The 144179-nt window shown below is 42.4% G+C and overlaps 2 protein-coding genes across 2 annotated transcripts; one reads left to right on the forward strand and one right to left on the reverse strand.

Moving 5' to 3' along the window:
• Window positions 1-5754: 5754 nt before the first annotated feature.
• tyw1 (tRNA-yW synthesizing protein 1 homolog) lies at window positions 5755-90994 on the reverse strand. The gene is made up of 16 exons (XM_080506995.1): window positions 90869-90994; window positions 90499-90626; window positions 90217-90348; window positions 89463-89564; window positions 87443-87637; window positions 87042-87335; window positions 83656-83775; window positions 71744-71867; window positions 64326-64378; window positions 64120-64238; window positions 59592-59701; window positions 52010-52187; window positions 45392-45527; window positions 37475-37585; window positions 15814-15981; window positions 5755-7063 (listed from the first exon to the last, which is right to left on the reverse strand). The coding sequence occupies exons 1-16, from the start codon at window positions 90927-90929 to the stop codon at window positions 6842-6844; spliced, it is 2253 nt and encodes a 750-aa protein (XP_080363121.1). The 5' UTR covers window positions 90930-90994; the 3' UTR covers window positions 5755-6841.
• A 1233-nt stretch (window positions 90995-92227) lies between these two features.
• On the forward strand, window positions 92228-95304 carry sbds (SBDS ribosome maturation factor). The gene is made up of 5 exons (XM_080503851.1): window positions 92228-92454; window positions 92556-92685; window positions 93199-93399; window positions 94065-94229; window positions 94354-95304. Exons 1-5 carry the CDS (start codon window positions 92327-92329, stop codon window positions 94477-94479), a joined length of 750 nt encoding a protein of 249 aa, XP_080359977.1. The 5' UTR covers window positions 92228-92326; the 3' UTR covers window positions 94480-95304.
• Window positions 95305-144179: the final 48875 nt, after the last annotated feature.

Raw genomic sequence — 144179 nt, forward strand, 5'->3', positions numbered from 1 at the left:
TCTGAACCTACAGGATCTGACATGGACACAGACGGATGCACACTGGGTTACAGGTCATCGTTTCAGACTACAAATAGACTGTGGAGCTGACATCTGAACTCTACATCCCACAGGAACACAGTGAACCAGCGACAAGCGCAGAGATACGCACTAATGCAAACTTATGTTGAATGTCACGGCGGAAACACGTTGTGGTACCTGATTTATGTTAATGAAGAAGGGAAGTGGCGTTATTCAATACTGTTGTGGAGTTGTTGGTCACCTGGAAGAAAAGTTGTATATTGTAGGGTGGAGTTGTTTTTAGGATAGCAGCTCTTTACATTTTCCCTCGATTGATTATGAACTGATCATGAACTGATCATGAAATGAGCAGATTATTAACAATTTTCTAAACGTAAGCCGTTAGAAGGCCGTAGAGCTGCCGTCACCTCTTCGCAGTGGTATTAGCATTACATGAAGCTTTTTTAGTCTCCGGTGAAATGAAGTTCTCCTACTTTTTAGTTTTGCTCATTCATTGTAAAAAAAAAAAAAACTATAACAAGAAACCAAACAAAATCAAATTCTATATAATCCAATACAGAACAAATGTTTTCAATTTCCTGGATGAAAGAGAAGAAAAACTTAAACTTTTATACTCTTTTATCTCAAATAATAATTTTTCTTGAAAATCAAACAGAAAGACCAAGTAAAAAACTAATTAATATTAGTGTTTGTGTGTGACAGTTACACACCTTGTATCAATTAATCCTATACTAAACATTTATACTGTGATATTTGGATAATTGTTTAATGTAACAGTCAGTCAAAGGTTATTTAGGGTGACGACGGGTCATATGAGAGAAATATTCAGCTCACATTTTCTGGACGTCTGGCCAAGAAAAGACACACTCAGATGCACATGAATGCACAGTAATAATTAGCTCATGCACACGATCACACACAAAGGTGGTGGTGGTGGTGGTGGTGGGGCTTCCAGTAATGGTTTGGTGCAGAACAGTCTGTGATCCTTCACCACATTTCTTCTTCTTCTTCTTCTCTCGCTATCTGACAAACATGAAATCACACAGATAACATCCTGCAACAGATTCACCAGCCATCTGCAGGAGCCATTATCGCCTTCACACACTCCAGTTTCTGTCACAGTACCATTAGAAATGGATGTCGACACACACGAGAAGACCCCGCCTTCATAAATATACAGATTATACCCCCAGTCAGGGGGCTGCAGGGGCGCCGAGGGCCTGAACGACTCCGACACAAACTGCAGTCACAGGCTGCCTCTCTGTGCTGGTGCGACGCTGCAAAACAACATCAACAACAACAAACTAAAGAAAAGCCTCCCGAGTCCATCACATTTTATTGTTAGAAGCCAAAAGAAATTGTCAATATTGTCAACAAATATTGCTTTCATAATAAATCAAGCCTCCATCTAAATGTGATATAGAAAAAACAGGCTACAAGACAATATAAGGCCGATTCCACAAAAATTGCACCATTGTTTAACCCTTTATGGATGTCATTAGTTTTATTTTATTTCTTGTTTCTTTATTACTAACCTAGATACGTTAATGACAAATACAAAACACATTACTTTTATGAAAATAATAAGCTGAGAAGTGAATTTAACTTCATTGAATCTGTTAGTTAAGTTAAAAATTCAAGTTCATATATTTACAAACATATTGAAGTCAAGAATATGATGTGATTAATACGTAATTTGAGCCAATTGTTTTGAATCCACCCACACAACAACAAAACAACAACAATATTTTCTGTGTTTTATTTGATATTTCAAAATTCAAAATACTAAAATACCCATGAGACATCAGCATGGGGAGGGGGATATTTCTGTATTAGAGGAAGATAATCCATTAAACATACATTCCAGTTTATAAAGTCGATCTCAGGATCCTGAAACAAGAAAAACACAAAGTTCACTTTACTTGGATTTTATTTTTTATGTTAAAAAAGTAGATAGTTTAAAAAAAAGAACAATCTTGCTTGATCAATATGGAGTTCTAATTTAGTAGTTTATTAGTAGTTTACCAGTTTATCCTTGTCTTATTTATTGTTTTGTTTTTACATTATTTTTATTACTTTATTACTATCTTGCTTTGTGCATATCTTATCTGGTTTTATTGATTTCTTCTGTTTTGACAATTCCCTGTGTCACATGCTAATTCCTGACAGATTGATTGATGACTGACTGATGACTGAATGCATGCATGTATGTAAATGTACAAACTGGGAAACTGCAAATGAATTGCCCCTTGTGGGACACATAAAGGTGTCTGAATCTGACTCTGAATAAATAAATTATGCAAAAAAATTTGCATTAAAAAAAAAAAAAAGTCGATCCTGCAGAATATTTCTATGGGTGTGGGACTCAAACATCCTGTAGTGTTTATGATGAGAACAACTGAATTACACATTTTATTTGTTTCCGTCACAGATTGTGAAATACACTGACAGTCAACGAAAACGTCCAAGTGACATTAATCAAAATGATCGAATTCAGAAGGTATGAAATGATGCAGATTTTGTCCAGACTGACGCTGGAAGGTTTCAGCCTCAGTACAACACAAGCCGTGACTTGCATATCAAACATATGAATCCTGTCTTGTGAAAGAGCCTGCCACTCCTCTGGAAGTGATGCTCTCCCATGCTTTGGCCTCCGTTCCAGGGAAGAACAACACCAGCTTGACCCGACAGGGGTTCTCATCTGTGGGATTAAGATCCACAGCAGGGTTTCAATGTTCCGACCCCTGAGGAACTCTCGTGGATGTGGACGAGCATAATCACGTTGGGAGGCGTCCACACCCTGATGCCACTGGGGGAAGGGCACAAGCCAAAGTCAAACACATCAAAACAGAGGGACTCTATTTTAATGCCAAAAAATAATGTCGTTTGGAGCCTTTGGGGAATCTGGGCACTTTGCATCTGCACTAAAGTCCAAGAAGAAGCAGGTGTAAAAAGCTTTTTGGAAGAACTAAAGCCATTTAAACCTCCATCTGTCATTGTTGTGTGTTTATCATCTTGTAATCCACGCATACGTTTTAGCTGAATTCTGGTTAAATAGTCAGTTCTTTTATATTCGGATAACATTTGTCTTTAAAGACTTTAAAGTTGACAAATTCTATAAAAAACACATTGATTTAATAATGATCATTGCTTACATTCATGTAATAAAGCATGACTCCTACATTTTGTCTTTGCCTTGTGTATTTTGAAGATACATACAGAGTACTATATTGTATTTAACATTGGAGACATTGTCCTCAGCAAGGGGTGTGTGTGCGTGTGTGTGTGTGTGTGTGTGTGTGTGTGTTAGACATATAGATTATAGAGCATATTCCTCCCACTAACTGATGTCATTTAGATGAACTCAAAAGTTACTTGCATAGGCTTTATTACATTAAAAGTGAAAAACAGAATGAAAAAAAAAATGGATATATTGAAAATAACTCCTCAGTCTTATTATCCTTCTAACTGTCAACATGTATATTGTTATTCTCAAAGAAGCTGTAGAAAATCCTCCATGTTTTCCAGAACTTGTCAAGTTTGTTGTTTGTTGTGTAGTTTATCTTATTCAAAAGCTGAGTAAAAGGCTGTTCCTCTCAACCATTGTGATGTGGCGCAGGGTGCAGTTGATTTCCATGAGACAGCGATACATATTTTAGTTACTCAGAAGCAAACACTCAGTAGAGATGTAGCTGTTTTAGAGGCAGGGAAGGTGTAACTGGATAACAACTCAGCAGTCGCCATCCAGGATTTCTTTGCCAGTGACTTGACGAGCAAGGTCTGAAATAAGGTACCGTTTTGGTTTTTGTATTTAAAGCATTGGTATACTAGAATTAAAGTGGGGACATCTCAGTTCTACAGTTAAATACACGCTGCTGCAGGGGTGACACTTCAATTAAGACTTGAATATCTGCATACGTGACGCAGAACCTGTTCATGGTGATACCATTTTTAAAAAATTTCATTCAAAAGCAATAATTAAAAAGGACAACAAAAAAACTCCCTGTCCCAAATTTCCAACACGACAGTCTGAATGAAAAGGAGCAAAAGAGAAGATCAGTCTTATATCTGCCCCTTTGTTACTTTACTATCACTTTTCATCAGTCTGTTATTTTGTTAATGTCCAACTTTCTAAATCTTTACACTTTTACAGATGTTGGTGCATTTCATGTCGTTTTAACAAAATACAAATCCAAAACCATCGTTTTCATGTTTGTTCAAATGAAATATCTGACATGATTTATGTCCAAATCTAATTTTTGTACTTTAATATTGTGGCTTTGATGCATTTCTTGAATGCCAGGAGAGTTCCTTCCTGACTCTCCTACTTCTTTCTGAAATGCGTTCCATAAACTATTTCCTGCCAATGTGGCACTTCATTCCATTGCTTTTTTTTTTAAAGATGTCCGTTCCAAATGATTACAGCAAATCTCATCCTTGCACTTCCTGCTTACCACTGTCCCACCTCATGCTCCCCGAGGCCCTCCGGTCATTACACGTCAGAACTCTGGGCTTTCCTACAAGAGGAAGAGCAGGTTTTCCCTCCAGAGACGAGTCACCTGCTCGCCATTATTCATCACACATGCTGGGTTGTGTGCAGTGAACCAAACGAAGCCACGGAAACCTCAGAGGAAACTCGCCAGGTCAACTCAATGTCACCCTTTTCAACCTATTTTCTATTTACAGGGGGGGGGATTGCACATTTGTTTCTGGAGCAACATTTTCCAGCTGAGAGGTTTTCTCTTTAGGCATTAAAAAAAATCAAAGCCCCATGTTGCTTCTTATTTATAGCTACACGGCTTCATAGCAGGAAATGTCAACCATCCACCGTTCACTCACCGAGGAGAGCATTCCCTCTCTTACTTTGCATATTCTCACACAACTCTAAACCGCACAACTTGGCTAATTGAAGAAAACTCAGAAAAGGACAAACTAGATGGGAGCTATCATCTTAATCACGAGTTTCCAGTGCTTCTTTTATTTGTTTAGCATCTTTAATTAGTCTTTTGAGAACAGAAAGAATGAAGAATAATTTAAAGAAAATTGCCACCGAGATAATTCATTCTTTATGAATTTGAGGTGAAATAATAATAAAGGTATACACCCTTGAATGGTGCTTTCCACTTTGTTTGGGGAGGTGTGCATGATTGCACTAGTGCAGGTTCCCCAATTCCAGGCCTGGAGGGCCGGCGTCCTTCACGTTTCAGCTCCCTCCCAGCTTCAGCACACCTCTGATGATGATGTCAAAGTCAAGCTTGTAAAGAAGCCAAGTAACAAGGCACTAATTGCATTCAGAAACCTAAAACATGCAGGACACCGGCCCTCCAGGCCTGGAATTGGGGAACCTGCTCAAGTGGAACGTTTATTCTGGCGTCAGCCAGCGCTGCCTCATCCGATTCCAGCTGTGTTGAAATGCTGCTCATGATCGATAGAAACCGCTGGTCAGAGCTTTACAATCCTGAAACTTCTGATTGAGCTCAGTTTTATCAGATGTTTGGTATCCTATGAATCACATATTTTCAGACTGTTTCAGATGTCTAACATCCAATGTTTTACTTCGAGTAACTGGCGACAATGGATTTGGACATTTTCATGGTCTCTATTTAAATAGATCTGCAGTTAGAAACACTAATATGTACTGTACTTAGAAATTCAGGGACGCATGAAGTAGCGTTTCTTAATGAATTACCAGAAAACCTGACACTTTATTTCAAACACATTTATTACAGTGACACATCCACAAACCTGCAGGGAGCGACATCAGTGACCTCACAAAACAAAACAAAACAAAACAGACCCAAGAATTTACATCTCCCTTTCCATTCATGTAAAACAAATCAGCATTAGCTTGATTTTTACATCTGGATTCACTGTAGCCTGTAACCTATAATCAGTACTTGTGAAAGCTTTGATTGCCCAACATGTGCCAGTGAATCAGTAGATCACATCTTAGAGATGAAGAATAGTCTATTTCAGTGCGTATTGTCTTATCTATTTTACCGAGACCTGTAAGACAGATCAGCCTCACCATTTCTAAGAATAAGATGACTGCAGCGCTTCATTTAGTAGCAATTTTTTTTCTTCAGTAACTATATCACCTGACAAAAGCAACATATTTCCTGCCGTCCCTTGCTCGCAGAAGTGAAACCAAGCAAAGCAAAAAAACCCAACCAAAACAAACCATTGTATTGAAAGTGTGAGGTCAGGGGGGCAATAAGAAGCTGTGAAGAGATGCTGCATCGATGCTCGCTCACTGCGGAGGAAACACAACCAACGCCTTGGCGAGTGGGCGCGGGGCTAAAGTGTCTGGGAAAGGCGCGTAAATCCCGCGGACGACATGAGGAGGAACGAAGGTGTCGCCCTTTACATGCTAATCACGTCCCGTCTGTTCAGCTGCATCGGATTCCCGGATTCTCACCAAAAACAACAACAACAACAACAACAACAACAACAAAACCGTCAATTAGGCGGGTAAATAAGCCACCTGAAGGTTCAACGTTAATTGAAACATCCCCTGATGCCACCAGGTGATTCTAAAGATCAAAGCCATTGACATTTGTGTGAATCAGACTTTGTGAAAGTGGGCCGTGCTAAACCTCTGAACACATTTAGAAATGAGCACAAAAACTAAAATGAAGGGGAATGTGTATGAAGCTTTTTTTTTTTTTTTTTTTTACAGCTTTTATCAGATCTTACGGCAAATATCAAAATTTTGTACAAAAGAAAAGAAAATATACAAAAGCAGCTGCGGGCACCAACAAGTAAACTCAATTAGAATGTAAATAAAACCATTTAACCCGGAATCTCTGTCGCCCGCCGGTCAGCACCCTGAGATGTCTTTGGTTTTATTGCGGCGCTGGAAGCGCGTGTCTGCCGGGTCGAAACCTTGTTCCCGGGCTCCGAACAGAGCCCAGCGCGGCGTCTTGGCCATGTAGTCCAAGGCGGAGAAGCTCTGCTGCCCGCCACTCTCCTCGTGGGCTTTAACCAGCTCCTGGAAACGCTCGTAGTCGATCCACGTCCACCACTCGCCCCCCACCTTGAACTGAAAGAGAGGGCAGAGAGACGAGGGGGCGGCGTTCATGGATCTGAGTGGGTGGAATCAATGAAGCTTCAGAAAGTCCTTTAATTACAGCATCTGCTTCGAATTTACCGCATGACCTCTTCACGACCAAGAGACGGAAATGACCAATTAAAAAAAATTCGCAAACAGAAAATAACAAAAAAAACTGTAAAGACAAAATAAGCTGGTGAGCTTGTTTTCCAATTATAATTTATGAAAACTGGCTTTTTCAAATATTCCATGCCTAATAAATGACTAAATGATTAACTAACTCAATAAATCACATGCATTATGAATTAATACACAAGAAAAATAGGTTCACTAATGACTTAAAAAATTACTTAATTAATGCATGAAGGACAAACAAATAATAACACTTCTTTTTTTCATCTCATGTCGCATACAGCTGATAGAAAAATCTAATTAAACACACAGCAGTCCATTGTTACCCAACATACTAATTTCATCGCAAATGTATGTTCATATTCATAGTAATCATCATGCAACCTCAGGGCCCAATATAAAATATCTGTGGTGTTATCTGTGTTGATCAAAAGATAGGGATTAGTTTTCTTCTGTACATTAATTCTTTGCTCAGCTTATTTCTTGTTTAAAAAAAACCAAAAAACCTTTTAGCTCAAAACAATAAAATGCAATTCATCATTTTTAATCACAATTGGATCCATCTTCAAAAAGTCGTGGACTCCACCTTCCACCTTCTCCTCCCATTCTGTCTTTTATAAATCACTGTTTCCTATTTTCCCTCACTGGGTTCTCCATCCGTCTCACCACAGTGGAGAGAAGAGGGAGATAAATGAACAGCAGAGTGAAGGAGAGTCGACTGACGTCATTCTGCCTCTCCGAGCCGTTGGTTTCCCCAGAACAGTGCAGAGGGTGAGGAGCATGACCTCCGCTTTCCCAGCATGCAACAGTGCTCTCAAGTGAAACTGAGTGGAAGTGGAAAAGCAAGGGGGGGGGGGGGGGGGGGGGGGGTCAAGGGTCAAGCTCAGGGACCCACTGTGGTGACTCCTCTGCTGCACACCGCTGGCAGCAACTACGTCACAACATTTAGAACATTTGGGAACAGTTTGGTTGTTTCTTCTGTTTCTTTTGCTGGTTGAACATGAGACATTTACGGGTCCTTGTGGGCTTCTAAGTAAAACATATCACACATGCTCACATCTACTTACAAAGGCAAGATTTGATATGCATATATATGGAGAGGAATCCCATGTCAATGTGGGGGGGGGGGGTAATAACCCATGTGGGTGGTGGTGGCGATCTCTGCAGACACGTAAACATTCATCAAGCACACACAAATCTATCCACAATCTCAGGCCATTCCGTTAGCCAGTTTAACTAAATGTAAGCATTCGTTGTTTACATTTCTTTCATTTTCTGAATACAAACATAAACACTATTGCCCAGGGGGCTGCAACCTGTATGACCAAAGGGGGCCATTTCTGTGATTTTCCATCTGATCAAATTTACCTGGAGTTGCAAAACACATTTGTCCAGCTTCTAAATTTCCTATATAAAGCAGTTCTAATACATATACAAAAGGTGTAGCTGTGTGTAACTGTATGTCGCCTTTTTGAAGTTTCAAGTACAATTTAGGATGGTCAATTTTTCCAAACATTTTCAGTTTAAGTTAAAGTTGAATATCAAATAAGATCAAATAAGTAATATCAAATAAATAAATAACTTAATTTCAAAATAAACAAATAAATAATATCAAATAAGATGGAATATCAAATAAAATGAGAAATTAAATAAGCAGTTTTTGAACATGAGAATGTACAAGGATTAATGGTGACTAATATTATCACAGAAAGGATGACATTAACTTAAACACAGCAAACACTATTTACATACAGGAAAGACATTTCAGCTGTTTTTCTCTTTTCCAAGCAGTTTTCCTTGTTTTTTTTCCATTTAAGCTTTTTTCCCCTTTTTTAGAAATTCTACGCATTTTAATCCCCCCCCCCCATTCCAGTTATTATGTCTTTTTAAAAATAATAATAAAATATAATTAGTTTAATATCTTTTTTTAATCTAAGGGATAAAAGTCCATTTTGAAAACGGGAGCCACAACAAGAGAGCCAAAGAGCCGCAGGTTGAAGACCCCTCATGTTGCACATCCATAACAAAAACCTCATGAGATGTTCAATCGATGGCTGCAGACAAACTTAGCATAGCAGCAGGGGAGCAAATGTGTCCCTCTTGGTTTTGACCTCAGGGCTTTTAGCTTTGAACAATTTAAAAGCTCTTTTGGGCGAGTCGCTGCTTTGTAAAATGAATGACTTCGCTGGCGTTTGCCAGTTCTTAGACCTCCCTGAAATGAAGCAATTTCAATGGGGGGGGGGGGGGGGAGAGATAATAATCACTGGATTTCTGCGAAAGCACGACTCAAAGTGAAGGACATAAGATTGTTAAGCCAGTTAAAGGCGTTCTGCTGGAAGTGATGCAGCTTCGCCTCCACCATGACAGAAAGCCTGCATTGTTAACGAAGCCCGAGGAGGAAATAGATTAAAAAAAAAAAAAAAGGAAAGAAGTTGTGCCTATTGGGAGTTCAAGTTTCTGTAAAAAGATATTTGTTCAGGTGACAACTCTGCGAACAATTCCAGTCTCTGCGCAGCAAAAGTAAAGCTGTCAGTGAGGTGGTTTGAACTCTGAGCTGAGGATCACAGCGAGCGAGTGCGACGGCTTTTATCAATGAAACACAAGGAGGAAGCTTCGCGGGTGAACACAGTGTCTGCCTTTAAATGATCAGCTGAACTGTTTTCCACTGAGAAATCTCATTCTCCAGATTTACTGAGGAAAATAATGAGACTTTTGCGCGGATTCACATGAACCGACTTGACCAGGAAGCCTCCCAGTGCTACAAATTCAGTGATGAGCTTGTGGAGTTCCTTCCTGCTTTTCTTTGGAACGGGACACGCCGTAGAAACGTCCTCGAGGAAATGAGATGAAAGAGGTTAAAAGGCTCATAAAGAAAGTTTGGAAGTGACAAAAATGCTCATGAAAAGGAAAGGCAAGATGACAGACAGAGTGTCGAAGGACAAAACAGCAAACTGACGGACTCGTGGCCGCAGAATGAGACTGACGTGCTTCTCCGAGTTGCATTTTGAGCTCCTCCGTTATGTAAGTTGACATTGAAACCCGGAGGAAATCATATTCTGGATTCACTGCCTGCAGACACTCTGCTGCAGGAAAGATTCAGGCCACTGAAGACACTTAACAGCAAAACATCAGACTCCCCGCTCACAGGAGGAACCGAAAAATGCCTTCAGCTCCCAAAGTCTGCTGGATTATTGATGACCGTCCAAACATGCATGCGCGCACGCACACGCACACGCACACACACACACACACACACACACACACACACACACACACACACACACACACACACACACACACACACACACACACACACACACACACACACACACACACACACACACACACACGTAAATATTTACAAAGAAGACATCGAGCCCATTCAAGCGTCTAGTTTTTGATTAAACTTTAATTTTATTTTTATTCTAAATTCCTCCTCTCTACTTTCTTTGTCTCTTTGCTCTGCTGTTATACTTTACGACCGACGCACAATTTTAAGTTGTTTGGTCTGATTAGAGGTGGAAAGTCGTGAAACATTTATTCTTTGTTGATGTACTTTAGTAGATTCAGCAGGTATTTATTTGGCAGAAGACTTTTTATTTTACCTCCTTACAAGTGAGGGGAAATATTTGTTTGTTGTTTTTATTTTTTCAAACTTACAATATTCAAAGTTTCAACTTCTATGAGGGCTTTTATTCAGAGTTGCAGTGAAAAGGGGAAAGCAGCTGATGGGAACACTGAAGCTGCAGGGCGGGTTCAATTAAAGTGGAATCAATGCTGGTTAATTATCACCTGCATATATTGAAAATATAATTGGGTTCCGTGTTGTGGAATTATTGCATGTACTGTATGAATTACAATAATGCTTGTTCATGTAATACAAAAACAATAGTCATGTTCAGTGTCATTGCATTCAACAACATATTCCCCGACACACCATGCAGGGACGTATGAACAAAATCAGTACAAGGTTCAAAAAGCTTTAAAAAGTGTATCAGTGTAGTTACAAAGGAGATCCTCTACATTTTTACTGTCACATAAATAAACTGATACTTTGGTTAATATATGTTTTACTAAAGTATCTTCCTGTGCATGTAGCTTCATCAAACCCATTTCTCTGGGCCAAAAAAACGATTGTTTTATTCAGGCCTGAAGGATGACGGTGTTGAAAACGAGCAGGAATGAGGCCACCTCTGCTCTAGAATTCATTCCTGAGTTTAATACAATTAGAGTCTCATTTAGCCTCATTGTGATTCCTTCATGATTGTAATGTTTACATGGTTACATGACTGCACATACATGCTAACAACCTTCTTATAATAAACAACTTATTTGCTACATTGAGAGGAAATGTGCTCCTTCTGTATATTGAAGGTTATATGAGGTCCTGATTACACACATTTGCTCAAGAAACAGCAAACTTGAGACTGTGTGTTGAGTTTAGCTTATTTCTTATGGATTTGAAGGACTTCCGCTCCACGTACACATTTAAATTCACTGTTCCAAGCAGTTTGCATTGTGTCCCGTCATTCAAATTCACAGCCATTATTAATAAATGGAGCAACTCTTAATTATTAACGGCTCTTGTCGCCACACTGACGACAAAAACACACGCAGCCTGTAAATTATAACTATTTCTGACAAAGAATTATTTTAGTCTCCTTGAAATGAGGTCGACTGAACTGAATGTGAGGTTTTGTTTTCTTCTTTAAAAGCACAGCCAAATCCCCCACAATGGAATAAATCCCATGGAATATTGACTTCAGGAGTCGATAATAACCAAATGTGTGACCATTACGAGGACATTCCTTAGACTGGGAACAATAAAAAGCTGACATGAAGTGGAACATTTATGAAGATGAACAGTTTTTCTTTGTTTTTTTTTTTTAGCCACAATGAGGAAATGGGTCCCCAGTCAGCCTTTTTAAAAGAAGTGATAAAAACAAAAACAAAACAAAGTGATAACAAACCAGCCATAAAGACACAGAAAAGAATTCAATTAAATAATAAACTGTTTAGGGAAAAGAAAAATAAGAATCAAAGGTGTGTTGGTAAGTAACTGTTATATAAAAACACTTTAACCACTCTGGTCCACGTGTCTCTTGTTTCCATGATGACTAGAGGAGCATCACATTTTACGACGGGTGTTTCCACAATTACTCCATGCGGCTCAACCATTTTCTTATTTGCACCACCTCTCTGAACACTTCCTGCATAATCTTTGTGGCTTTTACGGGCGATTTACCCAGAGAAAACTACACACAGTGAAAACACGACGCAAAAATTACTCAAGGAATCAAGCCAAGGTAGCAACCACGAGTCCACTGTGCAGCACCTCCACTCATTGAAAGTAGCGGCATTTGAGAAGAAACGTCATATGAAAGACAAGTATCCCTCATAGCGTTGCACGATATTGGATATGTGACAATGTCAAATATGTTGGTATTATTAAAACAAAAATATTGCCGACGACCAATGGCGATATAATCAGGAGAAGACTGATGCATCAGCGTGTCAAAATCACGTGTCCACGGGATTTCACGTTTCCCGTTCATTGTCATTGTGAAACGCACCGCGGTGCATTCTGGGTGCGGACTGCTCACAGCTCATTTGCATAAAGTTGGATCCAAAGCAGGTTCAGCAACTGCACACTATATTTCTAACACTAAATCTTTTCAGAAATACCTTTCACCGAACTGCTTTTTTTTTTTTTTTTTTTTTAGCAATAAAAGAAAAGGTCTGTTGGTTTGGTTTGAACTCCAGGAGCAGACAGCCCAGAGTTAAAACGTTTGTCCAATCAGGTCCAAGCTCTGCTACATGCTTCATGCTACATGCTAAAGAGTTTTTGGGATCCCATATGAGCAACGCTACACGATACACATGGTGGTAATATATCTGGGATAACTGCAATCTGTGTTCCTTGGGTAGTGCGTAGATAGACGCTATGCACTGCTATGCTGCTTTTCTTTAATGCTTGTTTGTACACATTCATTTCATGTTCAGTCTTTCAGTTTATTTGAGCTCAGAGTCAAGTGCATGAGCATCCAGCAAAACATGGCACATAGGACAAACACAAGGAGGGATTGTACGACGTGTGCTTCAAATTGAAGTTCGTCCCTGTTTTTCCTCCTCCCATGGAATGATATTCTCCAGAGATGCTTAAATAGCCTCAAAAATACACTGAGTGCAAAATGCTGTTCATTTTTCTCATGGTGGCTCAAACAAGCACTCAGAGCATTGAGCACCGACAGTGTGTCTGCGTGACTTGGAGCAGGAAGTGGAAAAGAGTGTGCGTGTGCGGGCGCGCGTGTGTGTGTGTGTGTGTGCGTGCGCAGAAGACACTGACATTTATAGGTGAAGAGGTGCAAATGAATGAAAGTGTTGCACCGTTGTGCTCCTGAGAGAAACGTAGCACGACAAAGAAAAAAAAAAAAAAGCCCTAGAATAGAAGAACGGCGGGAAGAGAGGCAGGTGGAAATCAGTCCAGTGAAATATTGATCGTGGTGTGTGAGAAGTAGAGAGGAATTGAATGAACAACATAGTTTTTAAAAGCTTATCTTGCTTGTGGAGAATGTGTTTGTTGGTTTGTGCGCATGATAACCTGAAATGTAATAATAGTCCTGCGTTTTTACACTTTAAGGGTTGGCATGTTGGTTTCACTACACTAAAGCAGACCAGAATATTTAGTTTAATGTGTGTGCACTATTTTTTTTAAATTATATTATCCATTCATGTATATGTGTATTTGTGCAGCCAAATCCTTTTTGATATCAGAATCGAGATCCAGTTAGTTCCTGCTCTTGAGCAGTTTTTGCTTCTTGTACCAAATTCAGCACAAAATAAACATTTCACTGTTCACTGGCAAAGCTTCTAAAAAGACACATCATGTGTCTTTCATTACAGAGTTCCTTTTGTCATAAATAGTCCTCAGACACATATTTACCAGGCAGGTGAATAACTCTGTAAGCAATCCAGGGAAAACAAGCTGCAAGTAAATAAAAACAAAGCAGGATTAGAAGTTTGTGCACTTCAAAAGAAACCCAGCTAATCCACTGAGTACAGCGAGCAGTTTATATCTGTGTGTTTGTGTGCCGACCGTCTTGAGAGAGCCAAGAAAACATTTAATCATCATTCATCAATTATTGACGGACGGCTTCTCTCGGCGGCGGCCAGCAGCGACTGATACCGTCTCGGGCGGCGTGCCTCTGTTGGAGTAAAACTACTCCGATGGCTGCATATTTCAACAAGAGGGCAGGCAGGAGACTAAATTATATCACTGATCAAACAAGACAAAAAAACATTTTTTATCACAGGAACCTGCAGAGAGATACCCGGTTATCAGCAAAGTTACTTTGAAAGAGAATTGATATTAAGGTTTGTGAATAGCACATCATTCCAAGAGATGCCACATGTGGTTAGAGGTAACCCACTGACATTACAGATAACTGCAGCGGAAAGCAGCCAGAGCCAGGGAGGACTAATGGACTTGAAATCAGTCTGTGTTTTTACATGTGTTTATGTACAGAACAACTGAGTCAGTCTACATTCAGCTGCTAACTTTTACAGGTTGACAAAGCAAATCATTACAACTGTTGAACTTGGTGAGTGCGGCACCATATGTTATTCTAGGAATTGAACCAGGGTCTCACACCCTCAAGGCACAAACCTTATATTGATGTCCACAACGACGTACATGTATGAAACAAATACATATAACTGGCAACGTCTTAGGTGATTTCTGTTATTGTGTTCCATTTTGAAAATGACTAACTGATGAAAAGATGTGCGAGTTATTAAAACTAAAGCCAATTCTTGTTCTCGAGTTGCGTGATGACTGGTGCAGGCTCACATTGTAGGATTATAACATGTGCGGTAAAAGACACTGGGTCAACATTGCTAATAAAGTTGAGGCCAAATTATTAATGTCGCCATTGTACACATTTGAACAAGTATAGGTTAGTGAAAGCTCATGAGCATTTAGTTACAGAATGTACACATACTGTACATCGTCACAAAAGGTAAAATGGTAAAAGGATTTAAATCGTAGCACTTTTCTTCTGTCCCAATGAGCTTTACATTGTTAATTCTATGATGTGACAAAGCTTTTTGGGAAATCTTTTCACTTTATTTGCTTCACATTTAACCCACATTCCTATATTTTCATTAATTCTATTTTATTTTATTCTCTAAACTGGATGCCTACAGACACTGCTGGTCCAGCAAAAACAATGCTCTTTATGTGTGGAAGCATGGGAATGACAATAAAGACCTTGAAACTTTAAAAGCTAAATAACTTTCTCTAAAAAGGCGTTTCCTTGGTATTTTCTCATGCTTGATGTTGTCTGGTGGACTGGATGGTTACAATTTGCAGAAAGAACAAGTGGACCCGAACTGGATAAGTCAACCAGGGCATGTAGACACAAAACCAAAGCCAAAGGTAACAGCAAGAAAAGTTGTTCAGCATTGGTGGAGCAGATTTTGAGAAATGCAAGCGCATTTAAAAGGGAAAAGGAACTCAAAACTCTATTGTTTAGAATAATTGTTGAAAAAGACCATCTATTAACACAAAAAGTCCTTACTTTTTGTGCAGGGTCTATTTGTGTTCTTACCTTTGTGTGTGCAATCAGCAAACAGTTTGAATGCTCGTGTTCGCAGGCGATCTCATACTGAGGCAGCATGTCAGCCAGCTGCTGGACGAAGGCGACCACTTCCTGGTGCCAGGGAACATTTGCCATGGTCAGAGTGCTGGCAGAGCTCTCCCCGCAGTACGTCACACCCTGGACACACACAAGCAACATGAGTAGAAACCAAGCGGAGGAAATACGAGGCTCCAGAACACAAAGACACATTGGAAGGAGCAGAAATGCAAGACAAAACAAATCAGAACATTATACAAATAAATACTCATTCAAGTAAATTCTTTGTATTTTTTTTATACATTTTTAACCACCTGTAGCGATTAGTACATGACCTAAAAAAATTAACTAACTCTTGTGCCTGCCTCTATAAGAGGTAAGGCAAAGATTACTATCCGAGGTGGTCATTTAATGTTATTATTTCGATTATTAATAATAGCAATGTATTGATCTGCCATTTTTTTCTGCAAGCCACATTTATTGTTATTGTTATGATTATTATTTTTTACTTCTGTGAGGAACTAGTTCCGCAGCACTGGGAACACAGACACATAAAGGACATCAAAACATGCAGAACATCTGGAAAAAGGTTGCCGCAACTTTCGTTAACGATTTGGTTTCCGAATAAATTGCCCTCAAAAATGTCCCTTACAAGGTGGATGAGAGAGGCACCTCATGGAGGAGATCAAAGGAGAGGCAGGCACACATAATTATAAGGTAATACTATTAATAATATCAACTGGTCCAACAATTTGTCCTCATGATGTGTCCCTCTGAAGAGTGAACCCCTGTTTCCAGGGGACACTTGACCTTGGATTTTAGGGTGTCCCTCCATCAGAGGTTTTAAGTATATATAATCTTTATAATGTATATACATTAGCAGCAGCCAAAATGTCAAATACAACACAAACCGAAAAAAGACTAACAAAGTTCATGAAAATGAATAAAACCTATAATACACTTTTTGTTGGGCATCTTATCACACGGTTGCACCAACAACAGCTCTTTATCGGTGTTAAATTTAGAAGCTGGGGCGTAATTTCCCATTTGGGTGGTGGGAAAAATCGAAGTGAAAAAGTATCTGGCTTTGGCCACGAAGATCAATGAGAACAGCAGGATGAAAGCTCGGCGTTTCGTGATCAATAGCTGCAAATCTGTGCCTCAGCTACAAGTGATGAGGACAGAGGGGCACTCAGAGGAGAACAATAGCCCCCGACGGCAGAGACAAGCTATCGATGGGCTCGGCTGGGAGCAGAAAGGAATGAGGTGGGCTATGAAAGGAAGACGTCTGGTGCCCTTTTCCATGTGACCCCAAGACAATCTGCTCCAAAGTCAGTACCCTCCGCAATCACATTCATCATTACTTTCTTTTAAAGATCCACATTAGCGTGGACACACCGCTGCAGTGTTACTCAAGCTCCAGCTCTTCAATAGTCATGAGGGTCTGGCTGTTGTGTGGTTCACACTTTTATTGTATTTCCATGTCCAGCTGTCACCGTGGGTCGAGACAGTTAAATGAGATTGACCTTTGTGTTCAGAACTTGCTTTCAGTGGCACAAACCCTTGAATTACACACCATAAACACTGCAGAGGTCACAAATGCAATCGACTCAGAATACTAAGAACTCTAACTCTACGTCCCAAGCCTGGGGAAGAAGTGCAAAGGTGAACGAGAACAGGGGAAAAATTCAAAAGTAATGATTGTGAGTTACACTAGATTTTGGAGAACGAGGCAGGTAAAACAGCAGAAAATGGTTGTAAAGTTAAAACGACGACCTTTCTTCCACCATTTTATTCCTGCATTTAAAATGTTTCACCAGAACAGACCTGCGAGATACTCATGTTGTTTTTTTTTTCAAAGCTTTCAATAGTCCTCGGAGTAAGGCACTGATGATGTAAACCTCAACACAAAACAATAAGGCTCAGGGTTAGTCTCAGCAAAGCCAATTCTATACATTTGTCTCCTTGAATGTTTTCTCCTGATTCAAGATCTTCCTCTCACAATGAAAATACATGCATGGTAGAATCAATGGGAACTCATGTCCAACTCATGATTAAAGCCCGAGTCTATTTAAAGAGTCTGCTTGTGGTTAACCTCGGAGAAGGTTTTGTCCTTCAGGAGGATGTTAAAGCTGCAGTGTTTGATTTCAAGTCTATTGTGTTGGAGTACTGAGTGGAAATGGTGAAGAGTGGTGATTATTTTATTCTGTTTTTCTTCATTATCCAACTGCAGCATTGTCACAGACGAGGCCAAGTATCTATAATAAAAGAGAAGTGGAGAAATCTTTCCATAGACAAAAGAAGTGACGGCCTGCCTCGTTTTCGCTCTTAAGAAAAATGTGCAGAATGTTCTTCAACGAGGACGGCGCTGAGTGTTTGTGTGTTTATTCATTCATGCCTTGTGCAAAATGCACGGCTGTGTTCAGCTATAGCACACATTTAGCAGTTTGTCAGGACAATGTTACGGTTCCACATGTTGCTTTGAGCAATTAAAAAAAAAAAAAAGTCACATAGTCACATAGTTTAAGTCACAATTCCTACATAATTTTTGATGATGTCTCTTGTGCTAACTTCTAGCAACACAACAACATAATCCATCCCGGGCCCGAGGCTTACCTGCTCTAAAACAATCAAACAACCTCTTTTAAATTCCTTTAGAAGAGGACCAGTCAAAGTGTCTCCAAATCTCTCATGGGTCTTAATAAACACACGTACAAGTGTTCAGTCATACACACAGCACCTGTGTGCCAGTGTGGTGTAACGGAGCCAAAGCAGCAGCTGTGCTACAGTAATTCTCTGATTGGCTGGCCAAGAACATTATTTGATCCTCACCCTGGTATTTCAGAGAGGAGAAACATGAGTAAATATGTGTGCTTGTGTGTATGGACGTGTTGGCAGGAGCAGAATGTGTGTAAGCATCTTAGTGAGAGAAAAAAGAAAAGTTCAAAAATAACTGCAGTTAATACAAAAGTAAATTTAAAACGCTTACCACTTAACGCACTGAATCGTGTTCCTAAGACTTAATACAAACACACATTTTGTAAAAAAAACCCACACAAAATCCCCCCATCGAAACTACTGTTACCTACATCACAGTGATAATTAAAGAGTGGATTCACTCTACATTAAAGTTTTCAAGTACATTTTATAACAGCACAAGTGATCTATCTATCTATCTAGCTATCTATATATAATAACCATACAATTGATAATATAATGGGTTACACAGTAGTGTAGTGGATTTGCACTCTTGCATCCCATCGACGATGTTCCCGGTTTGAGTGCAGCTTGGATTCAGGGGTTTTGCTGGAGTTTACATGTTTGAGCCTGGTTTTTTTTTTTATGTGCTATATAGACAAACTATTTTGAAATATCTTTAATCCTTATATAGTTTTCATATTTCAAGCTTTCATGATATTGTCATGGTCAATTTTACAATAGCCTGTCTGACCTTATCAAATGCTTAATTAATCCTAATAAATGTTTGGCAGACCAGGGACAGTGCATTTCTTCTCTTTTGATGAATCCCCCCCCCCCAAAAAAAAAAAAACAAAAAAAAAAACCCCAACACAATATGGCTATTTCATGTGATCCAGATATCACAACTCCCCACAATCTGAGCTTCCCTACATGCAATCAATGTAATTTCTATGTTTGAAAGCAGTAATTTGTCGAGAGAAACTGAAATCTTACCGCTCCTTTAGAGGTATTTACTTGTTTTTCTCAGTGGCACAGGTTCTGGAAATTGACCGACTATTTTAAGATTGCCATTCACGTCTCTCTGAGCCTGTCCACTCAGGAGCTGTGGGGGGTCTCTGACTTCAGGAGTGAACGGCAGCTATTTCTTCAGTAATTCAACCACATACAGGCTGCTTGTGGATTCCTCGCACAAAGCTAAACATACACACACAGTTGGATTGTTGGAGGCTGAAAATATAAGGGGGGGGGGGGGGGGGGGGGGGGGGGGGGGGGGGGGGTTGGAGGAGCGAGACATGGCAGGAACACTGGACAAAATTGATGAGAGACCTTGGAGTTATCAGCCTTGCCTGGAGGCCCACTGAATAAAGATCAAGTATACAGGACTCGGTATAAATCATGGAGCAAGAGGAGGGCGCAAAAAGGGAAGAGGGAAGAAGATCTCTGGAGATATATGAATGTGCTGTATCAACGAGAAGGTGCAGGAGAGAGCGGTGGAGCAAAGGAGTGAAAGCCTTCCACCTGTTCACATTATAATCTCTTTCTTTAATGGAAATCATAAATGTTGATCATCAAGGCCAAGCTCACTGTGCACATCTCACTAAATTTATCTCTGCGCATTGCCCAGCCCCTCTCACTCACTCGCTCGCCAACAAATTAATTTCCTTCCTGGGTGAGTGAAGGACCAGAGAGAGGTAAAGTGGTACTGATGCTGCCTTGGGATGATAAATCTCTAACTGGACAACAGCAGGACGGTGGACGGTGAATTGCATGGAGGAAATATTCTGCAGCACATGAGATGATGAACTCATAATTGATGAGCTAATAAGAAAGATCTCGCTGGTGGTGCTGGCGGAGACACTCACACCTATGCAGTCCATCATTTTCACAGGTCCACACTTCTAATAATTCTAACATATGCACAACTCTGGTGTGTGTATATATATATATATATATATATATATATATGTAGTCGGTCAATTTCCAGAACGTGTGCCACTGAGAAAAACATGTAAATACCTCTAAAGGAGCGGTAAGATTTCAGTTTCTCTCGACAAATTACTGCTTTCAAACATAGAAATTACATTATATATATATGCTGATCCAGTCGGATTTGTCCTTCATCTTGTCATCCATCCATCCATCTATCTATATCTATCTATATATATATATCTATCTTGTAGGATATAGATCCTACAAGATGAAGGACAAATCCGACTGGATCAGCAGTAAACCGTAAGAGGAAGAGAAGCACTTCATTTCATAAAGGTGAGAGTCATTTTTCTGGCATGGTTTGGGTTCACTTGTCATCTTAATCTCCACTTTTATGAAACATTTAAACCCTGGCAGGAAAGGTCTCTTTCACATCGAGCGCGCCTGCTTTCACACGGCCGGGAAAAAGTGCTCACTGAATAATTTACAGTAAAGATAAGATACAGCTGATCATTTGCCAAAGACTTTGCTGTCACCATCACAAAAGCAAGAAATCTTTTGTAGGAACAGAAACACTCTCCCTCCCGGGGATCGACAGAGGAGCTCCTCTGATCACTCATCATTGGTTTGCCTGGAGCAAAAAACGTCATACTGCCTCGAAGACACACCCACTCTCACCAACACAATAAAGCAAAAGCGTTCAATATTAAAAGCAAAACGCAGGTTATCAGGTCTGCTGGAGATTCTAAAGTGTTTTGTCACTATTATGCAAAACCAACTTTGATGAGCACAGAGCAGTCAAGCACTCTATATTCTTATGCAAGAGCATTGCACACACACACACACACAAAAGCAGTTTTGGGGGTTTTCTCCACCCAGATTAAGGAGACGACTCTGGAATATACCTGAAGTTAAACAAGCTGCTGGTCCCATTCAGGCTGACCGTACGCGGCTTCTCGTGATTTAGAGCCGTACTTCTCAATATGGGGTCTTGCCTACGGCTGTGAAGTTTTCAAAAGTACGGTAAATGTGCACGTCAAAGAAAACTAGCATAAGAAACCTTCTTATTGTGGAAACTGCCTGTTGCTTGAACTTGAAGGCTCCTGAGCTTTTGTATGTTGGTGACAGTGGGTGTATTCCCCAACGTTAGGCTTCACTGTAAAGGTTTGAGGGTGATCCACCCTGCATCAGAGGAGATCTGTGTGGCTCGGAGCAAAGAATATAAATAATTAGCGAAAACTCAATTGAAAATCAATTGTCAAGTGTTGGTTCATTGTCTGTGTTAAATCTTCCTTCAATGAAAAAACAGTTTTGTTCAGGAGAACTGCCAAATAAAGTTAAGTAATAAAATATAAAAAATATACAACTTGGTTTTTAAGCACTGTGCTGTCATAGGTTTGAGATAAATGTGAAGATTAAAGACAATCTGTTGTCTTTTCCACAAAAACAAGACAAAAGATTTGGGTAATATGTAGAAAATAGTGGGAAAATGCAGTAATTCAAAGCCAATTTATATTTACAAGAAAAACTGTAAATAACAAGAAGCCACATCTAATAAAGAATATTGGCTCACAACATACGCGGGTATAGTCGTCTAAAAAACTGGAAAAAGCAACCAGTCAGTACCGGCACTCAGTATAAAAAGAGCATTTTAGAAAAGCAGAGTCTTAAGATTTCTGCCACAATTTCAGTAAAGCAGTGAGTAATTTGAAGACCTGACATCCATGTTAAATAATTTCAAATATTTCAGAGACATCAGTGTCAAACGCTGCTCATCTCCGTGGCACCCCACTGCATCAAGATCAGGGCCAATTTCATCCTAGAAAACCACGACAAGGGCTCAGGGACACCTCGAGAAATCACAGTTCACAAATGTAATACACAAGTGCAAGGCAAAACTGTATCACGCAGAGAAGAACTCACATGTGAACAAAATTCATTTAAAAATAAAACTCTGTATTTAAGCTAAAGTTTAATTATTCATGCACATCCTTGTTGCCACATCCTGAGTTTTTTCCCCCCAACATTGTTGCTGCCATCAAATTCAAAATGACCTAATATTTTTTTTGAGAGGCATATAGAAAGCCTCTCATTGTGTTTTACAGAACCTCATTTTCAAAATGTCCAGCACAGCAGAAAATGTCAAAATGTGATGCATCTTGCTTCCGCTCTTGGCTTCACTCTCTGTGTGATAAGTGGCAGTGGTGCATGAATGAAGCGGGGAAAATGTGAGCAGAGTTCGATTATTTTTACAGCGTCACTCCCAGCAGAGAGTCTGGCCCGTAGAGCTTTATGTGATGAGTAACTCCCTCCGAGTTTCCCTCCACTGCAGAGTTCCCTGCTGCCTTGTTAGTGTTGTGCTTGTTCTGTTGTGATGAAATGTCATGAAGTGTTGGATCAATACACACTCAAATGAGAAACCTTTAGCGGTAGAGTTGGCTTCAGTGGATATCGTGCCATCTGAGTTCAACCCCCCCCACTTATCAATTTATCTTAAACTGCAACATGCAGACTTCAAGTGGTTGATATTGACGAGATAAGATTGCCTCTCAGACTGTGTGGTGCTTGTCAAAAACATAGGTGAGCTCTAAACTTGGTGTGACAACCTATTCTGCCATAATAACTGATCTTCCATGGCCATGTCTCTGCTGGGGGTCCGCTTCTGAAAATAGCATTACTTTTGCTGCAGCCCAGCACGAGCTGAGCTCTGTGGGGAAAGTCGAGCTCCTGTGTGTCAATAGGAGAAGACTGTTGATCTGTTTATTGTAATCATCAACTATGTGTTAAGTATCGCCATGGCCACCTTTTGGTCCACACAACTAGCATTTTTACAATGAGTCTGACCAGAGGAACCAATATTTGAAACAAATCTGCAATGCGTCGGCATTTAAGAGATTTCGCCAGCTCCTCGGTGGTGATTGTATTTCGATTGACAGCAGTTGCATCATGAGGATGTTGTGACGGTGTGATTAAGCCAGGCTGAAGCGCACCGTGTCCACTGTACCAGACACAAACTGTAGAGGTAGATTCGTCTGCTGGCCCTGCTAACCATGCTCATTTGACACAATCACACTCAAGGCTCAAGCATGTTTGACGCTAGATGTGGCGGGATGCGGCTGAAACGGTTTGTTCTGTCTGTTTTCAGTATGTGTGGAATTTGGCACTCAGGGGAGTAATACCGCCAATGACCTGTGGGGCCAGTGTTGTGCAGTGCAGCTCATGTGCGACTAGCAAAAGGAACAACAGAACTTGGAATGTGACAGCAATTGTGGATCTCGGTGGAAAAACTGTGTGAATGCGTGTGTGGATGGAAAAACACCGAGCATGTTGTCTGAGCTTCGGGACAAAGAAGCTATGAAAACAGTTGGTAGAGTTGTTGGTCTACTATAACACACTATACTCTAGATGTATTGATTTATAACCACGCCAACGTAAAAGATCTGTGGGGGTATGACACATGGCAATGTTTAAAAGGCACGTACCAATTTATATCTGTAAAGGAAGTGTATTTGGACCTTATCACAAAATCGAACAACCAACTTAGGCAACATTTACACGACACTGTTCCAAATAACAACGTCTCACTCGTTTCAGAAAGGTTTAGCTTTTACACTGCAACTTTCTGAAAAAGATCTCCGTTTACACAGCAGGAACACTGAAAACGATGCAGTTAGCATGCCAGGCCATGAGGTGGGGCTCTTGCTTGTTTTTGTAATGAAACCACACATACATGCGTGCAGAGAACAATATGCTAAACAAGTTAACATAATTGGGAGTACCCAACATGCGTATGGACTGGGGAAAAATCAAAGTACCATCTTGGGAGCCGATTTGAAAAGGTGACTTTTGCAGGGGCTCCGAGCGCCGTGGTCACGTAACAGGACACCCAAAACATGACAACATTACACTTTTACTCATTTTCGTGTAAACAGAGCCTAAGATTAGTGGATTGCCAGGCCAATTTGAAAAGCCACACCATGGCACTCACATTTGTTTCTTTAGTTGTAATTCTATTAATTAAATATTCCACGTTTTCATTTCTCATATTTCATTACCTTTAAATACACTACTATGATAGTTTATGCATTAAAGGTATGTTCTTTGCAGTAAAGATCATTATTTACTTTAATCAAACTCACAATTGGGTTTCTTTAGGGTCCACTGCATGGCACCACCTCCTTCGGATCCTCAGTAAAAGATTGCTTCTTTTAAATAAAGTGAGATGCCTTATCAGAAAAAGTCTGCAGTGTAATAGGGTGGTTTATTTACTTCTATTGGAGTCTTGTTAAAAGTACAAAGTTAAAGAACTGGACTGTCTGTGATGTCCGTTGTTAACTTGTCAACGTGCATATTTTCTTACTCATCCACATAAACGCAAGAAAGTCCGACAAATAGTTGCACCCAAAGCCAACGTAGTCCAATAACAATGCAGTAACACAACACTCGGGGGAGAAAAACACAAGTGCAGTGTATAATGTAGAAAACGGCTTGAAGAAAACAGGTGAGAGTTATAATTGCAAATATTGTATAATTGCTCGTAGAAATTGCTTTGACATTTGACGGCACATGACAGACATGTGTACGGATCTGAAAAATAACAGGTTGAGGACGATCGTGTCACTGCATGACGGCATACAGTCGAGGCAACGAATTAGTTCACACTTGCCGGGTTTGGTTCCATTAAAACGAACCCTGGTGAGTGTGATTCATTTCTGTGAGTGTGAGCAGCTGCTGTCTGAAGTGTGTGTTACGTGGGAACACGGTCATTGAGCCTACTTTATGCAAGTAACCACAAATTTAAGGCAGCTCTTTAATTCAGAAAATTACTTTTTGCCCCCTCATATGCGAATGTTTCCAAGGCCAAAAGCTTATGTGCCATAAATTCAAAGGAAGAGCAGCTAATAAGCTGAGAGTATCAATGGGAATCAAATCAGATAAAGTGAGTGGGAATACTGAAAGTCTGTACGAGTCCTGAGCACTGCTGGCTCGGTGAATGTGAGGGCCTGGCCACACAAGAACGCTGTTTCATGTGACCACATTGTTTTCATCCACACGGTACAGAGTTTTAGGAGCACGAAAATGTCTTTTTTGAAAATAGTGTTCTAAAGTGGGGACATTTTAAAAGGCCGCCTCGACTTTGAGGTGTGGATGGGCAGGAGGTACTTTTCACTGCCCGACGCTGTGAAAAACTAATATATAGTGTTTTTGCTGGGATCGTCTACGACAGTGAGGCCTACTCAGGTTTAGTGACATGCAGACTGATATGAAAGCGTTGACACCTGCAACACAAAAAGTATCACAAAAACAGGGTTAAAATATCGATGTTGAGAGAGTATTTATTAAAATACACAAAACTATTGTGAATCATCAAAGATTACAGGTGTTTAAAACCTTCTGCTTGTCAATGAAATGCATTGTACAGCTGTACAAACAGGCCACATGCCCCACCACACCAGCATTTCACGGCCACATGCCCCACCACACCAGCATTTCACATGTAGCATGCAATTCTGTTTTCTGGTGCAGACAATGGCAACGGCGATGCATATGGTCTTTAAAGAAAATCCCATGTACAAATGAGCATATTTATTTAGACATATATCTATTAAGATTCAGGTTCTGCCTCAAGATACAATTATTCAGGCTTCACATTAAAATGCCACAAGTTCACTGTGCTGCTTGTGGAAAAAAGAAGGTTCCTGAGTGACATGTGCAGTTCGGTTTATTTGTGTCCCTGAAGGACAATTTGTGTTGCAAAGAAGTGCAAAACATAAACAGCGCACATACATACAGAAACATACGTGGTAAACAACATTTAAAAATCCAACGGGGAGAGGCAGGGTTAGACATAGACATAGTAAAATAGACTAAAATAACTTGGCTCCATCATCCTATCTGCTATAAATTCAAGATTGTTAAAGAGCCATAAGTGCATATTATAATTCCCTGCCTACTTGTGAGAAGCCACATAATCAGATTTGGTATGAGTCCTCCTTCCCTGTCCAGACTTCAGAAGGGAAATGACTTCATGCATTAAGTGCTGGTACCTATTGCCCTTTGCGCGACGAAGTGTGAGGCGAAAGCCAGAAGGCAACAACTGGAACTCGGCATGTAAAAGATGGGAGTAGTCAAACACTCTCAGAGTGTGTCAATCCTATTGTCCAACTGGAGGCAGTCATCCAATAACTGTCCCTTCTTTCTAGCAACCTAATGTCACAGATTGCCAGGGAATGTTTGGATTGGTTCAAAGGGTACATTCTTCCACTAGTAGGAGGCTGACCAGCTAATTTGGATACCCGACACATCCATGGACTTTTGAGAAAAGCTTTTGTTCAAGGGATCTGTATCAGATCACTATTGATTATACTGGTCTTGGTTTTACTTTATCGGAAAACAAATATTTGTGATTGCACATCACTACTATGATGTAGTTTTCGGAGATGGAGGTGCTGACCATAAGGCAGGATGCTAACATAAAGAATTTTGAGTCCATTAGAGAGCTCAGGTTAGACAGTGTCGTGGGGAAGTGAGGTCGACGAGGATGAGCTGGTTCAGTCATGGATGTAGTAGAGATGTGTAAACAAGGATTCTGAGGATGGAGCTGCCAGGTGAAGAGAACAGGAAGTCTAAAGAGGAGATTCATTGACGCAGTGAAGGAGAAGAGGCAACCTAGGAAATTAAGGGAATTGGAAGACAATGACCTACTACGATAAAACCAAACTCGAACGTGTTAAAAGAAGAATTCTGCTAAGTTTCAGCAGATCTGTTCAAGGCTTCAGTTACAGAAGTGGTTCAAGTAGAGAAATGCAATGGGATTTACCTTGTAAATGTTTATGTGTTTTTCTTTTTTTTCTCTAAATGCCAGCTGTGCCTTGAATTGCCACTCTGGGACAAATTAAGTGATTGAATGAATTTACATAGCACACTGCACAGCAAAATGCCCAGATATTAATTCATTCCCACAGTGATGAATACATCTTCATCTCTAATAATGATAAAATGTTCATGGTCGCACTGAAGCATAAATTGCTTTACAGTTACTCCAAACTGCCTGCAATACTATCTTTATGGCAAACTGAAAAGTAATCTAGACTAAAGATGAGAATACTGTTTGGCCTGTCCCAGACAAGTCCCAGACAAAAGACAGAGGATCACAGCGACATATTTGATCGTGGCTGAAAATCCAGGTCCACACACACATTCTCCTTCTACCACCATACTGAGCTTTTTAACTCCTCAAAAATAACTTTTATTCTTAGTTCACTTCATATATTGATTAACCTGAAGGCACAGATGGGGTACATAGATGATGTATAGGTCTGAGGTACATCATAGCGGTCTTCAAGTCTGATTCAGGAAGAATCCTTATTGTGCAGTCTAATGTATTTTACTTAATTGTACCAGAGTTCATAAAATCCAGTGTCCTTAAATTTCTAAAATCGAATAGGACCTGATTAAGTGAGACTGGCTTTAATAGCTTGACTGTGGGAGAAAGTTTTTGTGTACCTGAGCTCATAACAGATGAATAAGCCAGAAGACTAGATGAATGACTTTTCCCTCGTGGACTAATAAAGAATGCCCTATTCTTTTCTATATATACCATCATTCTTAACAACAAAGATGTCTTTAACCGAGACACTTCTTTCATTTATCAGATTTTCACGTCTAATAATAATCAGCAAACCGACTGGGAACGATGAACTGAGATCCTCTAATTGTTGAGGCAAATGGAGAATAATGCTGTGAAGAGAGACTAAGGGCTTTGCAATGAACAGAAATAAACCGACAATGACTCGTAATACATGAAACCTGCACCTGGGAACGATGAAGGTGGAAGGAGTGATATTGAACTGTTTGGACAGTGAAACTTCCAGATCACTTCATTAGAGGAAGAAATAAACACCTTCTCGCATAACCTACAACCTCACAGCCATTAACGCTGCCACTGGACTTTCAAAAGGTTTCATTAGGCTTCTCCCACATGTGCTGACCCCCTGACTTCTCATTACAGCTCCGGCAAAATCATCTCATTATTTTGAGGTGTAAATGTTAGTTTTCTTACAGCTCTGAAAGCTTAATAGTGTGTTGGAGTAAATCTTGTATGAATGTTAGAGAGACTTTGGCTGTCACTGTCTAACCTATAAATTAGATGATAGGTTTCTTTGCCTGGCATACCCAATGCCTGAAGATTTGTCATGAAATTAGCTAAAGTGGGATCTTTCCCCCCCACTTTTTGGACTTTACAAGCCCGTGCTGTACAAACTGTCCTCCTGTAATGCATACCTCTTGTTTTTAACCCTTTATAATAAGGTAATTGGAAAAAAAACCTTTAAGATGCATAAATATATTTATAGATGGATATTTTAGCTTATTAAACTGGTGTTCAATACTTTAATGCAAAAATAATCTTTTCAGCTGCTCCCTTTTAATAGAGGTAAATGCAGCAAGTTGTAACATGATCCACTTTAAACTTGGCAAATTTTTAAAACAAACGCTCACAAACAAAATCACTGCCAAAGTGTTCTAACTTTAAAATTAGTTGAATTTGGACTCGTCTTTCTCTAATTCTCGGTATAAAGTTGCAGAATATAATACTGTCAAGTCAAGTAGTCGATATCACAGACCAGATGAATTAACCTACTGTTTAAGAAACTGAGGAACAGACTGTCAATTACATTTTTGTGTTTTTTTTTACATTTTTTTAAATTTAATTTAATTTATTTATTATCTACTTCATATATATTATTACATTTCAAAGGCAATGGTTGCAGGTGGCTGGACAGCGGTAGACATTTCTAGAAAAAAATAGAAAGATAGCACCTTTCTCAATGTTTAGCAGACATTCATGTTTTTGGACTGAAAACATGACAAAGACTGAACTATTGAACGCTTCAAACATCAGTTACTTTTCCCCATACACCGTGATTGGTCGATTTGGCATTTAAAAAAAAATAAAAAAAATGAATGCAAAATGAAAGGTTAAAAAAGTTTTGTAAAACGTATAGTTTCCATATAATTTCTGGAGAGAAAACAAAAGATACAAATTTAAAAGAAAATCAATCATCATGTAAGATAATGTCTTCCATTATGAATGGAAGGTGCTCGGATGGGGCTTTATCTTTACTCATCTTGGTTTCTGTGTACAGTGCAGCAGTGCTAGTTAACTGATAACATCCAGACAACAATACAGTGTGAACAAGAAATCGATATGTTTCTCCAGGAAAGAATCCCATTCACTTGCATGTGCCACAACACTTTCTAGTGAATACCCTGGTTCACAGCCAAAACTGAAGTGTGTGTGTGTGTGTGTGTGTGTGTGTGTGTGTGTGTGTGTGTGTGTGTGTGTGTGTGTGTGTGTGTGTGTGTGTGTGTGTGTGCTTTTATTTGTGCAGCCGTCAGCAACACGATGCAACATCAGAAACATAGAAGATAAAAAGGTGGAGGACATAAACAAGTGCTGCAGGCTGCTGCTCATCTCACACCACTCTCCCCACTTCACTCACACGTGATGCTTTTTAACTTCAATTAGGATCAAGATTGTGAAACCAAGACAGAAAAAAAACCCAACAACATGTTTTTGTGAGAGTATTGCTATTCTTGCTTGAGATTTTGCTCAGATATGCTATCTATGGTTACAGGGATAGTTTGTTTGTTGAGTCTGGAACTACAATTCTCACAATTCCACATAAGCAACATGATGCAAACTACAAAAAAAAACAGGAAAATAATTTGTAGAGGAGTTAAATAAGTGCTGCAGGGGCATCTCTCCACTTCCTCCATTTCCTTCGAACATAATGATGCTCATTTAATGGTGCAACATCATGTGAAAAACACATTTTGTGTTGTATTTGTGGGGTCATTTTCCTGTCTAGTTTACAATCTGTGCTGAAGAGTTTTGTTTCCTCTTCCAGAAACTGTGTAAATTAGAAACGTGTGGATGATTTTCACCGACTCTCCACCAACATCATGTGCTAACAATGCAGTTCTGGCTTAAGAAATGAGTTCAAACAGCTTGTGCAACACACATTCGCTGTGATTGGCTACTGAAAATGTCAGTCAGATGCAGTCACTTCAATGTTTGAAAATTACAAAAGAAATTAGTTATTTCTAAAATTTCACTCTTGTAATCAAAGGCTGTATAAAGATAATAAAAAAAATACCCATGCTTGATCTTCTTTGCATTTTGTTAAATATCAAAACCATCTATGAAATGACAAATAAAACAAATGGTACTATCATCTGGTCAGACATGACAGCAAACAAAAATAACCCTAAAACTCCAGTTTATAGTGGTTAATGCTAATGTTGCAACAACACTGTCATTTTATGAGTTGTATATACAAAAGTAAATTATATAAAAACATTAAAATAGTCTTAACTCTAAGTTGAAATTCCTAATTTGAGGGACCAGGATTTTCAGAACTCAACACTGAAAAGACAAGTGTGCTCCGGTCTATATATATATATATAGTCAGACATTTCTTTCATGGGACCTTTGACTTGAATCGATGGCAGAATTATTCACCAAGATAGGAAAACAAACATTTTTCCTGTTGTTGTGTGAGTCTTAGTCAGGCTTTTTGATTGTTTGCTGCACAGTTGTGGCAGTCTTCTATTGTCATCACTCCTTGATTAATCAACTAGGACATGAACAAATCTCTCCACTTGCTCTGATATACGGAAAAGAAATGCTGCTGAATACCAAAATACTTGGGCGGTGCTTTCTGGCTGCCAACAAATGTAATAGCAACACTGCCGTTCAATCCCAAACATACCTGTAATTTCTGCAGAGAAATCTATTGTGACTGTGGGAGCCAACAAGCGCGTGAAGATTAAACTAGTATTCAGATTGGCAGTTAGAAAAAAGTGTGGAAATGTAAATTGGAGAAGAAACACAACAAAGACAAACATTTACAACAAGGGAATAAAAGTGGCGATTTGATCGGAAGTGACACATGCGACGGCCCTCTGCAGCAAATTACGGTAATCAAAACACAAGTCGACAAATGTTATGTGCCCTGTTTATATTCTACTTTCATTTCCAACCAATATTTATGAGAACGTAATCTAATCCTGATATTTCCCACACTAGTGTTTTACTGAAGCCCTCCTCTATCAAACTGTGCGACGGCCGTCAGAAAGGCCCGGAGCCCACCAAACGCTCTGGTCTGCTTTTGTCGAGAAGACAACAGTGCTCTTGTTCTGGGCTACTCCCGGGGGTGATCCAGTGAAACACCGAGCTAAAAAGACCGCTGGGTTCCGCACATGCGGCCTGGATAAATGAAGGTTAAAAACAGTGATAGCTGGGAGCGGTGGGATCCCTGTGGGGTCTGTCATGTGGTGAATCTCGGCCGTCAAGCAGAAGTGAGATGTGCTCTGGATTATGAATGAGAGGATGTGGAGAGGTTTTCGCACGTGTGGGGGGAAAAAAAGGTAATTCATGAATACCAACTTTGCCCGTGGTAAGCCTTTCACCTGCTCATTTGCTTTTATATAAGGACGTTTAAGACGAGGCATGCATGTAATGGGACACAGGAAGGGATACTGGGGTGTGCTCCGATGCATGTATTCATGCGAGATGACAGAATACGGCAATTAAGTTTCTCCCCTGCAGTGAAATAAAATGAAGTACAACTGAATCTCAACTTTGGGAGGGACTTCAAAGGTCAGAAACTCTCTGATATCTGAAGCAGAGACAACTAATTGAGCTGGCCTAATTTCTATAGAGTGTACGCAGAGTTTAAAAGGCGGACAAACTGCAAGAGACAGCACATTTTCAACCGTTTCTTTAATTCTAAGGAGGTAAAACTTATCAAAATAAGGAACAAAAGTTCTGAGTTTGACTGTTTTCCTATGGGTTCGCTGTTTTATGTTCAAAGGCAACATCAACTAAAAGGAGGGGCGAGAGAAGTGATGAAATAATCAAGGACAACACCGCGAAAGTAGGGTTACGAACCACTTCAAAGGGAAGTTTATAGCTCAACAGAACTTGCAGATCTATACGGGGGAAGTGGGCATGCAAGGCTAACTTTTAAACACTTTGTAATGACCTGAAGTAATCGTTTTATAATTACATTAAAGCCCAATGTAGTAGGCCATGACGAGGTTGGCTTGTCTTGATTCACAGGCCTTTTTTTGTTTGTATGTTTTCCTTGTGGATATTTGGGTTTTGTCCAAGGATCCTTTGACCAAAGACAGTGTTTTTCTTTCAGGCTCCAACGAGAATAAGCAGATCCAACACCTTCAGGTGATATGTAGCATGTACATAAGTGATGGTCACGTCAAAGTAGCGTACCTTAAAGACTAATTCTAACAGAAACCTGATCGAAGTAGTGCACAATGGTTGACTCGTTGTGGCACTCCAGGTGTGAACTTATAAGTTGCTGTAGTTTTGATTATAGCCTTAAATAAGCATGAGATTCCTTTTCTAGTGGTCTGCTACTGTCTGCACGTTAGTAGTTTATCTAAATCTTTATTGATGAAGCATATTGTCGTTATTACTTGATGATCTACTTTTCTTAAGAAGCCTTAACTTCTAAATGGTCACACTAAACTCAGGTAATTAAAGTTGACCTCGAGCAACAGACACTTTTTTTTTTACGACAAGTAAAATTATTTGAGTGAATGCCAAACCCTGTGCAGTGGCCTTTGTTTTAATGAAAATGTGCCTGATATACTTACTAGAATAGAAATGGAATTACTTTATTAATCCCAGAGGGAAATTATTTGAATCAATGCAACACATAGAATAAATAGAAAATAAAGTTAAACGACACATAGGACGGGAGTAACATTAACTATTAATATGTTATAAGGCTTATAAGGCTTTACCGTGACTGGAATAAGCATAGAAAAGATGAAATTAACAGAAAATGCAGAAAACAGTCACAGTGAGCGACATTGTTGAGGATCACACACACACACACACACACACACACACACACACACACACACACACACACACACACACACACACACACACACACACACACACACACACACACACACACACACACACACACACACACACACACACACACACACACACACACACACAGACCAGATGTGCAGCATAAGACATTATCCATTTATAGCACATTTGCATCTTTTCCATCTCGACATTTGTTTGTACTCCTTTCTAATCGCTCCATGGTGACTAAAAGTAAATGAACATGGAAGCAAAACCATTTCCAGCTGATCGTTAAACAGTCTGAAGCACACAAACCCACGTCATTCTTACAAAATAATTTTTTTAAAGCATGTTTTATGCACATATTAGTAAATCAGGAACTGTTCACCCACTTGACATGTAATCTGCATTCATCCATTGTTAGCTGGGCTCATTTCCAACACTCTGTGACCTACAGAAATCGTACAGAAGTTGGATTGATCACAGGACGAGTGGCACAGTATAGTAAAGCAGTGGGTGAAATTTGAATGTTCTTTTATCTGTATGAGTTCTCTTTGGGTACCTTCACTTCGTTCATATAAGGTGTTAAAACTGTGACAATGAATGAAGAGCAACAAAAACAGATATGGATACAAACTTTATTCAGTCAGATAAGAAATATTTTCCTGTCACTGTGTCATTTGCAGAGTTGCAGAGGAATGACTGAAAAAGATGGTTTTATTATGCAGGTGCTGTCAGGAATGCATTCAGTTTTGCTTTTGCTTCATTCTTGATTCCTCATTTTTTTCATGTGAACCATCAGGCATGAATCCTTGGTGAGAACTAAGCTTAACAATCTGCATTATCAATTTGTTTCAGAGAAATTAAATAAAAAGTAATGTAAAAGAAAAAAACAACAGTTAAAAGATGTCACAGCTTCTTTTCTATTAGAGTGTACTAGATCATAAATCCAACATAATCGAGTGCTGGTATGTACATAAAATATATCAACATTTTAATGAGTAGGAGGGGCTGAAACCTCAAATTTGGTCATATTTACAGAATAGCAACTAAAAACATTTAAATCACTGATTAGGTAAATTACAGCCAGAGGAAGCTCAACATAATAGAACAGATTTTCTGCATTATTAACAAGTCATCAAAGCTATCAAGTAACAAGCTATTCAATCACAAACATAGCCCATGTGTATTAAAACAGGACAACTGTGATGATACAATTAGAAATATGTAATTCACGGATTAATCACAATTAATCTCCAGTTAGAATGTGGTTGAAATTCCATTTTTATCTCTAATCAAGTATGAAGTGAATAAGTTATTTGTAAAGTTGTCTTGCATGGTAGGTTTTTAACAATGCTTTTCAAAAGACAAATATATATTGTATATCCTCTATAAGAAGGAGTTTTAAGAAATAGCTACCCCTCTCTTCCTCCTGCTGCTCCAGGACTCCTCCGCTGATGTGAGACGCTGAACAATGAACACGGACTAGGGCATATTTGTCACTATGACAACCGTAGCACTGACTGCCACCAGGTGCCCCCTCCCACCACTATTTATACCACGTCCGCCAAACAACCAGCGAGAGGTCGTGGTAGCACACAGCCCACCGCTCCAGCGAGGTACCCCCTTATATGGTGACATGCAGGACCGTATGAAGGTGTTATTCACTCTAACTGTTCAGATTTAGGAAAAAGAGTGTACCATACTATTGAATCTAAAGACTTTCTGTATGTTTATGATGTAAACAAGGGCAAATAACACAGCGACTGCATATTTTACTGCTTCAAATTCTGATATTATGATCCAAGCACAGATACTTTGATGATCTAGGAGACAAACAAAACTCCGCCTGGAGATAAAGACATGAAATGTATTTTCTTCTTCTTGCCCAACACATCCCACTGTGCTTTAAGCAAAAATAAAAGGTTAACAGACACTATTGATGTTTTTGACATTAAGTCGAACATAACTGTGGATTCAGGCAGTGATATTTCATTTCACCTACATGCAATTCTGAAAATTTTAACTGGTTGCACACAGTACTGTATATATTGTTTATAAGTTTATTGATGTTCTTAATTCTCTTGTTTGTATGTTTTATTCCGTTTTCATTAGCCCGCCCTCTCCCCTGCTGGTCTATCTATATTGCTTGGTTGTAGGTATCTCTGTGTGACAGTCCACTATCCGCCGTTACACTGCAATTACCCAGTTGTGGGACTAATTAGAGTCTTTTCTTATCTGAAAGGAAAAGCTGGCTGAATGTGAAAAAAGTGTCTTTTTACGTTTCCTAAAAAATCTATTCAAAATGAAACCTGAAAAAGTAAGAAGTTTAAAGTTTAGAAATAAAGAAGATTAAAATCATCTTATTGCCTTGTTTGCTCCGTTTTGATGATCCGCTTTCAGAAATGTCATCCAACACCAAACTGTAATCTGCCCAATCTGATAGAAGTGAGCAAAAAAAGTGTGCTCCAAATGCTCTTTTCAAGTTTCATCCAAAAGTAGCTAACTGGAGTTATCAGTATCTTCAGGTCAAATCTCCTTGAAGACCGTTCTCCTTGAACAATCTTCAATGTGTGCCCGCCTGAGGATGTTAATAATGGGCCGAGTCCAGAGCCGAGGAATATGTTTTCATATTTTGAGAAAAATAATGAAGTTAAACCGAGCAGGCCACTTGTGCTTAGAGACCTTCATTTTGTTCCGTTACCATTCGTTCCATGGTAAAGGGACTTCACTTCTATAGTGCCTTTCAGCAGTGTGAGCAGCCCCAAAGTGCTTTACATGGTTCATGACATTCACCCATTCACACACCAATGGAGGCTGCAGCCATGCAAGGCACCGACACTCCAACGGGAGCAGTTTGGGGTTCAGTGTCTTGCTCAAGAACACTCAGGCATGTAGACAGGAAGAGGTGGGAATCGAACTTGCAAACTACCGTTAGGAGACGACCGCTCTACCAGCCGAGCTATTCTGCCCTGATTCATAACACAGTAAACGGATGTATTTTTAAAAAAAAAAGCATATCAAGTGAAATACTTAGAGTAGAGTAGAATACACAATCCTCCATTAAACCGTGAGGGAAATTCCTTACAAAGACTGATAGAAGGTGGTGTGATCCTGGAAATGAATACGTGAACAAAGCACAGTGAACATACCCCTCCATGTGACTGGTGCAAGATTCAGATGTCAAGGTTGACTTGGAGTGTTTACCTTTGCAACAAAATAAGTACTGAATCATCAATCTGAGTTTGTTCCAAGAGTTTAACTCTCTCATTATTCCATTAACTAATAATTTATTTTAATTGTTTGTGAAGGTACCCCAAACAGGGTGACGTGTGCAGTTGTGACGAGAGGACGTGATATTTGTGAGGTGATTTGTGACGTGAAATACAAATATGGTAAAAGTACAAAGTAAATTCGATCCACTGTAAAGATGAACGTGTGTGATATGTTTTCAGATATTTCATACTCTTAATCACTAGAGATTAAGATTCTTGATTGGTTGCATTAATGTATTTCTTATATTTCGTTGTAACACGTTCATATATTTGTGTTATTTCTAGAAAAAGCATGAATGGTGCTCCATAAATACATTTGTTTCGACTGTAGAATTGTGAAAGAAATATGGACATATGCTCCTTTTACAACATTATTCAACCCCACTGTGTGTTTCTGAAATTGAGGAAGAACATCATGTTTACAAATAAGTTTAAAGGACAGAAATTCAGTCGCAAACACAAGATTATGAAGGTTTTGTGTGGCTAAAAAAAGCTGTGGCGCTGAAATTGGGATACTAATGTTTCACTTTCACTCAAATTCCTTTTTTTTTGAGGGGGGGGTGTTATTTAATCTCATGAGTAGGTGCTAAAACAATAGTAGTTGTTTAAGTATGCAGTAGAAGGTATCGTGAACTTGTAAAGCGGACTGGTGGTTTCATTTGTTATAGGAAAGCTCAGGAATGAGCAGACGGAGAGAAAAGGCCCGTTTACTATCAAATCTCAGGAGACAAATATAATGGGAGGGAAAAGGTAGACACAAGCCATTAATTGTAAAAGGAGGAAACTCAAAGTGACAATAAAAGCATCACTGAAATCCTACCTTGACCTCAATGAAGTCTGGCTGGCCCAAAGCGATGAGCTCCGAGTAGGCCAGCATCTCCTCCACGTTCCAGGCCTTCACCAGCGTGAGTCTGTACACCGTCCTCTGCCTCTGCATGGACACACAGGGCATTTGTTCAAGATGAGAAAGGTGTGTGTGTGTGTGTGTGTGTGTGTGTGTGTGTGTGTGTGTGTGTGTAATCAGCTTAAAAGAGTGGTCTATAACCAATTTAAAGTATAATGCAATGTGTAATGGCCACAGTGTAATTTGCAGTGAGAATACATCTTCTCTCTCTTCTGCTGAGTTTTATTGTGAAGGGGGGTAAAATCCATCTCACAAGCTACTCCAGCCACGTAATGGACCAAACACATCACATTCATCTCATTTAAATTCAAGTGTAGCAGGGGATGTCCGCTGTCACACATCGAGAGGTGACTTTTACAACACAAAACTGTCTCTTTTATTTGTAAGTCGCTGACCGTGACGCTTTGCGGCCACTAACATCTGTTCTGTGCAGACAACACAGCAGCTCACAGATGTCCTGTCAGCCACCTGCATCCTGCCTGAATTATCACTGAGGCGTGACTGCAGCTGCACACAATGAGTGTTACAACAAAGTTGCATGTGTTCATCCCAACGAGTTAATGTCCACTGTGCAACACCTACAGTATGTTACCTGTATTTGAAAGCACATGCAGTTGAGCAGCTTTAAAAACACAGAGACAGTGGAAAAATGGAAATACACTTTATGGGAGATGTAACGAACTAAGTCATCACCCCTCAATGACAAGCTGTGAAAAAATGAAAGAAAGGAAAATTGCACTTTTCAAATCAAAATCAGGGCTGATTTGAATCTGCCACAGTTGACAAGATTATTAAAATGTGTCACAAAACTAAAAACAAAACTCTTCACTTCAGTGAAGCTTTGTTTTTTTTTGTTTTTTTAACTTAGCCAACCATGTTTTCATGTGCAAATATTAGATAAAATCTCGACCGGCATGTCATTTCAGATGCTGCATCCGATTTGATGCATTTATTCTCATGTGCCAACACCTTGTGGCACAAAACACACTCGTGTTTCTGTCCTTAATCATCTTCAATATAACACAAATCCTTTTTTGTTTCCGACCATGTTTCACCAGGTTCATTACCTCGCATGATACCTTACCAACCATGTACTGTGAAGGAGTGCCAATAGTCGACGCCTGACTGGTTGTCATCGGGAAAAGTCTCATGACCCACTGAAATCTCTTTTTCACCACCAGATTTAGAACCAGTGCTTTTGAGCAACGTCACCCTGATTTGCAACTTGTGCTCAGATAATTTCCTCTGAGTGGATGAGGCAGTAAAACCGCTGCGTCACAGAATCACTGCCGTGTGGAAGAGGTGGTGAATTATTGACAATATGATGGAGAGGACGAGAAGCAAGAAGAGACTCACGGGAGATGAAAGAACGGGGGCAGTGAGGACAGATGGCATGACAAACGCTTGATACAAACAAACAACTAAATGACAACGGGAGAAGGGATTGAACTCTTTCCCTCACTTCCTCTCCAACATCCTGGTTATCTGTAACACCAGGTCCCTTCTGCCCAGTAGGGAACAGGATAATTGGACATTGGAAGCAGGGAGGTGAGGTATTTCAAGCTGTCTCGATTCCAAATCCGACACTCAGGCACAACTCTATCAATCCCCCCCCCCCCTCCGTGCACTGGCAGGAAGGGCAGGTGGAGGGGAGCTGTCAAACTGAGAACAGAGAGGGATAAGCACTGGGGAAGGATTGAGATAGAGTCCACCATGAAATGCAGATTTTGGACTCAGGAGCTGAAAGAGGCAACCGATGGCAGAGAAAAGGATTTATTTTGGGAGACTGCACACAGCCGCACCATCACCAGGAGGTGTGCACGCACGCAAACCCACCAGTACAGGTGGCATCTTCATAATCACCATCATATGAGGCTAACCTATACTATGTATGCATCTATGTGGGAATAGTTGTGCTTTGGTGGTGATTTAGAAAAAAGGCGACAACCTTGAGCCCAACATGTTCACTACAATAAGACTCAGACAGGTCCAGCAATCCCAATGAAAATAGATGAATTCAGCACTGCACCTAAAAAAAGTCAATAAAAATAAACAAGTACAGACAGACAACAACTGACATTAGTGGTGAGTGTGTGGAAAGACACACAAGCAACAAACACCACAAATAATCCTATTTTCTTTATAGTAAGTGATCATGTAGCTTATTTATGAAGATACACTGGTACATACAATCAGGGACCACTAGATGTCACTGTTGGACGACAGAATGCTGCTACACCACAGAAAAACCTTCATTACCACCGTATTCAAATGAGTATGAGCAATATAAATATTGTCAAAGATTAAAAGCTACACGGGAGAATTTTACTGTAATACATTTACAAATATATACAGTGTAGCGGCACCATAACCTATTTGAAGTGCTACACTGGTGAAGAATGGCAACTGGTTTTGATGCGTTCAGGAGCAACAATGATCAAGGTCCAAGGCACAGTTTTGTCTTTGGATATGGTCATCCATATATTCACACTCTACAGTACAACAGCTGATGCCTATCGTTATTTACTCAGCCCACTACTGATGGGTTCCTTATAAGACTACAATTCCAACAATAACTTGATAAACTTCTCCTCAGGCCCTGCCAGTCACCTTGGCCTGTCTCCCTGTCTAGTCTAGAAATTGATTGCTCTCCATGCCCTGCACACTTGGCATCAATTACCTGTATAAGCAAGGCTGTATAACCTCCACCTTGCCTCAGTTCCACCTAGTGGGTGAACCTGCACACATGGCCACAGTCAATAGATGAACACAAAAACATGAATAAACAAACAATAAAACCCAACGAAACATAAAATAGCTCCAACATACAGAATGTGTGCTCCTTTTTCAACTTCATGACAGATGCACTTTATAGTGCAGAAAACATGGTAAACCACCTCCACACAGGCTCATGAAGCAACTTCAGGAAACAGTTCCTCTTGCAAAGCAGCCCGAGGGCATTACAATGATTTGGGGGAGTGTAGGCCTCTCAAACAGGAAACACACTGGTAAGTCTCTTTGCATAACATCAAATATCTTGGCTCTAACCTGCACAATAGCGTAGAGCAGGGATACTCAATTCCAGGCCTCGAGGGCCCACGTCCTGTGTGTTTTAGGTCTCTCCAAGTTCCATCACACCTGGGGGGCTCGCCGTTGGTCTTTTTTTACAAGCGTGATGATGACATCAACATTAGATTGCGGTGTGGTGAAGCTGGGAGATCCACAATGTGGACATCGGCCCTCGAGGCCAGAAATTGAAGAACTCTGGTGGAGAGGGCACTTCATGTCCTTCAACCAACAAACTGCACCGATACCAGCAACGGGTATCTGGTCAGACACCGTGCGAGGGTACGTCTACAACTGTGGAGACACAGCCACATTGAACAGCCTCTTAGCAGCGTATCAGGCAGAGGAGCAATGCTAGCTTTGCCGAGATACATAAAGTGGAAGGAACTAAATCTCGATTATGTTTTAAGTTCGTGATGATCCAATGCCTACTTCCCACTCAGCAATTCAAAGGGGAATGGATGCTAAGTGGATGTTGAGTTAATGCTAACTCATGCTGAGGGGCACATTTGCTACAACTTGGTAAATGCTACTTCACAGCAGGCACAGCTGCCTTCTGTGTGATCTGCCTTTATTCCACACAACGCTCCTGTTTCCATCAGAAACAGCTTGGTGCTCCACTCCTCATATCTGAAACAAGTTTATTTTTTTTAAAGAAGTGTTCAGTTCCACAGAGGAGTTCAAGACAAAAAGTACCAAAATGAATGGTCAAATAAATCTGGACATTTCAAGAGGGCAAGATCTCATGTTGAAAGATTAAAATTAATTTCATTAACCAACGCGGTGCAAAATGAGTATCGTTTAGTTTGACAGTGTGGTTATATTCTAATAAAGTATGTGGTGATGGTGTATGTCTGAGAAAGCTTTGGTAATATTAACTTATTACAGTCAGGAAATGAAAATGAGCTTTAATGATATTAAAAAGATAATATTCCAAATGTTCTAAATGTATTCTGACAGAAAATAAAGGAAAAGGTTATCAGAACTAAATCTAAAAAGTGTTAAAGGATGGATAAAATGTAATCCAATGTTCATTTAATTTCAGAATACAGTTGGTGCCGACGTCAAACTTCCGTTTGGACTCGAATAAAAATGCGATAGCTTCAAGGACCTAATATTCAAAAGGATTGTAGACTATGAACTGTGCAGACGCAGTACTCAGCATATCATTTAAGAAACACCATTATCAGAACAACTGCAGGTCAAGACAATAATAAAAAATATAAGTCTTCAAAAACAGAAAAAGCTCTTCCTGTTCTCATACGCAGAATACATGATTGCTGTGGAATCTTTTTACAAACAGTTTACACGGCTGGTGCCATTTTCAGCGTGGCTACGCACACGAGGATGCTGAGTCAGGAAACCCTGATATAATTAGACATTTCTGACAACTCTGCAGCATATTCTCTAGACTGACGGCTCCTCTGACTAGAACAGCATGAAGGACTGTTCAAAATAATGAGAATCCACGACGGGTAGGACGTTTGCCGGTGGGCAAAAGTGTCACTTCTGCTCTGCTCCTGGAGGAAACTTCCTCACCTGTATGGTCAAAAGTGAAATATTCTTCACCGTCAGAGTCTAAGAGGTTGAGAGAAAGGCTGGTTATCAAAACCACAACTGGTTCATAATTTGGCTATTATTTGAATTATGTAATTAGATTTTCTTCCACCAGGACATCATGAAAAACATTGCAGAGCAAACTTATTTAACATTACAAAAGTGTGTGTGTGTGTGTGTGTGTGTGGGGGGGGGGGGGCAGGCAAGCAATTAATAGATATTTGCCAATCTATGTTTACATTCCAGAGGTTGGTGAAGTCTCATCATCAGCATAATGCTGAAATGTTGCAACGAGTCTTAAAAGCTCAGCTTGTTTTCATCTTTCTTTTAGATGTTTTTGCAGTCTGAGTTATTCAATAACGGGTTTTCTCGGAGGATTTTGTCAATGATGCAGTTTTCAGCAGTTGCTCTGAATAACAGAGCAGAATGAAAAAAATTATCTTAATCCATCGGTCAGAAACTTTATGTCTCTCTCTCCTGTCCTCTGTGCTGTCTCTCCTCTCTCTCTACCTTCCTGCAGGGTGGAACTGGACTCTGGTGATCTGAGCTTCCTCTTCAGCTCTGCAGCATGAGAATTAGCTTGCTGTCTGATGTTCTCTGTAATATCCATTTTCTTCCCTTACTATCCTCAAACCATCCAATAGTACGAGATGCGAACTCTAAGCTTGGATCTACTTGAGGTTTCTTCCTGTTAAAAGGGAGTTTTCTTTTTCCTTTCTACTGTCGCCATTGATTGCTAACATGGAACCATAAGAGACGTCTTACAATTTTTTTTGAACAACCTTAATCCACCATATCTCAAAAACAGAGGCAGCACCAATCATAAGGTTGAGAAAAACAGATCAGTATCAACTCTAGGAAAAGATGCAAAATACCATAATTTCTGGATTATTGAGCACGCCTGAAAATAAGCTGCACCCACCAAATTTAAAAAGAAAAAAAAAAAAGGTTTTTGTTACATGATGCACTTGAACACATCACCAATGTATTTGTAGCATGAAACTGGTTAAGCCATAAAAATCCATAAATTAGCCACGTCATTATTTGAGAACCAGTGTGCAGATTGTGTGAAAAAAGTAGCAGTTTATCGTCCGGAAATTACGGTATACGAACGATGCCTCTCAAGTCATTACAGAAACTTCATGTGTGAAATGTTCTGCAAACATTAGCTTGTTTTCTCGACGGCACAGGTTAATAATGTTACACTTCAGCTTCTTCGCTGTCGTGTGTAAAATACTTCACACATGAGCATTTCTACATGGTGTCTAATCAGTGTAGCACAACCTCATTGAGCATTGGTATGCGTGCCAGATAGCAGGATTTGCATCTTTTTTTTCCACGAATGAACAAATTCACGATTTACACACATGGAAACAATAAGCGCGGCACGTGATTACGAATGCGAAGATCGCGAGGAGAGTTTGATGCAAAGCGCCTGGAGTGCTGGTATCCCCACGTCACTTTTGATTGGCAGAAACTCCCAGGATGCCTCGGGGCTCCTTGGCTGATTAAACAGATGTGCTGCAGGAAGTGTTCTTGCTCTCAATAATTTATTTAATTAAGCTCACACGCTTCTTGATAGAGAGCAGTTACGCAGTCTGATACACTGCGGAATGGATCAGACTTGAATATTGTCGGCACTATGTTGTTGGGAGTAAAAACCCAACAACATAATGCTTATAAAATGAATACATGTGATTTTTGAAGAATAATTAGTTTGATTCCCACTTACAGACTTTAAGCACCACTCTGTTGCAGTAAATTATTGAATCAATTCAATATTATCCAAATTACTGAATCTCTCGATACATAGACTTTATGACGAATGTTATAATAAGTGCCTCTGTATTGCCAAAATTGAATTGAAAATACTTTAATAGAGGGTGAAATAATAACTGCGTACATTTTCAGAGAGGTTTCCAATTAAACAGATGCATGCACAATGACTGCAATAGTTCACAGATTCTATTAAATTAAAAATAATAAAAATACAGGTTTTCAAAGTACTCAAATGTTACTTATTCTTTAGACTTGCATATGAGGCCCTTAGGCCAGTGTCTGCACGTAAAAAAAGATCATGGAGTTAGATAAAGATTTACATTTTAATGAGTCAGGAAAGTTCTGTGCACGATGTCGAATTTGGAATTTGTTAAAGCCAGGCAGAGATGGCTGAGCAATCTACCTAAAAAGTTCCCCCCTTTTCACTTCTCGACTCATAAATCATGAAAACCCACTGGAAATACATAATCTAGACGGAGTAATTGTGCAGCCAACAGCGTAACAAAAGCAAATCTGTGGAAATTTCTGCTTGCAGCAGTGTTTGCGTTGGACGGCGCAGTGCTCTAGTGGCCTGTTCTCCATGTTACAGTAATTGGATCATGTGTCCGGGGCCGTCTGTGGGGAGTTTGCACGTTCAGCGTATGGTAGCATGGTTTTCCTTTGGTGTATTAAATGGTGACTAATGAGGGGCGTCAGACATAATCTGTCCACTTGGGGCACTGTTGTTGTGTCCATCAGACTCACCATTAGAAGGAGTTTGTGAAACCTCACGTACAAAAAGATTGCCGAAATCTGTTGTTCTGAGAGGTTTTGCAAACATTAGTCAGGAGACAACGATAATTGAGTGTTTAGAAGATGCTATTTTTACTTCTTATATCCATTTGTTCTACAAGTGACAGAATGTTGAAGTAGTGGGAATTTTTAGTTTACAGTATGTGGGTGAATTGATTTTGCTCAAAATATACGAACGTGTGTGTGTGTGTGTGTGTGTGTGTGTGTGTGTGTGTGTGTGTGTGTGTGTGTGTGTGTGTGTGTGTGTGTGTGTGTGTGTGATATGAATATACATGTAAGCACATCACAACTATTGCCATTGTCATACTATGTGTGCTTGGCTACAACAGCTTTATCACTAGCAATGACGTAGACCATGATTTAACTTGTATTGTAATTTTTATGCAAAAAAATGAATTATTTTCTAAATGTAGAAAAATGTAATAACCTCACTGGGTGGTACTGTACATAAAACACTATGAATTTGTCACAACTCCTATTTTCTGAAGCGAAACAAGCAGCTTGAGCTCCTTCCCTGGAACTGTGAGCAGGTAGAGAAGGATGAGGATATGTTCATCTCGTCATTTACAGCTTTCACCTTTTTGCTCACCTTCTGCTCTGCCTCACTGAGAGTAAATTTAGCTCCGTGGGAGGCTTTACCTTCTCCCCCAGTGCCCGGAGGCTGTCCAGGAAGCGCGGCCAAAAGTCCTTGAAGAGCGGCCGATCAATCTTCTTCAGGCTGTCTTTGGTGCTGGCATCCACACTGACATACAACTGGGTAACTGGCACCAGGCTCCTGGAAATTAGACAGGATGAAATACGAATAGGATGGATGAGCAGGATGTAGACAGAATGCCTATACAAGCACGGCGGAATTTTAAAAAAAGCACAAAAAGTTACTGTGTGTTTTGCATTATTTTAGTTTATCGTAACAAAGTTTCTTGATACTAAGTATTGTACTCTTTGGAAGTTTGGTTAATTTAATTTAATTTACATGGCGCCACATTTGTAAGGAATGTGCATTGGTGAGATTCGCAGAATTCTATTCCAAATCATTCTGATTTGATTCACGTTTGTTTTGAGCGCCTTCGTCCCTGGAAACCCACACCTCAATGCAAAGAGGTTTCAAACTGACTAAAGTCTAACTTCAACGCCGCGGAACCTTTCGAGGATCAGTTTGTTCAAACTGGAGTGATCAACACAGCGATGGCTGCCTCATGAGAAATGATGAGTCATCGTGAGCTGTGTGGGTGCAACCCCATGAGTTCTGAGGCTCAAATGCATGAAACATTTGAAAAGAGAAATTTACATATTTTCCCATTTCTCGTACAAATTGTTCCAAAGAAAACCTCTGGAATACCAATGTTCTTACATTTTGTAGTCAGTTTCGTAGGACATAGAGGAAGTGTGTCCATAACACACAAAAAAGTCTCAATCTTCTGTAAAGTGTGTTTATGTCATCTCCATCATTCAGAAACAAGACAACATTTTTTTTAAATTAAGTTCATCTGCTTGACTCAGTGCTTCACTTTCTGCCGGTCTCGACTTGAGAACATACAAGCAACTGGGTGAGAAAAACACTCAGGGTACTTGTCCAAGAGGCAACAGATTTCTTGCATGGGCAGATGGTGGAAAACGGAGGGGACAGTGAAGGGGAAAAAAAAAGAAGCTGTAAAAACCTGAGGAGTGTTTCTCATCAATATTAAACAAGGAAAGAGATTAACTTATTTGCGTGTTGTACTCTGGCAAAATGTGTAAGAGCAGACGGACGCACCGGAGTAGTAAGCACAATCAGAAAAGTGTAACAGATGAAACAAAAGGAGCTCCAGCTTTTCGCGTGGTTTCAGATTTGAAAACAAAAATATCTGCTGTGCAAGAGAGCCAGTTATATGTGAAGATTCCAAAACCTCCCAGTCAGCAAAAGAGAGTCAGGGAAACTTGAACTCACAAGATAGTGCACAGTTCTAATCGTGGCTGTTAATAATAAGCAATTCTCCCTTATTAAAGCAGGACTGGAATAGACGCTCGATAAGATGCAGCAGCTCCTTTCTGGCCAGGCGGCGCTGGCAGCAGGGAAAAATGGCTGCTGGCTGCCGGCCTTCAACTTGCTCAATGACTATGTGACAAGTGAGTCTGTGACAGGCTGGTCAGCTGACACTCGTGATGCATGTGTGCAAGTCTCGACAGCTTGCAAGTGATTCTGGATCAAAGGGTCAGGGAACAGTGAGCGAAGCAAACCGGGAACCGCGTCCAAATCCCTGGCAGTTGCATCCAGCCTCCACAACACAGCCGGGCAGCGTGCAGCCTGCAGGCCCATTTCCCACAGAGGCTCACGTGAGGTCAGTGGGGAAAACGGGAAGCTGTTTGTTATTTTATGATAATAATATAAAAATATATAAAACAAACAGTGATTTATTTAAAGACATGCCATTTCCATATTCTTGCTAACAGGACAATGAATGATGGCTGCTTGGAAGCCCCACAGTTCATTTGTTGCTACTAAACATGACAGAGGAAGCAGCTGTGCTGTTCGTATAAAGTGCCTGCTGTGGGATTTCCTTCCTCTTGAAGCAAAAGCTTCCAGGATTAAAAACTCCACATAGTAATGATAATAAAAAAAATTAAAAAAAAGGCCTGCGAGCTGTTAATCACTTCCTTAGGAGAGATGTACCCCGAGTCCTTAACTGTGTCTTAAGTGCTGCGAGTGCCGTTTCAAACGACAATGTCCTCAGGCACAGTCTCGCTTGATGTATTTAATTACAAGCGAACCAGATAAGAGGTTCAAGATCAGGGAGGCTATAGATTCAAAAGCAGAGCTGAGGGAGGAATTGTTTGTCAACTTTCGTTCATTCTATTGTCCATACTGGACAAGGATGGCAGAAACTCTAGAGACATTCACTGTTACTATATCCTCTAAATGAAAAGTGCCCATACAATCATCGCACTCCCATTGAAAACCTCAACTGATGTCTTTTAATGTGTGCAATCATCTATAAACCAGACACCACGGCTTGTCTCCTCACCATCCTATACACACCTGATGAATTAAACAAAAAAATAAAAACTGGTGGAAGATAGAAACTCATTGTTTTCACAAACACAGATTAGTAATCCTTTCTAGAATCTGCATATTGAATTGTTTACAACCGTGTTTCCAGTCATGTTAATGCTCTCTGATAATCTTAATCAAATTCCACTCCTCGCTATCTAATATTAATCTAATATTATCTAATAATAAAATGATGTTAAATTGTATTAAGTTATGAATCTGCATGGTATATAGTCTAGTGTTGATACGCAGTGTTATGCCTCATTGGTGTCACGGTCACGCAGATTTCGCACGTTGAATCCACTTCAGGGGATTTAAACACAGGGCAAGCAATTCATTCATGTCACACTTTTTTCAAAGGGCTGCGGGTTTGAGTCTCCTCCTTCCCACATGTCACTGAACACCAAATTGCTCCCAATGGAGGGACTGTGCACCTTGCATGGCAGTGTGAAGGTGTGAAGGTGATCAACAGTGTAAAGCCCTTTGGGGACTGCTCAAGCAGTGGAAAAACGTTATACAAGTGAAACTCCGTTTAGGTAGAAAATAGGGGCCTGGTCAAATCTCAACTCATCCAATTTTTTCAGCAGTGTATTTTTTCCCCCTCAATTTCGGCCAGTTTGACAATGATAATTTCCAATAACTTTGAATTCCTATTCTTCATCTGTCACATAAACCTCTGTGGTACACGATGTCCAGCCGTCTAAAATCGACAGATTGTTTTTAATTCTCTATTGACACCTCTGATGTAGTCTTTAATGCAGTCATTGGTTTTTCACAACTAGTGTACCTTGGCTCCAGCTCCTGAACGAACTCCTTAAACCCAGACCTCGGCCAGATGTTAACCGGTGTCATGTCATCACACATAAACCGTACCAGTTTGTCTATTATGAGTCCAGTGCAGCGAAGATGTCATTCTCGCCTTGCCAGGTTTATCAAAAGCAGGTGTGGTCTCTGGTTACTTATTGTGCAACGGTATTTAATTTGTAGAATGCCGTTGCTGTAATTTGTTGACTGAAAGCCAAATTCATTCCACACATCATTCCACAAGTGTCCAGGTGCAGAGACATCAGTAGAGGTTTTATGCATCATTATTCCTCAATATTGTTTGTCGATCAGAAAACTGTTTAAACAATACAGGCGATGCGCAGAACATGTGATGTGACGATTATATTTGATTCCAGATTTCAACAGAGTAAACCAATGTAAACTGTTTCAACAGAGTCTGTAATTGTCTTTTTAACCGCATTGGCAATAGTGAGCTTGACAGTTGTGTCGAGCCGTGGGAGAGTTTATTTCACTGCTGAGACACACAATGAAGTTAATCTTTCCTTCCTCTCAGACCCAGCTGGGATCTCTATCACAGATCATTCCTGACACTCGTCTCTATCTTGTCCACTTTGCCTGCACTCTCTCCTTCACCTCCCGCATTATTCACTTCCGCGGCGGATGATTAACCACAAGCACCTACATTTCAATGTCCTCCACTTTCTCCACCCCGATTCTTTCATTGCCTTCCCTCCTATTCACACGCTTACTCACTTTTATCCTCCTCCTCTCAAATGAAAACCTTCACTTCTTCAAGTTTGTTACCTGCTTTCTTTGCTCAATACAGATCAACACAACCTCCTAAAAACCTCAAATGAAGAGTAATATAGTTACATCACTGAAATATAAGCTCAAAGTAAAAAACATGAATAATAAATGCAGAAAGCAGCAGAGACATGCGCTTGAAACTTGAGAACTTATTTACTTTACTGTGAAAATTAAAGTTTATATTAGTGTAAGTTAAGGAACAGAAGTTGATGTGTTTAAGGACTAAAATTTGAATTACCAGGTGAAAATGTGCAGGGAAATACAATAATTAGATGAACCCAAAGCTGGAACGAAAGCTGATTCAAACGATCAACTGAGACACTTTTTTATTAAGAGAGATATTTATCTTGAGCTGAATCCAATTACCCAACCCTTGCTCTCTACAACAGGAGTGTCAAACTTATCAGAGGGTCCACATGCAATTTGATTTGATCTCAATGGGGTCAGACCAGTTAAGATATCATTATGATGAACAACATAAAACTACTCAAGCATAGAAATGCAATATGAAATCCGACCGGTCCAAGTGTTTCCCTTCAGGGACCGAATCCCTTTGAGGTTTTGACAGACGAGCGCTACAGACTCTGTAATGTAATGTTTGCTTAATGTGCGGTACATGCATCAAATCACATCTGAAACTGAAGCAAAATGAGAAAAACGCATCTCTATTTGGAGCTTGAAGTCAGCGATAATTTTCGGCTCTGCGAAGCATGAATGAGCAACTGCATCAAGAAAAAGAAGAAACAGAAAAGTTCTGTCTATAACTTTTCCGTTATAAGTCAATAAGACACGAACGATATTCAATCCTCAACTGTGAAATTCAGCCTTAAATAAAACAGAACTGTAAGCAAAGCAACCTTTGCGTAAGGTAACATCATAAATTATAGACAAGTTATCTACTTAGATATTCTGTCTAATGTTCAGTGTGTCTCGTTGAAACACCTCTTTATCCCAACACACATACATATGATAAATATAAGGAAAATAATGATGCTTTGAATGTTGAAGAGATGTCAGAAAAAATATACATACAGTGCTGACCGTGTTGAGCAGAAGCTGCCGTGTTGTGATTAACACGCCGTGGTCACATTATTGTTCCATTCTCACACGTTAAAGTTGTTTTACTTATATTCTACAAATATTATCACAGCTGTGGCACTGCCTTGTAAAGTGAACACCACTACTCACACTCATGGTTGTGTTGCTCCACAGGGTTGTGTTAAGTTCTATACATGTTTTAGTCGGCAATGTTTTGAGGAGGAGCTGCATACATTTCAATCATCTGTAGAATAATATCTTGACTTAGTGATATAACAATCTGAATGAATGAATGAATGATACGTTTCAACTTCTGTATTCAAACAAAACTAAAGTCTGGCTTATTGAAACCTAACCCCGCCCCCCCAATGTAACAAGCTGACTGACTTTGTGGTTCACCTATTTCTTTTAACTTCACATATCAAACAAGTTTGTAGCACTGCCGTCTTTAACTTGTAAATTATTGTTAAAGTCAGAAGCATGTTCATTCACAACAATGTTGGAATAATTATTTGATGCAATTGGTACTTCCTTTATATTGAAAATTATACATTGAATGTGCTGACGGGAACTTCTCTTTATTGTTTCTCTTCAAAATCTTGCTTTTAACTACAAACACTGAACAACGATGCTCCAACGCATCTAATAAAATCAGTATCATCAAACAAATCACTCGTAGTTAAGTTTCAGTTTATTTCACAAGCTCCAAGCTTCAGTTCAGGAGGCTAACATGAGCTCTTTTTTTTTTTTTTAAGATGAGAGTGGAACTACCAAGTTAGGATTCAAGCTGGCATGATATCACCATGGATCATTATCTTACTTAAACTGCTTATAATGACACATTACCTTACGTAATAGAGACATTTCATTTCCCATGATGTCATTGCATGGCAAGAATAGATACTAAAATATCATTAAGATCAATAAATCATTTGTTTTCCTACAACAATCTCTAACTGTTAGGATAAAAGTTTCTTATCTGTGGTTTCAGCTGTAACTTAGATTGTCGTTCCCAATGACAAGAACAATCTACTGGAATTAGCATAAATTTTCCGCTTCCATTTGAGAACATTTTCAAGTTCAGATGACAGAATTTCAATAATCAGTGAAAACATGGGAATGCCACAAACACTGAAAACACTGTAGTTTGCTTTCCAGGCCACTAGTTAGTGTCGAGTTTTCTAATACATCCACAAACATGTGCCCGCAAAGAAAAGAATGAATAAAACATTGAAGGTGATATAATTTGAAAATGGTACATTCTCAAAGCCATCTTCAAAAAGTGTTTGTTTCAGAGACTTGCAATGTTGTTGTGGTGTAAATAAACGAGAATTTACTGTATTTCAGTACTGTAAACGGCCACTTCTGAGATTTTTTCCCCCCTGTTAAACAAAAGTCTTTCCTCTCAACTCTGTTTTTGCTCACATGGGTTTTGATGAATATTTTTGTTCTTATGATTATAAATGTTAAGTCGTGATAGACAACAGTGTTCTTTCAACTCTTTCGCAATTAGAGTAAACAATATCATGTCATTTTAGGGTGGAAAGAAAACAATGACACCCACAAAACCAGCCTGTGTAGGTTAATTTTGCCGGTACCTGATTTCCTGGGGGAACTGTGCGTTGGTGACGAGGAAACTGGAGATGTTCTGGTGGTGGAGGAGACGGATGAAGGTGTTGATTTCAGGGTACATGATTGGCTCCCCCACCAGGGAAAGGGCACAATGCTTGACTGCTAATCCTTCCTCATAACGCTCCGGCTTTACTCCAGGGACACCTGGAGGCAGAGAGGTCAGCGGTTCAATTCCGGAGAGTTTTGAAGTTAATACAGCCGACGAGGTAATCAATGTCTTCGAACCAGAAAATTAAAGTCCCTTCACGTGGGAGACAAATCAAAGCACTTGTGAGAAATACCAGCTTCATGTTCAGGTTTGCTGTGAGAGCAAAGTAATAAACGGAACTTATCGCGGAAAATACATGTGTTGCTTCTGAACAGTGCAACAGAGAGGAGTCGTATGGAATTCATTTTCTGGGCTACATAAAGCTTAATTTGATCTTGATTGGGCCAGACAAGTAAAAAGAAAGCCTAACAAATTAGCACATCCGTCAAAGTTTTCACTTACTTTTAAAGCAATAAATAAACAGTCCAAAATGTATCTAATTTTTCTTATATACAACCTGAAATCTAGTTCAGGGGGAAAAAGTGCAGCCTGAATTCTATGTGAGAAGGCGTTTCTCTTCAGACTAGTAAAATATTGCTTTTCAGGACAGAGGATTTCTGCAGTCTTTAGCATTCATGTTTTCACAAACTCGCCCTCATGGTAGAGCTCGAAGCTAATGCTGTTTGACCTGCAAGAAGGTAGCTAGCTTCTACTGCGACATGACTAATTTCCTAGCTTAGAACATTTTGAAATCTGCATTGCATCCCCTCTATTCTTACTGGAACAGTGCAGTCCCCAGTGGATACATCTGAAACAGCAGCTACATATATTGAACCAATGCAGTTAACCTCTTCTGGAGCATAAATTTAAAATCTGTCTCACTTTATATATCGTGTGCTTTTAAAAGTCTCGTTACCAACACAGACCAAAATACTCTGCAGAGGTTAAATGAAATGTGCTAATAAGCTAAAAATTTTCATACTGCTCCCTGGCGTCCAATTAAACACAATGCAATGGCTTCCATAGCCATAAACTTTGTAACTCTTACAGAAGAGTCCCCACCAGTTATGCTGGCACCAGCTTATATACCCATTGTGAGCAGGGCAGGGCAGGGAAGCTTGTTAAAAATGTCAAGCAATGGACAAGTGACAGTACTGACAAGGACGCTCCGAAGCCACTGAATGGTGCAACCTAATGGCTCCTTCCAGCAACATCGATGAGCAGGAGGACACTGTGACATCATAAATCACCTTTTGTGTGGACAACATCATCCCCACCAAAACAATCACCATTTCCCCCAAAAACAAACCATGGGTGACAAAAGAACTCAAAGCTCTCCGCAACAAGAAAAAGAGAATATTTTTCATCGGTTTCTGGCAGTGAGAAGAAGGAGGTCAATAAAAAGGTGAAGCATGCTATAAAAATTGCCAAGCTTAACTACAGGGGACCTGCAATAGGCCTGGCAGGCTCTCAAAAATATGGCAGCTGTGAAGACAACTTCCACCTCTCAAAAAAGTCATTGGGGTTGAGGGCAGCAGTCCAGCATCACTGCCTCATGACCTCAACTCCTTTTTCACAAGATGTGAGACCCAGCTGGAAACAACCATCTCCTCACTGAACAGCAGCGGCTCTGGACTCAACATCAGCGCTAAAGATGTGATGAGAGGCTTTAAAAGGGACTGAAGTCAACACAACGGTTCGGTATTCCAGCTCCTCTTTCAGAACTCTATTGCTTCCTTCTCAATCCCCCAGATGTGGAAGCACTGAAATGTAACCCGCCTCCCTCAAAAAAGTACTGCGAGGGTGCCAAACCACCTCAGGCCTAACATGTCGAGTGATGAAAGCCTCAGAGAGGATTGTTAAACTTGTGTCACCACAGGAGCAGGTTCTCAGCTCGACCCGCTTCAGTTTGCATATCGGGCAGGAAGGGGTGGATGATGCACAATCTTTTATCATGGACATCATATACAAACATCTGGAAAGCCAAAACACAATAGCCAAGCTGCTGTTTATCGATTTCTCCTCTGTATTTAACACCCTGCAGCCACACATTCTAGCAGGAAGGCTCACCACCTGCTTCCATCTTGATCATACCATGTAATGGAGGTTTATTGTGATATCACTGTAATGGCAGCAGTTTCCATTTCATTTTACAGCAAGTGCAGTGATTCTTGAATAAACCACATTTTGGATCGTTGCCTTCCTATGTTATATAAAACTGTCCGTAGGTTATTATTAGGTTTGCATTTTTCTGTGGCCGGGCGGACCACAGGACGTGATTGCTGCTGCGCTCCCTCTGAAGGAGAAATTGAAAGACCATCACACACATAGAAAAGCAAACAGAGTCCCGAATTAAGTGTATTCAGAAAAAGAAAAAAAACTGAATAGGAAGCAGAGAAGAAAGGTAAAGTTATAAATAAAATCAAAAAGTGAAGTGGGGGTTATGAATAGAGTCAGTATTGCACTTATTCTGGTTGTGTTTTTTTAAAACGGCATCAAGAGTTTTGCCATACGCTACTGTGTTTTTCTGCAGATTTCATCCCTCAAGATTGCCGCCGTCTCTTCTTGGAGCTCCAGACTGACTTGGCTATGTTGAAATCATGGCCGCGTGGGAACAGGACCATCTGCTGCAAGATCGCATGTGCTTCTTGTGGTTGAGGTTATTGAAACCACACAAGAATTTCATTAAGGATTTAATCGGGTAAAAAAAACCTCTCGCAAACTTGGTTGGGGAATGTCTTTCTGAAGTGGATCACTCATTCATCTTTCATACTGTTTTATTTAATCGAGACCATCACAGCTGACAATATGAGAAAGCAGCTTACGGTCTCAACAGGTGGCAGGTACATTGATGCTGCAACCGGGGAGAGAAACACAATCTCAGTCACTCAGTCACACTCAATCATTCACGCCAATTTGAAAGGGCCAAAATAACCTAAAATGTATGACAGTACCCAAGTACACTCATGCATATGTACATTCATGAATGAATTAAAATAAATTCCTCAGACATAACTCAAGTAAATAACCATTATCAGCAGTGTGCAGACTCTGGATTTAACTCGCATCAGTTTAAAATGGGTACAAATGTATTAACCATTTCCAGTGGCCATGTTTACAGAATCGTTTAATGTTTAATTTAGGAAGCACACAAGAATGCTGTTCAGAAACTCCTCAATGGATCGAGTTGGTAAAATAAAACAAGCCCAACCAGCGCGAGTCTGGATGAAGGTTCAGGGAAGGACTGCAGCCTGCTTGACTCCAGCCATTCTCTCTGCTCCAACTGCACAGGACTTTCAATTTTTAAAATGACTCGACCAACAAAATATTAAATCATGCATTGACTTCCACTCGGACGCTGCTAAAGACAGAACATCACCAAGCTGCTTCCTGAAATCCAAACGTGCAGCATAGCGCTTGTTAATTTGACCATGGGGCTTTGACAAACATGGACAAATTGACAGGGGACAACTCTAGTCAAGTTTCAACAAAGAGCATGTGCATCAGATCTGCTGATGCAGAATGCATGCACGACTGAAAACAAATGGAGAAAAAAAAAACAAGAAGCAAATGCTCTGCCAAGCACTTATTTATTTAAAAAATATTCCTTTTAATCCTTATAAACGGTTTCCTTAACAGCAGCTTATAATTCTTAATGAGGGAAATCAATCAATTATGAAATCACTTGTGACATTATTGGCAGGTATAATAGGATTGTTTATTACAAGGAGATAGCAAACAAAAGTTTAAAAGAAACCTGAAACTCAATATCCTTGTCCATCCACAGGGCAAAAGGCCATTAATGTCACGTGTTCGCCAACACCAAAGCCTGCAGGGCCACATTTATGCAACAACCTGAGAGACTGTTTCGATGAACCAAAGCCAATCATCACATGCTGTGTTCATTTAGAACAATAGTGGCTGCTTTGTCACCAAAGAAATCATTTTCAAAATTCCACTAAAAGGAAAGAGCTACTTTACTGAGTATTACACAGTGTGGCGAAAGCTCCTGCTGCCTTGTCTGTTTGGTAATCACCTTTGGGTTTTAGTGAAGAACAGCAGCCTATTTCTGCACTGTGTGTTTCCTGCATGACTCATTTTTACCGCCATATCGTGCTCCTCTCTATGTGAAACTGAAAAATAACTCCGGCAAACAAAAAAAACCCAAAACTTTTCAATTATGTTTCTTCACCCAGTTCTAAAAAGTTACTCAGCACTTGTAACTTAATCTTCTTTTCTTTGAGGCAGTTCCCTTACTTTACAAATATCTGCATCCTCTTCTGACCCAGTGCTTTTTTTTTTTTTTTTTTTTTAAACTCGCACACAGATTGGCCTGCTTTGATCCGTGAGCACTGCTGCTTATTTTGATTGACGGCAGACACGGCTCTGTGATGGCAGCACCGCTGCTTTCTTTGCAGATAACTGAAAAGTTTCTGAATCTGTAATTTTCTGACTTTTCAGTATTCAGGTATTATTTGAAATTGTGGGAAGCTTGGACAGGAATGAAAATACGATACACCATATCTATACTCTAAAATTTAGAGAATAGTATCTTTCCTTCATTATTATTATATTACTACAATTGTTTCTCATTTGCAGCCATGCATCGATTTTCTATACCTGCTTGTTTTTGGAGGCTGGAGCCAATGGCACCTGACAAAGAGAATCGACATTACAGGTAAAAGGCTTTGTGCATTGTGAAGGAGCCCATCTCACACACTGTTTGCTCCCCCAGCATCAGGCCTGAAGCTAAGCAGCATCACAAACTGAACCATCAGACTCAGAAACAGTTTCTATCCCGTGGCTGTGAGATTGCTGAACGCGGGCGGTCCTCTTCAGACACCAGCGACCCCCCGCTGCTCCGCCACCGTGGGGATATGTAATGCAGGCCTACTAGACTCACACAACCTCTCATTGCATTTTAAATGGTTGTACTTTAAGATACACACCAATATTTTATTGTGCGTATTTTATTTATATCAAGCATGTTATTTTTTTCATATTTCATAACTCAGTCATTCACTTTTTTATTGGCAGTAAATAGAACATTGACTGCACCCATTATCTAAGTTGGTAATCACTTACTAATTTTCACTCGCTAATCTAAACCAACAAAGAATACACACTCAAGATAAACTCAAGCCACATTCTTCCACATAATGAACATCTTCCCCATCTGCATGATATTTAAAGTCGTGATCTGATGAGACCATGGGGGGGGGGGACCTGTTTAATCACACCCAAGGTACCGAGGCTTTGTCTGGGCAGTGCATTGTGCTGAGGGATTGAAATGTATCACTGTCAACTGTAAATGAAGTTGAAGGCTGCATAATGTGATTTTTCCATTATAGAGGATGATGACGATGTCAGACTGAGCTTCTAATCAGGAGTAGAAAATTTTACTTGGTAAAAAGCGGCTGGAAATGCAAAACTGTGCCGTTTTTACTCAACAAAAAAAAACAATAAAAGCAAATGAGTTACCGAATCAAGTTTCCTGTCAACAAAAGCATCTGTTCAAATAAAAAAATACTGCTCAGGAAATTATTTCTGATGAAGGACTATATTAGTTATACTGTGACCCTTTGAAGACGATGCATCTCGGAGGCTTTTAACATTTGCCATTTATATTATTCCCCGAGTACAATGGCTTCACTGTTTTTGTTAATGGGATCAGCAGCAGGCCGGAGGTTGGAGAGATTGCACTCAGTCTGTGAGGTCACAGGGTCAAGTCAGTGGAGGTGTAGCCGTTCATGTTGGCAAAGAACACCTCAGCGCATCACAAACTGTGTGGCTTTCAGTTGGAAGACAGCGCTAAATGTCAGGATACTTCGATTTCTTAGCGTTTTGTTTGTTGAAATCAAGCTGGAATATTACCTAATTAAACAGGGCAACATTTGTAAGGACCAGGCATTTGTGAGATGAGCAGCAGAGTTGCGTGAATGAGTTCTTTCTCTCTGTTGTGATTAATTTCTGTAAAATGGAAAAAAGATCGAAAGAAGACTGTAATGTAGAAGTGACATTGGTGTATGACTGAAGCTAGAAAAGAAAAAAGAAAAGAAAAGAAAAGAAAAGAAAAAAGTGATTTTGAGCTGGACGTGCATGCGTGTGTGTTAAACTTGAAGCTTTCTCTCTGGACAGTGTGCTGGGCCGCCTCGTTAATGTGGCCTGATGAAGTGTTTAATTTAACACTCATAGGCAGGATTATGTCACTACGTAAACCAACCTGGTCAGAATTGTACCTGAAGTGCTCAAATTCCATCTGGTAGAGTCATAATTTTCCCTGTCAAAATGTAATCCCTTTAAATGAATGTAAAAAAAAAAAAAAAGATTGCCTCCATGTTTTGATAACACTGCTCACAAAAAAATCTGCTGAGGGCACGCTCACACGACAATCATTAAATCCTGTTCAGACTGAACCAACCAGCCGTTCTCAGCCAACACCGGTAGCTGCCAGACAAGAAATCCAAAATGCCAGGAGAATTGATACAAGTAGTGCAAAGAAATCTGTTTACAGAGTCAACAGTCCTTCTTGTAGTTTTTCCAACAGTTACAAACTCAGAAAATGTACATTTTGGTGAGAACTCGGCTGAACCCAAAGTGAGGCTGAAGTTCTGAAACAATGAAGACGGTGACATTCGGACCATTACAGCCACGGAGGAGGAAAGTAAGCTGTGCATGTGTTGGCTGAGAGGTGAGGTGATTTATGTGGCGGTGTAGCAACTGTGTGACGAAACCGCCGAGACGAAGCATTTTAATCTTCGCTCTGCATCATTATGTAAAACGTTGCAGGAGGTCAAAGGCGGTAAACAGCAGTGCTGGGAAAACTTGGCTGTGCGCGCCGTTGCCTGCATATTTAATATGATAAAAAGAGTTACTGTTGTGGGATGGCAGGATAATGTCGTGGTCAGCCATTTGGCCTCACAGTGAGAGTTGTGAGCACGTTCTCCCTGTGCATGCACAGGTTTTCTGTTAAAAAATAATGGATCTTGATTAATCACTTTACTTTTTGCAGAGCAGGAATGCACAGTGCATTTATGACACGTTGAACTCACGACAATGATACATTTGCGATTCACTGTACAGCCCTGACACTGAGCATCTTGTCATAGTTTATTTATCACACAGTTGCGAGACACAACCACATCCCCAGTATCACCACTTGTCGCCGGACTGTGGGAGAAAACCCAAGCGTGCACAGTGAGAACACGCGAACATCAACACCTCAAGCGCGGAACCAAACAATGGATTTTCTCACTGCGAGGCAAAAGTTTTGAACGACACACCCTTATTTGTGCTTGTGTGTCTAAGAGAGTGTGCCCTGTCCTCCATGGTGTTCGCTTGGATGAAGCGAATCTAGAAGACGGAGGAGTGACTGGATTATAAACATTCTTTAAAACCTTCATCATCACTCCTGTACCTGGGGCCAACCTACTGATTTAATGTGCACATAAAGTGTATTAAATCAACATGCACACGTGTTGCGTTTCACCATAAAATGTGCGCCTTTCCCAAACACCGACCTCTGAACTGCCGGATCATGTTCTGGTGCTTTTCCGTGGCGTCTTCCAGAATCTTCTCTGCAGGGTCCATTTTCCAGCGCCACTCGGTGCCCACGGGGTTGGTGTGATGTCTGTTGGCGAAGCACAAACAAACATCTCAAAGCCTCGCAATCGGTTATGAATACCAACAGAACATTTCTTAACCACTTGTTGGACGAACAAATATTTATTCAGGATGAAGCAGATGCCAAAACATTTTAAACTTCACTCCCACTGATGGCTGGTAGTCTGTTTTCCTTCAGGCGTGATGGAGCTGGGGTTGGTTGCAGTGTATGACAAAGACACTTATCCACTACCAGCACTCCTTATGGTCCAACTCACAAATAGATAAGGACGTTAATAACCTCGAGATTCTAGCTTGAAACCCGTGGCAGATGTCACATCTGACTACATTCATCTTTCTGTAAAAGCAGCGCAGCTCCAAGGCACTACGATGTAGACCAACCAACCACCTGCTGTGCAGACCAAGTAGAATAGCCACGGCTTGCCACGAGGAGCATCAGTATAGTGAGCTCTTATTCAATAGTTTTAGTTGATAACTGATTATAAAACTAGATTTGATTCGTCTCTACAGTTTGTACACTGCATGACATTGCTGCTGCAGCCAGGATTCAAACCCACCAGATGTGATGCCACAGAGGACAGTTTCAAAGAGATAATGCATTGAAGTAAAGAAGTAAAGAGAAGTACCCATTTTTTCTGGACTATATGTATAAATTGCACCATTAAGAGGCAAAAAAACAAAGTGAATATGTGTTGGCATCGCATTTATAGTCCGTGTCCAGATGTAACGGTTGTTGCAGCTTTTATTCTGGAACCTCCTGGATATTTGTTCTGCAGCTCTGGCCATTAGTCTTCTTTGTTTTCTTCATCACAGTAACAGCTTCTCTGCTTTTCTCTCTTGAAAGTTTCTAATAAACTATGAACTCTTCCTGATACTTTTTTTTTTGCCTGTTTTCTACTGCATGTTTTAGCATATTTAGTTTAAATTCTGCTGTCTCGGCTTGTGCTGCTAGTTTAATATTATAATAGTGATAGACGTTTTTTTGTTTTTTTTCTGTGGTACAGTAGCAGCATGCTGGTATCTCCCTATATAGATAAGTCTCATGACCAGACAAACAACTGAAAGAAGAGTGACTTATAGTCCATAAATTATTTTCACTGATTAATCAGTGCTTGTTTTGCTTAGTTTAGTTCGAGGTGGATCTGTAGGTTCAATGAAGATCCCATCAACCCCCTGTGCCACAATCACACCCCGAGCTACTATAAATATAATGAAAGGTAAAAATATTAAAATTATAGTGTATGTGTCATCGACCACTTCTTGCCTCCTTCTTCCTTCTCTTGATGTCATATTCATCTTCCAATTGCAATTAAACTGCTTGTTGATTTGAAACTTGTTTGTAGCTTTTTTTTGTTTGTTTTTTTTTTTATTAATCGACTTGGATGGGAAGTCGGGACGTTTCTGTGCAACTGATCCCATGCAACTGATGTAACTGTGAAGTCAAGTCCTGTATTTATCACACACAACAATTATACACAATATGGTGCTTTTTATAGGATAGAGGAATACAAATCAAAAAAGTAAGATTTAGAACACAAATAAGGAAAAGAGCACACTATATGACAATATTAATATTAAAGAAAGGATGAACATTATGTAACAATTAATAATAATAAAAATAAAGATTTGAAAGAAAGGAGCCGCTTAATTCAGTCGAGCCTGTGTTGGAGGAGTTTGGATTTTATGGCACTTATTTTTGGTGTAAAATGTGTAAGAATAGCCTTCTTAAACAGTTTTGTGGTGATCAGGTTGCTTTGTGGTCCTTAAGTGAAAACAGTAAACTTCTTTTTTTAATAAACGTAGAGAAAGAAAAACACATTTTGGAACACAGCGTTATTTGCACCTGATATCAACATGCAATCTGTGTCTTCTTTGGAATAAGACACTTTAGTATTCTAACAAAGAGGCAAATATTAAAACCAGCTCACAAATCGAAAGTGAAATATGTGGGCGTGTGTAATCTCACCCTATTAAAGAAAACAGATTAAGTTACAGAAAACATCGTATTGTTTGGTGAAAGCTGTCTTAAAGTGTTAGTAACACTGAGCTGTCCAAGTCGGACTCTTTGCCACGAAAAGAAATCCCGACGCACAGGTTTCGGTTCTGCATGTATTCGCGTTGACACTTTTGTGGAACTCTTAACTGCACCTGTGGCCTCAGTGAAGCGGAGAGCAAAACCAGCAGCGGCAAAAGCATCTGCGCCCTCAAACTGCTTATTTCTTGTCAGCCCACATCGCCGCTTCACAGGAGAGCGCGGCACATCTGTGGTGACGGGGAAGCAGTTCAACTGCAGCACACTCAACACGGCGACCTTCCAGCACTCAACACAGTCGCCGTCTCAAATGGAACTTGAGGGGAGTGAAAGGCCCAATTTCTCGCCGACGTCTAGATGAATCAGCGTCCACGTTTAGACCTCCCGGCTACGGCGCCCATTAGTCTCCCGCATGTAAATCATTACCTTGTTTGTGACAGAGGAGTCTTCTGAGATCCGCCTGGAGATGCGCGGTAAACAGGTTCAGTTTGGAGCGGAGGAAAACAGAGCAGGCAGGCAACAATCCTTCAGCACCAGAAAACTGAGTTTGATGCAGTAGTTTATATTTCACCAACTCAAGTATCTTTGCAAGTGAATAATGAAAGATCTGTAGAAAGCTCGGGTCCAGTTTTATTTCATTTGAGTTGAATATAGTTATTTCATGAGTAATGAATTTTAAAACTGCTTTGGTTGCTCCTCTGACAGTGGATGATTTGGATGTATTGCAGCGTAATCACGTATTGCATCATCCACTAACAATGCCGACATAAAGTGGAAAAAAGGAACAATTCTCCCTCTTTTATTACTCAAGGTTTCATCAATAATCCTAATCCTAATAAAAGATTGACTGCTTTATTTATGTGCGGAGGACAACTGTAGGGCCCAGTCCACAAAGATGGTCACAATGTCTAAAAATATTTGTCTGTCTCTGAAGCCGTTTCATACAAGTGAGGATGTGAAGGCCGGTCCATCACAGGGAAAACATACACACATTCACGGCAACTGCCAATTATGTAGTCACCAATTAGCCTCAAATGCATACGCCTGCAGTGTGGGAGGAAACTGAATTAGCCAAAAGATACACACAAGCGCACACACAAAAACATGAAAACTGCACACAGACTTAACACAACTGAGAAAAGATCAATTTAAATTATGTTCGATTTCTCCTAAGTTTGCAGTTCGCTCAAAAAGCCCCGTTTTCATTTGATGAACAACATATTTCTGTGTGACGTGTCCAATGATGTATCTAACATTGTATTAGTAAATTTCTCCACTGTGAGATTAATAAAGGCGATCTTATCTTATCATCTTAATGCCTTTATGACCAATACAAAACATGATTTAACCATAATATTTGATGTTTTTATAAGACTTGGAGAGCAATGCTACTTTCAACCTCATGTGTCCTGACCGGGCCCGATTCATCAAAACAATATAGGAGTGATGTTTATTTGTGAAAATTCAACTTGTTTGGAAAAACTGCACAATTCCCCCCAGCACCGGTGCCCCGTGCTGCTGTTCTGAGTAACAATGGTGTCAGTGGGTATCAGGAAACTACCGGTAGAGGTGGCAAAGAACATGATGATGATAAATGAGTATTTTGAAAGTAATCAGGTTATATCAATAATGGTTGAATGCCACAACTTCCTGTTTTTGTTTAAAAAAACAAAACAAAATTCTTACTAAATGAATAAAGAATGTTATATAAAATCCAGTCATGTTTTACTATTTAGAAATTCAATTTCTATTCTATTTATATGGTTTTTCAAACAAACTTCAAACAAATAAGACAAAGTAGAATGTTTTGTGATATGTATATGTGTATGTGTATGTTGCTCCAACCAGTGTGTTGCTACGAACAGCCAATCAGAAATCAAACCCTATATACTATCATCTGGGGTTTAGCCAGTCACAATCAAGGGAGTCCCTCCCTTTGACCCTCCCACAATTTGGCAGCTCTGCTCTGGCACATGGCACCACGAGAGGAAGTGCTTCCTCCTCTTCCCAAGATGGTCATGTGTGGGCGGAGCCAGTCCAACTCACACAGACACAGCAGATTCTGAATGCAGCTCCTACGATCGATCCAATATTCAAATGGAGGAAAATCAAAGGAAAGCTGTATTTTGGGACAATAAACTTTGAATATAATGTTTTTGAACCAACAAGACCTTGTGAATACGTTGAAAAACTGGATAATATGACGCCTTTAAGTAAAGGAGATGAATCTGTATTTTCATTAGAGTATTTTCCTTATACAAGTATCTGTATTTCTACTAAAAGAAATTGAGTACTTTTACAAACTCTTAACGACTGGCAGTCCAACTGAGGTAAAAAAATAAAAAATGAATGTGAGTTTAAACTTGCTGGACTGTGTGATGTTGCATACATACCTCCAGCAGAAGACGCACTTATTGGCACACGCCAGGCTTGGCGTGGTCTCCATGCATCGGTGCGACTCGATCCCGTAGAAAGTGTGCTTGTAACAACCTCCTCTCCCTCGCAGCATCGACTAACCAACAGAGGCGCAAGCCATACCTTCAGTTGGTTAAATTTAGCGCTGAAGTTCACCACAAACAAAAAGGCTGAAGGTGGTTACCTTTGTCCATCGACAGAGCTTCACTCCCGAGTGGCTCCCAATTAGCTTGTATCCTGCACGGAAGCAGAGCAGAACAGACCGAGTCAAGAATTGAGCTTTTATAGGTGAGATATTGCTAGAACACGGTGGGGTCAAAAAGTCGGGGCTCAACATTTCTTTATAATGGAAAAATCAATAAAACGCTCTTCAACATGCACAAAGTCAAACTCATTCACAATCCGTCACCAGGAGAAACGGCTCGTCTCAAACAAAGCGGCTGCTGAAGGGCACGTCAGAGAAAGAGAGAGAAAACATTTTATGCACAAAAAGAAGCTGAAGTGTCGGAAAAGCACCTTTGTTCACCCTCCTTGTCTCTCTTTTATTGAAGTGACATGAAAATGGCCACATTAGGACTACATGCAGGACTGTTTATGTTAGGAGTTAGAAACCTGTGACCACCTGGAGATGATATATCATTTTATTAAAAAAAAAAAAAATCTTGTACTTTATCTTTCAATTTGTTCCAGAGGACACCACATTTCTATGAACTCTTTGAATGAGGGTAACTATTCAAATTTACATCACAACCGACTTAAAATACATCACTAAAAATGTAAATGTCTTAGTAAAAGTTAATGGTTTTGTCAATCATGTCTACATTCACAACATGTACAATGAAATGACTTTGACTGTGATTACAAAGCACAACTGAAGAAAAACTACATTAACTAAAAGATAATCCACGCAGGCAAATAGTTATAAACAGTTATAAGGTGGCAATTCTTGCATATTATTGGCTTAAGCAGCTGAAATAGCATTTGGAGAAAATTCATCGTTTGCCGATTGTGAATTGTTCCCACTAGAATTGGTTGCTTAATGTCACACAAAACGATTATTGGTGTATTTTTAATTTGCTTTGATCGGGTCAACAGCACACCTATACATTTGTTTGAGACATCCAACACAGACCATGTTTCTACCATAACAATTTCATTTGTTCACTCCTCGCCTGAAGACACGTTTGCAAGAAAATCGAAGAAGTATTGTTTTGTCAGTAATCACTAAAACACACAACATATAAACAAAGTCTCAAGCCTTTTATGTAAATAATTATGGCTTATATCTTTTGATCTCATGAGATATTTGAATATTATGAGACACTCTATTTGTAATGTTCATTATCTTGTGAGCTATATTTAAATAGAATTGAGCAAAAAATAAAGTTATAATATTTAAGTTAATGTATAATATACTTAAATGCAAATGTAAATGTCACCATTTGCATTAAATTATGTTAATAATTAAGTTTTTCATTGTATTGTGAGATTTGCCTAAATGTCCCCTGCAGACGATTAATGTCGATTTTACATCTGAAACTAAGCTGAGCAAAGAAAATGTAAAGTCATCAAGCAAAACAGAGCATTTAATTTGTCGACAGAATGATGAACAACACTTTTCCGTCTCCTCTTGTTAGATTTATTTTAATGTGTAGAAACACTTCGCAACATGTGGAAGCTGATTTATTAGCTGGGCGACAGATGGGAGAAACAACACACTCCCTCCATTTAGCACGTTTACTTCAATGAATATGTATTATCGGGCGTTTCTACCCCAACGTGCCAAATAGTGGGAGGCGTAATACAATAGATTCATTTACCACATGCAATGTGATTCACGACACCTAAAAGAAATTGGGTTTACAATTACTGCTGTTTTTAAAATCTTACTTAACTCCAGAAATGTGCATATTGACTCCCCTTGTAGTAGAAATGTTTGCTATCGTAGTGGTGAGAGATGATTCTTAAGCTTCCTCACAGATGGTTTTTTATTTGCTTTCCCTATAAGGAAGGAATATGAATGCATCTCTTCTCAGAACTAATTTCATATTTTTTTTCTGATGTGTTCGATTTTCCCACAGCGTTGCTTTTCTCCAATACCGTGCTTTTTGATCAAATTCATATTTTTTCACTTTGCAGGCAGCCGGTCCAAACATTCCATTTCAGATGCAAGCAGTTACACGTGCAAAACCTTCGATGAAACGCTCCTGTTTATGCATGTTTTCAATCACAAAAACCAAAGAGCAGCCGGTCTGCATGCCAAGTTTAACTCTCTTTGTTTGGGAACTGAGCAAATCCGGTCATTATTGTTTTGTTTTCTACGCATGTCTGGCAAACTCAAATAGGTTCATAAACTCCTGTGGTGAACTTACGTAAATTGGTTCAGATGCTGCTGTTCATAGGCTAAAAACAACAATAAAATATATTTTGTTGCTATTCATAAAAAAAAAAAAAAGCAAAGATATCAAAGTCGTGTGGTAATGATGAGATTATTATTATTATGTGACCGCGTTGTGCACCTTTCTTTGCAAACATTAACACCTCACATGGGCGCATCAAAACATCACAAACTATGATCAACATCCATAAATATTAACACTAAGTCTTAAACAGTTCTGATTATATAAGAATGCAAATTGAGCAGGATAGCTGCAGACGACTTTTCCAGCTTTTGTCAATGTGCCGATTGATTGCAAAGGATATATCATAAATGAAAGTTTATAAACTGTAATTTTGATTCTGCAGGTTAAAAATGTGTTGTTCTTCCAAGTCCATACAAGTTTTCCTCTGCGTTATCGGTCAATTACCATTTTGAATCCGAATTAAGTGTTTTACTAATCAATTCATCAATGAAATCAGATATCTCTGTAGTCATGTAAAAGCTAGACTTGGTAACTTTTCAATTTAGAAAATTGTATGAATTTCAGCCACTGTTAAACCTTCAAACGGAAGGAACAACAGAAAATATGTACTTGTGTGTGTGTGTGTGTGTGTGTGTGTGTGTGTGTGTGTGTGTGTGTGTGTGTGTGTGTGTGTTGATGCCGGATGAATGGAAGACATAATGTTATTGATCCTAACAGTTAATGAATATATTTGTAGAAAAAGGCAGAGCGGTGAAAATCCTGGTTTTTGGTTGAACCCTCCGATGAAACATGCCACAGATCAAACACATCAAATACAAACTCGAACACACGCACGCACACACTTCAATTTCTTTTTCTCATACAGGTAACATTTTCCTTTTCCTCTTCGGGACAAAAAACCCATGCTGAGCAGCTTTAAAGTGTTTGTTTCACCTTTAAACGCCTCGTCCTCCTCTAACCTTGCACCTACTGACTGCAAGACAAAACATATTGAACTACAAGACGGTACAAACCACCAGAAGCAGCTGTATTTACATATTAACAGTTTTAAAATGAGCAGTGTTTTTTCACTTTTTCAGGCTTCTTTGTCTGTAAAGTTACTGTGTCTATTTAAAAAGAAGGACCGTGGATAAAGTGCCATTGGTGAATGAGTGCGGTAGAGCCCATAATGAGGAAGAGGAGTTTTCCTCAGAAAGGCGAGCGAAGCCACAAAAGATTCAATGAGAATGTCTGGAAACCAATTTTTCAAAAGATTAAATATCGTCGTCAAAACCAATAAAAATACGACAAACGTATCTATATTGATCACATGCAGCAAAACAACTCGGAAAGAAAAGGTTGGACAAAAGAAAAAGGTCAAATTTGGATTTGGCTGTCGGCACCATGCTCAGCACTGTACCAAGAAGAGTGATTCAAATAAAACTAAAAGAAAGTGAAGCCCAGATAAAAACATACATCGCTGGCAATGAGAATAAATGTTTGCAGTATTCCCTCAAAGCAAAGAGAACTGCGCTCTGATTCAGCCTTGAGCTTTCAGGTCTCAAGTTTGCATCTTCTTCATGTGGCTTTTATTCAATGATTCAAAATCCAAACATATACTACTTATACTTGTCATGTTAAATGACTAAATGTCTGGTAGGCTGCATGTATTTATGTCTCTATGTGTATAATTGAACCGAATTGTACGCGAGGAGGCAGATGAGTGGACATGGAGCGATTGAGAATAGAGGAAGAAATAGAGAAAGAAGAAACAAAAGTGAAATAATAAAAGACTGAGGGAGAAAAACAACCAGCAGAAAATAACAACAAAATAGTAAAGCAAAAAGGAAATGGTAAATGTATTTAACTTATTTAGCACTTTTCCACCTCGTAAGCAGTCCCCAAAGCGCTCGCACTGTTCTTCACATTCACACCCCAATGGAGGCACTCAGCCCACCCACAGGCAGCATTTTGGGGTTCAGTGTCTTGCTCAAGGACACTTGGACATGCGGAATCGGGAATCAAACCGGCAACTTTTCGATTGGGAAATGACTACTATGCCAACCGAGCCACAGCCGCCCCCAAAAAGGAACAAACTTCAATGAGAAAAAGAAGCAAATGAGTTAATGGGAGAGGAGGGTGGAATGAACAAAAGAGAAAAGAAACAAAGGATGGAAATAATAGAATAAGGGCTGGATCTTCTGAAACAATGGAAATCGCAAAAAGACATTAAATAAATAAATATTTGGTTAAAAACAACTTTACCTCAATGTGAAGCTGCTTTTCACTGAAACACTGAAACACACCAAACAATCATTTCCCACAACGTCTCAGTCAAATGTAAACGAACTGGCGTGTCGGTTTCTCTGCTGCCGTTTCCTTTGTGAAGCTGCCATCTATTAGTCACGGCAAACTTTTCCCGACACTTTCCTCAAACTTTCTTGGACGCTGCTCAGGAGTCTCAGCAGCATGCAACTTTTGCATCAACATCGTGCTGACATAAAAAAAAAAAAGACAGGCTGCACTGGAGAGCCATCCTCTCCAATACTGATTACACATGAAACAATGCAAAAAACTTTCATCCTCTATTCTTTCATCCTGAATAAAACCAACGGGAATGACTGCTGCCAACATTAGCGCCACGAAATAGGTCAACATTTGGTCAAATGAAGCGAAGTCCTATTTATAGAGCGTTGTGTAAGCTAACCGTGGGGGTGTTGGCTGCTGTGTCTGACTGTAGTGAATGGAAGAACCGAGAAAAGAGGGGAAGAGGGTTGTAAGATGTCTCAGGCAGACCTGACGAGTCACGGATCACAAACCTGTGGATGTATTAGATTTGCAAAATGTACATATTGAGACAACAATCGCCCCGGGTTTCCAGTTTAGAGTTGGATTTAACGTGAGAACAGCGGTGTCGAACAAAAACTCCTCACAAAAAGTTCAATCCAGCTGGATGATATTTTGAAGCATAAAAATAACCAGGAATGAAATTAACAGTCACATGGTAGCTGCCGTCCCTCAATTGTCCTCTGGGGGCAGCACTGTTTTAGTAAGAGTAGAGGTCAGAACGTAAAACAGAGCCCGAAAGCTGCAGAGGGCATAAACGCTAAGAGCTGAGAATTCCGTGTGAGTGAAAGTTACATAGATTATTTATTGTTGGTCAAACAGCACATTTGCTGGGGAAAGAAAAAAATCTTAAGAGAGTGAAAAACAAAACAAAAACAAAAAACATGATGTGCAACAGCAGGAAGTTGATTAACAGCCAACACTAAAGGCGCAGTTCCACCGCACTTTCTGTCGCGGGGCAGGGCGGGACGGGTTTTCACACGGTCTGACTGAAAAAGTTGTGGATGGTACAGAACGGACCCACGACCGTCGGGTACAATTTCCCGCTACCCCTCCGTTAAGGCTACGGGACACCGAGGAACAGGTTTGTGAGGAGGAGCGACGGCGCCGCCGTCTGCTGATTGGTCAGAGACGACAGTCACTCTCAACTTGCCCGCAATTAATAATCTAATAATTTAACAAAAGGAGGAGGAGCTTCAGCAGGAACTGGATGCTGCTGCTCACAATGAGAAAGTTTAACCTGAGTCACAAGAGAACGACTTATTGGCCGCCGGCCGCTTCCATGTTCTCCGCTGGAGCGTCTCCGAGTCGTTCACAACCCCGCCTACATCTTTATCGTACTTTCTGTTGTGGGACCAGAGTCAGAGTTGGTCCTGGGTGTTCTTTGCCGTACCGTAAACCCCCCACTCTGCACCGCTCACCCGCTTCCTGAGCTGTGCAACAGCAGCTTAAGACCACATGTTAGACGAGACGACAACAGATAATAAGAGAAGACTTGAGTCTCACTTCACTGCGTATGCAAATACTCAAAAAAGACATCTTATGTCTGGCTAAAAATGTAAACCAGAGTTTGCTTTAATGAATGTATTAAAGTTGTCTGATTAGTTTGAGTCACATTGTGTTCATGTAAACAGGCTCACTAAGAAAACTGGACATAAATAGTTGAACCTTTTCACGCTTTTGGCTGAAAAAAATCCTGGACATGTTTTCTCATCTCTTCATCTACAATGATCATGTCTAGGTGAACTCTTTAAAACCACCCCTTTTATATGAAAAGCAGGTTTATTTTGTATCAATACAATCAGATCGTTCCTTCACAGTAAAGAATGGAGTTGAACTGCACAGTGTTAATGTGCTATGAGAGCAGCTTCACACTTCCCCTCCCTGTGCAGCAGATTACATCACCTGCAATTTCAATGCCTAACTGACTGAGACACATCCGAAATGTTCTTCTGAGCACTTATTTCCAGAGGGTATGAAGAGACTACAAAAACCAGAGGCACTTAACATTAATAGATTAGAAGAAGGATATTTATGACAATTTCTACATTTAATATTATTTACTTTAATTGTTCAGGTGATTCATTGTTCCATTGATCACATTCAATTTTGATTTATGTTTTAATCTTGTTTAGTTGTGTCAAATATCAGTTTGACACTTTTCTTTCTTCTGAACATTTTACCATCAGATTTACTTCCATGTTAACGTTCCGTCAGGAACGTGACCATATTTGTTCACTTCTGCAATTCTAAAAACTAAATCTCACAGAAACTCAGTCTAAAATCCATCTATTATTTAAGAACACTTGAAAAATTGATTTTGTGGGCTTGAACTATTTTTATCATCAATAAATGGCAAATTTGAGTGTTAATTGAAGTGTCCAAATTGAAAATGTCTTAAAACATGCATCTAAAACCCTGTTCGGTTCCTCTTCTGAAGTAATGATTATCCTACCAAAGTTGCAGGTTGTACTATGTCCTTTGTACTGAACCAGCTGGGGATGACTGCAGCCTCACTCCGACATCTGCTATTGAAAATTCAGATAGACTTTACTCATAATTTATGTATTTTAAGTGAATTACAACTTTCCGTCCTTGTGGAAAGCTCGAGGTTAAGGATATGCCGACAGGCAGCTGGTGTGCTTTAGTGTGTAATGTGATTTTTTTTTAACAATGCAATGCAGAGAGATAATATGAATATATTATCTACAGCCACTGGTGACACCCACCAGATGTTCTTTTGGAAAAAGGCTTCAGAGTCTTATACGTCGTCGTTTAAAAAAAAAAAGATGGCAGCGTCAAATGGTTCTTAAGAGTTATGTACCAGCCTGGTGTCCTTTAAAAGTTTGTGACCGAAGTGCATTTGAATAATCTGTGAATTTAATTACCCAAATGTAAATTCCCCCATCCTCACCTTGCTTCGTCAGTGCATTTCTCAGTGCCGGGGTGATCATCTCTCGTCTTTCCCCTTCATCTCCAATCTCCTTCACTCTGGACAGTTTCACCATGTGGCCATTTCCCTGGAGCTCCTCTTTGCTCTGGAAGACAAAGAGTTGTTGATGTTAGGGAGGCAAGCTTGTGCCTGGATATTCGCTGGTTTGAATCCAACTTCCCTTGGGTCCCACTTGGGTGTCCTTGACTTGAGCAAGGCATGCCAAAATCCCCCAAACTGCTCCAATGGCCCAGCAAGGGCATTCGGTGAAAATAATATGCCAAATCAAACCTGTCACCTCAAAGATTGATTGCAGATTTATCATTTTCGCGATATAAACATGCTATATACATATCGCAGAAACTGACTAAACTATCTAATGCACTCTGCACCCATCCCATGCAAGTTAAAAATGATAGAAATTCAAATATTAAAGAAAAGTGGGTTTAATTTAAATTTTTTGAAAAAACTTTTTGACATTAACAACAACTAAATGGGGAAAAGAGCACTGTTAATATTGTATATCAGTTATATTATATCACTCCTTCATTTGGTTTGGGTGGCGTTCACATTCACCTTCAAGATCAGACCAAACTACCTGAAAATGACACGCAATTACAACAGTTGCTGGTTTGGGAGGGTTGTAGCACAACACCAAAGAGGAAGTAAAGAAGAAACACGGCTCATTGATTAGTCCGGACCAAAACTGGAAGTCCCGCCACATTAGCCCATGGTGGCTAGGCTCGTTAGCTCGCTAATGGGTCGCCACAAACAACCGTGATATACAGTCTTCAGACCAGACATCCATGAGCTCATTCCTCACTATTTCTTCCTCTCTACCTCTTTCACTCGACTCCACGTCTGCCCGCGAGAAATTTTCCTTTCTGATTCGCAAGGTTAGCTTTGCTTGTTCGCTACCCAGAATGCATTGCGCATTTCACATCACATCCCGTCACCAAGCCCGCTGGAAAGATTGTTTATGAACCAAGCAAGACCTGGCTTTTGCTTTTTAGCTTTGGTTTAGATTTCCTGGTCACGTTCAAGTTGCCCAAGTGAAACGTTTTCACATCCAATAGCCCTGCTGAAGAAAATGATGCAAAAACTAAAGGCGATACCAGCGATGCACCAAAACACCAGCTCACAGACTCTCAAGGAGGTAAAATGTTGATTCATAGCCACATACTCAATCTACTCCCATATTGTGTATTACTTCTACATAAATGCTTTAAAAAGAGAGGGGGAAGCAGCCAGGCCCGCCACTGAGAACAAGTATTATCGTTCAAGATTTTATTACCGATATGAAAGGACGTTGAATTTACACCAAATCCTGAAATGGTTGCATGTATTCTATTTATTTGCACTAAAACATTTGGATTTGTGGATGTTGTGCATTATTGTGCCGTTAGTTCACTGGTGGCGCCCCGTCTCGCTGCAAAGCTAAAATGAGTTTAACACCGCTGGCTTAAACGTACATCATCTATTTCATGTATTCATGGCACATTACCTATTAGACTTTGCATGATCATGTTATACACATATGCACATCATATTTGTGATTTATTTTCTCTTCAAATTGGTCATTCTTCCACAGAATTTCTGATAAATGTAACTGAAAATATTCAAATGTTTAATTCAATTCCAGTTCAAAAGTTAAATTTATATGTTTTTAAACAAGTGTTTAGAACTGGATTCAAGCCATCAAAATCAGGCATTACATCTTTTTTTAAACTAAAAATATGATTTTGAAATTTTAGCGACATATCGGTTAACAGAATGCTTTTTTATTCCCCAATATCAAATCAGTTCCGTTCCTAAAAAGTCCACATTGGTTGGGCTAGAGTAAGGAGATAGTAACAAAGGTAAGTATGAAAACAACAAAATTAAAAAGAATTAATGGTTTCTGGGAGTGTCAGGAGAAGTTCACTCTGTAAGGATGCGGGAGAAGCTGACATCATAAAGCTTATCACTTAAAGAAGGCATAAAGACAATGTGGGAAACCTTAAAAATATGTCTATGGCACAACACAGAGTCCTGAGTTCAACATTGTGAAGTCTATTTGGGATCACACGAGAAAAAAGAATTACAGTGCTCAGTTTTGGAGGCTTTTTTCAGCAGTCTGCAGTTTTATCAACAATAATTTATGCTACTTTTTTGTCCTTACCCTACAACAATTTGTCACTCACACCTGATAGTTGTGCACAGGAGCCATAAAATGCTGACGCAAACACAACTGCTTCGAGTTGTAAATACAAAGTTTGTAGCGACTTTGCCCTTCAACTGTTAACAGTGGCAAGGTGGTCTTTTCATCAAACAGCGAAGGCCCCGAGGCGATAACAGCTGCAGGCCAGAGCCAATATGATTTCGGGTTGTCCGGCCGTCTGTCCCATTCTCGCTTTCAGCACGATATCTCAAGAGCCCCTCTAGAAAATGTCTTCAATCTTCCCCCGAGATGATTTGGCCAGATCTTGGTTACGGACCTCTAAAAATCAATGTCACGGTGACCTCACCGTGCCCCATTTGATGCCTGTAATATGTCGAATTCCCATTCGCAATCTCATGGAAGCCTCGATTTGAACCTCATCTGTTCACAGAACTTGATTCTGGCTTATCCAGATGTCTCTTTGTACACTTCATGCACAGATGGCCACACTGGCTTTGACGGAGTTGACAGAGTTGAGCGACTCTCGCAGATGACACGGCACCCGGAATCATCGCTGGCTGTGGATTTCTTTTGTAATAAGGCATCTGGTATACATAGTGTGCATTGATGCTGCGCAGTGAAACAAAGCTCCACTTTACCCTTTCTGGCTGTCACACCGTGGTTTCACTCTTTTTTTTTTTTTTTAAACACATACATTCTGTCGTGCTTTTTTTTTTTGTTTTTTTTTTACAGCCCCTGTCCCTCTCCCACCCTCCAGCTGCCATTTCTTTGACATTTTGGACAGTGGGAAATGAAAGCTGAAAGCACTTTGATATCTATTTATAGCTGTGCCTGACTTTGTAGACATCAGCTACTTTTAGTCTTTGGATGCTCAGACGAACCCACGACGACGAGCTGACAGTACTGCATTTTTTTGACAATGCCCACCCCACCCGCCCAAAACAAGGCCCAATAAAATAGATACGGTTTTAGACTTAGCAGAGTCATCTTTACTTGCTGAATTCAACTACTGTTTACTTTTCATTTAAATACATGAAATAAACTGTTTGGTAAATTAACAATATAGGGGAGCAGCTTTTTTGCTCCTGGAGTACATTTCCTGAGTGTAATTGTTTTTGTTTAATTTTCCCATGGGTGCTTAAAGTTGTTTTAATAAACATTTTTGTGTGTAATAATCTCGTTTTCAACTGCATGGGAGCTGTACTAGAACGCCACCAAGATAAACATGATTATTATATTTAAAACTGCAGTCTCCTTTGTTGCTGAAGCTTCTATAGTATTTCTACTTGAAATAGTCATTCTTTCTTTACGGCTGGCATTATACAACTGCACCATGTAACACTGGACATAAAGCTAAACAACTGACATATATGCTGCGCTCAAGGAAGATTGATTAAATCCTGCAACATGAGACCAGGTGTGGCTTTCTCTGAGAAGAGTGATGGCCGTCGTGTTTTTCACATTAACCAAGTTTAATGGCCGCTCCACCCAGTTTCTGCACCGGCTGCCACTTCCTATGCTCGTCTATCGGGATCCATACGTCACCTTGTCAGTGCCGCAGCGATCGGAAGATGGCGATACCGTGTCAGCTAACGGTGATGAATGTCCATGAAGAAGTGACACACTGATCCCTGCAGGGGTGCAGCGCTTGTTCACCGGCCGTGCGAATGCTAAATATTACCCTTTGTAAATAAAGTCTTTGCGTAATCGGTCTTTACTTCGAAAAAAAATACTCTATATCACGAGAAACTACATGACTTCCATTCTCTCTCTTGTTAGGAAAGGTCAAATCACCGTCCACGACATTCACTGGTTGGCGGTTATCTTTAAAGAAAGCATCAGATCAGGTATTTCGAAGCGAGCGGAAGCACCGCTGCCTGGGACGATTAGTGGACTGTTTTTAACAATGAATATTTCCAGCCAGAAAATGCTCCACTTGAAGCTGAAAATCTCAGAAATTAATTATTTTTTTTAAAATTCTCCCTTACCTCTTTGATGTTATTGTGGATTATAAATGTTTCTTTGATATTTGGAATTTAGACAATTCAACATTTTGTGGATTATACATCCTTCCTTCTCTGCATTCTTGGGATTAAAATCATTGAACGTTTTGAGAATTATAAATTCTCCTCTGGTATTCTGCAACATCCATCTCCCGCTGGATATCCGCGGACAAAGGCTTGGTCCGAGAGACCCAATCCAACTTGTTATGGACCTGTTGCTTTCATTGGTGTGGCGGCCGAAATGACGTAAGTCGCCCGCACAAAGCTCGCGGACGCGTTAAGCATAAAACAGCCTTTAGTCATGAGCTGGGGTCGGGGTCTGACTACACAGACGTAGACGTGTGGAAAAAACAGGCTGAGCTGAAGAGGAGGAGGACTGAAGACTTGGTGATAGAGACACAAAAAGCATAAAGCTGCACATTCATGCTGGAAACACAAGATTTGACTCATAGATGTCAATTTGCTCCAGTCTCAACCTTCAACAGAGGGAAACTTTCATTTTGAACAATAGTTGCCTGCTGTGCTCTGCTCTCCACTTGCAAGATCACCTGCTGGTGTCGAAGATAAGAAGTCGACTTCTTCTTCTCCAATTTAATGCTGCGGTGGAAGTGTGTTTACGATGCACTGGCCTCTGCAGTTTGGGAGTGGAAGGCGCTTGTAGTATAATATAATAATAATTCTCTCATGCTTATTCCGTACGTCAGGCCATTGCGTCAAGCATAAAAGAGTCTTTACCTCTTCCATTGTGATCTTTTTGATTCTACAACATGGTTACTGAAGGGCTACATCTGAAACAAAACAAGCAGCAAGTAAATATACAGGTTTTACTTCTCATGGAAATAATCAGACACGACTTGTTGAGGCCAACATCATTATGACGAGAGCGTCCTCCACCTGATCATGTCTGACGAAGGCATAAACACATAAGCAACAACTGAATGAATGTTTAATTAAACGTGTTCATCGGTAAAAATCTCATTCTATGAATAAGAATGACCAGGTAACGACCAGCTAATAACGCTTTTGTTGCAAAACCTTCGCTCAATCAATTCAGTAAAAGAAAACAAAGTCCAGAGCTGTTAAGCTGAGCCATCCCTTGTGAAAACATGAAAAGGAACACAAAGAGCCTCTTTTAGGACATGAGGAGAAACGAGCCGAATAAAAACACAGCGAAAACTTTCTCTCGTTCTCTGCTTGGCCTCAGGTGTTCACTCAAGCAGTCTCTGCTGCATAATAATCTTAAAATGGTGTTTTCTCACCTCCCACCTGGAAGAATTGAAGTCCTTGTAGCTTTCTAGCAGCCCTGCATGCTCAGTGCTCACTGTTAATAATCATAACTACAGAAGAGGTTCATCACTCCTGACAATGCCAGAGGCCTTTTTTTTTTTTTTTTTTTTCTCGAGGAGATGCTCGGAATAAGAAAGCCATCAAGCTGCGTCAGAACACTCCCACGTCTCTTTCTGAGATGGAAAAAGGATTAGGCATTGCTCCGGATGATATTTGGAAACTTTTTTTATAGCTCAGCAAATCATGTAGATTGAAAGGATCGTATATTCTGGTCTTCAAGGAAAGAGTTTGGTTACCCAAACACACTCTGTAAATCAGAGGCAGAAATAGCCACTCCTGTGGTCCCATCAGAGAGACGATGAGCCTCAAGCTGTTCGAGCCCATCCAGAAGTCTGGATGGAGGGAGGGGAAGGCTGTGTAGCATGTCATTTGAAGCAAGAATAAAACTAGTGTGCCACTCAGCGAGCACAAACGTCTATTTTCACTTAATGCACCCGTGACATGTACAGTTTTGACAGCATACACAACAAATAGCCAACGGTGAAGCAATCTGTCCCTGCAGTGTCTCTGTGCAGCTCCGGTGATTTATCTGGCCCTGGTTTCGGGTTCCCGCTGCTCCATTTTCACCCCGTCTTCAGCGGCTCCAAGACAGCAGGTATGCCACGGCCTGTCTGGACTCCCAGAACTGGGAGATCTCACAGCACCGTGTCAGAGAAAAATAGCACTTGACCATAGGGGAAAACAAACAACCTCAAATCAACAAATGCTAATTCTTTGTTTGTAAGGTTTCTTACGACCATTCAAAGCCAGTAAATCCAACATGTTTTCTGCTCATTACTGATTCGGTCATACTGGAAATATGGAGAGCAAATCAGCCCAGACAACTCCCCAGCTGCTTCTATAGGTTAAGACTGCTGCAAGACAAACTCATAGAAATAGTCCTTTCAGCATTTCCTTTGCCTTGTCCCAGTCCCCACCTCTTTTAAACCAGTCTTATTGGACTTTACCTTTTCGGTCTTATTATTTAAAAGAAGTTCGACCTTGGTTTTACGTATTCATTGTCTCTTGTGCCATCAGATTTTTAACAGGTTTGTTTTTATTGGCATTTTAGCAGGTCTTTTAGTTATTTTTTAACCCTGTCAGTGAGCCTGCGAGTGCCCATCCACATCTCTGCTGTATTTACTCTCCACTGTTTTTTAATGCGTCAGATGCCTTCTCCTGCTACTGCAAAAATAATCTATCCACAGGTACTAATGAAGTCCGACAGCGTACACAACAAATAGCCAACGGTAGAGCTGATGGGACGCAACTGAGGGGCATCCTAATGAGGCCGCAACCACCTCAACTGGCTCCTCTCAATGATAAAGATTACAAAGTCTACTTTTAGATCGATTCCCGAAAGGACAAAAATGACTGCGTTTACAAAAAGAAACGAGTGTGTCACAAACATACCAAAATACACTGCAGTGCTCGTATGAGGCCAAGTACCAGGAAATACAAAATGAGACATTCACATGAAAAAAAAAACGAACTGTGATTGTTCTCAGTGGTGGAGCGAGGAACATGTGGCGTGTGCTGCTCGCAAATTCCTCCTGTTGCTCACAGCGATCAAGGAGGAGCAGAGGACTTTGTTGTAAAAGCCGTAACAAGATCAGTAGCTTTTGTAGTGCCAACTGGGTTAGTACACGCAGATTAAGGGAGAGGTGGGGCGGTGACGTCAGCCTTGTCGAGACAGAGACGCTGAGTGAGCGTCTTCCGATTAATCCACTCTTGGAACCGCTTTCCAAAATGAGCAGTTTCGCTCTCTGAAATAGGTTTTGTGAGGACAGAATGCCGATGCCATAAAACAAAGACACATTGAAACCAGTCTGTGTCTCTTCTGGGCATCCAACGCTTCACTTTATCCATGTTGACGTGAAAATGAACGACCAGTAAACAGACCCATGTGCAATACAGTCCAGTACAGGTCCGAATTGACCCCGTCACTCCCGACATCACTTGTGGATAAGCCCAGGAGATACTTGACTATGTACACAGTTTGGTTTACCAACAGCACTTCAAGTCATATAAGAATATCATGTCTTCCTTCTGTCTCTGATCCCGAAGCTGAAAGCATCGCCGCAGAGCCAAAGACGCCATGCAGCCACTCAAGTTAACGGTTATTTTCACACTAACTGCTACCTGGCAACAATCCCATAATATGAAACGGACCGGCCTGCCAGAAAGAGAAACCTCTCATGACAACCATTATACGAGGAGCAATTGCGCAAAATCAATTGCAGCAACAATACAAATGAACCTTGCTGGCATTTGGCAGGATCACAACTGAAGCGCGGCCAAATACTGATATAGACTGAGGCTGGGCAACGTGCGCACTGGCAGCCAATCAGAGCCTGCGAGTCAGTCTATCACTGGGCACATTTAAAGACAAAACAGTTGATGCAAATATATATTCATCACAAAGTTAAGGGGTCCAGCTTCGCGACAAGCCACGACATTATGGTAGCTGTGGGTTTTGAATCTGCTTCCAGTTACAACGTTTCCCCAACATCGTAGCAACAATGGCAATCTCAGCTCATTCTCAAGTCGGTCCGGCAAGATAAACACAGGGCTTTAAAATAAAATTCACAGACTTGTACCGACACGACGGACAAGATATGCATTTTCTTTTGTTGTAATTTGTGCTCCACCAGGCCACGCGCTGGAAGCCTCGGTCCGATTACAGGACACAAGATCCAACCACAACCATCGGATCTTTCAAGGCTATACGACTTCTTTCAACAATCCAAAACCATTAACGGGTTCTTTACTCTGTATTGTCACCGTCAGCTCTGTAATGGGCTGAGGACATGTCCAGGGTGTGTCCAATATATTTTGGACCACCTCCAGTTTGGCACGACCCAACTTTGGATGAAACAGTGATTTTCCATTGACCTGTGTCCTCCGTCGTGGACATGGAGTTCCTATAGGGAACATAAATGTAAAAGTGAATAATTATTTTTCCCTTGTGTTTCAGAAACACAGAAGATTGAATACGAAATAGTCCTCTGTCAAGGTCAGATCAAATATTTGCTTTGTTTGACTCCAACCACCCGATTATAAACTCACGAGGGTTTGGCTTTTCAAGGATCATTATAAAAAAGATCAATGACTCCGAATGGGAGTGCGGTGAGGAGTGTGATTATTAATCCGAGATGCGAGGTGCATTAGACCTGCAGATCACTCGGTGACTTCAGACAGTTACAACTGAGAGTCTCTGCCATCACCTAGTGGTCAAACACAGTCACAGTGAGCTCCCACCTCCGGTCATGATGAGGAGGCTCAGGAATCACTGACTATGATCTCCACAGATGTTGCTTTTTTTTTGAGGATGCAAATTTACATACGCTTTACAAAACAAGGCTGTGATTAAATGTATTAATGTACACAAATGTATGTTAAATGTAGATATGTGTCATGTTGTATCAAAGGGGCAAGAACACAATCACAGATGGTGTAATTAATAACAACCTCAGCAGGCGAAGCATAAAACAATATAATTTAATTAAATTCATTTTCCAAACCTCAAGTTAAACACTCCATGCATCAAAACTAACACTACTTTAAAGGCACCTGTAAAGAGCTCACTGAGCGTGGTGATGATGGAAACCAGAGAGAAACGGAAGGGGAATCAAGGCGGAAAACAACTTGTGGCCAATTCGTCGCACAACTCTGCATAATTTGCAGCCACTTGAGAAAACGGGGTTAAATTTACACTTGGAGCAGTGAGGTATTCTGCCATGGCTCAACGGGCGGAAGCCATGTCAAGTTGTACAAAATAAATCAAGTCAGACAAGAATTTGTGACACGAATGGCTTAATTAATAAAGTTGATTACAAAATAAAACAATTCTTCCGGTCAACAGATTGTGTTTCACTTCAATAATTTAACATGGACTCATACCGGATTTTTCACATGTAGAATGTTTTAATGTGAAATTAGGCATCTGGCTCTCAATACTGTATCATCTTTTTGTTGCGTATTCCACTCACAATTTCAGTTTGGCTTGGTTAAATATGTGCCGTCTCCTGGCAATAACAAATGTTTAATATTTAAAACCAATTACTTCTTGCGCTGGTTTATGTGACCAAATTATGCAAAAGCAACGCTAATTTGTTACAACAGAGCAACTCTGTCATCTCAGTGTTAATGACACGAGCAAAACATAGAGGTAATTAAGTGTTACAAGAAAAATGGCATTAAGGTTTTCTGCCTTTGGCCATCACAAATGTATATGTGTATGTACACAAACAGGAATATCCTCTGGGAAGAGTGTGGCAGTGGCTTCCTCATGAAAAATAAATAAAAACCTCTCATTAAATTTCCAATAAAGAATCCCAGCTCTTCTCTGGTGAGTCATCAATGATGTCTTTTTAACTTTCCAGCAGTGATGTTTGACAAAGTTTGATCGTATCGGTATAAAGTGCCCTGTCCCGGCTTCCTGGAGCTTCCACATCATTTATAGGCCCCGACTATTAATGTCACAATAAAGGCAAAAAAGCCAAGAAGACTTTGAAACTGATACCCAGCACTGTCAACAATAACTTTGGTCACAAAGCCTCGTGTTTTCACATCCGAGGATATGAAGTCTCCTGTCAGGAGCAGTTAAATTAAATATTGTATACCAGAGCTGCTCCTTTGAGTTACTGAAAGAGGCACCAAGATAATCTTGTCGCTGTCAAAATGCACCGGGGGGAGAAATATTTTCTAACTTGAGTGAAGAGTGTTTTCATGATTTGTCCAAAGCCACAATATAAAGTCAATACGAAGATTATAAATTGTTGGTTCAGCCACAAAAGAAACCTGACATTGAAAGCAATACAACAGAATTAGAAAAAAAAATCCTATATAGTGCAAGAGAAGAAATACAAAGAAAAAACATCTTCCATGTCTTCACTTAATGCTCACTTCTGTGCCCGGGCCCTTAAAATGACGTCTTGTAACAAAGGTCTGATAATGTCTTTTTTTACTCGTCATTTCTTTAGCTGCTTTTCTTGAGTCACTCAATACCTACAAGTCTGCGAGGTGGGCGTAATCGCTCTTACACAAGCCTCCACTGCTCGTCTGCCGGGGTCTGATGTCTATCAACCCATCTGCCGTTCCTCCTCTTCGCTGACATAATTTTTCCCTCAGCTGAAACGCGTTCAGATTGAACAAAGGTGGCGGGAGCTCGACGCCAGGACGGTGCCTGCTTCCTGATTTAACACAGGGACGCTGAAAATAACCCTGTTGGATGGTGACACAGGAGCTGCAGTTTAAAATGATTCAACTGTCGCGTAACTGTAATATCGTCAGGCGAACAGCTGAGTACTCCGGATGAAACTGATATTTACATATACAAATATGCATTTCCGCTAAGTTTTCCCGTTATGCCTCCTACAGACAGTTTGATGAGTTACATCTACAGCGCCACTGTGCCACAAGAGTTTCATTCAGCTGGCTACGACAGCAACTATGAAACAAGCAGCATTCAATTAATTTAAAGTGATGATGTCTGCAGCCTGTGCAGATGCTCAAGATTGCATTTCTGTCCATGGAAAAGACAACCCCCCCCCCCCCAAAAAAAAGGGGGCGATGTTGATTGTTTTGTTTGTCCTTCTCTGCCTGCAAACCACAGCATGTGTTTACCTGGCAACGTGCAATGTCACGTCCACCACATTTCAGTTCACTGCGGTCACTGTAGCTTTGACCTTTGAGGGGTGTTAAACCAAAACATTCACTCAAAGTGACGTGGAGATGTCACGATACGCCTCACAGACATATTTAGACATGCTATTAGTTGATTACAGGCTTTGTAATGGACAGGAGATATGTTCAGGGTTCATCCTACTCACTTGCATGTCCCTTCATCGGCAAAGGAAACCAAGTTGGAAGGGTTTATTTTATAAACTTTACTGCGGAGTTTCCGACCCAAAAGATAAAAAAAAAAAACCTACACAGTCATATGCGAGTCCAGATCTCTAAAACCTGGGAAATTGTTTGTTTTGGAGAAATATTTCATCCCTGTAGCCCATTAGCAGTATGCAGGAATAGAACTGATTATCTTTCATGACTGCTTTATTTCTTCATGACCAATTATGTAAAAAGATAACATCAAAGCCCGACACGCAACCTGAAATTCATTGTTTTCCACCACTCAGCCGAGCCTAATCTCCAAACATCATCAATTTTGAATATTTTGTGGTTTAAAACTCATCAAGCTCAACATCCGATAGATTGAGCTCATAAGTAAAATATCATATCTGGTGACTTAAGTTTACACTCTCCGTCCTGAAGATCAAAACAATATCCTCTATTTTATTAACTTGGTCAAAGTAGAAGATGTCTGTTACCATGAGGGACAACAAAGTTATTCTGTGTTAAATACTTAATCAGACTAAAACGGAAGGAAGAAAAGGTCTCACCTTTGCTTTCTTGACACTGCTCATAATGTTACCCAGATCCTCCACGTCGACCACGGCGGCAGACTTTTTCTCTTGTAGGCCAGACTCGTCCTCATCACTGCTGGACTCCATCAGATCCTCCTAAGGCCCCAAAGAGTCAAATAAAAAACAAAAAAACAAACAAAAACAAACACAACAATATAATTAGAATGTTAAAAAAAAAAAAAAAAAGGAGTGGTTACATCTACAATATAGTCTGCAAAAACGCCAGAGCTTCATCACTGTTCAGAATGAAAGTCACCAAGTGAAGGACGTGGCCAGAGGAGGTCTATATCGATGCCTTTGTTTTTGAAACTTTTTATTTTAAGCATTTAAAAAAACAAACAAAAAAAACAACATTTATAGCCCAAAGTTTAAGAAACAAAAAGGAGAATTAAAGTAAAAAATATGGAAAAAATGAATCATAGGACTAATTCTAAAAAATAACAATGTCTTATATTTTTTCTGCGATTCTTCCACTCTCTCTACGTCTCTGCTCAACCTTCAGAGGACACTTTGTGTCCGGCTCAAAGCCTCAGGAGTATGAGGAAAATAGTTTGTAAAATAATCACAAAATGTATTTATGTCCTACCCAGATATTTTTATATTTGTATATTTTTATTCCCTACTTTTATATTCTATTCTATTGTATTTTATAAACCAGAATGCTGCAACAAAACAATTTCCCTTCGGGGATTAATAAAGTTATCTATCTATCTATCTATCTATCTATCTATCTATCAAAAATTCAAAAATCTATTAAAAAGGACAATCATTCTCCCTCGTTTCATTCTCCCTATAGAAAACACCAAGTTGTATGCTTCAAATGTTCTTTTTTTCGGGGAAAGAAAAAGATTTTGACATGCTTATTAAAGCTTGACGATGGGCACCCAGGTAATCAGCATGTGAGAGAAGGTCAATATAAATCCACCTCCTAAAGTTACATTGCAATATGGGAGCATCCTGACTTTTTGTGAGAAGTGTATGTCTGTGTGATCGTGCATTCTGATGGATGGATGGATATGCATGTATGCGTGGAAGGATGGATGTTCAGTGTTCCAGCTTCTGCCCACATGTCAATTAACAGGGTGACACGTACATGCACGCGCACGCACACGCTGCAGCGGGCGGATAAATCTCCATGTTCCCCTCGTCTCTCCAGTCATCAGTCACTGTGGTTCCGGTTAAATGCCACCTCTGCGGAGTGTGTTGACTGTTGCAGACTGAGGGGAGGAAGTCTTGGCTCTGAGGCGCCGGTTACCATGACGACCAATCATCAGTGTGCACCGCGATGCATATGAAAACGCCGGCGTGCTCGAGTATCTATAAAATGCCTTATTCTCTTGTGAGAATGTGTGAATTCAGACCTTCGATGAGACGAGAGAAAACTGTGGCACGTTCGTGTTCTGATGTGAAAAACTGCCCTAAAAACAGACAAAATTCATGCAAACCTCAGAGAATTTGACTTGGCTCTGCTGGAAAAAGCGGCTGATGAAGAGAGGGTTGCACTCCTGAGATGCCTAAAGACTTTATGAGTTTTTAATCACATTGCTGAAGGAATGCAACACGGGGCCATTAGCCCAGCCAGCCTGCTTCACGCTCCTGTGATGAGAGCAGCTCGGGAGAAGCGCTCTCGGAACGTCTGAACACATCAACACAAGCCCGAGAAAATCCTCCCAACTGCAAAACTTTCACTGTCTGAGACTCTCTTATTCTCTTTACCTCATTACTCATGTTCACCATCAGGAGGACGGAGCAGGCGTCAAGAAGCACTCAATGTACCATTAGGAGCTTTAGACAGAAAATATAGAATAAACACTAAATTTACAACAACTAATATACCAAACTAAATAAGCTTACTTCTGTTTTTCCTCACCTTCCCTCATCCTGTTTATGTTCTTGCTTTTTCACCTGCAGTAAACAGCTTTGTATTTATATGGTCTTTTTTCCACCTACGCAGCATAAAGTAAACACCTCACTTTGTCAAGTTTGTTGACGAGAAACTACCCAATAATTATTGTAACTTCACCATGGACAATTTTGGGTTTCACCTATTAACGTCAGCAAAATGTCAGATTTTTCGTAAGTGTCTCGCAATAAAAATGTCCACCACAAGGTGGCGTTAAGAAGCTGCAGGAGGAATAACGCAAACATCAATGATTAAAGCTCTCGGTCACCCCACAGCTGTTCCCAAATTGTAAAAAAATGCAACTGCAAAACACAAAAAAACAAAAAATCAACACAGGAAAAGCCCAGACAGGAGCAAAGATGACTCAACACTGCCACCCGATGTACAACAGAGGCATGACCTAAATATCAGCTTATTCTCCTTTAAACACAGCCTGACAATCATGTTTGTTTTGAGATACTGTACATGGAGTTGTTCTGAAACAAAACATCATGAAATTAAAATTAAGATATAAGAAACACACACTTGCCAATAACATCTAAGTCGTGCAAGAGTTACCTGTGAAGTTTACTGAATAATTCACAATGGCAACGCTCACCAAGTTGCTCAACACTGATTAATATAAGAAAACAATTTGTAGAAAAGTCCATCGGCTTCTCAAGTCAAAATGCGTTTCTATAATGGCATTTTTGGTGAGTGTGTCCAATTTTAAGACTTCAAATGGTTAAATATTCCAGGTAAGATTTTTAGTTTTTGAAAATCATCATTTGATTTCCAGAGATATCAGATCAGTCAAGTCATCATGTAAACCGCAAAATTACATCGGTGATCAAATTAAGAAAAAATTGGATCGACACACCGAGACTCCTTCCAAACAGTCCGACGTCTTTGTGCGTGTAAACCAGTCCATCTGATTCATTTCTATTTGGTACAAACATTTTGAAAAATGCAGATTGGCTCCAACTCGGAGTCGTTTTAAAACAACTTTCTGTTGTAGTATTCTTTTTATGTTGTGTTTGTGACTTTCATTCACCAGTCTCACTGTTGCTAAAGCCCTTTGACTTGCTTTGTTGCTGCAATGTGCCATATTGATAAAGGTGCCGCAAGAGAAAAGTTGGAAAAAGTGCCGAAACACCGGGGCCTGAATTTGAAGTGGTAGAAAACGACCATGTTACCAGCTGAGGTCAGTGATGCCGCAGTCAAAGCTTACAGCTAAACAGCATCAAGGCTGGTTTAAAATAAGAATTTCAGAAAAAAAAGCGACGTAGCCACAATAAGACAAAAGAAGAGGGAGTTCTGGAGTGAAGACAAAACTAAGAGCTGGTGGGGGGGTTTGAGTCGCCATGTTCAGCAGCACAAGACCCAAAGGTTTAAATGTTATAACATGCAATATTTATATTTTTAAAAAGCATGTAAGCATGTCAGACATGATTATTAATGTTGTCATTTCTGTCCTCACCTCAGAGCTGTGGCTCTGCAGAGGGGCTTCTTCGTCCTCCTCCTCTTCCTCCGGCTGCTGCCCGTCTCTCTTCTTGCCCTTGCAGGAGCCTCCGGTCTTACACTTCCCGCTGCAGCTCTTCTTCTCTCCTTCCACCAGGGCCTGCAGACGCCGCAGGAACGTCGCCTTCCAGGAGAGGAAGTCTGCCTGGACGCTGCCGTTGCGGCTCTTCACCACGTTGCAGTCGCCCTCGCCCCTGGTCATGATGCGCATGCCGCTGAGCATCCACAGCCACTTGTCCACATTCTTCCCCACCTTGGAGGGATCCACAGCAAAACAGTTCACTGTGGAGCTTGGAACATCCTCGAAACACCTGCCTGTGGAGGAGGTTCATCATGACGGAATAAAACATGGACCCTCACCGTATTGTAGTGGCCAACATAGACAGAGTTGCCGAGTCCGAACACCGCGTATCTGAGGCCTTTCAGGAAGGTTTTCCCGTATCTGAAGTCGGTGGAAGCCTCTTCCAGCCACTTGCAGAACCACTGGGCGTTCTCCGTGGGCTGGCCGTCCGTGTAAGTGGCCACGAGAAACACGCAGACCGCTTTACCCGCACACTGAGAGCAGATAGAACCACAAAAAAAAAAAAAAAGCCCTGTAAAACACAAGTCCGTCTCCATCTGACAGATCATTGTTGAGATATTTGATCTGATCAAACATTTATAGAGCGATACCAAACAAGGCGAAATGTAGAAACAACACTTTTCTGGGCTCATAGGAGTGGGATTTGTGCTGCTATTGCTTGCGGTGTGAACATACTGCAGATCTCTGAGCTCTGATTTGTCAAAACATCACAGTGAAGATGAAAGCCGCTTGATGCCCCGACTATCAACAACTCACAACAGCAAGGGCCTTCAAAATAAAGTCAAAAGAAGTGAGACTCGACAAAGTGTTGGTATAACTTTGCACAAAAAGTAGATACATTTCATGTTGTAACAACAAAATAAGCAGTAACAGCAAATATTTGACGACATTTTTTCCAGAAGCACAACACATAAACTGCTGCTCATCCCACAAATGCGTCATCAGAAGTATGGCACCGCTTCCAAAAGGAAATAATTAGGATGTCCAATTTATTTACAAGAAGCGGTGAAGGCAACTAAGAAATACAAACACACATTTTTTTTTACAGTTGGTGTGTCGTTTACAACACATTTGGATTTTCATCTCATGTAGATTTTTCCTTTTACAATTTTAATTCTAACAAACTTTTGAAAGAAAAAGAAATTGTTTCAATTCTTTCTAAAAGCGTAGACTTTGAGCGATATTGTAAAGCTTCTCATCACTGTCGTCTCAGAGCGACACGATGCCCAGTTTGAGTGTGGAGAGGTTCCCTGAAGTTTGTATGTTCTCCAGTTTCTTTCCACTGACAAACTTTGACACCGTTCTGTTGTCAAAATAAGCTGTTGTTTCGTTGTTTGTCTTTGTGGCCCCGCGGCAGACTGATTTCCCGTTCACTCAAATTGAAAAAGCCCCGCTGGTGATCAGAGTCCATCTGCAGCTCTGCGGCATCAGCGTGAAACACTTGCTCTCTGTGAAAGTCTGAGAATCAAAGCAGTGAGAAGTGAAGGGCGAGCAGCGAACTCTGACACAAATCTCTGCTGTTTCTTTTGGTATTAAACTATTATTTATTAGGGAGTTCATGTCGACAGTTGTATTTTGTTTTTTAAGATTTTCATTATAGCAACTGTTTATACTTTTAACTGCAGCAATCAAGAAGAATGAGCCACTCCCTTTAAACAAACACACTGCATCATTGTAGGAGTCCAGCAGGGTTAGCAATTCACTCCACCAGAGGGCGCCACTCTGAATTGACATAATGGCCAAAAATAAACAAGAATTGTATTCAAGCCAACTGTCAATGTCAGTTTTACCTTGCTGCTGTAAATTCTTTGCCTTTTAAATGTTGTTTTATTCTTTTATTTTTTTTCCCCTCATGGTTCTGATTGTAATATTTCATACAAACATTCGGTTTTAGCTTGATCATAAACACAATATTTTATGTTCTAAATGTCCTTTGTTTTTTGTTATTTTATCAATTTCATGAAACTTGTTTGAGTTTCAAATGTGTTTCATCTAGTTTTCATTTCAGTTACACCTAGTTTTCATCATTTTAATACTCTAGTATCATTAGTATTGTATAAGATTATAATTTTTTTTTTACATTCTCTGCTCTTTAATGTCAAAAGAAAAGTTGTTTGACTTTTCCTTTTCATTTCTAGTTGTCTTGTTCTCGCCACTTCCTTCCCGTTCTATTCAATCTTTGTTGTTTCTTTGTCCTGCTGAGTTTTGTCTTCATCTCGCCAATCTTCCTGTGAAGCACTGTGTTCCTGCCGACGCTGCTTTGAAAAAGAAACATGAGTCCGTTTGGACTCGACTCACCTCATCAGCCAGCTGATCATCAGGATCGTAGTCTTTCATGTCGATGACTTCAGCCGGTAAACCCAAAGTCTTCACCTCGTCACACAGCTCTTGAGCGAAGCCCTGACCACACAAGAGTCCACATTCAGACTTTCCTGGGAACAATTATTTGTAAATATTGGCTTTCTCTCTACTCAATTATGTATCTATGTTCTCTGTTGATCCCTTGCCATTTTTTTACAATTTATCAGATTAACACACATTTCAATCAGGTTGTCTTATTTAATTCTAATCTTTCTCAATCTACCTTTCAAAAGCCTTTTTTTTTTTTTAATAATTCTTGTTTTTGTCTAATTGACTGTCAGTCTTTTGTGAAGCACTACAAACCTACATGGAGTTGGCAATAAAAAATAAAGACTTTATTTTAAAGATTACACTACAATATATTATTTTTGTTTGCGTGACACTATTCAGTCCTTATATGCGTGTATCTATCTCATTTCTGATGCATTTACAGTTCATGATGGTCCAGTAAACTAACTTATTATAGTTTATTAAGCATATCCCCTTTGGTAAATCTTATTCAGGTGCTCGGGGAGCCGATGGGGGTCAAGGGTCTTGCTCAGGGACCCACAGTGGTGACCCCGTCCACTGTGGGATTCAAACTTGCGGACTTCCAATCTCAATCCCGCTTCTCTCACTTCCAGATCACCACTGCCCTGATGATAGTTAATTGTATATTGGCGTTTAAGCTCTCTATGAACAATATCCGTACCTTTGCTGTCCCAGTTTGAGAGCCATAGAAGATTTTAACTCCAGACACATGAACCTCCATCTCCTTGCGGGACTGGTGACTGCTCCTCTCCGCTGTTTTGACCAAAGATACATCCTCTGATGACAGATTATGCTAAAGAGACACAAAAACAGAGAATTGGTGGGGGAATTCGAAGTATTAACAGAAACCACTGAGATAGACTGACATTAAGCATTAGATGTCCAATAATGTGGAAAATAATAATAATAATATTAATTGCACATGCGGTAAACAGCGACTCACTCTCTTCAAGACCATCTTCAGTGACAACCAGAGGCCACAGCTGAGAGCAGCAGCCGTATACAGGTACAGCCTGTTGTGCCACAGAGACATGAGATACGTCCGGGTGGGAGGGTGGACATCCTCTGAGTCTGGTGGGACAGAAAACACACCAAGACTGAGGTCAGGCTGGTGAAATGACTCAGCGGGACACGAAGCAGGAGATGATCTCCTCCACACTTCAATCTGCACGGAACAAAACCACCCAGCGACCCAGCAAGCAGCGGGTAAAAGGCGGGTGACTGCTGACAACACAGCTAGCGCGAGAAGCCGAGTGGAAAACCTGACGTCAAGTTCATCAGCAGATCCTTTTAAAGTGTGTAAATAACCTCACCTTGAGTGACTGAGGACGCCGGACACACGAGGAGCAACGTAACCGCACATAAAGTCAGCATTGTTGCAAGTGACAGCAGCTACATTAAAGTACACAATCCTCAGCTGCTGCGCAGGAGGCCACCATGTTGTTTGGTCGCTGAGCATGCCGGGAAATGTAGTTTTAGTGAACTACGTCAGACTTTTTCGACTTCAGAAATTTTAATTTTCAAACGGAGGTAATGATAATAATGGTGTCCGTTCGGGCCACTAATTTTGATTTTGATTTGATTTAATCTGAAAAATGTGTTTCCAATATGAGTATAAACATATAAACGACTTTATAAAGCATTAAACTGTAGGAAAAACAAGATGTTTTGGCAGAGTGGGTTATACTTTACAAAAGTATGAGTATTATGTTTTAAACAATACGTCTCATTGAATTGCTATTTCTGTTGGAAGAGCACTGAAATGACATATGTGATATTACATCCTGAAAATCGTCACCTTTTCAGACAATGTATAATAGAAAGCATCATTCAGACCAATTTATCAAATATATAAGACAATCGTGCAATATATAAGCGGTGACAAGTAACTACTTTTTCATTTCTTATGTATGTTATTGTTTATTATTATCAGGAGCATAGACACCTTTCAAAGGCAAACAACTTGAAACGAGTTATCATATGAAGTATGTTGACTAAATCAATGATCTGGATTTCAACTGAGGACTCGTTCATTAATTAACAAATTCATTCATTCATTCATTCGATTCATAAAAAAAGAGCATCATTAAATGACCCCATATTTAGGTGATAAATTGAGGTTATCTATCAGGACCGTGTGTTCGATTTGTAAGAAGATATGCAAAGTTTAAAATTTGTCTATAAGATACTGTGCAGCCTTTACATAAAGTAATAACATGAGACACGTAACACGCTTTCAATAAACTCTTCAGTTTTTTAATCAACTATAATATTTCGTTGTGCGCAGTGTCCTCCTGTGGTCTGATGGCAGTACTGCACCAGATATGTTTTCCATTCTGTTTTTTTAATTGAATTGAATTTATTGATCGGAATACACTAAATGGGACTGTTGTTTTTTCATAGATGTACTGTAGCATGTAATGTGCGTGTGAGATAGATTCATTTATGCACAATCTTATGAGGTTTGATCTTTTCTTAATCTTGCTCTTATTACATTGTCGTAATATTATTGTCAATAACATTTTTTGATGTAGTCTTTTGAAAGCGACCGAGTAATACATGCCAGTTTTTCCATTTACAAAGCGCCTCGCTCAATAGAAAAGTTTTCGAAATTAAACACGGAACCATCGTGTCGAGCCAGGATTTCCCATCGGACAGGTTTAAGACGAACACCCGGGGTACGCTGCCAGTGGTGTTGTTGCGGAGAACTACGTTCTCTGTTTTTTTATCTAATTGAAGACAGTTCGCTGTATTTGAATTGTGAGTAAAAAATGTCGATATTCACGCCGACGAATCAAATCCGTCTGACCAACGTGGCGGTGGTGCGGATGAAGAAAGGAGGGAAGCGTTTTGAAATCGCCTGCTACAAAAATAAAGTCATGAGCTGGAGATCAGGAGCGTGAGTCACACCGAAACCTTAGTTAAATAAACTAGTTCATGGGTTTATTCCATCTGAGATCGTGTGGATCAGACGTGTTTGGATGTGTTGTTTCCTCACAGAGAGAAAGACCTGGACGAGGTCCTGCAGACACACTCTGTGTTTGTCAATGTGTCCAAAGGGCAGGTGGCCAAGAAGGACGACTTGACCAAAGCTTTTGGGACAGATGATCAGACTGAGATCTGTAAACAGGTCAATGCATACACACGCACTATCACACAGTGTCCCCTGTCGGTCTATGGTTTTATTGTTGATTTTGTGACTAAAGTAACACACCAGTATTTAATTGTGACGTATACCCAAAACAGCTTCAAGTCACGGTGGATTGTTAAAGAACAAACATTTGTGTGATGATGTTCATGGCTACTCTTTAAAACTACTGCCAGCAGATCGAACATTCTAGTGTTGGAGCGTGGGATACTAACACGTGCTCCTTGTCGTTTTCCTTCGCAATGCTATTAGGAATGTTGAGGCTTTTTCTCAGTGGTTCTATTGTATGAACTCAGAGTATCACAATTTCATATGAGAATAAGCCATTTCACCTCATCAGAGTTTCCATCCTCATAAATAAGCATATCTTCTCGCTCCGCTCGGTGTAGTTGTTGTTGTTCTTTTGAGTTTGTATAGTGACACATTCCCATTTTGATCTGCTCTTTTTTGAATGATTTAACTCAATGAAATTTTTCTTCTGCATTTTGTGGGCAGATCTTGGCCAAAGGAGAGCTTCAGGTGTCGGACAAAGAGAGACAGAGTCAGCTGGAGACGATGTTCAGGGACATTGCCACCATCGTGGCGGAGAAGTGCGTTAACCCCGACACCAAGAGGCCGTACACGGTCAGCCTCATCGAGCGAGCGATGAAGGACATCCACTATTCCGTCAAGCCGAACAAGAGCACCAAGCAGCAGGTGAGATTTCAGCGAAGACCTCGACGAAATGACATTTACATTACTTTCCACACAAGTGGCGTGAGCCAAACACCGCTGTGGTTTACTTTCTCACAAATCCACATCATGGATGTTCCTCCAGCTGTGTGACGCTTACACGTCATTATGAATATAAGTACCTCATTGAATCTGTGCTACTGAAAATTTTAAATTCTGTTCAAACAAGGTGAACTCAATGAAGGGGCCAGTCAGTGTATATCTCCATGTAAGAAATAGTCCAAATGATGTCTGTGAAGAATCACAGTCATCCAGGTCATGTATTATTTTCAAATGTCATGAAAACAAGTAAATTTTGATCCAAATCTCCTGCATACAGGGAGCATGCCATTATAATCCTGAGCTGATTGATGACCCTAACTGTAAGAAGCAAATAATAATAATGCATCAAACTCATGTAGCACTTTTTCCTAACACTCAGACGCTTTACATAGCAAAAACAAAAATAACCAGAAAAAACAATGAAAATAAAGTAAGAGTTAAGGAAGAGCAGGTTTGAACAGGCGTGTTTGAAGTTCTGTTTTGAGTCCGTGCTCCTGATGGGCACTCGCTGAGCTCCATTGAAGCTGTCGAAACAATGAACATAAGAGCTGTCTGCTTGTCAAACTGGCGTGTTGTCGGGTTCTCAGGCGCTGGAGGTGATCCGACAGCTGAAGGAGACCATGGAGATCCAAAGAGCTCACATGAGGCTGCGGCTGGTGCTGCCCGCCAAGGACGGCAAGAGGCTGAAGGAGAAGCTGAAGCCGCTGCTGCAGGTGGTGGAGAGCGAGGACTTCGACGAGGAGCTAGAAATGGTGAGTTTGGTTTCTTGAGAATGCTCAGCCGTGCTTCCTCGTGCTCTGTCTTTTTCTTTATTTCAGAGAAATGCTCGCCGTTGCTGATTCCTACAGTTTGACTCTATTAAACTGCCTCTCTCAGGTCTGTCTCGTGGATCCCGGCTGCTTCAGAGAGATCGACGAGCTGATCCGATGCGAGACGAAGGGCCGCGGCTCTCTGGAGGTCGTCAGTCTGAAGGACGTGGAGGAGGGAGACGAAAAACTCTAGAAAGCCACCCAGTGGGGCCTGAGCACCGTGTCCACACTAACCTGCTTCGCTGAGGCACGACAACACATTACGAGAACTGACGCAGCTCGTTTCCAGCTGAGTTAAACAACCCAAAGTGAGAGTTTGTGATTTGAACGAGGTGGGCAGTCAATTTTAAAATCAGCATTTCTAACTGAATTCAAAGGCTGGTTCTGATCTTTAACTCTCTTATTTATTCATTTCAGTTCATAATCCATTCTACCTTCCTCCTGCTTCTGTGTGCCTTTTCCTCTCATCCCACTCATCTATACAGCTTCTTCAAACACAATAGTACATATTTTGTTACCATGAATGTCTTTGCTTTGCAGTAAATAAAAATTAAATAATATTTTTGATGTGTTATTATGAAGTGATTCTTCCAGTATGCCCTTTTTTTAATCCACAATGTATTTCAATGCTTCCTAAATTACTTATACATGCACATGATCGCATTGGTTATAAACGCCATTGAAATTGCAGAATTTTGAATTATATGACAAAACTGTTGAATATTGTGCAATTTATTCCGCAAATGATTTACAAATAGCTACAAACATGTTGGGTTTTTTTCTCCTCTACTGTATCTTCTTAAATTACACATTGGATTCAGACCATTGAGCTTTGCAGCATCTTTGTTTCATCAATCATTGAACAGTGGAGATGTGACGCTGAATTTATTTTATTATCATGAAAATCTTTCATGCAAGAATTCCACACAAATATATACCCTGCAAGAAATGTATAGCAAATATTTCAGTGAGTCATGTTTTCACTGTAAAACAGAAATAAAATGATAAAATAAAAAAATACAACTTCACTACAACTGTTTTGGTTCTTGTGGTTTAGTTAGTTCTGTTTGGATAAGACACATTTCTTGTGTGCTCATGTTGTGTTCAGAAGTAAAGTCTCACTTTAAGGTGGGAAAAATGCATTAAACTGCTCTTAAAATGGGAAATTCCCACTGGGAACTGGAGCCAGTCTGGGTGAGTTCTGAGATCATCTGAAGAACAAACCCACTTTACGCTCTTTTTCCCTGGTGTAAACTACACCGATACAAAAATGTATTGGAAATTCAATGTGCGATTGAGATTTCAAGAATTCAAATTCACTTCCAGCTGGCCCAAGATGTATCCCATATCTATGAAGGTTGTTTACCAAGCAACAATGATGCTGCATTCAAACTACAATAGGAAAGTAGATGAGAAAACATCTACAGTGAAGTTGGAGCGACGACTGCTATCAGAAATAAACTGAAAGCAAAACCAGAAACTAAACCACTGTTGTGGACTTATTTGTGTTATGAAGTATCAACAGGCATCAGGTTGAAACAATATATATAAAATAATACTACTCATAGTATGGTAATAAAAAACAAATAATGACAAAATGGCATTTAATTATTTAAATGTTTATATGTTTCAGTTATTGACATTTAATTTATATTTTACCACCTGAAGACTCCCACATTACTCGACATCTTCAACTTCTTACCGACTGAAATCGCAGATCTGAGTTCCTGTTACTGAAGGGTGAGTGAACGTCTCACCTCTGTCCGTGGCTCAGAGGCCTCGTCTGGTTGATCAATTCCTTCTTCCTCCAGTGACTGGGCCAGGTCTGTTATGAAATGTATGCCCAAAGAACTTTGGAGATCTTTGTAAAGATCATTGGGAAGTGTAGGAAGCGTCCAAACGCCTTTCCTTAACCCTGTGACGTCATGCACGGAGTTAAGGGACAGTGGATAGGAAAGCAGAAAGGAGGGATTCATGCTCAGGCTGTGGCTCCGTTCATACACTTCACGTGATTTTGATGCCCGGTGAGGCTTGAAGCCTGAAACCCCACCCACCAACATTGTCATTTAGATGCTTAGAGCTGATTAGCTGGCGCTGATTGAGGCACTGCGTCACACAAACGGAGCGAATCGTCATTAATACCAGCTTGTGAGCAACAGAGCGAAACTGGTGGTAAACTGAGTGATGCGGCATTAAATACTTTCTCTTGGTTACGTAACTCATAACCATGAGCCAATCCTCGAAATAGAAGACCCAGGTTAAAAAAAATTTGCCCTCCTTTTTTTCAAATGAACTTATTTATTTATTTATTTTCAATGGGCTATTTCCAGTGCAACACTTTTTTGAGAGATCAACGCTTTTATGGCCGTCACAATGTTGTGGCTAAAAACTTGTGCACCCACTTTACTTGTCACGAGACCTGACATCAAATCTTGCCCCACCAAATGTTTACATATAGAAATGCCACTGACAGTGTGTACTATGTAAAACCTTGACCCTGTGATGCATAACCATGTATTAGACATATTTTTCAGGACAAGTTGTGCTGTCTGGGTACGTATATTGGAATGAGTAAATTAGAATATATCCATGAATACAAAAGAAAAAGGGACAGAATGTATTCCTCCCCAAAAAACCAATACAGACAAACATTCTTTTGAACAACTTTTGACAGCAGAATATTTATTTTTCAAGTGTTCTTGAGAAAGCAATAAACTCTATCACACACAGAAAACTGTTTACATCAGTAGGTACAGATGTGCCATGCCTCAAAACTCCCTCTCCTGCCTCTTTTGAGTCTCGAGTTGCTCCTTCCTGTGTCTCTTCAGCCTCTCCATCCACTCTGAGTAACATGTGTTTCTCTGTGTTTCCGGCATCGTTGAAGCGTTCTCCTCTTCTTGCTCAGTCTGTGGCTTGTCTGTGTCAATCTCCTGCCTCTTTTGAGTCTCGAGTTGCTCCTTCCTGTGTCTCTTCAGCCTCTCCATCCACTCTGAGTAACATGTGTTTCTCTGTGTTTCCGGTATCTTTGAAGCGTTCTCTTCTTGCTCAATCTGTAGCTTGTCTCTGTCAATCATGGAACTCTCCATGTCATTCTTTTCTTGCAGTTCCTTTTCTAAATAGACACACTCGGCCTCCTTCATGTTAAAAGCATTTGTGAGGCTCTTCACTGAGGAATCGAGACCGCGAGCATTGGTCTCACAGTCACCGAGTTGCTCTTTGGTCTCGTCTAGCTGATTGCTACAAGTCTGCTCCAGCTCTCCAAGTTGGTCGCCTGCCTCATGCATCTTCCTGTCGGCTTCAGAGCTTTGTGCCTGAACCCCCTCCTCCTCCTCTCCTCTCGGCTGTTGGATCTTCACACAGATCACATGCTCTGGTTTGCTTTCCAGAGCTCCAACCTGGTTGCTCAAATCCTCTTTTTGTTTGGGCAGTATATTGTCCTCTTCCACACTGCTGATGCCCCAAAAGCCTTTGAGGTTTTCCACAGCGTCAACTTCGGAAAAGCTGGCACGTTCATCCTTCTGAAGCTGTTCGGCCTCCTGATGCTGTTGGGCCTCCCGACAAAGCTCGGCCTCCCGAAGCTGTTTGGCTTCGAGAAGTTTTTCTGACTTCTGAAGCCTTTCAGCCTCCTGATGCCATTGGGCCTCCCAAAGGTGTTCGGCTTCACAAAGTCTTTCCGTCTCCTGAAGCCCTTCGGTCTCTTGAAGCTGTTTGGCCTCCTGAAGCCGTGCGGCCTCTCGAAACAGTTCGGCCTCCCGAAGGCTTTCGGCCTCCTGAAGCTTTTCGGCCTCCTGACACCATTGGGCCTCCCAAAGCTGTTCGACCTCTCGAAGATCTTTGGCCTCCAGAAGCCTTTCGGCCATCTGAAGGCATTCGGCCTCCTGATGCCACTGGGCCTCCTGAAGATGTTTGGCCTCACAATGCTGTTCACCCCTCTCACACGGTTCAGCCTCCCGATGTTGTTCGGCTTCCCGACCTTGTGCAACCTGCTGGTGCTGGAGTGGTCAGATACAGCAATGGAGAAGATAGGAGGAAACAGAGGATCAATGTCAAAAGAGGGTAAACATAATAATAATAATAATAATAATAATAATAATAATAATAATAATAATAATAATAATAATAATAATAATAATAATAATAATAATAATAATAATAATAATGCATTGGTTTTAAATAACGCTTTTCTAGACACTCAAAGAAGCTTTGAATTGCATTGCATTATTTATTTATTCCATACTGGATGGTGGTGAACTACATCTGTAGCCACAGCTGCCCTGGGGCAGACTCACGGAAACATATCAAGAATGAATTACAAGATGGCACAAAAAGACAGCAAAAGTGAGGAAAGACACTGCAAACATCCACAGGAAGACACAGGGAGGAAGAAGTCACACCACTCTTCTTCATTGTCATGGACAGGCCAAGTTTGGGCCTCTTTTGTTTCATTTTTAAAAACGTTCTAATCAGCACAACAAATTTTGGCTTGAATTTCTTGCACAAAAATATGGTACTTTACTTAATCGACACAATCCGAGTATTAGTATTTTTAGGCCCTGCCACATTTCTGTACTTATTGTCAAAAATTCACCAAATGAATTTTGTTCAGCCAAATCAGACGATCTAATTCTGGATTCAGAAGAAGTAGTAGAGCTATACAGAATGTACATATGCGACCCACTGTAAAATATAATGCTTTATGAGATGGCACTGTTGCAGCAGGAGCTCAGAAACACCCCACAATTTATTTAAGGGTGTATGAAATGTTACTTTGGGAAGCCTTCAAAATACTGGTCTAGATTCTGCCAAGACTTAACATACTCGTCATAAGTTGTATTTCCAGGTAATTATATTATAGTCTAGATATTCTAAATATTCTACATATTCTAAATGGTACTTACCAGTGGAACGTTGGACTGTGGTGCCTGTGGTATCCAGAACTGAGCGTGCCCTGGGCCCCAGTATTGAGTTGGCTGTGGTACCCAGTATTGAGCAGGCTGTGGTACCCAGTATTGAGCAGGCTGCGGTACCCAGTATTGAGCAGGCTGTGGTACCCAGTATAGAGAGGGCTGCGGTACCCAGTATTGAGCAGACTCTGGGGAAATGAAAGTCATAGGTTCCATCGTAGCAAAGGCTCGTTGATGATGTGGCAGAAAGCAGTGCTGGCAGATAGAATAGTCTTCCAATGTCTGAAGCTGACACTAAATAAGCCTCAAGATCAAAGGCCTTTGACGTTATTTTGTAGTGCCTATGATGTCAAATGGCTTTCATCTTGAAAGCCATAGACATCATAGGCTTTTAAAAGACCTTTGAAGTTATTAAAGGGATCAAGGCACCACATTATGACGTCATATACAAATTATACCACGCCCACAGCCACAATGAAACTCATCAGCTCCAGTGTTGCCACAATGACCTCAGAAAAGTAATCTGATTACTAGTTATTATTACTGGTATTTATTTGCCGGCTGGTATTTATTTACCGGCTGATGTAGTTGTAGGCAGTTGCTGCATTATTATCTCTTTAGTTATTTGCACTGCCTGGTCTAGGTGACATTTAAACCCAGCCCCCAGGACAAATAAAGTATAAGATTAATTGATTGATTGATTGATTGATTGATTGATTGATTGATTAATTGATTGATTGGTTGATTGATTGAAAAAATGGGGGGCCTTTTTGCCAATATATCTTTTCACTGGGTAAAATTACTAAAATAGTGTTAAATCTCTTGTGCTCTTGTTGCAATGTTGAGGTTTAGTAATTTGTCAGTTCAAATACTTTTGCGTTACCTGAATGCACCATTAAAGTGGTTTGGCCTGAGACTGCAGAAAGGGACAAGTCAGGTGTGCGAAGACTTTATGCACTGTGCATGTGTGTGTGTGTGTGTGTGTGTGTGTGTGTGTGTGTGTGTGTGTGTGTGTGTGTGTGTGTGTGTGTGTGTGTGTGTGTTCTACAGTTGGAGGAGAAGGAATGAAAGAATGGACCAGCAGCCGGTTAGCCTCTGTCGGTTCTGTTCTGTGACTTTAAAGACAAAAAGCTCGTCCTGCAGGACGCTACAATAGTAATGCACAGTGACGTGGATAAGTAACTTTAATCTGATTACTGGTTTGGAAACAGTAACAAGTTAGATTACTGCTTCTCGAAAAAAAAAAAAGTTGTTATATTAGAGTCACGCGTTACTTCCTTCAGACTTTTTAGTTGTTTTTCTCTCCCCGTATCAAGCATACAGAGGTCCGTTTCACGAAGCAGGTTTAAGGATTACCCCAGGTTATTGAACACAGAGTTGAGGGAAATGCAGGATTTTCCGTTTCACAAAGGGAGGTAACTCAAACCGGAGGAAGCGGGGTAACTCCAGCCTGTTTCACGAAGCGGTGTAACGTCAACTCCCGGTCAGTCAACAGACGCTCTAGAACTAACCTGGTCGGGAGCAGGTTTTTGTCAGTGAACCTGGAGTTTTGCTCTGGCTCCGCCCCCTTTCAGACGGGCACGGGATTTCATTTCCTCATTCAGCGGGGGAGTTTTGGCGAAACAGTTCTGCAGTGCCTTATTCCCGAGGCAAATTAGACGTCAACTTTATTCCCTCAATATGGAATGTGCTTTTGATAATGATCCGATTGATGAAGGCGCAGCATTACTTCGCCGAGAATTAAATATTCGCAGATAATATTCGCATCATCAGACCGCGCAGAGATGTACTGGCATTTGCAGACACCTTTCTTTTTGAGCGGTACCGTTTTACTGCCGAGACCATTATGTACATCCACAGTTTAATCGCTCTGTACAGTAGCAACATCACCAGCCGGAGCCTTGCCCTGACGTCATAGCAGATATTGTGTCTTGTGCTGCGTTTCCTCGTAAATGGCAGAGCTGTCAGAGACATCATATGCCATCATCACTTCAGGGTCTGATCACCACCACCACCACCAAATAAAGACATGATGCACAATTCATTTGGTCTTTTTTATTTCCTACAAATACAAGTGCTAGTTTAGTTAATGTAGTTAGTAGTTAGCATAATTCACCTGGGACTGTACACCCACCCTTAACTTGTGCTCCAGTTGTTTCCATCTTCTGGAGCAGGTGGAGTCTATAGATCTGTTTTACAGATAACTGGGAAGACATAAGGAGGACATTCAATTATTACAGTTGGACATGAATTCCACAGAATGAACCTCTGGTGTTTACTGAACATCTGTCTCACTGTCAGTCCTTGCAGTGGATGTTGAGGGACCCTTCTCCTGCTGCCCAGCCATGCCCTGTTAAAAAGGATGATAATGTGTCAATACTTCAGTGTAGACAAAATATCACTCTTTATTCCACCACAATGTTTCAGAAATGTAAACGGGATGAGAACTATCATACCTCTATAGGCCTTTGTGGATCCTCCTCTGTAAAGGCAGCAGACAGGGTTTCCTCGTACTCGTCATTCTAGATGAATATGTTTCATTATATTTAAAGGAAATAAAGATGAACAGAAATAGGCTTAAAGAGATATATAGGCCTCGGCATATTATATATTATGAAGGAAGTGGCATCTTGAGTGGTGAGCTCTGAAGAGGAGCTCCTCCAGGGATTCCCTCAGCCACTGGCCTCCCAACATTCTGGCTTAGGGCTCCTCTGCCTCTGTTAAAGGTGGAGGTACTGGGCCACCACCCGTTTTACAGGCATCTGCCTTCTTTCTTTTGGCTGAGTAAAGTCTGCCTTAGTTTAGCCTTAATTATTTGACAGCACATGATATGGGTGAGAAGACATTTATGTGTTTGAAAACAGCGATTTGTTGGGATAAAACACCTGCACAGTCAAATGGCCACTTGATATTTACTGTACAATGTCACACATGATCGAAATTACGTTAAGAAATGTATTGATTAACAATTAAATTAGCAGCGGTCTTACCCGATTGCACAATGTTTTTATGTTTCATTCTCAGCTGCTGCCAAGAGCGCTTCTCCCCCGCGGAGTTGCACCCAAAAGAAATAAATTAATAAGCTACCATCCAAGCAGTATTCCCTTGCAATAATGTTGCGATGACAAAGACGTTTACTTACGCATTCACTTGAGCAGCAATCTTCTTCCACGCCGCCTCCCTCTCTTTAGCAGCTGCTGTGCTGTTGCATTTTTTTTTTTTTTAATATGTTCATATTCGCCATATGATCGGATCAATACTTCTTGCTCCACTGGCGTAAAAAACTCCGCCCTCCGCGTCTCAGTTGTCATGGTGACTCGTTGAATTGGGGCTCCATTGATGCGGTCTTTTTAGAGTCGTGGTGCACGCGCTTCATTCCAGGTGAAACTACTCCGAGTTCATCAAACTGGTCAAAATCCGGCGTCGTGAAACCGAAAACTCCGCGTTTTCTGTCTCAGTGTAACTCAATTCAGAGCTCGGTGTTAAGCCCATGGCTTCTTAAACCTGCTTCGTGAAACGGACCCCAGGTCTCGTCAATCCTTTCCATAGGAGCTGTTTCCCAACTAGTTTGATAAGTTCCCAGTTACATGAAGGCAGCATATAATAATAATGATAATAATAATAATAATAATAATCAACCCTACAGCAATGGCACTATTAGTCGTATCACTGTACCTCACAGGAAGTTTTAACAGTAGATTATGGTAACAAGAAAGCAGTAACTCTCACTCAATAGCATCTTTTTTTATATATAGGAACAGTAATCAGGAAGATGAATTACATGTTCGCTCTCATTGCAACTCAATGAAAAAAAACAGTAAGTTGTCATTCTGAAACATATAATCAGATTCAGTTCTGCATAAGGAGAAAAACTCACAAATATTGCTTCAAGGTAAAGTTGAACTGTGAAAATGAACCGAAACAGTGCTATGCAACATAAACAGCTTGAAATGAACATTTGTGTGATGATGTTCATGGCTAGTCTTTAAAACTACTGCCAGCAGATCAAACATTCTCGTGTTGGAGCGTGGGATACTAACACATGCTCCTTGTCGTTTTCCTTCGCAATGCTATTAGGAATGTTGAGGCTTTTTCTCAGTGGTTCTATTGTATGAACTCAGAGTATCACAATTTCATATGAGAATAAGCCATTTCACCTCATCAGAGTTACCATCCTCATAAATAAGCATATCTTCTCGCTCCGCTCGGTGTAGTTGTTGTTGTTCTTTTGAGTTTGTATAGTGACACATTCCTATTTGTCAGGAGGTAGGCTGAGGTCCCCTTTAAGAGTGGGCGGGCCACAGGTCTGGGCTGTCCAGCACCACACCTGTGGCCACTTTCTGTGATCACCCTGCCCTATATATGTCCTGTCTGTGTGTTGGTTTGTTTGTCATTAATGTCTCGTCCGTCCGGTCCAGTATGTCGGAGTTCAAATCGGCTACGCTCCTCAGGTCGAGGAGCAACCTGAGATTCATCAGTCTGTACAGTCGTCGTTAATAAAAGACTTGTTTTGAACTCAGCCTGCCTCCAGAGTCCTGCACTTGGGTCCTGTCCGTGATCCGTGACAGAACAAACCAACCATCATGGACCCAGCGGACTCTGGTCACCAACTGCTGGGAGCAGTTGGCGAGCAGGGAGACCGGCTCACTCAACACGACGAGCAGTTGTCTGGTTTAACGGCGGGTCTCCACGACCTTTCTCATTGACACACGTCAGTGGAGATTCACCTGAACCAACTCACCGGTCACCTCCAGCAGCTCATCACTCGCCGCTCGGTCCCAGAGGTTCGGGCTGCTGCTGCCGCCGCAGTGCCACCGGCTGACGCTGCCGCCGCAGTGCCAGCGGCTGCCGCTGCCGCCGCAGTGCCAGCGGCTGCCGCTGCCGCCGCACTGCCAGCGGCTGCCGCTGCCGCCGCAGTGCCAGCGGCTGCCGCCGCAGTGCCAGCAGATGCTGCTGCCGCCGCAGTGCCAGCGGCTGCCGCCGCAGTGCCAGCAGATGCTGCTGCCGCCGCAGTGCCGCCAGCTGCTGCTGCCCCCGTCGTGATGCCGCCGTCACCGCTCTCAAGCCCAGTGCGGTTCTCGGGGGACTCCAGGGATTCGGGACCCTTCCTGGTCCAGTGTGGTCTCCACTTCGAGATGCAGCCGGGCGCGTTTCCAACAGAGAGGTCGAGGGTCGCATACATCATCTGCCACCTGTCCGGCAGAGCGGAGGCTTGGGCCACTGCTGAATGGAACCGCCAATCCCAGCTGATTGACTCGGTGGACGAGTTCGCGGAGGCTCTGTTGAAGATCTTCCATTGGCGTCCTGGCAGACAGGAGGCGGCTCGAGCGCTGGCAGCGCTGCGTCAAGGAAGGAGGTCGGTGATCGATTACGCGATTGAGTTCCACACTCTCTCCGCAGACTGCGCCTGGAACGATGCGTCACTGCGGGACACCTTCCTCTACGGGCTGGCCAGCCCTGTTCGTGACCAGCTCTTCCTGGTGGATCTCCCCAATGACTTGGACTCCCTCGGTCAAGATGGAGAATCGTCTGACGGTCCGTGATCGCCTGAGGCAGACTGACCAGCAGGGAGGAGAATCCAGGAGCGCACGGGAGGAGCAGGTCCCGAGTGCTGCACAGCTTCCGGAGGAGCCGATGCAGCTTGGCCGCACCAGCATCTCCACGCAGGAGCGGCATTGGCGCCTGACCAGCGGCCTGTGTTTGTACTGTGGTCAGCACGGGCACAGAGCAGCCGCATGTCCTCTTAAAGGGACAGGTTAACCTGGGTTCAGGAGGGCCCCAGTGAGTCTAAAGAACCCCTCCACTGTGCACTTAAGAGGACTCACACCGGCTCAACTGAGGTATGCCAACACCAAGTTGGACATTGATGTTTTAATTGACTCTGGTGCAGATGAGAACTTTATGGGCCTTAAGTGGGTTGAGAGACACAATATCCCCACTGAATTGTTATCAGTGCCTTTAAATGCTTTTGCTTTAGATGGGCGCAAAATATTTTCTATTGATAAAAAGACTCTTTCTGTTCAGTTATTGTTCGGTCCCTCCCATGTTGAGGAGATTTCATTTCATTTAGGTTTAAGTCCGTCCTACCCAGTTATCCTGGGCCTTCCTTGGTTATGTTTGCACAAGCCCCATATTGACTGGGAGTCGGGGGTTATTTTGAGTTGGGGAAGGGACTGTGCTGAGCATTGTCGGTCAGTGTTGGGAGTTAAGGTAGCAGCCGTGGAGGTGCCTGTGTATCCGGACCTCGAGCAAGTTCCCGGCTGCTACCACGATCTAAAGGAGGTGTTCAACAAAGGGAAGGCGACATCCCTGCCACCGCATCGTCCTTATGACTGTGCCATTGAGTTATTGCCAGGCACCACTCCTCCCAAGGGTCACATTTACTCTCTCTCACAACCCGAGAATCAGGCCATGAAGGATTACATTGAGTCTGCCTTAGAGGCTGGGATAATCAAACCCTCGTCCTCCCCTGCAGGGGCGGGATTTTTCTTTGTGGCAAAGAAGGACAAGACTCTTCCGCCGTGCATTGACTACAGGGGCCTCAATGAGATAACCATTAAAAACCGCTACCCACTACCCCTCATGACTTCGGCCTTTGAACGCCTGCAGGGAGCCAAGGTCTTTACTAAGCTGGACTTGTGCAATGCTTACCACCTGGTCCGGATTAGGCAAGGGGACGAGTGGAAAACGGCATTTAACACACCTTTTGGCCACTACGAGTATTTGGTGATGCCTTTCGAGTTATGCAATGCTCCCGCAGTGTTCCAGAATCTCGTCAATGATGTGCTGAGAGACGCGTTGAATAAGTTTCTGTTCGTTTATCTCGATGACATTTTGATCTTTTCTTTGGCTCTTGCCAGTCATGTCAAGCATGTTCGTTTTGTTTTGGAGCATCTTCTCAGCAATATTTGTTTGTCAAAGCCGAGAAATGTGTTTTTCATGCTCCCACAGTTTCGTTTCTTGGGCACGTCATCTCGGAGGGGAGGGTGGAGATGGACAGGGAGAAGGTCAAGGCTGTAGCGGATTGGCCGACCCCGGGTAGCCGCAAACAATTATTATGATTTTTGGGGTTTGCTAACTTCTACCGGCGGTTTATCAGGGGATTCAGCTCCATCGCGGCGCCACTACATGCCTTTACTTCTCCCAAGGTCCCGTTTTCTTGGGGTCCCTCGGCTGAGCAGGCGTTTTCTGAGCTCAGGGCCAGGTTCACCTCGTCCCCCATGCTTAGTCTGGCGGATCCAGGACGGCAGTTTGTGGTGGAGGTGGACGCGTCAGACGTCGGTGTTGGGGCAGTGCTCTCTCAGCGCAGCAGTAAGGATGGGAAGCTCCACCCTTGTGCCTGTTTCTCCAGGCGGCTGACCCCGGCTGAGCGGAACTATGACATCGGCAATCGAGAGCTCCTGGCCATCAAGGCTGCGTTGGAGGAGTGGAGGCATTATCTGTAGTGATGATCAAATTTGAACGAATTGTTCAAAACCCGCGAGTCACTTTACTGAACGGTGACTCATGAGTTTTCACGTTCATTAACTCGTTCACTGAGTCATTTCTGCTACTGCCTCCTTGTAGCTGGGCCGCTAAGCACAGCAGCTTCCGGCTTCTGACATTCACATGAGGCTTTCAGCACACTCGAGTCAGCTTGGAGGTGTAGTTCAGCACGAATGACCGACTCACCTCCCCTCAATCGTTCAGTTCACATGCCCGAGTCAGCTCGCTCCAATCGTTCAGCTCACATGACCGACTCACCTCCCTTCAATCGTTCAGCTCACATGACCGACTCCCCTCGAAACTCGAAAGAGTCGTTCACTGAATCGGTCAGTAGCACTTCCGCTGTGTCGTTCACCTCATGAGCGGTGAGCGGTGAGCCCTCCCCCCCTCCCTCACCTGAAAATCTGCAGCGGCGCTCCGCTCAGAAAGTTTCTGACTGGGAACCATTACATGGCTAAATACACAATAAACAATGTTAAAATACCACTGTAGCGTGTATTGTGTTACATTTAATATTGTCCCCTATAATTAGTTCTGCCCTATGAACGTCACATTATTTATTGATACTAGTAAAAAAAGAAAATCAGAATGTTGGAAGAAAAAAAACTATAAAAACATGTATACATTAATATATACTGTATATCTGCCATTCTGGATGCCAGGTATTTATTCAGTTTAATCATTTATCTAATTTATTTTCTGATTCAACTAAACCTCAAAAACAACACACATAATCTAGAATAAGGAGACCAGGATCACTAAAAACTAATGTGTACTTATTGTTTATTTTCCTCAGAAGTGTTTCATCATTTTACTATGAATACATGATTCTCCCCCGGTTCATGTCGCAGTTCAGCTGAGCCTCCAGGTCCTGGAGCGGGTGGAAATAGTGCGCATGCGCAACTGAATCAAATGACTCAGACAACCGATTCACTTGGATGAACGACTCAAAAACCCGTGAGTCCGTTCGAGGAGTCGGGTTTCTCATCACTAATTATCTGGAGGGCGCAGAACACCCGTTTGTGGTCTGGACCGACCATAGAAACCTCGAGTACATCAAGGCAGCCAAACGATTAAATTCTCGGCAAGCTCGGTGGGCTCTGTTCTTCACCCGGTTCGACTTTGTGGTGTCGTATCGGCCTGGGGCTAAGAACGTGAAGCCTGACGCCCTTTCCCGAGTCTTTGAGCCGGATCCTGCTCCTCGTTCCCCCACGCCAATTTTACCTCCGACCTGTGTGGTGGGTGCGGTGACGTGGGAGATTGAGGAGCAGGTTTGGCGGGCTCTGCAGGGGGTGACAGTACCGCCAGGTTGTCCACCCAACCGCCTGTTTGTCCCCCGGTAAGGTCTAGTGTGATTCAGTGGGCCCACACTAACCTGTTGTCGTGTCATCCAGGAACTCAGCGCACCCTGTTTGTGGTGAGACAGCGTTTCTGGTGGCCAGAGATGAACAGGGAGATCCGGGAGTATGTCCGGGCTTGCCCTGTCTGCACGCGTAACAAGACCTCGCGGTCTCGCCCCTCTGGTCTGTTGCAGCCGCTCCCGGTACCCACCCGACCATGGGCAGACCTGTCAATAAATTTTGTCACTGGCCTCCCAGACGCAGAAGGGTTTACCACCATCCTCACCGTAGTGGACCGTTTCTCTAAAATGGCCCACTTTGTTCCCTTAGTGAAACTCCCATCAGCCAAGGAGCTGGCGGAGGTCATGCTCACGCAGGTGTTCCGCCTTCACGGGTTCCCACGGTACATTGTCTCTGACAGGGAGCCTCAGTTCGTGTCTCGGTTTTGGAGGGAGTTTTGCAGGCTGTTGGGTACTACGGTGAGCCTTTCCTCTGGGTACCACCCAGAGTCTAACAGCCAGACGGAGAGGGTGAACCAGGAGCTGGAGTCCATACTTCGGTGTCTGGTCTCTGACAGCCCGGCTTCTTGGTACAGGCAGTTAGTCTGGGTGGAATACGCGCACAATTCCCTTACCTGTTCGTCCACTGGGCTGTCTCCCTTCGAGTGTGTGTATGGTTACCAACCTCCCCTGTTCCCTGCCCTGGAATCGGAGGTTAGTGCCCCTTCAGCTCTGGCGATGGTGCGGCGATGCAAACGCGCTTGGCTCAAGGCCAGAAACAAGCTCTTGCAGTGTTCTGCAGAGCGCAAGCGGCTTGCAGACCGGCGCCGGGTTCCCCCACCAACTTATGATGTTGGTCAGCGTGTGTGGCTCTCCACCCGGGACCTGCCTATCCGCTCAGACACGAAGAAGCTGGCATCAAGGTTTATTGGACCTTATCCCATAGTTAAGCTGGTTGGTCCCTCTGCAGTCCGCCTTCGTTTGCCCCGCTCGCTTCGTGTTCACCCCACCTTTCATGTGTCGAAGGTTAAGCCTGCCAGTGAAAGCCCCCTGGTTCCCTCTTCCAGTGCCCCTCCTCCTCCCCGTATGGTAGAGGGTGAGGTGGTTTTTACTGTCCGGCGGCTCCTGGCAGCTCGCCGGCATGGACGGGGTTTTCAATACCTGGTGGATTGGGAGGGGTATGGCCCCGAGGAATGTGCCTGGGTACCTGCTAGGGACATCTTGGACACAGACATGATCGGGGACTTCCACAGGCAGCATCCTGAGATGCCTGGGCCGTCTGGAGCCGGTCGTGGAGTGGGGGGGTACTGTCAGGAGGTAGGCTGAGGTCACCTTTAAGAGTGTTCGGGCGATAGGTCTGGGCTGTCCAGCACCACACCTGTGGCCACTTTCTGTGATCACCCTGCCCTATATATGTCCTGTCTGTGTGTTTGTTCAGTGTTGGTTTGTTTGTCATTAATGTCTCGTCCGTCCGGTCCAGTATGTCGGAGATCAAATCGGCTACGCTCCTCAGGTCGAGGAGCAAACTGCGATTCATCAGTCTGTACAGTCGTCGTTAATAAAAGACTTGTTTTGAACTCAGCCTGCCTCCAGAGTCCTGCACTTGGGTCCTGTCCGTTATCCGTGACACTATTTTGATCTGCTCTTTTTTTAATGATTTAACTCAATGAAATTTTTCTTCTGCATTTTGTGCAAGGACGGCAAGAGGCTGAAGGAGAAGCTGAAGCCGCTGCTGCAGGTGGTGGAGAGCGAGGACTTCGACGAGGAGCTAGAAATGGTGAGTTTGGTTTCTTGAGAATGCTCAGCCGTGCTTCCTCGTGCTCTGTCTTTTTCTTTATTTCAGAGAAATGCTCGCCGTTGCTGATTCCTACAGTTTGACTCTATTAAACTGCCTCTCTCAGGTCTGTCTCGTGGATCCCGGCTGCTTCAGAGAGATCGACGAGCTGATCCGATGCGAGACGAAGGGCCGCGGCTCTCTGGAGGTCGTCAGTCTGAAGGACGTGGAGGAGGGAGACGAAAAACTCTAGAAAGCCACCCAGTGGGGCCTGAGCACCGTGTCCACACTAACCTGCTTCGCTGAGGCACGACAACACATTACGAGAACTGACGCAGCTCGTTTCCAGCTGAATTAAACAACCCAAAGTGAGAGTTTGTGATTTGAACGAGGTGTGCAGTCAATTTCAAAATCAGCATTTCTAACTGAATTCAAAGGCTGGTTCTGATCTTTAACTGTCTTATTTATTCATTTCAGTTCATAATCCATTCTACCTTCCTCCTGCTTCTGTGTGCCTTTTCCTCTCATCCCACTCATCTATACAGCTTCTTCAAACACAATAGTACATATTTTGTTACCATGAATGTCTTTGCTTTGCAGTAAATGAATATTAAATAATATTTTTGGTGTGTTATTATGAAGTGATTCTTCCAGTATGCCCTTTTTTTAATCCACAATGTATTTCAATGCTTCCTAAATTACTTATACATGCACATGATCGCATTGGTTATAAACGCCATTGAAATTGCAGAATTTTGAATTATATGACAAAACTGTTGAATATTGTGCAATTTATTCCGCAAATGATTTACAAATAGCTACAAACATTTTGGGGTTTTTTCTCCTCTACTGTATCTTCTTAAATTACACATTGGATTCAGACCATTGAGCTTTGCAGCATCTTTGTTTCATCAATCATTGAACAGTGGAGATGTGACGCTGAATTTATTTTATTATCATGAAAATCTTTCATGCAAGAATTCCACACAAATATATACCCTGCAAGAAATGTATAGCAAATATTTCAGTGAGTCATGTTTTCACTGTAAAACAGAAATAAAATGATAAAATAAAAAAATACAACTTCACTACAACTCTTTTGGTTCTTGTGGTTTAGTTAGTTCTGTTTGGATAAGACACATTTCTTGTGTGCTCATGTTGTGTTCAGAAGTAAAGTCTCACTTTAAGGTGGGAAAAATGCATTAAACTGCTCTTAAAATGGGAAATTCCCACTGGGAACTGGAGCCAGTTTGGGTGAGTTCTGAGATCATCTGAAGAACAAACCCACTTTACGCTCTTTTTCCCTGGTGTAAACTACACCGATACAAAAATGTATTGGAAATTCAATGTGCGATTGAGATTTCAAGAATTCAAATTCACTTCCAGCTGGCCCAAGATGTATCCCATATCTATGAAGGTTGTTTACCAAGCAACAATGATGCTGCATTCAAACTACAATAGGAAAGTAGATGAGAAAACATCTTCAGTGAAGTTGGAGCGACGACTGCTATCAGAAATAAACTGAAAGCAAAACCAGAAACTAAACCACTGTTGTGGACTTATTTGTGTTGAGTGAACGTCTCACCTCTGTCCGTGGCTCAGAGGCCTCGTCTGGTTGATCAATTCCTTCTTCCTCCAGTGACTGGGCCAGGTCTGTTATGAAATGTATGCCCAAAAAACTTTGGAGATCTTTGTCAAGATCATTGGGAAGCGTAGGAAGCGTCCAAACGCCTTTCCTTGACCCTGTGACGTCATGCACGGAGTTAAGGGACAGTGGATAGGAAAGCAGAAAGGAGGAATTCATGCTCAGGCTGTGGCTCCGTTCATTCACTTCACGTGATTTTGATGCCCGGTGAGGCTTGAAGCCTGAAACCCCACCCACCAACATTGTCATTTAGATGCTTAGAGCTGATTAGCTGGCGCTGATTGAGGCACTGCGTCACACAAACGGAGCGAATCGTCATTAATACCAGCTTGTGAGCAACAGAGCGAAACTGGTGGTAAACTGAGTGATGCGGCGTTAAATACTTTCTCTTGGTTATGTAACTCATAACCATGAGCCAATCCTCGAAATAGAAGACCCAGGTTAAAAAAAAAAAAATAATTATAATAATTTGCCCTCCTTTTTTTCAAATGAACTTATTTCTTTATTTATTTTCAATGGGCTATTTCCAGTGCAACACTTTTTTGAGAGATCAACGCTTTTATGGCCGTCACAATGTTGTGGCTAAAAACTTGTGCACCCACTTTACTTGTCACGAGACCTGACATCAAATCTTGCCCCACCAAATGTTTACATATAGAAATGCCACTGACAGTGTGTACTATGTAAAACCTTGACCCTGTGATGCATAACCATGTATTAGACATATTTTTCAGGACAAGTTGTGCTGTCTGGGTACGTATATTGGAATGAGTAAATTAGAATATATCCATGAATACAAAAGAAAAAGAGACAGAATGTATTCCTCCCCAAAAAACCAATACAGACAAACATTCTTTTGAACAACTTTTGACAGCAGAATATTTATTTTTCAAGTGTTCTTGAGAAAGCAATAAACTCTATCACACACAGCAAACTATTTACATCAGTAGGTACAGATGTGCCATGCCTCAAAACTCCCTCTCCTGCCTCTTTTGAGTCTCGAGTTGTTCCTTCCTGTGTCTCTTCAGCCTCTCCATCCACTCTGAGTAACATGTGTTTCTCTGTGTTTCCGGCATTTTTGAAGCTTTCTCCTCTGCTTGCTCAGTCTGTGGCTTGTCTGTGTCAATCTCCTGCCTCTTTTGAGTCTCGAGTTGTTCCTTCCTGTGTCTCTTCAGCCTCTCCATCCACTCTGAGTAACATGTGTTTCTCTGTGTTTCCGGCATCGTTGAAGCGTTCTCTTCTTCTTGCTCAGTCTGTGGCTTGTCTGTGTCAATCTCCTGCCTCTTTTGAGTCTCGAGTTGCTCCTTCCTGTGTCTCTTCAGCCTCTCCATCCACTCTGAGTAACATGTGTTTCTCTGTGTTTCCGGCATTTTTGAAGCTTTCTCCTCTGCTTGCTCAGTCTGTGGCTTGTCAGTGTCAACCTCCTGCCTCTTTTGAGTCTCGAGTTGCTCCTTCCTGTGTCTCTTCAGCCTCTCCATCCACTCTGAGAAACATGTGTTTCTCTGTGTTTCCGGTATCTTTGAAGCGTTCTCTTCTTGCTCAATCTGTGGCTTGTCTCTGTCAATCATGGAACTCTCCATGTCATTCTTTTCTTGCAGTTCCTTTTCTAAATAGACACACTCGGCCTCCTTCATGTTAAAAGCATTTGTGAGGCTCTTCACTGAGGAATCGAGACCGCGAGCATTGGTCTCACAGTCACCGAGTTGCTCTTTGGTCTCGTCTAGCTGATTGCTACAAGTCTGCTCCAGCTCTCCAAGTTGGTCGCCTGCCTCATGCATCTTCCTGTCGGCTTCAGAGCTTTGTGCCTGAACCCCCTCCTCCTCCTCTCCTCTCAGCTGTTGGATCTTCACACAGATCACATGCTCTGGTTTGCTTTCCAGAGCTCCAACCTGGTTGCTCAAATCCTCTTTTTGTTTGGGCAGTATATTGTCCTCTTCCACACTGCTGATGCCCCAAAAGCCTTTGAAGTTTTCCACAGCGTCAACTTCGGAAAAGCTGGCACGTTCATCCTTCTGAAGCTGTTCGGCCTCCTGATGCTGTTGGGCCTCCCGACAAAGCTCGGCCTCCCGAAGCTGTTTGGCTTCGAGAAGTTTTTCTGACTTCTGAAGCCTTTCAGCCTCCTGATGCCATTGGGCCTCCCAAAGGTGTTCGGCTTCACAAAGTCTTTCCGTCTCCTGAAGCCCTTCGGCCTCTTGAAGCTGTTTGGCCTCCTGAAGCCGTGCGGCCTCTCGAAGCAGTTCGGCCTCCCGAAGGCTTTCGGCCTCCTGAAGCTTTTCGGCCTCCTGACACCATTGGGCCTCCCAAAGCTGTTCGACCTCTCGAAGATCTTTAGCCTCCAGAAGCCTTTCGCCCATCTGAAGGCATTCGGCCTCCTGATGCCACTGGGCCTCCTGAAGATGTTTGGCCTCCCAATGCTGTTCATCCTTCTCACACGGTTCAGCCTCCCGATGTTGTTCGGCTTCCCGACCTTGTGCAACCTGCTGGTGCTGGAGTGGTCAGATACAGCAATGTAGAAGATAGGAGGAAACAGAGGATCAATGTCAAAAGAGGGTAAACATAATAATAATAATAATAATAATAATAATAATAATAATAATAATAATAATAATAATAATAATAATAATAATAATAATAATAATAATAATAATAATAATAATGCATTGGTTTTAAATAACGCTTTTCTAGACACTCAAAGAAGTTTTAAATTGCATTGCATTATTTATTTATTCCATACTGGATGGTGGTAAACTACATCTGTAGCCACAGCTGCCCTGGGGCAGACTCACGGAAACATATCAAGAATTAATTACAAGATGGCACAAAAAGACAGCAAAAGAGAGGAAAGACACTGCAAACATCCACAGGAAGACACAGGGAGGAAGAAGTCACACCACTCTTCTTCATTGTCATGGACAGGCCAAGTTTGGGCCTCTTTTGTTTCATTTTTAAAAACGTTCTAATCAGCACAACAAATTTTGGCTTGAATTTCTTGCACAAAAATATGGTACTTTACTTAATCGACACAATCCGAGTATTAGTATTTTTAGGCCCTGCCACATTTCTGTACTTATTGTCAAAAATTCACCAAATGAATTTTGTTCAGCCAAATCAGACAATCTAATTCTGGATTCAGAAGAAGTAGTAGAGCTATACAGAATGTACATATGCGACCCACTGTAAAATATAATGCTTTATGAGATGGCACTGTTGCAGCAGGAGCTCAGAAACACCCCACAATTTATTTAAGGGTGTATGAAATGTTACTTTGGGAAGCCTTCAAAATACTGGTCTAGATTCTGCCAAGACTTAACATACTCGTCATAAGTTGTATTTCCAGGTAATTATATTATAGTCTAGATATTCTAAATATTCTACATATTCTAAATGGTACTTACCAGTGGAACGTTGGACTGTGGTGCCTGTGGTATCCAGAAATGAGCGTGCCCTGGGCCCCAGTATTGAGTTGGCTGTGGGACCCAGTATTGAGCAGGCTGTGGTACCCAGTATTGAGCAGGCTGTGGTACCCAGTATAGAGCGGGCTGTGGTACCCAGTATTGAGCAGACTCTGGGGAAATGAAAGTCATAGGTTCCATCGTAGCAAAGGCTCGTTGATGATGTGGCAGAAAGCAGTGCTGGCAGATAGAATAGTCTTCCAATGTCTGAAGTTGACACTAAATAAGCCTCAAGATCAAAGGCCTTTGACGTTATTTTGTAGTGCCTATGATGTCAAATGGCTTTCATCTTGAAAGCCATAGACATCATAGGCTTTTAAAAGACCTTTGAAGTTATTAAAGGGATCAAGGCACCACATTATGACGTCATATACAAATTATACCACGCCCACAGCCACAATGAAACTCATCAGCTCCAGTGTTGCCACAATGACCTCAGAAAAGTAATCTGATTACTAGTTATTATTACTGGTATTTATTTGCCGGCTGGTATTTATTTACCGGCTGATGTAGTTGTAGGCAGTTGCTGCATTATTATCTCTTTAGTTATTTGCACTGCCTGGTCTAGGTGACATTTAAACCCAGCCCCCAGGACAAATAAAGTATACGATTAATTGATTGATTGATTGATTGATTGATTGATTGATTGATTGATTGATTGATTGATTGGTTGATTGATTGAAAAAATGGGGGGCCTTTTTGCCAATATATCTTTTCACTGGGTAAAATTACTAAAATAGTGTAAAATCTCTTGTGCTCTTGTTGCAATGTTGAGGTTTAGTAATTTGTCAGTTCAAATACTTTTGCGTTACCTGAATGCACCATTAAAGTGGGTTGGCCTGAGACTGCAGAAAGGGACAAGTCAGGTGTGCGAAGACTTTATGCACTGTGCATGTGTGTGTGTGTGTGTGTGTGTGTGTGTGTGTGTGTGTGTGTGTGTGTGTGTGTGTGTGTGTGTGTGTGTGTGTGTGTGTGTGTGTGTGTGTGTGTGTTCGTGTGTGTGTGTGTTCTACAGTTGGAGGAGAAGGAATGAAAGAATGGACCAGCAGCCGGTTAGCCTCTGTCGGTTCTGTTCTGTGACTTTAAAGACAAAAAGCTCGTCCTGCAGGACGCTACAATAGTAACGCACAGTGACGTGGATAAGTAACTTTAATCTGATTACTGGTTTGGAAACAGTAACAAGTTAGATTACTGCTTCTCGAAAAAAAAAAAAGTTGTTATATTAGAGTCACGCGTTACTTCCTTCAGACTTTTTAGTTGTTTTTCTCTCCCCGTATCAAGCATACAGAGGTCCGTTTCACGAAGCAGGTTTAAGGATTACCCCAGGTTAATGAACACCGAGTTGAGGGAAATGCGGGATTTTCCGTTTCACAAAGGGAGGTAACTCAAACCGGAGGAAGCGGGGTAACTCAAGCCTGTTTCACGAAGCGGTGTAACGTCTACTCCCGGTCAGTTACCGGGGCAACAGACGCTCTAGAACTAACCTGGTCGGGAGCAGGTTTTTGTCAGTGAACCTGGAGTTTTGCTCTGGCTCCGCCCCCTTTCAGACGGGCACGGGATTTCATTTCCTCATTCAGCGGGGGAGTTTTGGCGAAACAGTTCTGCAGTGCCTTATTCCCGAGGCAAATTAGACGTCAACTTTATTCCCTCAATATGGAATGTGCTTTTGATAATGATCCGATTGATGAAGGCGCAGCATTACTTCGCCGAGAATTTAATATTCGCAGATAATATGCGCATCATCAGACCGCGCAGAGATGTACTGGCATTTGCAGACACCTTCCTTTTTGAGCGGTACCGTTTTACTGCCGAGACCATTATGCACATCCACAGTTTAATCGCTCTGTACATTAGCAACATCACCAGCCGGAGCCTTGCCCTGACGTCATAGCAGATATTGTGTGTTGTGCTGCGTTCCCTCGCAAATGGCAGAGCTGTCAGAGACACCATATGCCATCATCACTTCGGGGTCTGATCACCACCACCACCAAATAAAGACATGATGCACAATTCATTTGGTCTTTTTTATTTCCTACAAATACAAGAGCTAGTTTAGTTAATGTAGTTAGTAGTTAGCATAATTCACCTGGGACTGTACACCCACTCTTAACTTGTGCTCCAGTAGTTCAATTTACAGATCTGCATTTCCTTAGCAGTTTTTCCATCTTCTGGAGCAGGTGGAGTCTATAGATCTGTTTTACAGATAACTGGGAAGACATAAGGAGGACATTCAATTATTACAGTTGGACATGAATTCCACAGAATGAACCTCTGGTGTTTACTGAACATCTGTCTCACTGTCAGTCCTTGCAGTGGATGTTGAGGGACCCTCCTGCTGCTGCCCAGCCAGGCCCTGTTAAAAATTATGTGTCAATACTTCAGTGTAGACAAAATATCACTCTTTATTCCACCACAATGTTTAAGAAATGTAAACGGGATGAGAACTATCATACCTCTATAGGCCTTTGTGGATCCTCCTCTGTAAAGGCAGCAGACAGGGTTTCCTCGTACTCGTCATTCTAGATGAATATGTTTCATTATATTTAAACTCCCATTTTGCAAGATCTTTGGAGTGTTGCCTACTTACAAGGTCTGTTGTGGCATGAGGGGGTCCAGCAGGCAGAGAGCACCATCACAATCTGTTGGGTGACAAAAAAAAAGACATGATGGGGAAATAAAGATGAACAAAAATAGGCTTAAAGAGATATATAGGCCTCGGCATATTATATATTATGAAGGAAGTGGTATCTTGAGGGGTGAGCTCTGAAGAGGAGCTCCTCCAGGGATTCCCTCAGCCACTGGCCTCCCAACATTCTGGCTTAGGGCTCCTCTGCCTCTGTTAAAGGTGGAGGTGCTGGGCCACCACCCATTTTACATCTGCCTTCTTTCTGTTGGCTGAGTAAAGTCTGCCTTAGTTTAGCCTTAATTATTTGACAGCACATGATATGGGTGAGAAGACCTTTATGTGTTTGAAAACAGCATTATGTTGGGAATAAAACACCTGCACAGTCAAATGGCCACTTGATATTTACTGTACAATGTCACACATGATCGAAATTACGTTAAGAAATGTATTGATTAACAATTAAATTAGCAGCGGTCTTACCCGATTGCACAATGTTTTTATGTTTCATTCTCAGCTGCTGCCAAGAGCGCTTCTCCCCCGCGGAGTTGCACCCAAAAGAAATAAATTAATAAGCTACCATCAAGCAGTATTCCCTTGCAATAATGTTGCGATGACAAAGACGTTTACTTACGCATTCACTTGAGCAGCAATCTTCTTCCACGCCGCCTCCCTCTCTTTAGCAGCTGCTGTGCTGTTGCATTTTTTTTTTTTTTAATATGTTCATATTCGCCATATGATCGGATCAATACTTCCTGCTCCACTGGTGTAAAAAACTCCGCCCTCCGCGTCTCAGTTGTCATGGTGACTCGTTGAATCGGGGCTCCATTGATGCGGTCTTTTTAGAGTCGTGGTGCACGCGCTTCACTCCAGGTGAAACTACTCCGAGTTCATCAAACTGATCAAAATCCGGCGTCGTAAAACCGAAAACTCCGCGTTTTCTGTCTCAGTGTAACTCAATTCAGAGCTCGGTGTTAAGCCCATGGCTTCTTAAACCTGCTTCGTGAAACGGACCCCAGGTCTCATCAATCCTTTCCATAGGAGCTGTTTCCCAACTAGTTTGATAAGTTCCCAGTTACATGAAGGCAGCATATAATAATAATGATAATAAAAATAATAATAATAATCAACCCTACAGCAATGGCACTATTAGTCGTATCACTGTACCTCACAGGAAGTTTTAACAGTAGATTATGGTAACAAGAAAGCAGTAACTCTCACTGAATAGCATCTTTTTTTATATATAGGAACAGTAATCAGGAAGATGAATTACATGTTCGCTCTCATTGCAACTCAATGAAAAAAAACAGAAAGTTGTCATTCTGAAACATATAATCAGATTCAGTTCTGCATAAGGAGAAAAACTCACAAATCTTGCTTCAAGGTAAAGTTGAACTGTGAAAATGAACCGAAACAGTGCTATGCAACATAAACAGCTTGAAATGAACATTTGTGTGATGATGTTCATGGCTAGTCTTTAAAGGGTCCCTGAAATAATTCTATTAAAATACACCAGTATTTAGCATTATTTTTCCCCCTTTCGAATGATATATGACACACCAATGACAATCACACCACTATCTTGCTCTTGAGCGCCGAACGTCTAAAAATGCCTTTAAATCTCCCGCCCTGTGAATCTGACCTAGTTTTCCCAACTTGCCCTAGTTTTGCGCTGTGACGTATGAGGAGTTATTTACTTCCGCCCACAACAGCTGATCGTAGTGTCTTGTTTACATGTGCTCTGCATTATCGCGTTATTTAGCAGTTTTTTAGAGTCATGCCTAAGCGTTGTGTTGCGGCTGGGTGTTCCCAAATGCCCAGTCCGTCTGTAAGTGTCCATAAATTCCCAAAAGATGAAACTTTGAGGAGATTATGGACAAAACAAGTGCAGCGCACTCGCTCCAACTGGACACCAACAGAGGCCTCCTATCTCTGCAGTCAACATTTCACGGATGACTGTTACGAAACAGCACCCGCAATCCGAGAGTCACTTGGTTTTGATGTGAAGAGGAAACGTATCCTGAAACCTGGTTCTGTCCCCACCATTTTTAAACGGCTTTTTAACGGATTTTTAAACCCAACTTTCAGTAAGTCTTTTTAAAATACCCGGTCACACACAATATGTACTCACGGGTAAATACCCGGTCACGCACAATATGTGCACACGGGTAAATACCCGGTCACACACAATATGTACTCACGGGTAAATACCCGGTCACACACAATATGTACTCACGGGTTAATACCCGGTCACACACAATATGTACTCACGGCTCAAACATGTATGGTTGAACGCCTTGATTTTCTTCTAATTCTTCCTCCGATGATTCCTCTCCTTCATCTTCGTCCAAAACCAACGATACGTCACTTAAATCTTCGCTAACATCGCTCCTAGGTGCTTCTGTATCGCCAAACCCCTCCATTCTTCAATCAGCTGATGTTGTTTTGGCTGGGACATATAACCCCTCGTACGTCATATCCGGTCTAGCTCAGGCGGCTCACATTTATGGCCCGCAAATATACCGTCGTCTGCTGCATCATGTAAAGTCAATTAAAAGGGTCGGAATTCGGACTTTTATCTGGGAATGTTATATACCTTTCGAAAGCATATTTATTCTTCTTTCTAAAGATGAAATCTGAAAAACATTTCAGTTACCCTTTAAAACTACTGCCAGCAGATCAAACATTCTCGTGTTGGAGCGTGGGATACTAACACATGCTCCTTGTCGTTTTCCTTCGCAATGCTATTAGGAATGTTGAGGCTTTTTCTCAGTGGTTCTATTGTATGAACTCAGAGTATCACAATTTCATATGAGAATAAGCCATTTCACCTCATCAGAGTTACCATCCTCATAAATAAGCATATCTTCTCGCTCCGCTCGGTGTAGTTGTTGTTGTTCTTTTGAGTTTGTATAGTGACACATTCCTATTTGTCAGGAGGTAGGCTGAGGTCCCCTTTAAGAGTGGGCGGGCCACAGGTCTGGGCTGTCCAGCACCACACCTGTGGCCACTTTCTGTGATCACCCTGCCCTATATATGTCCTGTCTGTGTGTTGGTTTGTTTGTCATTAATGTCTCGTCCGTCCGGTCCAGTATGTCGGAGTTCAAATCGGCTACGCTCCTCAGGTCGAGGAGCAACCTGAGATTCATCAGTCTGTACAGTCGTCGTTAATAAAAGACTTGTTTTGAACTCAGCCTGCCTCCAGAGTCCTGCACTTGGGTCCTGTCCGTGATCCGTGACAGAACAAACCAACCATCATGGACCCAGCGGACTCTGGTCACCAACTGCTGGGAGCAGTTGGCGAGCAGGGAGACCGGCTCACTCAACACGACGAGCAGTTGTCTGGTTTAACGGCGGGTCTCCACGACCTTTCTCATCGACACACGTCAGTGGAGATTCACCTGAACCAACTCACCGGTCACCTCCAGCAGCTCATCACTCGCCGCTCGGTCCCAGAGGTTCGGGCTGCTGCTGCCGCCGCAGTGCCACCAGCTGACGCTGCCGCCGCAGTGCCAGCGGCTAACGCTGCCGCCGCAGTGCCAGCAGCTGCCGCCGCAGTGCCAGCAGATGCTGCTGCCGCCGCAGTGCCGCCAGCTGCTGCTGCCCCCGTCGTGATGCCGCCGTCACCGCTCTCAAGCCCAGTGCGGTTCTCGGGGGACTCCAGGGATTCGCGACCCTTCCTGGTCCAGTGTGGTCTCCACTTCGAGATGCAGCCGGGCACGTTTCCAACAGAGAGGTCGAGGGTCGCATACATCATCTCCCACCTGTCCGGCAGAGCGGAGGCTTGGGCCACTGCTGAATGGAACCGCCAATCCCAGCTGTGTGACTCGGTGGACGAGTTCGCGGAGGCGCTGTTGAAGATCTTCCATTGGCGTCCTGGCAGACAGGAGGCGGCTCGAGCGCTGGCAGCGCTGCGTCAAGGAAGGAGGTCGGTGATCGATTACGCGATTGAGTTCCACACTCTCTCCGCAGACTGCGCCTGGAACGATGCGTCACTGCGGGACACCTTCCTCTACGGGCTGGCCAGCCCTGTTCGTGACCAGCTCTTCCTGGTGGATCTCCCCAATAACTTGGACTCCCTCGTTGCCCTGGCGGTCAAGATGGAGAATCGTCTGACGGTCCGTGATCGCCTGAGGCAGACTGACCAGCAGGGAGGAGAATCCAGGAGCGCACGGGAGGAGCAGGTCCCGAGTGCTGCACAGCTTCCGGAGGAGCCGATGCAGCTTGGCCGCACCAGCATCTCCACGCAGGAGCGGCATTGGCGCCTGACCAGCGGCCTGTGTTTGTACTGTGGTCAGCACGGGCACAGAGCAGCAGCATGTCCTCTTAAAGGGACAGGTTAACCTGGGTTCAGGAGGGCCCCAGTGAGTCTAAAGAACCCCTCCACTGTGCACTTAAGAGGACTCACACCGGCTCAACTGAGGTATGCCAACACCAAGTTGGACATTGATGTTTTAATTGACTCTGGCGCAGATGAGAACTTTATGGGCCTTAAGTGGGTTGAGAGACACAATATCCCCACTGAATTGTTATCAGTGCCTTTAAATGCTTTTGCTTTAGATGGGCGCAAAATATTTTCTATTGATAAAAAGACTCTTTCTGTTCAGTTATTGTTCGGTCCCTCCCATGTTGAGGAGATTTCATTTCATTTAGGTTTAAGTCCGTCCTACCCAGTTATCCTGGGCCTTCCTTGGTTATGTTTGCACAAGCCCCATATTGACTGGGAGTCGGGGGTTATTTTGAGTTGGGGAAGGGACTGTGCTGAGCATTGTCGGTCAGTGTTGGGAGTTAAGGTAGCAGCCGTGGAGGTGCCTGTGTATCCGGACCTCGAGCAAGTTCCCGGCTGCTACCACGATCTAAAGGAGGTGTTCAACAAAGGGAAGGCGACATCCCTGCCACCGCATCGTCCTTATGACTGTGCCATTGAGTTATTGCCAGGCACCACTCCTCCCAAGGGTCACATTTACTCTCTCTCACAACCCGAGAATCAGGCCATGAAGGATTACATTGAGTCTGCCTTAGAGGCTGGGATAATCAAACCCTCGTCCTCCCCTGCAGGGGCGGGATTTTTCTTTGTGGCAAAGAAGGACAAGACTCTTCCGCCGTGCATTGACTACAGGGGCCTCAATGAGATAACCATTAAAAACCGCTACCCACTACCCCTCATGACTTCGGCCTTTGAACGCCTGCAGGGAGCCAAGGTCTTTACTAAGCTGGACTTGTGCAATGCTTACCACCTGGTCCGGATTAGGCAAGGGGACGAGTGGAAAACGGCATTTAACACACCTTTTGGCCACTACGAGTATTTGGTGATGCCTTTCGAGTTATGCAATGCTCCCGCAGTGTTCCAGAATCTCGTCAATGATGTGCTGAGAGACGCGTTGAATAAGTTTCTGTTCGTTTATCTCGATGACATTTTGATCTTTTCTTTGGCTCTTGCCAGTCATGTCAAGCATGTTCATTTTGTTTTGGAGCATCTTCTCAGCAATATTTGTTTGTCAAAGCCGAGAAATGTGTTTTTCATGCTCCCACAGTTTCGTTTCTTGGGCACGTCATCTCGGAGGGGAGGGTGGAGATGGACAGGGAGAAGGTCAAGGCTGTAGCGGATTGGCCGACCCCGGGTAGCCGCAAACAATTATTATGATTTTTGGGGTTTGCTAACTTCTACCGGCGGTTTATCAGGGATTCAGCTCCATCGCGGCGCCACTACATGCCTTTACTTCTCCCAAGGTCCCGTTTTCTTGGGGTCCCTCGGCTGAGCAGGCGTTTTCTGAGCTCAGGGCCAGGTTCACCTCGTCCCCCATGCTTAGTCTGGCGGATCCAGGACGGCAGTTTGTGGTGGAGGTGGACGCGTCAGACGTCGGTGTTGGGGCAGTGCTCTCTCAGCGCAGCAGTAAGGATGGGAAGCTCCACCCTTGTGCCTGTTTCTCCAGGCGGCTGACCCCGGCTGAGCGGAACTATGACATCGGCAATCGAGAGCTCCTGGCCATCAAGGCTGCGTTGGAGGAGTGGAGGCATTATCTGTAGTGATGATCAAATTTGAACGAATTGTTCAAAACCCGCGAGTCACTTTACTGAACGGTGACTCACGAGTTTTCACGTTCATTAACTCGTTCACTGAGTCATTTCTGCTACAGCCTCCTTGTAGCTGGGCCGCTAAGCACAGCAGCTTCCGGCTTCTGACATTCACATGAGGCTTTCAGCACACTCGAGTCAGCTTGGAGGTGTAGTTCAGCACGAATGACCGACTCACCTCCCCTCAATCGTTCAGTTCACATGCCCGAGTCAGCTCGCTCCAATCGTTCAGCTCACATGACCGACTCACCTCCCTTCAATCGTTCAGCTCACATGACCGACTCCCCTCGAAACTCGAAAGAGTCGTTCACTGAATCGGTCAGTAGCACTTCCGCTGTGTCGTTCACCTCATGAGCGGTGAGCGGTGAGCCCTCCCCCCCTCCCTCACCTGAAAATCTGCAGCGGCGCTCCGCTCAGAAAGTTTCTGACTGGGAACCATTACATGGCTAAATACACAATAAACAATGTTAAAATACCACTGTAGCGTGTATTGTGTTACATTTAATATTGTCCCCTATAATTAGTTCTGCCCTATGAACGTCACATTATTTATTGATACTAGTAAAAAAAGAAAATCAGAATGTTGGAAGAAAAAAAAATATAAAAACATGTATACATTAATATATACTGTATATCTGCCATTCTGGATGCCAGGTATTTATTCAGTTTAATCATTTATCTAATTTATTTTCTGATTCAACTAAACCTCAAAAACAACACACATAATCTAGAATAAGGAGACCAGGATCACTAAAAACTAATGTGTACTTATTGTTTATTTTCCTCAGAAGTGTTTCATCATTTTACTATGAATACATGATTCTCCCCCGGTTCATGTCGCAGTTCAGCTGAGCCTCCAGGTCCTGGAGCGGGTGGAAATAGTGCGCATGCGCAACTGAATCAAATGACTCAGACAACCGATTCACTTGGATGAACGACTCAAAAACCCGTGAGTCCGTTCGAGGAGTCGGGTTTCTCATCACTAATTATCTGGAGGGCGCAGAACACCCATTTGTGGTCTGGACCGACCATAGAAACCTCGAGTACATCAAGGCAGCCAAACGATTAAATTCTCGGCAAGCTCGGTGGGCTCTGTTCTTCACCCGGTTCGACTTTGTGGTGTCGTATCGGCCTGGGGCTAAGAACGTGAAGCCTGACGCCCTTTCCCGAGTCTTTGAGCCGGATCCTGCTCCTCGTTCCCCCACGCCAATTTTACCTCCGACCTGTGTGGTGGGTGCGGTGACGTGGCAGATTGAGGAGCAGGTTTGGCGGGCTCTGCAGGGGGTGACAGTACCGCCAGGTTGTCCACCCAACCGCCTGTTTGTCCCCCGGTAAGGTCTAGTGTGATTCAGTGGGCCCACACTAACCTGCTGTCGTGTCATCCAGGAACTCAGCGCACCCTGTTTGTGGTGAGACAGCGTTTCTGGTGGCCAGAGATGAACAGGGAGATCCGGGAGTATGTCCGGGCTTGCCCTGTCTGCACGCGTAACAAGACCTCGCGGTCTCGCCCCTCTGGTCTGTTGCAGCCGCTCCCGGTACCCACCCGACCATGGGCAGACCTGTCAATAAATTTTGTCACTGGCCTCCCAGACGCAGAAGGGTTTACCACCATCCTCACCGTAGTGGACCGTTTCTCTAAAATGGCCCACTTTGTTCCCTTAGTGAAACTCCCATCAGCCAAGGAGCTGGCGGAGGTCATGCTCACGCAGGTGTTCCGCCTTCACGGGTTCCCACGGTACATTGTCTCTGACAGGGAGCCTCAGTTCGTGTCTCGGTTTTGGAGGGAGTTTTGCAGGCTGTTGGGTACTACGGTGAGCCTTTCCTCTGGGTACCACCCAGAGTCTAACAGCCAGACGGAGAGGGTGAACCAGGAGCTGGAGTCCATACTTCGGTGTCTGGTCTCTGACAGCCCGGCTTCTTGGTACAGGCAGTTAGTCTGGGTGGAATACGCGCACAATTCCCTTACCTGTTCGTCCACTGGGCTGTCTCCCTTCGAGTGTGTGTATGGTTACCAACCTCCCCTGTTCCCTGCCCTGGAATTGGAGGTTAGTGCCCCTTCAGCTCTGGCGATGGTGCGGCGATGCAAACGCGCTTGGCTCAAGGCCAGAAACAAGCTCTTGCAGTGTTCTGCAGAGCGCAAGCGGCTTGCAGACCGGCGCCGGGTTCCCCCACCAACTTATGATGTTGGTCAGCGTGTGTGGCTCTCCACCCGGGACCTGCCTATCCGCTCAGACACGAAGAAGCTGGCATCAAGGTTTATTGGACCTTATCCCATAGTTAAGCTGGTTGGTCCCTCTGCAGTCCGCCTTCGTTTGCCCCGCTCGCTTCGTGTTCACCCCACCTTTCATGTGTCGAAGGTTAAGCCTGCCAGTGAAAGCCCCCTGGTTCCCTCTTCCAGTGCCCCTCCTCCTCCCCGTATGGTAGAGGGTGAGGAGGTTTTTACTGTCCGGCGGCTCCTGGCAGCTCGCCGGCATGGACGGGGTTTTCAATACCTGGTGGATTGGGAGGGGTATGGCCCCGAGGAATGTGCCTGGGTACCTGCTAGGGACATCTTGGACACAGACATGATCGGGGACTTCCACAGGCAGCATCCTGAGATGCCTGGGCCATCTGGAGCCGGTCGTGGAGTGGGGGGGTACTGTCAGGAGGTAGGCTGAGGTCACCTTTAAGAGTGTTCGGGCGATAGGTCTGGGCTGTCCAGCACCACACCTGTGGCCACTTTCTGTGATCACCCTGCCCTATATATGTCCTGTCTGTGTGTTTGTTCAGTGTTGGTTTGTTTGTCATTAATGTCTCGTCCGTCCGGTCCAGTATGTCGGAGATCAAATCGGCTACGCTCCTCAGGTCGAGGAGCAAACTGCGATTCATCAGTCTGTACAGTCGTCGTTAATAAAAGACTTGTTTTGAACTCAGCCTGCCTCCAGAGTCCTGCACTTGGGTCCTGTCCGTTATCCGTGACACTATTTTGATCTGCTCTTTTTTTAATGATTTAACTCAATGCAATTTTTCTTCTGCATTTTGTGCAAGGACGGCAAGAGGCTGAAGGAGAAGCTGAAGCCGCTGCTGCAGGTGGTGGAGAGCGAGGACTTCGACGAGGAGCTAGAAATGGTGAGTTTGGTTTCTTGAGAATGCTCAGCCGTGCTTCCTCGTGCTCTGTCTTTTTCTTTATTTCAGAGAAATGCTCGCCGTTGCTGATTCCTACAGTTTGACTCTATTAAACTGCCTCTCTCAGGTCTGTCTCGTGGATCCCGGCTGCTTCAGAGAGATCGACGAGCTGATCCGATGCGAGACGAAGGGCCGCGGCTCTCTGGAGGTCGTCAGTCTGAAGGACGTGGAGGAGGGAGACGAAAAACTCTAGAAAGCCACCCAGTGGGGCCTGAGCACCGTGTCCACACTAACCTGCTTCGCTGAGGCACGACAACACATTACGAGAACTGACGCAGCTCGTTTCCAGCTGAGTTAAACAACCCAAAGTGAGAGTTTGTGATTTGAACGAGGTGTGCAGTCAATTTCAAAATCAGCATTTCTAACTGAATTCAAAGGCTGGTTCTGATCTTTAACTGTCTTATTTATTCATTTCAGTTCATAATCCATTCTACCTTCCTCCTGCTTCTGTGTGCCTTTTCCTCTCATCCCACTCATCTATACAGCTTCTTCAAACACAATAGTACATATTTTGTTACCATGAATGTCTTTGCTTTGCAGTAAATGAATATTAAATAATATTTTTGGTGTGTTATTATGAAGTGATTCTTCCAGTATGCCCTTTTTTTAATCCACAATGTATTTCAATGCTTCCTAAATTACTTATACATGCACATGATCGCATTGGTTATAAACGCCATTGAAATTGCAGAATTTTGAATTATATGACAAAACTGTTGAATATTGTGCAATTTATTCCGCAAATGATTTACAAATAGCTACAAACATGTTGGGTTTTTTTCTCCTCTACTGTATCTTCTTAAATTACACATTGGATTCAGACCATTGAGCTTTGCAGCATCTTTGTTTCATCAATCATTGAACAGTGGAGATGTGACGCTGAATTTATTTTATTATCATGAAAATCTTTCATGCAAGAATTCCACACAAATATATACCCTGCAAGAAATGTATAGCAAATATTTCAGTGAGTCATGTTTTCACTGTAAAACAGAAATAAAATGATAAAATAAAAAAATACAACTTCACTACAACTGTTTTGGTTCTTGTGGTTTAGTTAGTTCTGTTTGGATAAGACACATTTCTTGTGTGCTCATGTTGTGTTCAGAAGTAAAGTCTCACTTTAAGGTGGGAAAAATGCATTAAACTGCTCTTAAAATGGGAAATTCCCACTGGGAACTGGAGCCAGTCTGGGTGAGTTCTGAGATCATCTGAAGAACAAACCCACTTTACGCTCTTTTTCCCTGGTGTAAACTACACCGATACAAAAATGTATTGGAAATTCAATGTGCGATTGAGATGTCAAGAATTCAAATTCACTTCCAGCTGGCCCAAGATGTATCCCATATCTATGAAGGTTGCTTACCAAGCAACAATGATGCTGCATTCAAACTACAATAGGAAAGTAGATGAGAAAACATCTTCAGTGAAGTTGGAGCGACGACTGCTATCAGAAATAAACTGGAAGCAAAACCAGAAACTAAACCACTGTTGTGGACTTATTTGTGTTGAGTGAACGTCTCACCTCTGTCCGTGGCTCAGAGGCCTCGTCTGGTTGATCAATTCCTTCTTCCTCCAGTGACTGGGCCAGGTCTGTTATGAAATGTATGCCCAAAAAACTTTGGAGATCTTTGTCAAGATCATTGGGAAGTGTAGGAAGCGTCCAAACGCCTTTCCTTAACCCTGTGACGTCATGCACGGAGTTAAGGGACAGTGGATAGGAAAGCAGAAAGGAGGGATTCATGCTCAGGCTGTGGCTCCGTTCATTCACTTCACGTGATTTTGATGCCCGGTGAGGCTTGAAGCCTGAAACCCCACCCACCAACATTGTCATTTAGATGCTTAGAGCTGATTAGCTGGCGCTGATTGAGGCACTGCGTCACACAAACGGAGCAAATCGTCATTAATACCAGCTTGTGAGCAACAGAGCGAAACTGGTGGTAAACTGAGTGATGCGGCGTTAAATACTTTCTCTTGGTTATGTAACTCATAACCATGAGCCAATCCTCGAAATAGAAGACCCAGGTTAAAAAAAAATAAATAATTATAATAATTTGCCCTCCTTTTTTTCAAATGAACTTATTTCTTTATTTATTTTCAATGGGCTATTTCCAGTGCAACACTTTTTTGAGAGATCAACGCTTTTATGGCCGTCACAATGTTGTGGCTAAAAACTTGTGCACCCACTTTACTTGTCACGAGACCTGACATCAAATCTTGCCCCACCAAATGTTTACATATAGAAATGCCACTGACAGTGTGTACTATGTAAAACCTTGACCCTGTGATGCATAACCATGTATTAGACATATTTTTCAGGACAAGTTGTGCTGTCTGGGTACGTATATTGGAATGAGTAAATTAGAATATATCCATGAATACAAAAGAAAAAGAGACAGAATGTATTCCTCCCCAAAAAACCAATACAGACAAACATTCTTTTGAACAACTTTTGACAGCAGAATATTTATTTTTCAAGTGTTCTTGAGAAAGCAATAAACTCTATCACACACAGCAAACTATTTACATCAGTAGGTACAGATGTGCCATGCCTCAAAACTCCCTCTCCTGCCTCTTTTGAGTCTCGAGTTGTTCCTTCCTGTGTCTCTTCAGCCTCTCCATCCACTCTGAGTAACATGTGTTTCTCTGTGTTTCCGGCATCGTTGAAGCGTTCTCTTCTTCTTGCTCAGTCTGTGGCTTGTCTGTGTCAATCTCCTGCCTCTTTTGAGTCTCGAGTTGCTCCTTCCTGTGTCTCTTCAGCCTCTCCATCCACTCTGAGTAACATGTGTTTCTCTGTGTTTCCGGCATTTTTGAAGCTTTCTCCTCTGCTTGCTCAGTCTGTGGCTTGTCAGTGTCAACCTCCTGCCTCTTTTGAGTCTCGAGTTGGTCCTTCCTGTGTCTCTTCAGCCTCTCCATCCACTCTGAGAAACATGTGTTTCTCTGTGTTTCCGGTATCTTTGAAGCGTTCTCTTCTTGCTCAATCTGTGGCTTGTCTCTGTCAATCATGGAACTCTCCATGTCATTCTTTTCTTGCAGTTCCTTTTCTAAATAGACACACTCGGCCTCCTTCATGTTAAAAGCATTTGTGAGGCTCTTCACTGAGGAATCGAGACCGCGAGCATTGGTCTCACAGTCACCGAGTTGCTCTTTGGTCTCGTCTAGCTGATTGCTACAAGTCTGCTCCAGCTCTCCAAGTTGGTCGCCTGCCTCATGCATCTTCCTGTCGGCTTCAGAGCTTTGTGCCTGAACCCCCTCCTCCTCCTCTCCTCTCGGCTGTTGGATCTTCACACAGATCACATGCTCTGGTTTGCTTTCCAGAGCTCCAACCTGGTTGCTCAAATCCTCTTTTTGTTTGGGCAGTATATTGTCCTCTTCCACACTGCTGATGCCCCAAAAGCCTTTGAAGTTTTCCACAGCGTCAACTTCGGAAAAGCTGGCACGTTCATCCTTCTGAAGCTGTTCGGCCTCCTGATGCTGTTGGGCCTCCCGACAAAGCTCGGCCTCCCGAAGCTGTTTGGCTTCGAGAAGTTTTTCTGACTTCTGAAGCCTTTCAGCCTCCTGATGCCATTGGGCCTCCCAAAGGTGTTCGGCTTCACAAAGTCTTTCCGTCTCCTGAAGCCCTTCGGCCTCTTGAAGCTGTTTGGCCTCCTGAAGCCGTGCGGCCTCTCGAAGCAGTTCGGCCTCCCGAAGGCTTTCGGCCTCCTGAAGCTTTTCGGCCTCCTGACACCATTGGGCCTCCCAAAGCTGTTCGACCTCTCGAAGATCTTTAGCCTCCAGAAGCCTTTCGCCCATCTGAAGGCATTCGGCCTCCTGATGCCACTGGGCCTCCTGAAGATGTTTGGCCTCCCAATGCTGTTCATCCTTCTCACACGGTTCAGCCTCCCGATGTTGTTCGGCTTCCCGACCTTGTGCAACCTGCTGGTGCTGGAGTGGTCAGATACAGCAATGTAGAAGATAGGAGGAAACAGAGGATCAATGTCAAAAGAGGGTAAACATAATAATAATAATAATAATAATAATAATAATAATAATAATAATAATAATAATAATAATAATAATAATAATAATAATAATAATGCATTGGTTTTAAATAACGCTTTTCTAGACACTCAAAGAAGTTTTAAATTGCATTGCATTATTTATTTATTCCATACTGGATGGTGGTAAACTACATCTGTAGCCACAGCTGCCCTGGGGCAGACTCACGGAAACATATCAAGAATTAATTACAAGATGGCACAAAAAGACAGCAAAAGAGAGGAAAGACACTGCAAACATCCACAGGAAGACACAGGGAGGAAGAAGTCACACCACTCTTCTTCATTGTCATGGACAGGCCAAGTTTGGGCCTCTTTTGTTTCATTTTTAAAAACGTTCTAATCAGCACAACAAATTTTGGCTTGAATTTCTTGCACAAAAATATGGTACTTTACTTAATCGACACAATCCGAGTATTAGTATTTTTAGGCCCTGCCACATTTCTGTACTTATTGTCAAAAATTCACCAAATGAATTTTGTTCAGCCAAATCAGACAATCTAATTCTGGATTCAGAAGAAGTAGTAGAGCTATACAGAATGTACATATGCGACCCACTGTAAAATATAATGCTTTATGAGATGGCACTGTTGCAGCAGGAGCTCAGAAACACCCCACAATTTATTTAAGGGTGTATGAAATGTTACTTTGGGAAGCCTTCAAAATACTGGTCTAGATTCTGCCAAGACTTAACATACTCGTCATAAGTTGTATTTCCAGGTAATTATATTATAGTCTAGATATTCTAAATATTCTACATATTCTAAATGGTACTTACCAGTGGAACGTTGGACTGTGGTGCCTGTGGTATCCAGAAATGAGCGTGCCCTGGGCCCCAGTATTGAGTTGGCTGTGGGACCCAGTATTGAGCAGGCTGTGGTACCCAGTATTGAGCAGGCTGTGGTACCCAGTATAGAGCGGGCTGTGGTACCCAGTATTGAGCAGACTCTGGGGAAATGAAAGTCATAGGTTCCATCGTAGCAAAGGCTCGTTGATGATGTGGCAGAAAGCAGTGCTGGCAGATAGAATAGTCTTCCAATGTCTGAAGTTGACACTAAATAAGCCTCAAGATCAAAGGCCTTTGACGTTATTTTGTAGTGCCTATGATGTCAAATGGCTTTCATCTTGAAAGCCATAGACATCATAGGCTTTTAAAAGACCTTTGAAGTTATTAAAGGGATCAAGGCACCACATTATGACGTCATATACAAATTATACCACGCCCACAGCCACAATGAAACTCATCAGCTCCAGTGTTGCCACAATGACCTCAGAAAAGTAATCTGATTACTAGTTATTATTACTGGTATTTATTTGCCGGCTGATGTAGTTGTAGGCAGTTGCTGCATTATTATCTCTTTAGTTATTTGCACTGCCTGGTCTAGGTGACATTTAAACCCAGCCCCCAGGACAAATAAAGTATACGATTGATTGATTGATTGATTGATTGATTGATTGATTGATTGATTGATTGATTGATTGATTGATTGATTGATTGATTGATTGATTGATTGATTGATTGGTTGATTGATTGAAAAAATGGGGGGCCTTTTTGCCAATATATCTTTTCACTGGGTAAAATTACTAAAATAGTGTAAAATCTCTTGTGCTCTTGTTGCAATGTTGAGGTTTAGTAATTTGTCAGTTCAAATACTTTTGCGTTACCTGAATGCACCATTAAAGTGGGTTGGCCTGAGACTGCAGAAAGGGACAAGTCAGGTGTGCGAAGACTTTATGCACTGTGCATGTGTGTGTGTGTGTGTGTGTGTGTGTGTGTGTGTGTGTGTGTGTGTGTGTGTGTGTGTGTGTGTGTGTGTGTGTGTGTGTGTGTGTGTGTGTGTGTGTGTGTGTGTGTGTGTGTGTTCGTGTGTGTGTGTGTTCTACAGTTGGAGGAGAAGGAATGAAAGAATGGACCAGCAGCCGGTTAGCCTCTGTCGGTTCTGTTCTGTGACTTTAAAGACAAAAAGCTCGTCCTGCAGGACGCTACAATAGTAACGCACAGTGACGTGGATAAGTAACTTTAATCTGATTACTGGTTTGGAAACAGTAACAAGTTAGATTACTGCTTCTCGAAAAAAAAAAAAGTTGTTATATTAGAGTCACGCGTTACTTCCTTCAGACTTTTTAGTTGTTTTTCTCTCCCCGTATCAAGCATACAGAGGTCCGTTTCACGAAGCAGGTTTAAGGATTACCCCAGGTTAATGAACACCGAGTTGAGGGAAATGCGGGATTTTCCGTTTCACAAAGGGAGGTAACTCAAACCGGAGGAAGCGGGGTAACTCAAGCCTGTTTCACGAAGCGGTGTAACGTCTACTCCCGGTCAGTTACCGGGGCAACAGACGCTCTAGAACTAACCTGGTCGGGAGCAGGTTTTTGTCAGTGAACCTGGAGTTTTGCTCTGGCTCCGCCCCCTTTCAGACGGGCACGGGATTTCATTTCCTCATTCAGCGGGGGAGTTTTGGCGAAACAGTTCTGCAGTGCCTTGTTCCCGAGGCAAATTAGACGTCAACTTTATTCCCTCAATATGGAATGTGCTTTTGATAATGATCCGATTGATGAAGGCGCAGCATTACTTCGCCGAGAATTTAATATTCGCAGATAATATGCGCATCATCAGACCGCGCAGAGATGTACTGGCATTTGCAGACACCTTCCTTTTTGAGCGGTACCGTTTTACTGCCGAGACCATTATGCACATCCACAGTTTAATCGCTCTGTACATTAGCAACATCACCAGCCGGAGCCTTGCCCTGACGTCATAGCAGATATTGTGTGTTGTGCTGCGTTCCCTCGCAAATGGCAGAGCTGTCAGAGACACCATATGCCATCATCACTTCGGGGTCTGATCACCACCACCACCAAATAAAGACATGATGCACAATTCATTTGGTCTTTTTTATTTCCTACAAATACAAGAGCTAGTTTAGTTAATGTAGTTAGTAGTTAGCATAATTCACCTGGGACTGTACACCCACCCTTAACTTGTGCTCCAGTAGTTCAATTTACAGATCTGCATTTCCTTAGCAGTTTTTCCATCTTCTGGAGCAGGTGGAGTCTATAGATCTGTTTTACAGATAACTGGGAAGACATAAGGAGGACATTCAATTATTACAGTTGGACATGAATTCCACAGAATGAACCTCTGGTGTTTACTGAACATCTGTCTCACTGTCAGTCCTTGCAGTGGATGTTGAGGGACCCTCCTGCTGCTGCCCAGCCAGGCCCTGTTAAAAATTATGTGTCAATACTTCAGTGTAGACAAAATATCACTCTTTATTCCACCACAATGTTTAAGAAATGTAAACGGGATGAGAACTATCATACCTCTATAGGCCTTTGTGGATCCTCCTCTGTAAAGGCAGCAGACAGGGTTTCCTCGTACTCGTCATTCTAGATGAATATGTTTCATTATATTTAAACTCCCATTTTGCAAGATCTTTGGAGTGTTGCCTACTTACAAGGTCTGTTGTGGCATGAGGGGGTCCAGCAGGCAGAGAGCACCATCACAATCTGTTGGGTGACAAAAAAAAAGACATGATGGGGAAATAAAGATGAACAAAAATAGGCTTAAAGAGATATATAGGCCTCGGCATATTATATATTATGAAGGAAGTGGTATCTTGAGGGGTGAGCTCTGAAGAGGAGCTCCTCCAGGGATTCCCTCAGCCACTGGCCTCCCAACATTCTGGCTTAGGGCTCCTCTGCCTCTGTTAAAGGTGGAGGTGCTGGGCCACCACCCATTTTACATCTGCCTTCTTTCTGTTGGCTGAGTAAAGTCTGCCTTAGTTTAGCCTTAATTATTTGACAGCACATGATATGGGTGAGAAGACCTTTATGTGTTTGAAAACAGCATTATGTTGGGAATAAAACACCTGCACAGTCAAATGGCCACTTGATATTTACTGTACAATGTCACACATGATCGAAATTACGTTAAGAAATGTATTGATTAACAATTAAATTAGCAGCGGTCTTACCCGATTGCACAATGTTTTTATGTTTCATTCTCAGCTGCTGCCAAGAGCGCTTCTCCCCCGCGGAGTTGCACCCAAAAGAAATAAATTAATAAGCTACCATCAAGCAGTATTCCCTTGCAATAATGTTGCGATGACAAAGACGTTTACTTACGCATTCACTTGAGCAGCAATCTTCTTCCACGCCGCCTCCCTCTCTTTAGCAGCTGCTGTGCTGTTGCATTTTTTTTTTTTTTAATATGTTCATATTCGCCATATGATCGGATCAATACTTCCTGCTCCACTGGTGTAAAAAACTCCGCCCTCCGCGTCTCAGTTGTCATGGTGACTCGTTGAATCGGGGCTCCATTGATGCGGTCTTTTTAGAGTCGTGGTGCACGCGCTTCACTCCAGGTGAAACTACTCCGAGTTCATCAAACTGATCAAAATCCGGCGTCGTAAAACCGAAAACTCCGCGTTTTCTGTCTCAGTGTAACTCAATTCAGAGCTCGGTGTTAAGCCCATGGCTTCTTAAACCTGCTTCGTGAAACGGACCCCAGGTCTCATCAATCCTTTCCATAGGAGCTGTTTCCCAACTAGTTTGATAAGTTCCCAGTTACATGAAGGCAGCATATAATAATAATGATAATAAAAATAATAATAATAATCAACCCTACAGCAATGGCACTATTAGTCGTATCACTGTACCTCACAGGAAGTTTTAACAGTAGATTATGGTAACAAGAAAGCAGTAACTCTCACTGAATAGCATCTTTTTTTATATATAGGAACAGTAATCAGGAAGATGAATTACATGTTCGCTCTCATTGCAACTCAATGAAAAAAAACAGAAAGTTGTCATTCTGAAACATATAATCAGATTCAGTTCTGCATAAGGAGAAAAACTCACAAATCTTGCTTCAAGGTAAAGTTGAACTGTGAAAATGAACCGAAACAGTGCTATGCAACATAAACAGCTTGAAATGAACATTTGTGTGATGATGTTCATGGCTAGTCTTTAAAGGGTCCCTGAAATAATTCTATTAAAATACACCAGTATTTAGCATTATTTTTCCCCCTTTCGAATGATATATGACACACCAATGACAATCACACCACTATCTTGCTCTTGAGCGCCGAACGTCTAAAAATGCCTTTAAATCTCCCGCCCTGTGAATCTGACCTAGTTTTCCCAACTTGCCCTAGTTTTGCGCTGTGACGTATGAGGAGTTATTTACTTCCGCCCACAACAGCTGATCGTAGTGTCTTGTTTACATGTGCTCTGCATTATCGCGTTATTTAGCAGTTTTTTAGAGTCATGCCTAAGCGTTGTGTTGTGGCTGGGTGTTCCCAAATGCCCAGTCCGTCTGTAAGTGTCCATAAATTCCCAAAAGATGAAACTTTGAGGAGATTATGGACAAAACAAGTGCAGCGCACTCGCTCCAACTGGACACCAACAGAGGCCTCCTATCTCTGCAGTCAACATTTCACGGATGACTGTTACGAAACAGCACCCGCAATCCGAGAGTCACTTGGTTTTGATGTGAAGAGGAAACGTATCCTGAAACCTGGTTCTGTCCCCACCATTTTTAAACGGCTTTTTAACGGATTTTTAAACCCAACTTTCAGTAAGTCTTTTTAAAACCTGCTAAAACTTAAGATAAATAGACCAATAAACTTTGCAAAACACCCACTCTGACACAAGGGTAAATACCCGGTCACACACAATATGTACTCACGGGTAAATACCCGGTCACGCACAATATGTGCACACGGGTAAATACCCGGTCACACACAATATGTACTCACGGGTAAATACCCGGTCACACACAATATGTACTCACGGGTTAATACCCGGTCACACACAATATGTACTCACGGCTCAAACATGTATGGTTGAACGCCTTGATTTTCTTCTAATTCTTCCTCCGATGATTCCTCTCCTTCATCTTCGTCCAAAACCAACGATACGTCACTTAAATCTTCGCTAACATCGCTCCTAGGTGCTTCTGTATCGCCAAACCCCTCCATTCTTCAATCAGCTGATGTTGTTTTGGCTGGGACATATAACCCCTCGTACGTCATATCCGGTCTAGCTCAGGCGGCTCACATTTATGGCCCGCAAATATACCGTCGTCTGCTGCATCATGTAAAGTCAATTAAAAGGGTCGGAATTCGGACTTTTATCTGGGAATGTTATATACCTTTCGAAAGCATATTTATTCTTCTTTCTAAAGATGAAATCTGAAAAACATTTCAGTTACCCTTTAAAACTACTGCCAGCAGATCAAACATTCTCGTGTTGGAGCGTGGGATACTAACACATGCTCCTTGTCGTTTTCCTTCGCAATGCTATTAGGAATGTTGAGGCTTTTTCTCAGTGGTTCTATTGTATGAACTCAGAGTATCACAATTTCATATGAGAATAAGCCATTTCACCTCATCAGAGTTACCATCCTCATAAATAAGCATATCTTCTCGCTCCGCTCGGTGTAGTTGTTGTTGTTCTTTTGAGTTTGTATAGTGACACATTCCTATTTGTCAGGAGGTAGGCTGAGGTCCCCTTTAAGAGTGGGCGGGCCACAGGTCTGGGCTGTCCAGCACCACACCTGTGGCCACTTTCTGTGATCACCCTGCCCTATATATGTCCTGTCTGTGTGTTGGTTTGTTTGTCATTAATGTCTCGTCCGTCCGGTCCAGTATGTCGGAGTTCAAATCGGCTACGCTCCTCAGGTCGAGGAGCAACCTGAGATTCATCAGTCTGTACAGTCGTCGTTAATAAAAGACTTGTTTTGAACTCAGCCTGCCTCCAGAGTCCTGCACTTGGGTCCTGTCCGTGATCCGTGACAGAACAAACCAACCATCATGGACCCAGCGGACTCTGGTCACCAACTGCTGGGAGCAGTTGGCGAGCAGGGAGACCGGCTCACTCAACACGACGAGCAGTTGTCTGGTTTAACGGCGGGTCTCCACGACCTTTCTCATCGACACACGTCAGTGGAGATTCACCTGAACCAACTCACCGGTCACCTCCAGCAGCTCATCACTCGCCGCTCGGTCCCAGAGGTTCGGGCTGCTGCTGCCGCCGCAGTGCCACCAGCTGACGCTGCCGCCGCAGTGCCAGCGGCTAACGCTGCCGCCGCAGTGCCAGCAGCTGCCGCCGCAGTGCCAGCAGATGCTGCTGCCGCCGCAGTGCCGCCAGCTGCTGCTGCCCCCGTCGTGATGCCGCCGTCACCGCTCTCAAGCCCAGTGCGGTTCTCGGGGGACTCCAGGGATTCGCGACCCTTCCTGGTCCAGTGTGGTCTCCACTTCGAGATGCAGCCGGGCACGTTTCCAACAGAGAGGTCGAGGGTCGCATACATCATCTCCCACCTGTCCGGCAGAGCGGAGGCTTGGGCCACTGCTGAATGGAACCGCCAATCCCAGCTGTGTGACTCGGTGGACGAGTTCGCGGAGGCGCTGTTGAAGATCTTCCATTGGCGTCCTGGCAGACAGGAGGCGGCTCGAGCGCTGGCAGCGCTGCGTCAAGGAAGGAGGTCGGTGATCGATTACGCGATTGAGTTCCACACTCTCTCCGCAGACTGCGCCTGGAACGATGCGTCACTGCGGGACACCTTCCTCTACGGGCTGGCCAGCCCTGTTCGTGACCAGCTCTTCCTGGTGGATCTCCCCAATGACTTGGACTCCCTCGTTGCCCTGGCGGTCAAGATGGAGAATCGTCTGACGGTCCGTGATCGCCTGAGGCAGACTGACTCGCAGGGAGGAGAATCCAGGAGCGCACGGGAGGAGCAGGTCCCGAGTGCTGCACAGCTTCCGGAGGAGCCGATGCAGCTTGGCCGCACCAGCATCTCCACGCAGGAGCGGCATTGGCGCCTGACCAGCGGCCTGTGTTTGTACTGTGGTCAGCACGGGCACAGAGCAGCAGCATGTCCTCTTAAAGGGACAGGTTAACCTGGGTTCAGGAGGGCCCCAGTGAGTCTAAAGAACCCCTCCACTGTGCACTTAAGAGGACTCACACCGGCTCAACTGAGGTATGCCAACACCAAGTTGGACATTGATGTTTTAATTGACTCTGGCGCAGATGAGAACTTTATGGGCCTTAAGTGGGTTGAGAGACACAATATCCCCACTGAATTGTTATCAGTGCCTTTAAATGCTTTTGCTTTAGATGGGCGCAAAATATTTTCTATTGATAAAAAGACTCTTTCTGTTCAGTTATTGTTCGGTCCCTCCCATGTTGAGGAGATTTCATTTCATTTAGGTTTAAGTCCGTCCTACCCAGTTATCCTGGGCCTTCCTTGGTTATGTTTGCACAAGCCCCATATTGACTGGGAGTCGGGGGTTATTTTGAGTTGGGGAAGGGACTGTGCTGAGCATTGTCGGTCAGTGTTGGGAGTTAAGGTAGCAGCCGTGGAGGTTCCTGTGTATCCGGACCTCGAGCAAGTTCCCGGCTGCTACCACGATCTAAAGGAGGTGTTCAACAAAGGGAAGGCGACATCCCTGCCACCGCATCGTCCTTATGACTGTGCCATTGAGTTATTGCCAGGCACCACTCCTCCCAAGGGTCACATTTACTCTCTCTCACAACCCGAGAATCAGGCCATGAAGGATTACATTGAGTCTGCCATAAAGGCTGGGATAATCAGACCCTCGCCCTCCCCTGCAGGGGCGGGATTTTTCTTTGTGGCAAAGAAGGACAAGACTCTTCCGCCGTGCATTGACTACAGGGGCCTCAATGAGATAACCATTAAAAACCGCTACCCACTACCCCTCATGACTCCGGCCTTTGAACGCCTGCAGGGAGCCAAGGTCTTTACTAAGCTGGACTTGCGCAATGCTTACCACCTGGTCCGGATTAGGAAAGGGGACGAGTGGAAAACGGCATTTAACACACCTTTTGGCCACTACGAGTATTTGGTGATGCCTTTCGAGTTATGCAATGCTCCCGCAGTGTTCCAGAATCTCGTCAATTATGTGCTGAGAGACGCGTTGAATAAGTTTCTGTTCGTTTATCTCGATGACATTTTGATCTTTTCATCGGATCTTGCCAGTCATGTCAAGCATGTTTGTTTTGTTTTGGAGCATCTTCTCAGCAATATTTGTTTGTCAAAGCCGAGAAATGTGTTTTTCATGCTCCCACAGTTTCGTTTCTTGGGCACGTCATCTCGGAGGGGAGGGTGGAGATGGACAGGGAGAAGGTCAGGGCTGTAGCGGATTGGCCGACCCCGGGTAGCCGCAAACAATTATTATGATTTTTGGGGTTTGCTAACTTCTACCGGCGGTTTATCAGGGGATTCAGCTCCATCGCGGCGCCACTACATGCCTTTACTTCTCCCAAGGTCCCGTTTTCTTGGGGTCCCTCGGCTGAGCAGGCGTTTTCTGAGCTCAGGGCCAGGTTCACCTCGTCCCCCATGCTTAGTCTGGCGGATCCAGGACGGCAGTTTGTGGTGGAGGTGGACGCGCCAGACGTCGGTGTTGGGGCAGTGCTCTCTCAGCGCAGCAGTAAGGATGGGAAGCTCCACCCTTGTGCCTGTTTCTCCAGGCGGCTGACCCCGGCTGAGCGGAACTATGACATCGGCAATCGAGAGCTCCTGGCCATCAAGGCTGCGTTGGAGGAGTGGAGGCATTATCTGTAGTGATGATCAAATTTGAACGAATTGTTCAAAACCCGCGAGTCACTTTACTGAACGGTGACTCACGAGTTTTCACGTTCATTAACTCGTTCACTGAGTAATTTTTGCTACAGCCTCCTTGTAGCTGGGCCGCTAAGCACAGCAGCTTCCGGCTTCTGACATTTACATGAGGCTTTCAGCACACTCGAGTCAGCTTGGAGGTGTAGTTCAGCACGAATGACCGACTCACCTCCCCTCAATCGTTCAGCTCACATGCCCGAGTCAGCTCGCTCCAATCGTTCAGCTCACATGACCGACTCACCTCCCTTCAATCGTTCAGCTCACATGACCGACTCCCCTCGAAACTCGAAAGAGTCGTTCACTGAATCGGTCAGTAGCACTTCCGCTGTGTCGTTCACCTCATGAGCGGTGAGCGGTGAGCCCTCCCTCCCTCCTTCACCTGAAAATCTGCAGCGGCGCTCCGCTCAGAAAGTTTCTGACTGGGAACCATTACATGGCTAAATACATGGTATACATGTATTTAGCCATGTATACATGGCTAAATACACAATAAACAATGTTAAAATACCACTGTAGCGTGTATTGTGTTACATTTAATATTGTCCCCTATAATTAGTTCTGCCCTATGAACGTCACATTATTTATTGATACTAGTAAAAAAAGAAAATCAGAATGTTGGAAGAAAAAAAACTATAAAAACATGTATACATTAATATATACTGTATATCTGCCATTCTGGATGCCAGGTATTTATTCAGTTTAATCATTTATCTAATTTATTTTCTGATTCAACTAAACCTCAAAAACAACACACATAATCTAGAATAAGGAGACCAGGATCACTAAAAACTAATGTGTACTTATTGTTTATTTTCCTCAGAAGTGTTTCATCATTTTACTATGAATACATGATTCTCCCCCGGTTCATGTCGCAGTTCAGCTGAGCCTCCAGGTCCTGGAGCGGGTGGAAATAGTGCGCATGCGCAACTGAATCAAATGACTCAGACAACCGATTCACTTGGATGAACGACTCAAAAACCCGTGAGTCCGTTCGAGGAGTCGGGTTTCTCATCACTAATTATCTGGAGGGCGCAGAACACCCGTTTGTGGTTTGGACCGACCATAGAAACCTCGAGTACATCAAGGCAGCCAAACGATTAAATTCTCGGCAAGCTCGGTGGGCTCTGTTCTTCACCCGGTTCGACTTTGTGGTGTCGTATCGGTCTAGGGCTAAGAACGTGAAGCCTGACGCCCTTTCCCGAGTCTTTGAGCCGGATCCTGCTCCTCGTTCCCCCACGCCAATTTTACCTCCGACCTGTGTGGTGGGTGCGGTGACGTGGGAGATTGAGGAGCAGGTTCGGCGGGCTCTGCAGGGGGTGACAGTACCGCCAGGTTGTCCACCCAACCGCCTGTTTGTCCCCCGGTAAGGTCTAGTGTGATTCAGTGGGCCCACACTAACCTGCTGTCGTGTCATCCAGGAACTCAGCGCACCCTGTTTGTGGTGAGACAGCGTTTCTGGTGGCCAGAGATGAACAGGGAGATCCGGGAGTATGTCCGGGCTTGCCCTGTCTGCACGCGTAACAAGACCTCGCGGTCTCGCCCCTCTGGTCTGTTGCAGCCGCTCCCGGTACCCACCCGACCATGGGCAGACCTGTCAATAAATTTTGTCACTGGCCTCCCAGACGCAGAAGGGTTTACCACCATCCTCACCGTAGTGGACCGTTTCTCTAAAATGGCCCACTTTGTTCCCTTAGTGAAACTCCCATCAGCCAAGGAGCTGGCGGAGGTCATGCTCACGCAGGTGTTCCGCCTTCACGGGTTCCCACGGGACATTGTCTCTGACAGGGGGCCTCAGTTCGTGTCTCGGTTTTGGAGGGAGTTTTGCAGGCTGTTGGGTACTACGGTGAGCCTTTCCTCTGGGTACCACCCAGAGTCTAACAGCCAGACGGAGAGGGTGAACCAGGAGCTGGAGTCCATACTTCGGTGTCTGGTCTCTGACAGCCCGGCTTCTTGGTACAGGCAGTTAGTCTGGGTGGAATACGCGCACAATTCCCTTACCTGTTCGTCCACTGGGCTGTCTCCCTTCGAGTGTGTGTATGGTTACCAACCTCCCCTGTTCCCTGCCCTGGAATCGGAGGTTAGTGCCCCTTCAGCTCTGGCGATGGTGCGGCGATGCAAACACGCTTGGCTCAAGGCCAGAAACAAGCTCTTGCAGTGTTCTGCAGACCGCAAGCGGCTTGCAGACCGGCACCGGGTTCCCCCACCAACTTATGATGTTGGTCAGCATGTGTGGCTCTCCACCCGGGACCTGCCTATTCGCTCAGACACGAAGAAGCTGGCATCAAGGTTTATTGGACCTTATCCCATAGTTAAGCTGGTTGGTCCCTCTGCAGTCCGCCTTCGTTTGCCCCGCTCGCTTCGTGTTCACCCCACCTTTCATGTGTCGAAGGTTAAGCCTGCCAGTGAAAGCCCCCTGGTTCCCTCTTCCAGTGCCCCTCCTCCTCCCCGTATGGAAGAGGGTGAGGAGGTTTTTACTGTCCGGCGGCTCCTGGCAGCTCGCCGGCATGGACGGGGTTTTCAATACCTGGTGGATTGGGAGGGGTATGGCCCCGAGGAATGTGCATGGGTACCTGCTAGGGACATCTTGGACCCAGACATGATCGGGGACTTCCACAGGCAGCATCCTGAGATGCCTGGGCCGTCTGGAGCCGATCGTGGAGTGGGGGGGTACTGTCAGGAGGTAGGCTGAGGTCACCTTTAAGAGTGGTCGGGCGATAGGTCTGGGCTGTCCAGCACCACACCTGTGGCCACTTTCTGTGATCACCCTGCCCTATATATGTCCTGTCTGTGTGTTTGTTCAGTGTTGGTTTGTTTGTCATTAATGTCTCGTCCGTCCGGTCCAGTATGTCGGAGTTCAAATCGGCTACGCTCCTCAGGTCGAGGAGCAAAGTGCGATTCATCAGTCTGTACAGTCGTCGTTAATAAAAGACTTGTTTTGAACTCAGCCTGCCTCCAGAGTCCTGCACTTGGGTCCTGTCCGTTATCCGTGACACTATTTTGATCTGCTCTTTTTTTAATGATTTAACTCAATGAAATTTTTCTTCTGCATTTTGTGCAAGGACGGCAAGAGGCTGAAGGAGAAGCTGAAGCCGCTGCTGCAGGTGGTGGAGAGCGAGGACTTCGACGAGGAGCTAGAAATGGTGAGTTTGGTTTCTTGAGAATGCTCAGCCGTGCTTCCTCGTGCTCTGTCTTTTTCTTTATTTCAGAGAAATGCTCGCCGTTGCTGATTCCTACAGTTTGACTCTATTAAACTGCCTCTCTCAGGTCTGTCTCGTGGATCCCGGCTGCTTCAGAGAGATTGACGAGCTGATCCGATGCGAGACGAAGGGCCGCGGCTCTCTGGAGGTCGTCAGTCTGAAGGACGTGGAGGAGGGAGACGAAAAACTCTAGAAAGCCACCCAGTGGGGCCTGAGCACCGTGTCCACACTAACCTGCTTCGCTGAGGCACGACAACACATTACGAGAACTGACGCAGCTCGTTTCCAGCTGAGTTAAACAACCCAAAGTGAGAGTTTGTGATTTGAATGAGGTGTGCAGTCAATTTTAAAATCAGCATTTCTAACTGAATTCAAAGGCTGGTTCTGATCTTTAACTGTCTTATTTATTCATTTCAGTTCATAATCCATTCTACCTTCCTCCTGCTTCTGTGTGCCTTTTCCTCTCATCCCACTCATCTATACAGCTTCTTCAAACACAATAGTACATATTTTGTTACCATGAATGTCTTTGCTTTGCAGTAAATGAATAT

This window comes from Blennius ocellaris (assembly GCF_963422515.1).
Source record: "Blennius ocellaris genome assembly, chromosome: 2".
Classification (NCBI taxonomy): domain Eukaryota; kingdom Metazoa; phylum Chordata; class Actinopteri; order Blenniiformes; family Blenniidae; genus Blennius; species Blennius ocellaris.

Coding starts and splice junctions, on each gene's coding strand:
- sbds (XM_080503851.1), top strand. CDS start 92,327: ATGTCGATATTCACGCCGACGAATCAAATCCGTCTGACCAACGTGGCG. Junction 92,455..92,555: donor ATGAGCTGGAGATCAGGAGC/GTGAGTCACACC, acceptor GTTTCCTCACAG/AGAGAAAGACCTGGACGAGG. Junction 94,230..94,353: donor TCGACGAGGAGCTAGAAATG/GTGAGTTTGGTT, acceptor TGCCTCTCTCAG/GTCTGTCTCGTGGATCCCGG.
- tyw1 (XM_080506995.1), bottom strand. CDS start 90,929: ATGCTGACTTTATGTGCGGTTACGTTGCTCCTCGTGTGTCCGGCGTCC. Junction 89,565..90,216: donor CTCAAACTGGGACAGCAAAG/GTACGGATATTG, acceptor TTGTGTGGTCAG/GGCTTCGCTCAAGAGCTGTG. Junction 45,528..52,009: donor CAGTTCCCCCAGGAAATCAG/GTACCGGCAAAA, acceptor TCTAATTTCCAG/GAGCCTGGTGCCAGTTACCC.